This window comes from Rissa tridactyla, chromosome 4 (assembly GCF_028500815.1).
Source record: "Rissa tridactyla isolate bRisTri1 chromosome 4, bRisTri1.patW.cur.20221130, whole genome shotgun sequence".
Lineage (NCBI taxonomy): Eukaryota > Metazoa > Chordata > Aves > Charadriiformes > Laridae > Rissa > Rissa tridactyla.
In genome coordinates this window covers 18,587,294-18,723,200 of record NC_071469.1, presented here as the reverse complement: position 1 = coordinate 18,723,200, position 135,907 = coordinate 18,587,294, and the positions used below count along the sequence as shown (strand labels likewise).

Sequence of the window (135,907 nt, the reverse complement as noted above, 5' to 3'; positions counted from 1 at the left end):
CACTCTAGTAGTCAGTGAGGGGGTATCGCAGGAAGATGAAGATAAGGATGATACAGAAGGTGGCAAGGGCTGAGCTGGTGATGTTAAAAAGCCGGGCTGTCTTGGCATCTTCGACTGCTCCATTTAAGTCATTGAGGAGTTTCTTATCCCGGACCTGAGACAAAAAAAAATAAAAATAAATTGGGAGATGTATAAAAAAATTGTTCTTTCAGGCAATACCCATGCTGTAGGGTACCTGTGCAGCAGATAAGGGCTGGGCTGTGCCTCTTTGCATTTGAATGCCTGGGGTACTGTAAAACGCCCTGAGGTGAGGTTTGCACCCCTGGCTTGGCTATGGATTGAATTTGTGAAGCCAAGCACTGTAATGCCTTTGGGCTAAAACCCCTGGGAGTGGAGATGACCTGGAAGAGTGACCTGTTGCTGTTACCGGCCCGGTCCCCGTGGCTCCTGGAGTGGGGCAGTGCCATTTTCAGCCCAAGGGTGCACAAGACAACCAAGATGCCATCGTGCAACCCATGCACGTGGGCACTAAAGCATCCTTCCCACCGCGTTGCAGCCCCCTGGCCCTGCAGTGCCAGGCTTCAACTTGCCCAGCTCGCGAGCAAGGAGGCTGGCTGTGGTCTCGGTGTGCATCCCCTTGCCTTCATCTGCGCTGAGGGCGAAACCTGGCACGGCATCCTACTGCAGCTCCAGGGCTGCGCAGGAGCCTCCAGCATATTAAGCAGTCCGGGGTTAATGAGTTCCTTTTGCAGGTCTTGTGCAGCGTCTCGGCCACTGGCAGTTTTCAATCCTGACAGCGCGGTCTGCTCTCTTCATTATCCTGCAGGCTGGGACTTTCATGGGCTTGCCTTGGGAGAGCTCTGCAGTGGATAAGGACTGTGCACGTCCGTGTCACTGGCTTGCCTCCACCTCCTCCAGGCTGCCAGGCAGTGCATGGCACCAGCAGGCAGTGGATGGCACACCTAGGCAGTGGATGGCACCGTCAGGCAGTGGATGGCACTGCAAGGCAGCGATACCACTAGCAGGCAGCGATGGCATTACCAGGCAGCAATGGCACTAGCAGGCAGCAATGGCATTACCAGGCATCGATGGCACTAGCAGGCAGCAATGGCATTACCAGGCATCGATGGCACTAGCAGGCAGCAGATGGCACTGCAAGGCAGCAATGCCATTAGCAGGCAGCAATGGCATTAGCAGGCAGCGCATGGCACTGCAAGGCAGTGATGGCATTGCAAGGAAGCAGATGGCACAGCCAGGCAGCGATGCCACTAGCAGGCAAGGATGGCACTACGAGGCAGTGGATGACACAGCCAGGCAGTGCGTGGCACTACCAGGCAGCGGATGGCATTGCCAGGCAGTGAATAGCACTAGCAGGCAGTGATGGCACTGCCAGGCAGCAATAGCATGGTCAGGCAGCAGATGGCACAGCCAGGCAGCTGATGGCACTGCCTGCCAGGAGTAGCTCTGCAGTTTGAGCCCAGCAGATGAGCAGTCAGGTTCCATTCCTCCCTAGCAGGGATGTGTCCCCGTCCCCAAACAGCCCCATCAGCCAGCACTCAGCAGACCCAGGCAGCTGGAGCCACTAAGATGTGGGATGAAAGGACCCCCGGGAATGGGTCCAGCGGAGGGCCACGAAGATGATCAGAGGGCTGGAATGCCTATGCTATGAGGACAGGCTGAGAGAGCTGGGGCTGTTCAGCCTGGAGAAGAGAAGGCTCCGGGGAGGCCTTCTAGCAGCCTTCCAGTACCTAAAGGGGGCCTACAGGAAAGCTGGGGAGGGATTCTTTATCAGGGAGTGTAGCAAGAGGATGAGAGGTAACGGTTTCAAACTGAAAAGGGGGAGATTTAGATTAGATACAAGGAAGAAATTCTTTACTGTGAGGGTGGTGAGGCACTGGAACAGGTTGCCCAGGGAAGTTGTGGATGCCCCATCCGTGGAGGTGTTCAAGACCAGGCTGGATGAGGCTTTGAGCAGCCTGGTCTAGTGGGAGGTGTCCCTGGCCACGGCAGGGGGTTGGAACTAGATGATCTTTAAGGTCCCTTCCAACCCAAACCATTCTGTGATTCTATTCTATGATTCTGTGACGAGGAGACTTTACCCCTCTTCCCTTTTACTGTATCCAAGTGGCGTATCCAGGGGCTGGCATGGCAGCGCCCGCTCCACTGTCCGCTTTGTGTCCGAGGATTGCAGACCGTGATTCTGCGTGTCCTTCGCAGCCTGCCTTCGCCGCCCGCAGCATTGAGCGCCATCAAGGTGCTGCTGGCTGAACGCTAGATGTCGGTGTCAGGCTGCGAAAACCAGCCCCAGAGTCCTAGCTAGAAATATTAAAAGGCTTTTATCGACCAGGAGCTCTCTGAAAAGACTCTGCGATGGATTCAGACCACATCTTGGTGACTTTTGCTCTCTCCCTCCTGCAGTGCTTAACCACGGGGCTGTCCTGAAAGCCTTATGTGACTTGCTGGATATGGGGAAGGGCTGCTGAACCCCTTGTTCTCACTGAGCCATGGTGGTTCATGGGGCCTCCAAAACCACGACTCAGACCCTCAAGCAATGTCCCCTCCTCCGTCACACCAGGGAGGACCTCTCTGCACAAGCACCCCTTGCTCTTCATTAATCCTGGACTGCAGGGAGAGAGGCTGCTGCTGGCATGAGGCCCACAGGAGCCGGTGCCGGCAGGCACATAGGCAAGAATGAGAGCTCTGTTTTCCTCCCCATGCTAAATCCTGTGGCGCCATGTCCTCAGCCTCTGTTGTGCCCTGCTCCCAGGAGCCTGCAGCTGGTGCCGGGGCCACCCACCCATCGTCCTGCTGCTGAGTGCTTGGCAGCTTCAGGGCATAAGCGGGGACAGTCACAAAGCGCGCATGGCTCTGTGGCATGCTTGGCTGATCCTCCCAGCAGCGGAGATGACCTCTGGGAAGGCAGCAAGCCAGCAGCCTGGGAGCCTGCACGCCTTTTGGTGTCAGCTGCGTGTCTGGGATGACTCACCTTTGAAATTATTTGGTAGGTTTAGCATCCTCCCCCCAAAAAACCCCTGGGCGCAGCAGCTGGCACCTCCTCACCCACCGGTGAGAAATGCGGAGGTCCCTGCAGCCAGAGCCCCAGGGACGCTGGATTTGGGCCAGAAATCCCGCCCGCTGCTCCCGGCAGGCTCTTTGAAGCTCTCACGCGCCTTCTTCTTTTCAGCGCTGGGGCTGCCGGAGGCAAACCCTGCGCAGAGCAAATGCCTTTTTGCCCACTCCTCCTCCGTAACCTGGCCGTGACTGGGAGGGGTCACTCTCTGCTGCAGGCAAACTGGTGTTTGCCGTCAGCGTTTGCCAGGCGGACAGAAGTTTCTCCAGCAGACCAGCATGGCCGGCACACCGAGCTCCGCAACCCTCTCACTGCTGAGCTGCTCGCTTTGCCTTTGTAGGGCCAGTGTACCTTGGCCCCAGGAGCTCTCCTCCGCTCCCCGGGTCCTGCTCCTCCTGTCCCTGGGGCACCCTGCCACCATAATTTCTGCCCTCTCCCAGTGCTCCCAGCAGCCTCTCCCACCCAACACCAGCTCGCACTTATGACCGATGCTTTAGCTCTTTCCCGTGGTGTGCTTCAGGAGCCCCTGCCCTTGACTTTCCCGTGGTGCTCCCGCTGACCCTGCTCCGGCCAGCTGCTCCTCAGCATCTCTAGCAAGGGGCGCCCAGGGCTGCCCTCTCCCCAGTGCCACCATTTCCTCCAAGTTCCTTTTTTGTCCTTCCCAACTCTTGTCTATCCTGCTGTTTGGGCCCAAATGAAGGTACGGACAGTCACCTTCCACTCCTGCCAAAGGGCACACAGCTGCTTCCTTTCTCTGTCGCTCTGGCTGGTCCCACCTGCCCGCTCCTGCCAATCCCTACAGCACATGGTGCTCTGCTGCATATCCCGTCTCCAGCAGCCCCCTGCCCTTTCCCTTCCCTTTCCCTTCCCTACCTCTCCTCTGGCTGTTTTGTCCTTGATTGCCTGGATCCAACGTCCCTGTAGAGTCCTTGATGCCCTGCCTCTCCTCCCTTATTATTTCCCCATATACCCTATGGCTTCAGCGGTCACCCTCATGCAAATCATCCCTTGTTGTCCATTATAATTTATATTGCAATGGAGCCTCTAAGCACCAGACAAGTGCCAGGGCCCCTGAGGCACACAAGCACAATGAAAAGGTGTTTCTCCTTCCAAACAACTTGCAGCCCCAGCCTCCCACATCTCTTCAGGGTGGCCTCACCTCATCCGGCCTGACCTTGCACCTCCAGATGCTTGCAGAAGTCTCCCTTCAATGTCCTGCTGCGGCATCAGAGCTGGGCTCTGGAGGAGGAGCTCTCCTGGAGAGCAGATATGCATTTCGGCTCCTTCCCTGCTCTGTCCTTAAGGCGATGACAGTGTCTTTCTCATAAACTAGCCTCAGCTTTTCATATTTTCATGCTCCTGTGGCCACCATCAACGTAATATGCTGGCAGCTGGTGCATGAGCATCTGGGAGCTCTGGAAGCTGTTTCTTTCCACAGCCGAGGAGGTGAGGCATGGGGAAGACATGTAGACATGTCCCCAAGGTCAGAAGGCTGAACCGCTCAAACAAAAGTGTGGTGTTTCCTTAGTCACCGACTCTTTTCTCATCATCACTTTGACCCTTCTCACCTTGCCTAAAATTATTTGGGGATTTTTGGCCCCACTTTGCACTGAGATGACTGGTGTGTAAGATCAATTATCCTGCATCTGCTGGCTGCAGGGTTTCCCCAGGCTCCCCAAGGTGCTGTGTGGTGGCTCTTTTGGAGATTCCACCCTGGACAAGGCAAAGCTCATCTCTGGTCCGGCTTAGCAGCTTATACATTTCCTTTCCTCTTCCACGCCCGGCCTTCCACAAAACACAGCCTGCTTTTGTGGTTTAATATGCAAGCGTTCCTTCTCCCTTCTACCACTACCAAAAGGCAGTGGTGTCCTCTCCCTCTGTTCCTGCTTGTCTGTCACCTCCCTGCTGCTCACCTTGTCCTCCACCATCTCCACCTCACCTTGTCCTCCGCCATCTCCAGCTCACTTTCTCCTCCAACATCTCCAGCTCACCTTGTTCTCCAACACCTCCAGTGTGACAGTGCCCGAGGGCTCTTTCTCTCCTTCCTCTGACCATCGTCTCCTGCCCTTCCTCCCCTTGGGGCTTTGCCTTCAGCTTCCTCTCTGAGCGCTCCCCTTGACTCCCCATTCCCACTCCTTCCTAGTCCCTTCCCCAGCAGCCGCCTCCACTCCCTTTGCTCTGGAGCTCAGCCCCTCTCATTTTTGGGAGCAAGGAACTTGCCGTGCGGGTACAAAGTGCTGCCTCAGCTTGCAGGAGGAGACGAATGGTTTGTTGATAATGAGCCTAATGAGGCTGTATTTAAGGCAGCCCAGCCTTTAGCATGCAGCCCACAGCTGGTTGTCAGTAAACCCATTTCCGTGCAGAGCTCTGTGTCCCTACACATAAGGAGCTCTGGAGGGGATCCTTGGATTTATTTGCTCTGTGAATTGGTCAAGAGCTCTCGAGCCTACGTAACTCCACCACGCTGGCACCGGCGTCACATGGCTGTCGCCTCTGCCTTTCACCCACCTCCACAAACCATTGCTTGTCTCAAAAAGCAGGCTGAGAGCCTGCCTGAGAGGTCGGGTGCCGCAGCCTCTCTGCTTCTTGGGGTTAATAAACAGCTCGTGGGACCATCAGCTTCTACTTGAAATGGGGAAGGTCAACACATGGTGAGAGGGGAAGGTAAACAGCTGTGCCCGGAGCTGTGTGCTAAGGGCCGGGCAGAGAGAGGGCAGGAGAGCTCAGCTCTCCTGGGGTGCTATCACGCTGCAAATTTCGGTGGCCTCAAGGGGTAGGAAAACTCTGCGAGCAAGCCCGTGGGCTGCTGGTGGGGCTTAAAAAGCCAGCAGGTCTTCTTGCCGTCTTTGTCTTTATATAACCACAACATGGCATCTGTAGCGTGGCTCCTCTCAGATCCCAGCTCCTCTGACCTACCGCCTCATGGCATGATGGGTACTCAGAAGGACTTGGCTCGCCCCTGCAGTCTCCGGAGAAGGACCTCCTAGTGACTGAAGTGAGATCTCCTGCCACCAGGTGCTGATGCATCATTTGTTACCACTTGGAGCTGAGAAAGAGGAGGGGAGGGAGCTGCCAAATACTGGGCATTTGCTCCTGATGAAAACCAACGGAATCGAAAGTGTTGCCGTTGGAGCGATCCTCACATCGGTGCTGGGCTGGGGTTAAGGTTACTTTAGGGCTTCTAACTTCCTTGGTCCTGCTCTTTATCTCTTCTTCCCCAGCACCAACCCATGCTTATATGCGAGTGACTCGCTTGTGCTCCAGAAGGCTGACCTTGAGAAGCCTGAGATGTTAGAAACAGCCCCCCGGAGGGACACATGAGTTGGTGTGACTCTCTTGCAGCCCAGCAAGCTGTATCTACTGAGGATCTGGCCTGCTACGGGTGTAAATAAAGACGAGGCGAGCCGTGACACTGTTATTCAGAGTGCTTGGCCGGGGTGTCTGTCACACAGAGTACTTGGCTTGGATGTCACAGTCTTTGCCCTCACCCGACTTCATGTGTTTGTTTGAGTAAGAGCATAAATTCTTTGGTGCTGGGGTGTGGTTTTGGCCTTTTTAAGTAAACGGTGGTCACTGTGAAATAGCGTTTCCCTGCAGAAAGACGTCTAGAAGGCTGCAGTTTGTGTGCAAAAGGCCAGGCAGACATGGAGGTACCGTTTTCCCAGCTGCGGCTGAAACCAGTAAAAGTGGGCATGGGGAAGGAGACAGCTTTATGGTAATATTCAAGTGTACCCAAACTTCCAGTGTGGGCATTGTGCTGCTGAAACTGATGGAAATACTGGGCTGTGCTAAGGCCCATAATGAAACATCTCATGGACTTGGGGCACAAAAGGAACTACTGCTTTATTAACGGCATGAACCTGGCAAAAGCAGGTGATGTTTGTGGCAGGGTATTGAAAATGCTATTTCTGATAATGAAAACGATGATTCCTGAGTTGCTAAATATTTCAGTTATTTAAAGGAAAGGGAAAAAACATAACCTGGGAACCGTTTAATGCCATCAGCGCCCTGATGGCCCTTCAGCCAGGAAACCTGTGCTCCACTGACCAAGGGCTCTGCCATCAGAGGTCCCAGAATGGGCTCAGGGAGGGGAAAGTGCTGCTCCCCTCCTCTCCTTTCCACAGCACCTTACTCGGTCTCTGCACAGCACAGACATCCTAGAAAGGTTGGGACTTCAGTTATCGACTGCTAAATTGTCCTTACATTTAATTGCAGAGGAACAAGAGAAGTCTGTTTAAAGGGTCATCTGTCCCCAGGGCATTTCTTGCTTCTGCTTTCTCTGAACTTCTGAGAAAAAACATATTAACTGTAAAAGAGACGAAAACAACAAGCTTCTGGAGAAATGACCCTAACATCCAGCCTGGCCAGCATGTCGTGAAGGTCTCTGCAGTAGCTGTGAGTGAGGAAGGATCCCTTCTTTCTTAGCATCCCAGTGGTCTTCCCCAGGACAGATCTTCTGCTACTACCCCAGCATCCCTGTTGCCTCCCACCACCCATCCCAACAGCAGCCCGCGAGGGCATCTGCCATCCCTTCAGCCACTTGCCAGCTCTGTCCTGTGCCTCTGAGGGACATTTTGTTTCTGTTTCCCCCCTGCCACAGAGTCACGGCCGCTGGGGAGCTCCAAGACTGGAGCAGGGTTATTCCTACCCGCCCAGCTCCGCATCTGTTTGGGTACGACTGTTACATCCGATCAGCTATCGCCTCCGCAGTCCAAAATCCACAGCTGGTTTTTGACACCCTCTCCCTGATTTTGAGCATATTTGTCCATTTGCCTTCCCTCGCCACCGCTTCTTTTTTTTTTACACCGGAGTTTACATCCTCTAGACCTTTGCAGCTGGATGCTGAGCCCGCACCTCTGCCCTGGCATGAGGCTCTGGCCCCGGGTTATTTCTGGGCTTTGCTCTTCCTTCCACCTCGTGTCAAGGATAGAGAAGGGTCCAGCCTTTAAAAACCTTGTAGGTGGCAGACCCTACTCCATCCTGTCCCTTGGGGATGGGTCAGCCCGGTCCTCAGGCTGTCCTGTCCCCACTGCTGGCTGCAGCCCAGGGACCGCATCTACCCAGGTCCCTGCTCTAGCTGCTGCCATGTCCCCGTGATGTGAAACCCTTTCTTAGCCCGCTGTGACGATGCCTCTTGCATGGGGAAAGACGCTGATCATTAAAGGCAAATTCAGATGAGCAAAGACACAAAAAAAAAATGAGGCGGCCGGTTTCTTCCCGCACTGGCTGAATGAGTGGGGGTGTTAAGGGACTCCCTTCCCCCAGCTCGTCCTAGGCTGCCACTGCCTGGATTTGCCCTTGGGTCAGTCCTGCTTGTGGTCATGCTCAGCCCCGGCATGATTTAAGCTATTAAATGCCTTGCCCAGGCAGCAGCAAAGCCTGCTGCATGGGTGGCAGAAGGGTGCTCATCACCCATCTCAGGGAAGGGGAAACGGAGGCAGGCACCACGGTGCCAGTGCTGGGCAAGCCCAGGGCACGGGTCTGTGGGCTTGACCCTGAGCTTTTCTGTCGGAGACCCTGACGGGCTCAGGAGCAGCCCCCTTGCAGTGCTGGGCACTCGCAGTCCAGCTCGTGGGAGCTGGATGGGGTTAATTGATCTGCTTCTGTGACGAAGCCCATCTGCGCCCTGGCCTTCCTCTAAACGCTGCCTGCCAAAGCAAATCAGCCAGCTCCTCTCCGGGGCCACCCAGCCGCCCCGGGCTCTCTGCACATCCATTCCGTTAGTTTTGAGGCTGGCAGGCAGGGACAGGGAGGGCAGCCCGGGCTCCTCTCTCCCGGCAGCTGCTGAGGGGCTGCCCTTTTGCTGGGCACCATCCCTCCTGGGCTGTTCTCCCCTACAGCTACTGGGAATCCTGTCCCATTTGCTGGCTGTGCTCTATGCCATCTCCCTCTCCATCAACATGGCTCTATTTCCTCTCCCAACGCTGTGCAAAGCCCCCCTGCACCCTCTTCCCCCTCTTCATCTACCTGGGGCTCATTCCCACAATGCTGGCAGGTTCCAGGGCTTGCCTTGGGACTTACAGGGCTCAGGGAGGAGAAGGGGGGGAATATGAGAACCAGCTCTGGTGTTTTAATTAGGGAAAGGGACAGAAAGAAACAGGCAGGATTGCCCTGCACCTTGGCAGCCTCCTCTCCCCTCCGCAACTCGCCAGGCGACGGCTGATCCTAGCCAGCTGCTTCTTATTGCTTCTGCCCAACCACCCGATGCTGCCGGATCCTGTCCTGAGAAGATCTCTAACCAACAAAATCCTGAAGAAGTGATCGAGTGCTGGGGTGCCTGTGGGTGCAGCATGAGCCGAGCCAGCCCTGCCTTGCCTGCCCTTTGGCCTGCCACCATGGTACAGCCTCTGAGGGTACCGGAGCAAGTCAAAGCACCTCTTCCCCACCCGAGGCAACATCCCCAGCTCCAAAACATACCTCGGCTCTCCCCATCCACATCCCTCAGCGGGTACAACTTTTCATTTGGGTGGCAAAGACGTGATTTACATCAGGCGCAACCCCCAAACTCTCCCCCTCCCTCCGGCCAACCCTTACCCCACGCCTCGCGCTCAGTACTCACTTTCAATGAATAGGCCAAGGCGATGAAGCCGAGGCAGCAGAAGTTGAGGTATACGAAGTTGAAGATGGACCAGAGATAGTAGTCATTCACCTCTGTGGTGTCGGGGTAGATTTCAATGACAGTGGTGGGGTTGGTCATTGTCTTCTTCTCCACCGAGTGCTTGCATGGGACCGCCGGCCGCAGGCTGTCCCCTTTGCAGCTCTTGCTCTCCATGAGATAAACAGCGGAAGAAGGAGACAGGACGGGCGAAGCTTGCCGGAGAGCCGGGGGCTTGGCGATGCAGGCGAAGCAGCCCTGCGGGGGGCCCTGCGGGGGTCTCGGGGTCCAGGCCACCCCCTCGAAGGGGCACGGTGGGCCCAGGGGGGGGTCCTGTGTCCTCTCCGTGGTGGCTGCCGCGGCGTCACCGCGCTCTGCCCTGGCAAAGCGAAAGCCACCCCCGTGAAAAATGGGGGTGAGGGGATGGAGAGGCGGGGGGGGGGGGGGCAGAAGGGGGGAGAAGAAAAAGGAGGGGAAGGAGTGGAAAAGGGGAGACGTGGGGGGAAGGCAGGAGAGAGAGAGAGGGACCGGGAGACAGAGGGGCGAGCGGGGAGAGGAGCGAGGGAGTGAGCAGAGGAGAGGGGAGGAGAGGAGAGGAGGGCAGGCGGGAGGGGGAGGAGGGAACACCGCTACACCCGGGGACCACGGAGCCGCCGCTTCGGCGCGGAGCTGCCGCCGGCCCCGGCCCCGGCGGGGGACAGAGCGGCGGGCAGCAGCGGGCAGCATCGCCCCCCCGCTCCCCGGCCTCGTCCTCCCTCCCGTCCCCCCCCCCCCCCCACCGGTACCCGCTGTCCTGCGTGACCCTCGCTCGAGTCACGAGTGGGGAAATAAATTAAAAAAAAGAAAAAAAAGAAAAACAAGAAGGAAACAAATAAAAGCAGAAAGAAACACTTGGGAGGAGGCGGGGGGGGGGGGGGGGAAGCTCCCGGGGAGTTGCCAGCTAGCCGCGCTGTCCCCCCCTCCCGCCCCCGCTCTGCTCCCGGAGCCCTCCCCGCCGGCCTATGGGTCGGTCTGTCTGTCTGTCTGTCTGTCTGTCGGGGCCTTGTGCTTTCCCTCCCACGCCGGGAGGGGTGCGGGTCGCTCGGCTGCGGACGAAGCGGGTCTCCCGGTGCGGCAGAGCAGCCCGGCGCCTCGCCCTCCCTCCCTTCTGAGGCGGGGGGTGGGGGGGGCATTTTTGGGGGCTTTTTTTTTTTTTTTTTTTTTTTTTTTGGCTAAACCCTCATCTCTGCGGGATTCCAGATGGGATTGCATTTCCCGATTTCTTCCACCTACCAGCAGGTTCCCCCCCACCTCCTGTTTTTTGGGGGGGAGAATATCGTGGATGGAGAGGAGGAGGAGGAGGGGGAAGAGGGGATGAAGACAGAGGATGGGGAAGGGAATGTGGGAAGAGGTTCCCCCCCACCCCAGCTTTGCAAATAGGAGAGACTAGTCCACCTCTGGCTGCCCGTCCGTCCGTCCATCTGTCTCCTCCGAAGGCATCAGGAGGAGCGAGGGATACTCACAAGGAGGGATGCGGGGAGTCGCTGCATATCCGGCTCAGCACTGCCTCCGGCTCGGCTTCCTCGGTGCTGGAGTTGCGGGAGGAGGGGAGGAGAGGAGGGGGGGCACCCATGGGCTAGGGCTGGGCAGGGGGGAAGTTAGGGGCTGGGAAGGTCAATCTGCAGCCCCCTCGCTCCCCCACGAACGTGCTCCACGCAAGAGAGCTCCTCCGTGTCTCAGCGCTTCTCCTCGTGTCCTCCCCACGGGGACGTCACCTCCTGCTTGGAGCATCCTGGTAGCGCCCCGCTGGAGAAGGGCATCTCCTGGGCCCTGGCCGAGCGGCTTCCTCAGCCATTCGGAGGGGATGCTCGGCTCAACTGTTCCCAGCATCACCCACAGAGACCTTTGCAGTGGGGAGTTGCTGCAGCCCGGTTTGCTCCCATGGGCCTTGGTGAAAACCTAAAGCAAGCGTGGCAGGGGCATGTGGGGACAATGGGGACAGCATGGTGAGGGGAGGTGGTGGCAATGCAGAGCCATGGGGAAAAAAGTGCTCCAGTCATGGAGGATGGATGGAAAGGGGATAAATCCTGTGTGCAGAGAGATAAATCCTGCCGGCACTGAGCAAATCCCAGTGTGGGCAGGGGCGGAAGCACCCCAGCAGCAGGACGCAGGGCATGTGGCTGCTTCAGGGGAGGGAGTGGGGGATGTCATGAAGGATGGACAAGCCAGGGAGGACCTGGCTGTGCCCAGGCTTGGCACAGGATCGGGAAAACACTTGCTGCCTGCCCTTGCCAACTGCCCTGCATGCTGTGTGGAAACCTGATTCCGGAGTGCTGCAGTAGCGTTCCCCCGGGGATGCAATGCCGGAGAGCACCTGGTGCTGTGCAGGGACAGCGTGCAGGTCATTTGGGAGGACACACCATGGCACCGGGAGGGTAAAGACCTAAGGATATGTCGTGTCACCTCGCAGGCAGCAGAGCCTGGCCTGGCACAGGTAGCCTTGAGACAGCAGCCAGTTCAGCTGGGGTGCTGGGGAAGGGGAGCAGAGAAATCCCAAAGTACTGGAACAGGCTGGGTAAAACGACAGCTCATGCGAGCAGTACCTGCAAGGGAAGGGAAATCCTCTGGAAATGCCATAAGCATACCCACAAAGCGCTGAGCTAAGAAATCAGGATGGTAATTCACTCGGCTGCTCACAGGCAGGTTTGGCTCCTGTGTAGGAGCACCCACCCCGTGTTCATCTCCGTGGGTTGATGTGATGCGAGGGGACTTCTTGTGCGCCCACAGTGCTCCCAGGCTGGAGGGGGGGCCAGTTTCCATGAGGCTGGTTTAATCCCTCTCAAGGCACCTGCACAGGTTAAAACAGGACAAATTGCCCTCTGGTTTGCGATTTATCGCTGCTGGAGTGTGTTGGGTCCTGCCAAAGTAAAGAGGTTTTTATTAGTGCTACGGCTGCTTGTGACAAGACCCAGGTCTCTCTCCAAGAAGCCGCTAAGAAGCAGAAGGAGGAGAGATGTTCCCATGGGATTAAGAAGTTTGCAAGAGAAGCAGAGCTGTGGCCAGCTGTTGTCAACTTTTCTGGAGGGCTTGGACAAACCCGGGCAACCCACAGCTCTGTAGAGCATCCTTCCTGCAGGCTCAGGAGGAGGAATGAAACCTCTTGGATGCAGATTGCTGCCTGCCATAGGAGCTACTGAGGAGCCTGCTCCACATTTGTCTGGGGAAAGATGTGTATGTAGGGGTGCTCCTTAACATCAGGCAGGGATGGAGAGTGAGCAGAGGAAAACACCAAAGAGGGGGTCTGGAGTGGGCAAGAGGAGGCAGCAGGGTGGTCTAGGGGTACATGGGATCAACTGAGGCGGGCACGTTCCCTGGTGTGAATAGGGCTGAAAGGCCAGGGAGGTTGGATGTCTGCTTTTTCTCTTCTCCAGATATCAGGTCAACCCCACAGTTTCCAGAGCACCTTTGGGACTGGGTTGCTAATTCATTGTCTTTCTCGATGCTAAGTGTGAGCGCTGAGAGGTTGATTACCATGGACCACAACAGCATATATGCAGCATCACTGGTTCAAAAACTATTCCTGCGACCCTTCAAAATTAGGGAACTGGTTTAAAAAAATAATGACACAAGGAATAAACCCCCTCAATATTCTGCATTATTTTAACACTCCTATTTTCTGGGAGTCTTCAAAGGTCATGTGTGCAACCCCTCAACCATAAGGTCTAGGACCACTTTCCTTTCAAATAAAAGCTGGGGTGAGTATGAATACTTGCCAGTATTACTGTGGCATCAAGGCCCACATCCCCTTGTGCTAAGCATGGGACAAACAGAACAGAAAGATACTTCCTGCCCCAAAGCAATTCTCTTATAATCGTGTTAGAGACATCTGGGCTGTAGCATAATCAAGCGCTGTAAGACCCGTGAGAAAATCTTCTGTCTCAAATCCTACTCGAGCTCTCTGGAAAACCATTAGCAGGACCTACCCCTGCTTTTTTTACGAAGGAGAAAGCCTACAGCCTCCTCAATGCTCTTTCCTATTCCCTCTGTAAAATTCCTCAATGGGTTGCTAAGCCCCATAAGCACCAGCAGTAAGGTGGCCTGAGGCTTGGGGGGGTAAATCCCATCTCCCCATGCTCCCTTGATCTCTGTTTCCTGTCCTCTCAAGCTTTCAGTCTGCACTCCGCTTCTTTTCCCTCCCAAAGGAACCTAAAAATAAATAAATCCCAGAAAGACCGGAAAAAGAAAAAGCCACCAGCCCCCAAAACAACATGCTTAGTCATTCATGATGAGTAAAAATAGTTTCCCCAATCAAGAAACTGCTGAGCCAACCAGATGAGCATCTCCATAAACAAGGGGTCCCATCCTCCCTCTCGTTGGGCAGGTCCTTCTCTGAGTGGGCTTTTGACAAAGCCTGGAGCAGAGCTGGTTTGGAGAAGGATCAAGGCCATGAAGTCAGCCCTGAGGGTCAGGGCCAAGCACCCTACTACTCAAGGGGACGTGTAATGAAAGATTGTACCTTCTTTGCAGCAGTGGAGACATTTAATAGAGTGAGTTATCAAATTGTCATGTGCACGGCGTTCTGCAGAGATGGTGCAGTAAATGAGGGGGCTGGTGTAAACCTGAGGATTTGCTGGGCAAGAAAACGTGGGGTCGGGTGCAGGCTGCTCCCAGGGTGGGGTGTTCTCTGCTCCCTGCTAGAAAAACATAGGTGGACAATCCTGGCTCTTGGCTTCTCCAGCTCTTGGCCAAGATCAAGCCTGTGATTTTTTTCCGCTGAGATGTAACATTCCATACTCACGGCACGATTAAAGGCTTAGGCACAATCCCCCCCCAGCAGAAACAATGCCCTTGTATTCCCATCAATAAATATTTGGCAGCGGACGACTTGTTCTCCCCTTGGGCTACTGAGGAACGGTGGGCTGCATGATTGGTTTTCAGGATCCAGCCAACCCTTTTGGGTTAAATCCATCTCTTTAACGTAGGAGAACAGCTGATTGGGGTATTATGGCATCCTGGGGGAACAGAAGCTTGGGACGTGCCAGCAGGGAAATCAGTTAAGCTGTGTGCTTAGATCTGCGCTCAGAAAATGGGATGGGACTTGGCTGCATCAGTCTTGCTTATGTAGATGATGCTTTTTTCAAAGTAGGGATTAGCTCTTATCTTCCACCTGGCACACAGGGCCTTCATTCTGCATTGGAGTCTCCAGCTCCCGTACAGCAGCACTAGGACTAAAAATCACACAGCCAAGCAAGAGGGATGGATTTTTCCTACATTTTGAAAAAAAACCCCACACTTTCTTCATCATGACACCCTGGACACTTAAACTGCACATTCTAGTGAGTTTTAGACTTAGAAACTGGAGTCCCACTTTAGCTGCTACAGGACCAGTCTATATCTGAAGTCCAGCAGGAACTTGTCCCAGCTGGCCCAGAAGTCCAGGAGACAGCCCAAGTACCCTGCTGGAGGACTACCCTTGGCAATACTCAGCCAGGAAGACGTGGCCCTAGGAGAAGGCTGTAGGCTAGAAGAGATGCTGGGAGTGCCTGCCACCCTGTTGGTGCTGGGTCAGGCAGGTGACACTGTCATGTCATCCTGCAGAGGCTGGGTTATGTTTTAATACACTGAAAAAGACAAACCCTATAGGGTCCCAGCACGTTTCCTAATCAGAAAGAAGGGAAGGAGCCCTTCTGAAATACATGTGAGTCCAGTCAAGCAGGTGCCGAGACATACTGGGCCAGCAAGTCAGGGAGACACAGGCTCTAGACACTCAGAGAGTTTGGCATCTCAAAGGAACGACTACTCTCAGAATTAAGGGGGGAAATACTGTATTTTGTTTTCAATTTTCTATGATGAGACAGTAATTCTGACAGCAAATTAGATTAAAAAAAACCCAACAGTCACACAGTTAGAGTTTGGTTTAAAAATGCAACTAAAAGAACAAGGGGAGGAGACCCATTCAGGGAAGACTACGATGAACCGCTCCTCCAGCCTGTCCTAAGGTATGTCACCCAGGGCATCATTCCGGGCTGTGCTCTTTCCCGAGGCAGCAGCCTCCTGCCTGCCTGAGGACAGACATGAGCCCAGCCTTAGGCTATGACACAGACAGCATAAGGCATTGCAACACCCAGCAGAACTGCAGCCCGACGCGTTCTTCTGGGGCTGTGCTGCACGTCCTGCTTAAATCTGATGCCAAAGACATTCAAAACCCACCACCAGCTCCACATCAGGCTTCCGCCCCTGCATCAGGTCTGATTAGTGGGTACCCGGGGTGCTGTCCCTGCATCTGGGAAACAACGTAGCAGGACTGGGAGGAGCTCTGAGCACTTAATTGGTGTGAAACCAGGGCTCTCCGGAGAGGTGCTGAATATCTGCTGATTTTGGAGTACCTATTGATGATTTTTTTTTTCTTTTGTTAACACTGTTCTCTAGCCAGTCTGCAACAGATGTCCTTAGGTGTCCAGATGCAGCGTTGCAGGTGAAGACTATGAGCAGGCAGAAGCAAGCTTTGGGAGCAGCATTTGTTGCATCCAGGGTTGCAGGGGACAATACACGCATCAGAAGTGTGCCCAGGCCTGTCCCCACTGCCCATGCCGGACTCCTCCGAGGCATGGTCATAAAGCCCAACTGATCAGCTGCAGCACGTGGGGACAGGGGACATCTGCAGGCTACACACTCACTGTCCTCCCACAGCTCACGTGGGGACCTCTTCCCCACCCTTGCCTCTCACGTTACTGGCGAATTCAATATTGGGGATGATGTATATGCATTTCACTGGGCATAACCACCTATTCACCTACTGCCCAAGGACCTTTCTCAGGAACTTCCTTGGCCCCACCAGTACTGCTGACAGGATTATCAGTGAATTTTGGGGAACTAGGATTTTACTACCCATTTCGCCTGATCTGGGGTCACAGTCAGTGCTGATCTGGTCCTCTTCCCCCCCTTAGCTTTGCCCCTCACCCGCTACTGCTCCCTAACTTCAGGACCTGATCCAGCACACCAGGAAAGCAGAGAGACTTTTACTCCCAGCACAGGCTGGGATTCTTCGCAAACTCTCCTCTGCTTTCCAGTACTGCTTAAAACTCACTTTATGGTCCTCCTAGCTCCACCAGCGTTTGCCTACTGACGCCAGCCTAGTGAAGTAAGCAGCTTCACGTGCACAGATCTTGGCTCTCCAGGAGGATCTGCAAACACAGCTAGAACAGCTACAACCTCTCCAAAGCAGGATTGTGCTTCACTCCATCTGCAACACAGGGTGGACACGAACAGAGCTCTCACCAGCATTAGTAAGGTGGAAAGAAGGTAAGGAGGGTGTTAGAGACAGTTGGGTTTCACAATGGGGCATCAGGGAAAGCGAATGCAAGTCCAGAAGCTGCCATGGCACCCTCCTGCCTGGGAGGCTTGCTGGCTCTGCCAACTTCTTGAGTTTTGGGCAGTTCAAAATGCTGTGAATGTTTCCAAATGGTCTTAAGTGGCTGACAAACATCTACAGATTTTACCAGTGTGATTTCAGCTTCTAGATCACTTAGTTGCTTTAGGAAACATTCTCAACTCGCTAAGCGCGGAAGAAGCTGGGAAGATTTGTGGTTTGGCGAAGCTGGGAGAAGTTCACCAAACTCAAGAACCTGTGTCAAATGACTTTGCCCAGCAAAAAGCTGGGCCTTCATGGCCATGAATTCAAGTGACCTCTATTACATCCTATCTTGACCCCCTTTACATTCATACTCCCTGAAGAGTCCCACTGGCTGGAGCTCCCCTACAAATCACTGCCCTGTTAGGTCAGGCACATGGGCATCATGCCTCCAGCTCTCTCACTAGTGCCATCACTACACAAAAATACACCACCAGAGCCCTCAGGCTCTGCAACTCTACCCTTGGGCACGCTACCGCAACCCCCCCATCACTCCAGCCCAGGATGTGCTCTCTTAGGACCAAGCCAGCACAAACCCATTGAGAAATGACCTACTGGTCACTGCCTCAACCCATCGTGAAGGGGTGATGAAGATGGACTCTCCCCCACCTCCTACTCACCCACTTTATCAGTGAAAAAGCAAGAAGTAGCAAATAACATGCTGGACAGCCTTCCCTGTCCCTCTGCCCCAGTGCAGAAGCCCAAACCCAACAGCAGCCGCAGAGCTTCTCTGCAGGAACAGAGGAGCCGGGCGCTGGCTCCAGCCAACTGCTCCCCCCAAGAAGGAAAGCAGGGCTGGGAGACGTGAGAGAGCCTTTTTCAGCTCTGAGAATCATTCTTAAAAAACAAATACTGGAAGACCTAGCAGTAAAGCAAGGGGCTACTCCAGCTGGAGTTGTCAACTAGAGACGTCCCAGCACCACTTATTCAACAGAGGGGAAAAAGTAGCTAGCAGGGAACTAATGACTATTTTCCATATAATTTTAAATCTAGTTCCATTTCTTTCTTTTTCATTTTTTTTTTCCTTTCCACTCACTGGATTTCTAATCCTTCTGTATGGCTCCTGTGCATGTGTGTAAGTGTGTGTGTGTGGCAGAGGCAGCAGGGATCAGGCGCTTAGACACATTTGGCAAAGCCAACAGAGTCATTATCACGGTCAAAGACGGTGTAGTAGGGACCAATGAAGACATCTCCCAGGATCCAGAGTGGGCCCCCAGGGGGTGGGACGTCCAGGCCTGAAAAGCCACTCAGGCAGATGGTCTCTCCTTGTACAGAAACCTAAAGGGAAGAGCAAGAGCTTCAGTTTGAGGAGGTCCTGCCCTTCCCTCAACCTCGCAGGCCTGGCAATAACATCTGCCGATGCTGGCTGCGCTTCAGCCTCTCCCAGCCTGCAATCCATAGCTTGCAAAAGTAGCTCCCAACCCACTGCTCCCATGGCTCTAAACCCAGCTCCCCCCTCCCAGAGCCCTTACGCAGCAAAACATCAAGTAAAGCTGCACATGCCCATAAACCTCCCAGCCCGCGAGGGGAATTAGAGCTGTCTTTGAAATTCTGTAATTCTGTACAAGATGGTCCCTGCAAATTCACTCTGATAGCTTAAATGCCAGGCTGGTGGCCACCGCTATGGCAAGACTGGCATCATGGCACCAGAATCCAGCAGAAAAGGGCAAGATGTTTGTAGAAAGCAATGCAACATCCTGCCTGCCCTTTCTCTCCCATCCTGCTATCCCTCATGAGCATCATGCCGGGGGGGTTTGTTCCTGCAGGACTTTGGTGAGGTTGCCTGGGTGCATCAGCCAGCACCACCACCCCGTCACCCCAATCCTTCAGACTCTTCCCCCCCAGGTGCTAGCTCCAGCCTTACTTTTGCATTTTGGACTTCAGGGTTGAGGTTTGTGTGGCAAAGGCAAGAGTTAGGCCTTGGGGGAGAAGCCTAGGGCTGTCAAAACCTGCCTGGACGCACCTTGAAGACATACTGTTCTCCAGTAAGCTGGTAGGGCTTCCCTCCTAGCGTTAGCGTGACGACAGGCAGAGATGACACCTTATCACAGGGGATCACATACTGGAAGAGAAACAGTGAAGGCTTTAGATGGCAGCTCCCATGCCCTCACGAAAGGACATGGTCTCCCCCCGGGCTCAACCACATCTTTGCTGTGGTCTTCACCAAGAACTGCTTATCTCAGGGTGCAGAAGAGGCTTGAGCTGAGGTTAGCGGGCTGAGGGGCCAGAGGGTTGTAGGATTTTGGAGCCAAAGGATGGTTTCAGCTTTCAGCTCTGCTGAGCCCCAGGGTACAGCACCCGAAGCAGCAGGGCTGGGGTCTTTCCTCTGCCACAGGAAGGGAAGACTTGGTTTGATACAGCCTGGAGACACACACAGGAACTCGCCGTGTGATGAACAGACAAAGCTGGTTTAATGAACACTGGTGAGTCTTAGGGAGGGTGGCAAGTCTAAGACAGCTGTTGCTGCAGCACGGGGTCTCCCCGCACTGCAGAAAAGCCCTGCAAGTGCTCAGGGCTCTGTGATTTGGGAGGGGTTTCAGAGCACAGCATCCTTCTTAGAGGGTCCTTACAATCCCTGTTCCTCTGCGATTTCAGGAAGGAGAGATGACCTTGCGAGATTAGCTAAGATGGTTTAAAGCTTGGCAGGGAAGGACTGTAATTTGCATTAAATGTATTAATTCACATTAACGTGAATCCTTGTCCTCAGATGCAACTTGCACCTCTTCCCCTCTGCCTCCCAGAGGCAGGTGGCACAGATGACCCAAAGCCTCCAAAAGTTCATGGGACTGAGCCCTCTACCAAGAGCACAAGCAGGGCATTGAATGCTACCCAGGGTCAAAAGACAGAGGGGTCCCTGCTATGCTGCAGGCTTTTCTGGCAGCACAGCCTGAGAATGGAGAGCAAAGGGAGCAGAAGACGAGGGTCTCTAGAAATATCTGGGTGCAAAGCAGGGCATCAGTGTGGATGCCACAATGGCCATGGACTCCTGCTTTCCCAGTCTGGCCTCACCTGGCCTTTGATGAGTGGTTTTGCACCGATGGCTGTCTGCAGCTCCTTCACTTCCTTGGTGGGGCCAGTAATGAGTGAGGTTCCCGTGTCTACGATGGCCTCGCAGCCCCCTTTGCACAGAGTCAGCCCATTGGCAACGTCCACCCTGAGGAGAGATGCCCAGGCAGAAGACAACTATTAGGGGCCTCCCAGCAAAGGCTGCAGGGAGCAGAAGGCAAAGAGCTGACTGCTGCCGGCATACCCTACCTTCTAAACACTGTGACTAACAGGCACATGAGCAAGCTAAAGGCGATGCATTAGGGACTTGTATGACCCATGCTACTGCAAAAACCAAAGGCTTAAAGGGGTGGTGTGATGGCTGAGGGGGTCATGAGCAAGGAAAGGGTTGAAAAGACGAGAGGAGCTGCTTGGCTTCCTCACCCGCATCACATTTCACAGCGGTGCAGACAGATAAAGCCTTCCAGACAAGGGTTTGCCACACTTTGCCAACGTGGCAGGGCTGGGGGAAGATGAGAACTAAACTCTGCGCTGGGGAGCGATACAATCCCCAGGAAAAGGACACACACTCTGATCACAGGCCGCTTTTAAGTTCCCATCACGTGGGAGAGCTCAGAATAGACTACAGGGCTGGCGGACCGGCAGCTCAGCCTGCTCTCCTCCCCTCCGCCTCCAACAATGCACACTGATTGCTGCACCGTGCCCTTCAGTCAAGGGCTGGCTTCCTGGGGCCTCATCCTGCTCCTCTGGAGCTGTGTGCAAGTGAGCCACTCTTGCACTGCTGAGAGCTGAGCAAAGCCAGGGTTTAATCCATAGCGCTCGCCCTGCCTGCAAGGAGGACACACTAGCTTTTTTCCCCGCTTGGCAAGGGCGCAGCAGGTGTTTTCAGGGGCCAAACTGTAAACAAGAGGAAAGGATTTTGCAGAACATCTCCTGCTGTTTTCTGCCTCTGCTCCCCTTCCAGCAACAAATGACCCAACCTTAGGGTGAGATTTTCATCTGCTTTCTTTTAGCGTGGATGTGTTGCAGAGAAAGAGGATGATTTCTTTTTGGGGAGGGTCTCAGCCCAGCCCCAGGTGTGAGCTGTCTGTGCACATATCCCCATGCAGGTAGTTGGGTGGAAGGAGCACTTACGCATCCATGTGGACCTGCCAGTAGGCCTTGCGTGTGACGTTGACCCAGCTGAAGTCGCCGCTGTAATACTTGGGGTCAGTCCCCCCCAGGAGCAGCTCGCCGCCAGGCTGAGCAGTGGGGTCTCTGAAAAATAACCCAAACCCATGAATATCAGGTGCAGAGCGAGAACATACCTGCCCTGCATGCCCCCAAAACACACACCAGGGTACTTGGGGGTGAAGCATGCCATTAACAGCGTTGGAGACAGACAACTAACATCATGATATAATATGTCAGTGTAAGGACAGATACCGTGAGATAAGCTGGGGTGGGGAAATGGGAATATTTTGTCCCAGCTGAAGCATCCTGCAGCTTTTTGCCTTGTGCTTTCACATAGACACCTGGAGAAGCTTGCTGCAGAGAAGGGGAACTGAACACTAGTGGAGGCACCCCCTGAATAATCGCCTTCTAACAAGCATCCGTGCAAGGCTGAACATGGCTGATGCCATATTAGGTTATCTATACCGAACTCCATGCCAGCCAGCAGCCTGAGAGCCGAATCCTCAAGGTTACAGATAAAAGCTCACTGTTGAGCAGATGGGAAGAAATATGGTGATGGGGGAGGGCGGGTGCTTGAGCGGCTAGCAGCAGCCTTCTCTGCCCTCCACACACCCGGCATGCTACTTTTTTGGGCTGAAGTAGTTCAGAGCCCCCCTTGGGGTGCCAGGAGGACGATGGGCTGTCCTCGGGGGAGCAGCAATGGGTAGGAAGGTGCTGGGAGCCACGCAAGAGGATTTCCCTGGGGCTGAGGGAATGTTAGCCCCGTCATAGGTTTGGGGTATGCTTGCCTGGGAGGTCACATGGTGGTGACCATGTTGCTCGTAGATTTTGGCAACAGACTGGGGCTGTGTTTAACCCCCTAACACGGACTGCACTAGTAGCGTGCAATCTCATGATCACAGCCCTGTTTATTTTTGCTTCTCTTTCCTCTGGAAACGTCCTCTGTCTCTTCATCAGTTAAGAAACCCAGTAGCAGATCTACCCAGCTTTTATCAGTAAAATGGCTGCATTTCTACTTCTTACTTCAAAGCAGCAAACAGGAGAGATTTTGGCCTGACTGCTCCACCAGGGAGACCCTGCTGAGACCTCCCCAGTGGTGCTGGCCAGGGTGTAAACTGACACATGGCAAGAGGTGTTATGGGAAGACAGAGAAATGCCTAGCTGGGCTTGTCCTTGCAACGAGAGGTGCACCACCAAACCCAACACTACCTGTTCAAGTAGAAGGAGAAGATGTTTTTCTCAATCAGCTTCTGTTGCATGATGTTATCAAAGAAAGGGGTGACCTTATCCACAGAGATCCTCGGGAACGCCATGCCCAGGATGCCATCGAACTTGGCAGCGATGAAGGTGATGCCTGGCTGCTTCACGGCCTCCCCAAAGATCTGGTTCTTGATTTTTAAGTTACCAAGCTGACAGGAAATGGGAAGGGAAAAGCATTGTAAAGAAAACTGACTCAGGGGACCAAGGTAGAAACAGGATCTCGCTGAACATAGGCTGTAGCACGTCCCTCAACGTGCTGCCACACTCCTGCCTGCTTTCACTCTTGAATACGTAAGCAGCTGCAGAAACCAGATACCCATGTGCCACTCTCCTCGGGGGGGAGGGGTGACAGGCCACACTAGCTGCACAGTGGCACCTCCTGAGTCCCTGCAAAGCACAGTGCACCCCCTGCGGACAGAAGCCCCCTTTTGCTCTTTGCCCACCCCACACAGCACCTCCAGGTTTTTGCTGGGTCTCGGCACTCGCCACACCACTTTGCAGCTCCTATATCACTTTGTCCCCGCTATATCCCTTCCCCTATTGCCTACTTCATCCTTTCCTCCCAGTCCAAGCAGCTCTTCTGCTGTGCCTTTAATTCTCTTCCCCACTCTGCACATCTTCTAAGTCACCTCTGCGTCCTACCTTCCCGGCTGCTGCACTCATCCCCAGTTGGGAGCACAAATCCCTCTCACTTCTGCCAGCGACCCCTCTGATTTCCCCTATATAAGGAACACCCCCAGGATATTGGTGCATTCCCAGAAGAGCTACCAGCCCACCAAGATCTCCCATGGGAGGGGAGAAGACCCAGCCAGGAAAGCGAGGTTGAGCTCGAAGCATGAAAATAGCAAGCAGAATACTGTGAATTCAAAGGTCACCTCTTGCCAGCCATAAGAAGGACTGGCATTCCCCGCTGGAAAGCTGAAACGCCCCACAAAGGCAGATCCCTGAAAAGGAGATTGCAGAACACAGGATCGCTCTGCTGGCTCCTGGCTCTAGCAGTTCAGGAGGTTTCTGAGCTTCTGGCTGACCACAGGCAATTTTAGTATCTGTGCTAGGACGATTTCAACCTCTCAGCCTCCAGCTAGCAGCCCTGTAGTGAACCAGGCTGGACTGAAAAGCTGGCCTCTCCTACCTGATGGCAGATAACGATCCCTTTAAATTACTAATATCCCCCCAGGGTTAGTGCAAGGCTGGCATGGGAGGTGCTGCCTTTAATGGTATCAGAGGCTTGCACTAGGAAAGGGCAATCGAGCCTTGCAAAAGCTAAAAGCCACAGGGCAGGATGTGGGGCAAAGAGCTCGCAGCAATGCATCCGCTCACCAGCACATGGCGAGTGCTCCAGTTGTATGCTGCAGGTTTACAAAAGCCACCGCTCCACCACTCAGCACAGCTGGTCCTGCAGAAGCTCAGAAAGTTCAATAAAAGCTTCCACTTAGGAAAAAAAAGTAAAATGCAATGGACTGAAAAAGTGGCTGCCAGGTTTCCTTGAATATTGCCAAGCTTGCACATCCCAAGAGGGAGGCAAACAGCTGCCCAGTGGTGGGGGTCTCAGCAGACCCTGCCTGGGCTTGGTCCTCAGTAGGACTGGAACCAAAAAGCATCTTTAGCAGAGCGCTGGCGCCAGGTGACAGACACATCCTTTGTAGCTGTCCCTCAGCTGGCCCTCGCCCAGACATGGAGTGACTGAAAATCATTAGTAGTGGATGGCTGCATAGTAGCCACCCTCCAGTGCTTTGCAGAGTGCTGTCAGCACCCTGGAGCTCACCTGGCCTCCTTGTTAGCAGCCTCAGCGAAGGGGGCAAGTGACCAACGGTTAAGGCAGACTGGAGACAAGAGCCTCCATGGCACCGCTTGTCACCAGGGCTCCCCTCTGCAGAGGCACAGGGGAGAGGTGAGGAGGGGCATCTCCTGCACAGCATATCTGCACTGCAGCCCCAGGAGAGACACTGTGCCCCACAGCCAGCGATGTTCCCTCTGCTGTCCTTGAAGGACATCCCAAGGTTGGGCTGTGATAAAGGGATGAGATGCTCAAGCAGCAGAGGGCTGGCTGAATTCACTGCTCTTTGGAGAGCAAACACCACTGGGGAGTGTGGTGCTACAGGGCATCGTTCCTCCACAGAAAGACAGAGGATGCTCAACATGAGCTCATTACCCTCTCCAAAAAAAATTCAGGGCTGAGGGACTCTGGGCCACCTGCCAACCAGTGCCTTTCAGTCAGATGTCAGTGCTACCACAGGCTGCTGTGGCTGCTTCCACCCATCAGGATGGCCGAGGCAGAGAGGGTCACCCTGAAGGCCATTGCAATTTCTGCATTTCCAGACTACACTCGACTGGGAGCTTGCCTAGGGGGTGTTATGCATCAGAAGAAGCATCTTGGTGTCTAAGCTGAACGTCCCTGACCCTCTGAGTCACCCCTGCTCCTGCACACTGCAAGCGTGACACTACTCAGGCTCCATGCAAGAAGTTTCTCTTGCTTCTGCCCAGACAGAAACGAAATGCTATAAGGAGTGCTGCCTGCCAAGAGCCATCCCCACTTCCCAAACAGGCTCAGGCACAAAATCCTTGCTCTGAGCTGCTGGGAAGTGGAGAGCTAATTAGCAAGCAGGCATTAGGGTGATAATTACAAACAAAACAAAAAAAAGAAAAAGCTGCAATTTTCCTTCTGACTCACTTCACCCCCTGCATTAAGCCAGAAAGTGCCTAATACCAGCCCACACTGTCACAGGACAATAAAGTCTGCTGTTTGCCTCACTACCCCGCTCCATTACTGGGACGAACACAGATGCCTCTGCCTGCTCTGTCTGTATTCTGTAAACCTAACATAAGACAATCCATTAATGCTACATGCAGGGTGCCTTCATTTGGCAAGAGCTGCAGGAAGGCTCAGATGGGCAGCATTTTTTTTTGTGGTGGGGTGTTTCTAAGTGAACCAAGGGATGCAGGAAATAAATGGCATGAAACAAAACAGAAACAGTCCCGAAGCTCAGTGGGCTGCAGGAAGCGGAGAACAAAACCATAGGTGCAAAGCTGTGGCATCCCCCACGGCTCTCCCCCACGACCTTGTCTACACTGATTTTCAGGGTTCACCGAGCTCATCAAAAGCCCTCGCCCCCAAAGAGGATCCTGCACCCAGCCTGAGCTGCTGCCATCTTTGGATGCAGCGCAGAGGCAATGGCTGGTGCTTCCAGGCTAGCCTGAAATTTTCCTGCTATAAGGACAGGCTAAAGACTGCTCCTCACATGAGCTATCCACTTTGGACTCCTTTTGGATATTTTCCTTTTGATCCCAATGAAATTGGTAAGCCAATACTTTTCAGCCGAACCCAACGCGGAAAACCTCAAATCCCCAGATTTATGTGCTTATTCAAAACTTTTGCTTTGTTTCCCCATGCCCCCTCCAAAGCAAACACATGCTCTTATCCCTGCCAGGAGACCAATCTGGGAGCATGTGCACTGCTGACTTTCAGCAGCTGGCAAACTCTCATGAGCATCTGTACCTGGGAGGTAGTCATGAAAGGTGCCCGCCCTTTGCAGGGCAGAAAGCTGACCCTTCGCTCACCGAAAAGGAAATCATGGTAAGCGACCACCAGCAACCCAGCTACCTCAAACTGGACCCCAAATGCTGCTGGGGAACGCCGCCAGGTATTACACAGCTTTTGCAAACATAAGCACCACCCTCAACACCAGACTAGCATGGGGCTGCAAAGAGCCCATTTCAGACCACTGTTTGGGCAGCTGCTTGTGTGGACGTCCACTACCACGTGGATATTAGCCAAGAACAAACCGGGCACCACCAGCAGCCTGCACAGTGGTGCTGGTGTGCGCTTGAGCTGGGAAATTTCTAGGGTCAGGAAGATGAGGGTTGGAGGGATGGCTGGAGACCATGTCTGCAGGGCACCACACATGCAGTCCACACTTCTAGCCTACTGATTAATACTTTCCCCCTTCTCTGCCTGCCTCAGTCATCATCACCTCCTCAGTCACCATCATCACCACGACCTCATTTCAAAGCACTTGGAGACATGGTGGTGAAGCATGTTCAACATGAGTAGGACATGAAGGGAGACCTGTTGAAATCAATCAGCTTCAAGCACTCCACTGAAAGTAGGCTGGGGCAGCTCGGGGCGAGGGCAGTTGTTACTCACCGTGACAGTGTCCTGGCTGAGGAACCCAGAGAGGCTCCCTGTCCCATAGTGGATAGCAAACTCGGTGCCGTTCTCCACATAGGTGCTAGATTTAGAGGCATCGTACTTGTGGTGCAGCACTGCAGGCAGGAAGAGGTACACAGAGGGACATTAGTGCTCCTTGATACCTATGGCTCCCCAATACCTAACCCGATGACACTCATCTCATCCAGACAGACACTCAACAATGCAGAGGTGGGCCTGAACCCAGCATTTTCCAGGCCTGGACTGCTTAACAAAGCATTTCCATCATCTGGGGAATTAGGTGGGCAGATCCAATTTGGCTGTTAAATCGGATTTGGCTACTGGGTATTAAAAGCCTAGAGGCTACGTGGCTGGTGAGTCAGGGTGTGTTAGACAGCAGAGTGAAACATCCCCCCTGTGCCATGCAGAACCAGGGTGCCTTTAAATATAGCCTGCTCTGGGCATGAACATTTTCACTTTATGGGTTTATCTGTTTCTTTTACGAAGACTAGATGGAATTTTTTTTTATACAGTCATTGTTTTTTTTTTTTTTGCACAGAAAAGGCTCAAAATATTCAGTTATTTGCAGAGAAGGGCTTTTCACTAGTCCAAGCTGCTTTTCCCCTTGGAAGGGTTGAGAACTATAAGATATCCCTGGTTTTATGGCTGGGCAGATTCCTCTTCTGCAGATTCCTCCCAAGTCACGAGTTGGGCAGTGGCGCATGGTAAGCTCAGCCAGCCCGGCTCCCCGGCTGCTCATTGAGCCCAGCAGACAGAAGCTGAGGACAAACCAGCCAAGCCCTACAGAAACCAACATGCTATACAGGGATTTCCCGTATATACTGGGCTGTCTGGATCCCAGTCTGGCAGGTTAGGCTCATTGCATTCTCATAAAATGAGCCCTTTGGTCCCAGCAACTCCTGTACTGCTGCCTTGAGAAACCAGCTCCCTGCTAGAGATCAGGAATCCTGGGACAGACCAAGTCTGGACCTCATCACCCTACCAGTCTCCTAAATCTCATTTCACATATGCAAGAAGAAGGTCTAGCCCCTCTCTTGGCACTACAGGGCTGTACAAGAAGTCCGAATTTCCTCCCTACCCCCGGAGAGCACTGTGGGCTGCCTTCCATGGTTGTATTTGTTGGGTCCACACGTTTCTCTGCTCTGCTTAAGCAGCAGCATTTAAAAGCTGGTGGCTTTTAAACGGCACTTAGCCATGGCCAGGTTTGACACCTTCAACTGTGGAGGTTTATTGTGTAGGAACCCCACAGAGCAAAAAACCTTACAGTCCCTAAGACATTCTCATGTCATTGTGCCTACCTGGCTCTTGTTAATTATAAATCCATAAACATGCACTCACATGCTCCGTGCAGCAATAAAGCAGAAACTAGGACAGTTTGTATCAGATCTGGCAAGAGGCTGATTTTTTTTTTTTTTTTTATCAGCCTTGCGCAACAGGGCAACGGCAGCGTCACTCTATAATCTGGGGAGAAACATCACAACCTGTGATGCTGCTCCCCAGCTGCAGGGCCGAGGCTGTTGGGGAAGCTATGTGTGGGTGACATGGAGGGGGAAAAACAGGAAGGGAGTTAATAAAGGCTGGATGCAAGAAGTTGGAATCCTATTTCCAGCTCTGACCCTAAAGAGCCCATCAGCCTCTAGCGAGCCCTTTCGCACTGCTCACTCAATTTCTCCTCTTGCAATGCCAGGATCTGCATTTGGCAGGGATGGAAAAGCTGCTGAGCTATAGCCGTCACTGGTGACACTTACGGCAGGCAATGTCCAGAAGGTGACAGTGCACGGATGGCACCCAGAGATTGGAGGAGCCAGTGTCAAAGACAACGGTGAACTTCTGTGGGGGGGTCCCGATGCCAATCTCGCCGTAATACTGGGCCTGCAAAGGAGAAAGGAGCTGTGAGCAGAGGGGCTGGCTAAAAGAAGTGATTAAACACGAAAAAAAATATCTTAGAATAAAAAAAAGGGACCGGATTCTTATTTAGATACTACTCTCCTTTCATTTTTGGCAGTGACAGGCTCCCAGCCTTCTTCCTCTGAAAGGGAGGCTCCCCTTTGATGTTCACACCTTACAGAGGGTGGGAAAAGGATAAGTCAGGGAGAAGCAGGACGGGCGTTTGCGGGGGAGGACTTTCGGGGCAGGGAGACAAGACAGAGGGGGGAAGGTCTACAGGCCAGCATGTGGTTCACTATAGGGAAGACCAAGAAGATGGGAGGAAGCCAGGCAAAACACCTGCATTATTGAAAAGCTGAAACTGGCTGGGAAGCTGCTTTGCTGGCAGGTTTGCAGAGGAACTGTGAGTTGCATTGAGCAGCAGCTCTGCCCACTGCAGGTGCGGGTACAGCCACTGGGGGTTTTGGTGCGGGCTGGCGAGCCCCTGGGATGGAGAGGAATAAACTAATGCTCAGTCACGGGTGCTATAAGATTTTGGAGGAGCTGGAGGGAGGAAAGGGCTTCAGCAGCATGGACAGAGACGTTTTTAAGGGCTGTGGGGTGAGAATTTGGGAGAAGTCCCTGTAGTGCAGGTATCCAATGGATACTCCTCTGCCCTGTGAATGCATCTCTGCTGAGACTGAAAGAAACCCGAGATGGGCAGCTGAGATGTTCGCAGGGCATCCCTCTATCCAGAGTGGGAGAGGATGAATGGGAAATGCTCGGCAAGTCCCAGACAGACCCATTTTTCCCCAGCCCTCCCAAAGGGGCACACAGCCACGTCATGCTTGGCAAACAGCCAGATCAGAGCCCCAGAGACAAGGCTCCTAGCAAGGGAAGTCAGCCTGTGGCCTTTCCAAACCCCGCCATGTACTTCATTAAGAGGGGGGGATAAAAAAAACCCAAACAGGATTATCAAAGCTGCTCACCTCCTGTGCGTTTAGTTTGCAGGGGTTGCTCGCCAAGTAATTAATAAACCATTGCAATTAGCTATAATAGGAAGGCAGCACTTGCTTCCAGTGATTCTGTAATTATTGCTGGGGCTTGAAAACTAATCCACAGAATAGGGGCCCCATAAATTACATACATATTCCCGTGAGGGGTGCCAGGGGCTTGAGGGGACCATACGGGGCACTCTAGGGTAAGCTGTGCCTTTCTTCCTAACAGCTCCTCCAGCAGCAAGAGCGTTTTTGGCCAGGCCAGGAGGGACCATTGTTCCCTTATCTCCCATCACAGGTTGGCCTGGTCCCTTTGCGACAAGGGTGCAGAGTCCTACCCTGAGCAGCAGCCCGAGCCATAAGCACAAGAGGCAATGCTGTGGAGCAACCGCCAGCGCCCTGGCTTTCGACACCACCAATTAGAACACTGGTAGCACTTCATAGCATAGCCCTGGCAGGTGCTGGCTGGGTGACAAGAGTCCCTGGGGAAGGGGAGCAGGGAGGGAATATCCTGAATAAATGCCCAAATATCCAGCACCAGCTTTATTCTGCAAGCCAGCACTTGTATATCCCCCCTTCCCCCGTCAAGAGCTGTCAGGGTACCCAGTGGGGAACTCAGAAATAGGAAACCCCACAAGTGTCCGGTAGCTGGGCAAGGGCAAACTTCACGTCCTTTATCTGGCTTCTCCTTTTATCACCGCTTCCACCATGAAGGTCCCTTTGCTCCCTAAGCTGCTGAGAAGAAGGTGCAGGTGCAGGGTGGCTTTTCCCAAGGCCACGCAGAAGATAAAGGCAAGCAAGAGGAAAGGCCCTGCATCCTCAGTCCCACGGCAAGCCGGTGCCCAGCCTAAGCCCTCTCCTCCTGCTCTTTTATGCTCCAAAGCCCCAACAAGTGCACTGTAATTTTTATGAGCCTGTCTTGCAGAAAGCAGAGCCCAAACAGGCCAGAAGATGCTAGGAAGGACTGCAAGCCAACAGACCCCTATTTACAATTGTTAATTAGTGACAAAGGGGAAAGGAAATAGGTCACAGAAGCTGCAAAGCTCTCCTGCTTGGGTGGCAGTGGATTGTTTAATATTATAATTATTGTATTAGTATTTTTAGTTTAGCAACGATGGGAAGCAACTTTCAGCAGCCACCCACCAAGCCATGAGGCTGCATGAATCTCTCCTACAGGATCAACATCTCTCCCTCCTTCACCTTCCCAGCTGTGGCTCCCAAGAGAGGGAGGTTGGCGTGTCCTGTTCCACACGCATGCCCCCCCCACCCCGCCACCACCCGGGATGGGTACCCCCAGAAGCGACAGCTACCCAGCCGGCATGACACCGGGGTCTGCCGCAAAGGAGGAGTGTTCGGCAGGGAGGGGCTACTCACATCCATGTAGTTCTTCAGGATCTCTGGAGTGGGCTCAGCCAGGTCGGCAAAGCCCAGCTTGAACTTGAGGAGCTGGGTGATGGCGTTCATGTCCGGGATCTCGCTGCCCGCCTCGTTCAGGACCCGCCGCATGGAGGGGAACTTGGTCAGGGGGATCCTGCAACGGGAGGGCAAACACCCACCTGTTAACGGAGGGTTGCAAATGGTGGTGGGGGAGGAGGGGGGAACGGCACAGCTCCACCAAAACCAGGGGACCCACCAGCACGGGGTAGATGAGATTTGGGCTCCCACCAGCACCCCATGCCGGGTCCCCCTTGCCGTGCCACCATGCTCATTGCTTTTTCCAAAGTCAGAACGGGGGGGGGGGACACGGCTGGTAGCTGCCAAAGGTCACCAGGAATAGAAGCAGCCGAGGTGAGACCCCCACCATGGGCAGCAGATCAGCCCCAACCCCCCCATCTAGGGGAGGAATGTCTCAGCACTTCTCCCCTCAGCTTCAATGGTCGGGGAGCGGCACCGGAGGGAGGGTGACTGCAAGAAGAGCCCGGAGGCCACCACTGCACCACCACCCGGGGTGCATGACCCATGCCCCCCCCCCCCCCCCCAACCCCCCGGCAACCGAGGGGCTCAGCCAGACCCTGAGGGACCCCCCCCTCCACCGGCTCACCTGATGAGGGCTGCGCAGGGCCCCGCCAGGGCGAGCAGCAGCAGGAGGAGGAGGAGGCGGCGGCGGCCGCGGGGCCCCATGGCGGCGATGGCGGTGTGTGTTGTGTGTGTGTGGCAGGGGGGGAAAGGAACGACACAGGCCGGAGGGTCCCGCCACTGGGAGGCCGCGACGCCGCGCCCGGCCGCCTTCCCTGTTTTTGTAGGCGGCGGCGGCCCCTCTCCAGGGATTTTTCGTGTCAGCTGACGGGCTAAAATTGCAACCGGCGGCGTCACGTGAGGGCGGGCCGGGCCGGGCCGGGGCGGGGGCTCCGGCGTGGGGTGCGGGGCCGGGCCGGCCCGGGGGTGCCGCCCCACGCCCCCCCCCCACCCCCGGGCCTGACCCCCGGCGCCGGGGCCCGTGACTCAGCCTCCGGGAAAAGGGGAATAAACACCATTAAATCGATCACGAGGCGCCCGGCCGGCCGCGCGTGCTTGCTTTTTGTTGTGTCTTGAACTTCCTCTCTGTTGGTTTTTTTTTTTTTTTTTTTGTTCTTTCCAGGTTTTCTGGATTTTCTCCCTGCCCTGCGGAGGTAGGGGGACACCCCCCGCCCCTTAGCCAGTCTCCCGAGCCCGGCATGGCGAGGGCCCAGGCTGCTAGAAGCCCGCGGACCTCCGCTGCCCACCCCCTGTCACCGGTGGGGGCTAATTGTGCAGCTGGGCCCACAGGGATGTCTGCACCCCCCGGCCGCGGGGGGGGCCATAGCAGTCCCCCAGCTTCTCCCTGGCCCCAGGACAACCCCAGTTTGGGGCGACTTGTCCCTGCGGGCTGAGGGTTTTGGGGGGAGACAGGCACATCCTGAACTGTAGCTTGTTTGGGGGGGGAGCGGGAGTGCCAAGGCATATGTTCCCCCCCTTGAAATGCCACCATGGTGGTACCAGGCCACCTACAGCCATCGAGGCTGATGCTGGTGCTGGGCAGAGCCCAGGGGGGCACTGGCCACCGGACAGACCCTGAGGTCCCCCCGCAGGGCTGAGCATCGGGGAGCACCAGGACGGGCTCTTTGCCACCCCAGGGTGTCACGGCAGGGCTCAGAGGTGCCACCGTGCCGGCTTGGGAGATGGCAGGCAGAGCTAATCTCTGCCCAGTTTGCCCTGACCGAGCTCTTACAGAGCCACGAGACCAGTGGGGAAAAAAAAAAATTAAAAAATCGGATTTACAGATACTTTCCTGTCCAAGTCCTGTGGGCTCAGGGTGTTTGTTTTCTCCTCCTGCTTGTGCCCAGCCTTCACGATGGGAGAGCAGCAGCCATGGGACAAGCTGGGCTCTGCTGGGGTGGGGGACCCCTGGCTTCGTGGCGGGGTCCCTGTCCCTGTCCCGCCTCCTTCATGTTCATGCAACTTCTGGAAAATTGCTGGGTCATGTTGCTGGCACCTCGCTCACGCCATTTCCTCCCCACCCTCCCTCCCTGAGCCTCTTCCATCCTCCAGCTGCCCCGGCTCTGTGCCCGCTGCCCCCCAACTGCACTCTGTGACGAGTGTTTTTAGGGGGTACGTCCGCGCTGGGCTGTGTCTCGTTCCACCGGCTGTCCAAATCTCCATCCCTTGGTTGAGCCGGGGGTATGGGGAAACCCGCCGCCTCCCCATGGGACACGGCACCCGCCAGGACGAGGTTTTCCGGAGCGATGGCCGGAGGCATTGTCTGGGCCTGTTGGGTCCCGTTAGTTCGGCCAGGCTCAGCGGTGCCTCCCTGGAGGCCGGCCAGCCCCCGCTTCCCTCCTGCCCCGTGGGCGCCTGGTCAGGGCCAGCACCGCTGACCCTGACTCAGCACATCCCGGCCCCATGGCACCGTGTGACTCAGCAAAACCCCACGCAGCTCCTTTCAGCCAAGGCGTGGCTGGTCCCCGGCATCTGTAGCCCGATTCTGGAGGCATCTCTGTTGCCCTGGGCTCTGTCTCGGGGGTATCCTCCTCTTGACGCCCTCCCCAGGTACGGCAGCCCCAGCACCGAGCTCCTGTGGGTCAGGCATAACCTGGCCCAACTGCTGTCCCCCCCCGCCAAGCAAACCCACCCTCACCAAGGGCTCTAAACCCCTCTGCAGCTGTGCTTTGCAGACAACAGGGGTAGTCCTGACGCCAGGCCCGGGGCTTCCCTACACTCTTCCCGGCTGTCCCAGAGCTGGCAGTGGAGCCGGAGAGGTACCAGCCCTCCTCCTTCCTCTTTGAAGTGGTGGGGAAACCATGGCCGTCCCGGTGACGCGCCTCTGCCCCCCAGGCTGGAGCACCTACAGCAGCTCCTCCACGAGCGTTTCCAGTCTGACTAGTCTCTCCCAGCATCCCGTGGCTCCGGAGCAGGCTCCGGCGTGCAGGGATGGGCTGGTGAGGACAGCACGCCATGCTAGCCCCGTATCATCACACGCTGCAGAGCAAAGTCTTTCAGCAGGGTCAAACAGTCTAGACCCAGCCTGTGTCTGTTTTTTTAATTCCCAAGGGATTAAGGGTAAGCTTCACTGTTAGGAAAGCTGTTACGAGTGGGCCTTTGCTCGGGCTTGGTGGTAGCAGGGCTTGTGTCTGCATCCGGAGCTGCTCTCTTACCAACACGAGAGGGTCACTGCTTTTAGACGTGCTTCTCTAAGCAACTTAGGTGTCCATCCCACTGGTGAGCCCAGACACTTCCCAGTGGCTTTTTGGGAAAAAGGGAGGACAGGGCCATATTGGGGGACATTACAATGATGATCCTCTCCTGAATGGGAAGGGGCTGGGGCAGGGGGCGGTTATCCCCAGAGTGTTTAATTTGTCTCCAGCCCTTGGCACTGGTGGTTTTGGAGCTGCCACCACTGCGCCTGCGTGCTGGGAACCAGTGGCCCTGGCAAGGAGTCTGGATTTCCTCATTTGGGCTCCCTCAGCACCTCTGTGGGATGTTTGCCCTGATGTCAAAGCCTTGAGAGGTGCAGCAGGGATGTTTCACCAGGAGCTGGAAACATGTCTGGGTATTTATAGGCTGGGACCATGAAAGTTGTGTGGTGTTATCTTCAAAAGATTAGGCCGGCATGAGCCTGGGCATGAGGGTTTTTAGCCATTTTTCCCTGTTCTTTGAGCAAGACCTGGAGTGCTGTGGCCAAGGTGTTCAGAGCTGGCGGAGATGTGCGAGAGATGGCCAAGGGACCTGCCCCTTCTTGCTCCTATTTTCGGCATGGTGGATGAAGCCCTTTCCTTGCTGGCCTGTCTCCGCAGCCTCCAGCATCCCTCCGGCTCTGGGGGTGAGCCGGAGTGCTGTGCCTGGCACCCACGGCTGTGGGTGTGGGGTGACGCACCCCTGGGAGCGGGACACGCTTTCGCAACCTCAATCCCTGCCTGAGAGGATTCCCAAGGGCAGGTTGAATGACTCAGCCCCAGCGGCTCCTATGAGGAGGTGCACCAGCCCCAGCCCTGGGAGACTGGGGTCCCCTCTGTGGGTGACACTGGGCTGTCCCATGTGCCCTTTGCCACATGGCCAGGGACCTGATGTTCCTTAGTTTCTCTGGCAGGGATGCTATGGTGGCCTCTTTCTCCTTAGGGCTGGCCATGCATTTGCCTTCGCCCTTTCCTTGATGTTTTTTTTTTTTTTATAAATTCATTTATTGCAGCGGTAGACAGTGCCCTGAATTGCAATGACCTAAGGGGCAAGGAAAGCTTCAGTTCAGAAACACGGATTACTTTTTGGCCAAGAGGTGTTAAATGCAAAGCTGCGGGTGGGATTTTTAGAGGATGAACGTCGTCTTCAAATCCAGAAAAAAGTGTTTGGGATTTTGCAGCTCGTTGCTAAAGGAAAAAAAGAAAAATATTCCTCAGTCTGAGCTGAGTAGGGCCTACAGGCGCTCAAGTCTGGGCACGTCTGGTTGCAAACACCCTGACTCCAACTCAAGGTCCTCGTACCGGTGTGAAGCTGCTGGATGCAGCTAATTAGCAGAGCCTGATTCACCGGCCTCGAGCCCTCGAGCGAAGCGGTGGTTAACTTTTTCCCGGCACAGCGCCAGGATCTCGCCCACTCCCAACGCCGTTTCCTAAACTGATGTACAATTCACAAGGTGAGGGCGCGTTTTTCAGCGGCACCGGCAATTCCCAAATTACACCCTCTTTCTGGGTGACACCCGCAAAAGCAAACTTGAAGGTGCTTTAGCAGCAGCTCTGGCTGATGGGAAATGTGGGAGCAGGGGAGGGGTTGCACTGGGCACACCAAATGGACCCGTTCAGGCTCTGGCCACCATGTCCCAGCACTGCAGGTGCTGAGGGATATGTCCTGGGCATCGTGGGTGGTGGCAATCCCTGCTCTGTTGGTGCCGGCTGGCTGGGGCTGGTTTGGAGGCAGAGCTGGCAGGCAGCCTGCTTAAACATTTTTTGGCTGCCAGCATGGGCTGCAGTGACCTTGGGGAGAGGCTAAGTGGAGTTGCAAAAGGCTTAGACTGGGTGTTAATTGTTCCTTTGGTGTCTCTCACGCCGCAAACCCTGATCCCGGTGGCTGGTGAGGGTGGCTCACCAATGGCTAGGTGTCGTGGGTGGGTGTCACGATGGGCAGGAGCCCTGAGCGTGGCTCCGTCCCCATCAGGGCCTTTGCAGCAGCTTTGAGCATGGGGTGCTTTCTCCCTAGTGGACCTTCTCCATCAGATCCTGCTCTTCCAGCCTTTCCCCTAGCTAATTTTTTAGAAAAAAGGTCTTATAGAGCAAAATGCTTAATGTCTTTAAGCCTATGAGGTGCGCTGATGTCTTCACTAGGGTTTACTTGTACACCGCTGTGCCTTGTCGGGCTGCTGCCAAACTCGGCATCGCCTGTCCCTGCATCCCACGCACTCTCTGCATGGCCCTGCCCAAATCCTCGCTGCCCCCGCGCTGCCTGCCTGCGCCTGACCCCACTCGGCATCGGACGTCCTTCCGCATCCCCCGGCCCATCCTCCCCCACGGCTGAGGACACACCTGGTACCCATCTCGGGAAGGAGGGGACCTGCCTCACCCCAGCTGCTGGCCCTGTCTGCTCCTCGGGGCAGGGATCTCGTGGTGTTTGCCTCACCCGAGTTATTTTGCAGCAGGCTGAAATTGCTGGGGACAGGCAACAACAACCCTGGCAGGCGCTGGTAGCAGGCAGCGTGACCGACGGCTGACGGGATGAGGTGGTAAGTGGCAATGATGGCATCGATTCATTGCCTCCCACGCCAGGATGTGGTGGGGAGCACTGGGACCCGATTCACCTCATCGCCTGCCTTGAGCAATTCCTGTCATGGTCCCTGGGGCCACTCGAGCTCAGCTTGCAGGGGGGGGAATATCAGCTCACAGGTGGGATGTCCATGCTAGATGCAAAGATGTGCCTCCAGCCTCATCCAAGCATGCCACCCATCTCATTTTCTTTGCCAGCACTAGGTGCCGTTTAATTATTTCTTTTAATTTCCAGCCAAAGCTGCCTCAAGAAGACCATAATTTATGCAATTACATCTTCTCCACGTGACAAAGCACCAAAGCAATTGAGCCTTCTGGTCCTGGGAAGAGGGTGGGCTCAGAAAGACAAGGGTCAACACCCTATGGCAACCCAAGGATCGGCTTAAAATTGCAATGTGTTTCCTTGGAGTAGGAGCAACCACCCAGCTCCTCTTTGGTGAATCAATCCTGACCTCCCGGCGCGGGTGTTACTGTGTGAATATGCCCATGAAGGCTCTTAATTCCCACTTATTTGTTGTCACCTTTCTCCTAAGCACCAGCTACACTTGCCGCCACAGCCAGCATTTTCCAACGTGCCTGCCTGGGGTTAAGATCTTGAACCCACGTTTAAGCACCTTGGCAAACACAGTCTGTGGCTTTGCACACCCTCTCTCTGAGCCTCTGCACAGAAAACACCCTGTTTATAATTATTTGCAGTGTGAGACTTGGCATCTCACCCTCCCTGGCTGGGAACCCCTGAGTGTTTCCCAAGGAGCTCTGTCACCGGCGTGGCTTAGGGTTAGGTCAAAAATGTGAAGATGAGTGCCCCGTGCTTGTGGTCGAAGGTCCTTGTAGGTTGTGGGTGGAGGGAGGTGTGGGAGCATCCCTGGCGGACAGTGCAGCTGTGCCCGGGTCCTGCAGCCTCCAGCATCTTCTCCCGCTGCAGGCAGGAGTCAATAAAGCCGAACTGCTCGGACACTGCCAATGCAGATGTCTGTTAGCAGCTAAATACCTGCCAATCTTCCCTCCCTGCAGCGCCACCATTCCATAAAAAATTCCTTTCTCTCTCATAGCGCTAAATTGGGATTTTTTAAAGTATGCAATCCTAAATTCACTGGTGCAGTGAGTCAGGGATTAAGGGCATACTCCTGGGCAAAGGTCTCTTGCAAACCCCTTGGGGCCAGACGTCCACAGCCTCTGATCCCTGGGGTCACGTGCCCCCCCCAAAACAAGGGCTGCTTGTTCGGCACGGCCAGCAGAGCTGGGCTTGGCGGAGGAGGCATTGCCCGCATCCCTCCCCGCACTGGGAGGGTCTCGTGAGGGTGTCCCAAGCACTGGTGGGTCAGTGCCGGTGGGGACCCCAGCCCTGGGCAGCTTCAGCTGGGACGGCGCGGGGTCGCTGAAAAGCAATGGCCAAAATCAAGTGCAGGTCCTCAGATCCCCCTTTGCACCCCTTCATTTCTTTTCACGGAGTGGAAAAGTGTGAAACCCAGCAGGGCTCAAAGGGAGCCTGTCCCTGTGGGTGGCATGGTGGTGTGACCTGCTTCTTCCTTGCCCTGGCCCCCAAAAGCTGAGAGAGATATCAGAGAAGCATCCTGCAACTAGCCCCAGCAGCTAAACTCCCTTTGGGCTGTAGCAGCAGCAGGAAAGCCCTGGGCACCAGCAACCCCTTGAAGGAGGGAGATTAAAATGCCTCAGAAAGCTGAGACTTGAGGAACATCCTAAGCATTAATGAACTATTTACAGATGCCTCTAAGACAGAAACAAGTTTGCCCTTGCAGCAGAGGGTAAGGCTGCAGCAGTCCTTGCTGGGGGGTGTTTTTTATGCTCCATCTTCAGAGCAGGACAGTAAAGGGCAGTTTTGATGCTACACCTTTGAGCCATGGCCCAAAGCAGCTGCACTTAGCCCCATATGAAGCAACCCTGCAAACCCTGAGTTTCCTTCCTTTTTTCCCATTTTGGGCACATTTCGCCCTGTCATCCCCCGCTGTGCTGACAGTGCTGGAGGAAGGCACGTGGCACTTTCCCCCTGCCTCAGCAGCTCGCGCCCTGTGAAGGCTCACGTGGGCCTTTCCCCACCACCCTTGACTCAGCTAATTCCCCCTCAGCCAAAGCATTGACCGAGCTCCTGCTGGCACTGTCCAGGCATTGGCAAAGGCGATGGGTCAGAGTGGTGGAGGATGTCTGGGACCACCACCACTGCCACCACCACAGGGTCCATGTCCCCACCGCCAGCTGCCACCGAAGCAGCCGGCTGTGCATGGTGAGCTGGGCTGGAGATGGGTCCTTGGATCCCTGTACCCAGCCTGGTGGTATCTGACCTGCATAAAAGTGGGATGAACATCTTTACCTGCTCACCGGGCATGTTTTGAGCATGCCGTAATTAATGTTTGTTCAGTGATTGAGGGTGGCGGGTACTTAGCATCATTAGCGAATGATGAGTAGCTGGTGTTGTTGATGTTGGTACCTCCAGACATCTAATTTCAGCATCTGAACTGAGTGAAAAGGCCAGGGGCCAGACTGCTGGTGCCAAAACCCTGCTGGGCTTTGTATCTTTGGAGATGGCTTCCTCACAAAGCCCTATGCCTGAGCATGCCTGCCCTGCTCTGCCCTGGCAGCCCCGAGTTTGGCCCCACGTGGTGGCCATGGTGGAAGGGACAGGACCCATGCCAGTGGCACCATGGGGCCAGTAGCTCCCCTTGGCAGGGTGAGATCTGCAGATCCCCCAAGCTCAGGGTAGCAGAAGGGTGCAGGTTTGGGGACGCAAGAAGCTGGGCAGAGAACTAATCCAAAGTTGACTGAAGGTTTCTTGTGTATTGAACCCAGCTCAATGTGCACATATAAGACTGGATAAAAGAATCAAATGTCTGTAAAAGAGCGTGGAATTATCGCAGCCCCCCTCCCATGCCACTGAACACAGGCACGAGGGACAAGTGCTCACATGGGGATGCTCATTTATTTATTTATTGAGGGGAAAAAGACATTGGTGAGAGCGACGCTTGTGATGCTTTAAAAAAAAATTACTTTCTGATTACTCTGAAGTTAAAAAAACTAAGCCACCATCATATTTATCTCCTCCATCCATAATCCTACTGCCACCAAGCAAGCACTGCCCTGAGCGGCCAGTTTGTATCTTGTTGAGGTGGCTTTGGGGAGCTCCTGGGGTTTTCGGGGTGTTGTATCCCTGGGCAGCACAGTGGCCTCTAGTGGCAACTGCTCATATCCAGCCCTGGGGAAAGAAACCTGCAAGTGAATCTCGGGGATGGGGGGGCTGCTTGCTTCCCAGGAAAATGAGGAGCAGAGTCCAAACTGCTGGTGGAAAGGTATCCCTGTGCAACAGGTGATTTGGTGCCAGGCAGGGTCCTGAGCACTCCCATGGACCCCACCTGCCCTGAACTGCCACTCCTGGGACCCCCACCCACCCACCTCCCCTCACAGCCCTGGAGACCCATCTAAACTCAGGCCTGTGCACCTAGTTCTGTTCTGGTCCCTGGGGTGCTGGTCTGCAGCCCTGACCCCTGCATGGCTTGTGGTGTAGGCAGCCCATCTCCACTGCCCTCTCCTGGTGGGACATTGGAGCTATGTAGCAGCTCTGTCTCCTGGATGGACCTCAGACCTCGGTTGCAGCCTTGTCCCTGGCCCATCTCCTGCAGCTCCAGGAATTGAGTGCCCTACAGGTCTGGGTCTCCTAAGGGCAGTCTGTGAGCAGTCTGCATGCCTAATGAAAGGTGACTTGTGCTATGATCTCTTCTATAGAGGGGAACAGCTTGGGCTTTCTTTCTTCAACCTGGTCACCCATTTCTAAAAAGTTTGTAAGTCCTTTGCAGCTTTGAAGTCTTTTTCCCTCTGCTGAGTTTGGCTGGAGCTGCCTGAAGGACTTGCTAGCACATCAGCCTCCTCAGGAAAGCAAGCTGAGTGTGTCTGCTGAGGCAGGGTCTTGAGGGCTTCCTTTGGGCAGAGATCCTGGGAATAAATCTTGCAGGCTGTCTGAGCACAGCCAAAGCTAGAAGTTTTAGTGCTTGGTTTCGTGCTTCCTTTATCTCATGTGTGGGGCAACAGCTTCATTTATTTCTTTGCAGAAAAGTCCCCAGGTCCTACTGGGGTGCAGGTGATAGTTCTCAGTGTGCCAGCAAAGGTGTCCCTCCTTTCTGGCACAGCTGCATTTTTTGGCTTTATCCTAAGACATAACGGACCTCATATCAGGAGCAGAAATGAGCATCAAGTCTTGCCTGGTAGTCTGTGCTCTCATGCAATGCTCTTGCCTCCTTTCCCTGAGGCTTGCTTGCTGCAGGTTAGGAAATCCTTCCCTCTCCACCAGAAGGTTTGCCTTCAACTGTCCCAGTCCCCTGTGCTGCTAGGAGGGAGGTCTGCTGGCCTGCAGCCCATCAGCAGCAGGAAGGGACCCAGGCAGAGGGTACACCCACATCTCGAGCCCCTTGGATGTTATGAAGGCCGTCGTCAAAAAAAATGTGGGGCTGGATCTGGGCGAGGATGGGGCCCTTGGGAGCCCCGTCCATGAAAAAAGCCTCATCAATGGCCAGACCCCACTCCCGAAGCGTCTTGATGGCTCGGATGCCCATGTCCCGGCCACTGCGGGCAGTCACCAGGTAAGTGCGGATGGGGGATTTTTCCTGGCTGAACTTCTTGCGCATCTTCCCAAGGTGCATGGCAAAAGCCTTCAGGGGACCCTGGAAGCACAGCAAGTCACTTGGGAGTGAGTGAGAAATAAGGAGACACCTTCTCTCCCTGTACAAGCCACTTGGTCCTCTTCCAGGGTTTCTCAGGGCTCTGCAGAGCACAGGGACACCTGTGTGGTGCAGGATTGGGCGGTGCTGGGACTGGTGCTGTGCACTGGGATGCTTGGGAGGAAGGTGAGCATTGTGATGCTCATCCTAATCCCAGGGTGACCAGGAAGGTACATCCTGGCGAGCAGTGCCTCTGGGTCTGAGTCCTGCAGGGACTTTTACAGCAAGAGGTCCCAGCCTAAAAATCCACAACTCTGGATATTTGGGAACTGATGCTCGCTTACAGGAGACATCAGGCCAGATCCATCTCCAGTGGCACCCCAGATCAGGCCCACACCAGGGACTGAGTGGTGGATGCAAAGGGATACTGTAAAGATTTGTGCTGTTTTGGCTACTCATGGCAAAGCCCTAGTGGGAGAGATGCTCATGGTGTCTGTGGATGCCCATCAAAGTGGGGTGGCTTGCTTACCTCTCCCATGGGCACGGCCTCCATCGCCCGCTCGTACTGCAGTGCCCCCTCCAGCCCCTGCTCCCGGAAGACCTGGTCTGTCTCATCAGAGAAGAGCACGGCGTCCCCATCGAACACCACACGGAGCGGGGTGCTGGGAGCCTGCACCTCCTGCTGGAAGACGAGTGCTGACGAGACCCCTGTGAGAGAGAGCAAGGTGGGGCTCAGGAGGGGCACCCCCTCCTGGGGGCAGCTCGTGCATGGCCAGCTCTTCCCTGAACATCTGCCATGGCCCTGTCCCACACCATAAATGTTGGGGTCTCCAAGCCAGGGGTCTTTCTGGCGAAAGAGGGGTCAGGCCAGCCTTTCTAGGGCTGTGTTATCCCCCCATGGGCATGGGAATGGACAAGACAGAGCCACTGATCAGACACCAATGTCTGGAGAGATACTCGGTCTGCTAAGAGATGATGCGTGGTTGTGTGGGCATGAGCAGCCCTCCTCCTGGTGCTCGCTCACCCTGCCAAGCCTGGCTTTAATGCCCAGATTTAGCACTCTGAGCTGTGAGTAATAGGGACTGGCACCTCCACTTGATTGGGGTAATTGGCTTAATTACAGGTCTCTTCGTACAGGCTGCTCCCTGCCCGCCCTCATCCGTGGACTGAGGCCCCCGGATGAGAGAGACTTGTCAGAGCAATGATGCTCTTCAAGGAGGCTCAAGGAATGTGCTGTGTAGCGAAGGAAAGCCCAGGCTGCAGATGGCTTACTCCTGACCTTGAAGGACCTTGGCCAGCTGATGTGCTCATACCCAAGCAAATTAATAAGGAGGCGATTAACCCCATTAGAGCTGTACTGCCTCCGATCCAGGTCAAGCATCTGCTTGCATCTATCCCTGAGCACATGGTAACTCTGTGTGTACCAAGAAAGCAAATTTCTATAGCATCCTCACAAAGGCCTGGGAACCAGCGATGCACGGTTATTGATCCAGGGAGCAGCAATGATCAGTGTCTTTGTTAGAAAGGCTTAAATGTCAGGCAGGGAATGACCAGCCCATGGCAGATCTATGGCCAGAATTATGCATAAAGCACTTGGTGACTTGTGAAGGCATCTGAGAAATCCTGGTGTGTTTGCAGGCTACTGTTTGGGATAGAAGAGGAGACTGAACTTTTCAGGTCTGTACTGGTAGTGAGTGTGCCATTCATCTCCTTGCCCCTGTGAAACCATGGTCTCCGGCATTGCCTCTTAGTACTGAGCTGCTTGGGGAAAGTGTGGTGGGTTTGGGGGCGTGGGATGGAGGGGAGAACACACCTCTCCGGAGGGCATTGCAGACATCTGTCCTGTCAGCCGAGAGGAAGAGCTTGACCCTGTGGGACTTCAGGTACTGCGTGGAGTCCTCGTCGCTGACGAAGCAGAACTTTGAGATCTCCAGGCCTTTGGGTCAGGGAACGTGAGCAAAGTCTGTTACGGGGCAACATCCTCCTCGCAGCACCCCCTTCCCTCCCCAGGGTCTCGGCATGCTTTGCTGCAGAGCTCGGGGCACTTCATTTCTCAGTGCTGTGTGGGGAACCTGCCCATGTTTTTGCTGCATCTTCTTGCCCCATTGCTCCTACAAAACTGCAGAGTGCAGTTAAATATTGCCTTCACCCCTCCCTTAAATGAGCCTAAATCCAAGATTTAGGTTGTGTTTAACAACTCTGTTTCTTTAGTAGCTGCCTGAGGATGCCTTGGCTGCACAAAATGCTGCCAGCCCCGCTGGTGCAAAGGATTCGGCCAAAGGGAGCTGGGCTCTGACAGGAGCCTGTATGTTGGGTGTGCTCCATCATCCTGGGCAAGCTGCATGGGGCGGCCAGGAATTGGGCTTGTTTCCAAAATAACCCCTCCCCCGTGTGTCCCCTGGCTCTGTATTTGCCACTGATGCTCCACTGTTGTGCCTTATCTGCTTTGCAGCATCCCAGGGGAAGCACGCACCTCCATGGATGGAATCTCCCTTACCGTAGTGCTTGGCGCTGTTGATGATGCGCATTCCGCTCTCAGGGCTGTTGTTGGAGAGCACCAGGATGTCAAAGAGGTCCTTCTCTGCTGGGTTGCTCTCCAGGATCTTCTCGTTCACATACTGCACCGCCTGTGAGAAGATGAGACTCTCTTGGAGGGGCATGACTGTGATGGTGTTGCTGGGGCTCTTTTGCAGTTAAGGTTAGTGGTTTGTGCTGCATCTGTCAGCTATGGCAAGGGTAGCATGTTATGGAGAACCAGACAGAGCAACCGTACTCCAAAAGCCATCACCAAGAGGGCAGGGAGCAGGATACCCACTAGGGGGCAGGTGGACATGCGGGACCGGTGAGGAGCACAGGTCTCGATGCCTTGCAAGGAGGCCAAGAGGCCAGGACAGGCATATCTGCACCCTGTGATGGGAGTTGAGACATAAAGCTGGGAAAGCTGAACTTTCACCCCATTCTGCGGGGGTCTGCATGTGCCCCTGGCTAGGTGTGGGGCTCACCTGGATGAAGGCGAAAGCCGTGCCTGGTGGCAGAGGCTTGTCCTGGTTGGCCTGCTGGTGCCTTATGTACTCCTCCTTGCCCTTCTCCATGTAGAGCTTGTGCTCTTCCTCCAGGTTGAAGATGGCTCTGGTGGTCACCGCAATGACCAGTGCCTCACTAGGGTCTTTCTGCAGGACAGGGAGGAAAGAGGGGTTAGGGGACAGCAAAGAAGGAGTTTGGGGAGGTGGGGTGAGCAGGGAGAGACAGGGCTCCACTGATCAGGGTGGTGAGATTGGGTGTTGGAGGCATCATCCATGCGTCATGGTTCCTGATGCCAGAGGGCCTTTGGAGAAGAGGTACCAAGCCCAATCTTCATTTTCTGGCCACCAAGGATGGGGCAGGCAGTTATGAAACCCTAACCTGTCTGCCAAGTGCCATATGCTCTGAGGACAGCACATACCAGAGGGGATTGCTTCATAACATTGGTGTTTGTGGGCACAGCACAGCCACGGTCGCCTGTTTGTGCTGAGCTGGGCACTGCTGTGTTTCTTTGCACAGTTCAGTTCTGGAGAGTCTAATAAAGTCTATATACATGTACAGAAGCTGCTGCTTTCTCCCTGGCTGCTCCAAAACTTAAGTGTGAGCAAATGCGCCCGTCCTGTCCATGCAACTGGAGGTTCAGTCCTGCAACCTCTTCCCATGTGGAAATCACAGGGACCTCACTGGGACCAGGTGGCCAGCACCCCTGGGACAGGCTAGTTCTGCTGAAAGCTAGGCACAAGCAATTCATGCCACCGCAGCTCTGGGCTGTGGTGTGTCGTCTCCTGCGGTGGCATTTCAAAACTTGCTTTGGAAATACAGGATGCGTGTTTTGTAACGAACAACCTTTTACCTGTTTCACGTCGGTGTTTATGATTGTGCTTTCAGGCTCTGCCATCTTCCACTTTCAGCCTCAAAGAGAAAGTATACAATTAAACTGATACACTGTAAAACAGCCAATCTAGAGAGGAGGGAAGGTGGAAAAGAAAGGGGACATCCTACCCACCAAGTGGGGCAACCCAAATCAACCTGCTTCTGCCAACAACAGCTCTGCTCTGAGAAAGCCTGGTCTAGTAGTTCCAATTAAATGTGATGAAGTGGCTTTTTTCTTTTTTTTTTCCCCAAAGAGTATTTTTCTCCAGGGGGAACTGCTAAAAGTGGTTGTGAAGCTCTTTCCAGCAAATTAAGTCTGTCTTTATGCATCTTAACTAGGGCTTGGAGATTGATTGGAGCTAAAAAGCCAAAATAGGTAAGATCTTACCGGTAGGCTTCTAGTTCACATCCTTATTGCCTTTCTTCTTATTTATTTTTGTGTGTGAATGGCGAACTTCTGTCCACAAATAAGCAAGTTCACTGTGTGAGCAGCTCATTTGCAGCTGCAAAAGGCCTGAGTCAGGGGAGGTGTGTGGCGAGGGCTTGGGTGCAGGGTGGAATCCCGCTGCTGGGGCTGGTCTGCCCCTCCACAGCCCTGTGAGCCAGCTGATCCCTACGCTAAAGGTCTCAGTGCAGGCTGTGCTAACCCAGGGCTGGCAGATGAAAGTCACGGGGGGTTACACGGTCTGCCCGTGCCTAGCAGCTGAATAAGAAATCACATTTATTTTTGCGCACCCAGGTCCTGTGGTTTCTGTAACCACCACGCTGTACGCTTCATTTCTGTGCACTAGTCAGTGTTAGAAGTGGAATTTTAGGATTCAGCCTGTGGGATGGGAACTGTTCCCATTCCCACCGAGGGGCATCCCATGGGGGTTGTTTCCACCCAGCAGCTCCTACAAGTATGCTGTGGGGTTTCTCTGTAGGCAGCAATGATGTCCCTGCACTGATGTGCTGGGGATGGCAGGGGGGTTCAAACCTCATTTACCAGTTCATGCTCCACCTGATTACAGGGTTGAGGGGCTGTGCAAGCATAGACCAAAGCCAGCATGCAGAGTGAAGGGGGAGTCAGAGTCTCCAGAGAGATCTTTCTTTTGCCCCAGTTTTCTTGAATTCATTTTTATTATTGAGGGGCTGTACAAAGCGTGGCCTGGGCTGTTAGGAAATGCACTTGGCTGATGCCAGCCCCAAGAGCTGGAGCCTTGCCGTGGGGGTTCAATGCTTGCATGTGTATTCCCCAGCTGCCCCGGGAGTGGAAATCCCTGCCGGCAGGGCTGCTTCCCCAGCCAGGGGGTGCCTGGAAAGCTGGGAGATGCTGAGCATCCCTCTGCTTCTTCCCCCCATAAACTGTGCTGGGCAGGGGTCTCCTCCCACAGAGCAGGGCAGAGGGTGGCAACCACCAGCCCTTCTTGTCTGCTGAGCAGGAGGAAGCTGTCCTCTGACCGAATTTCAGCCAAGCACTTTTCTAAAAGTGAAAGGGAAATGAGAGGAGACAACGGAGCTGAGCAAGCCCTTCCTGGGGGGAGAACAACACCTCTAATTTCTGCTCTGCCCTTCCAAGTGCTGCAAACCCAGCCTGACTTCCCCTTTCCATCTACCTGCCGCTAATAACTGCAGTATTGCTTACATACTGATATGCGTATATGCACATACACACACCTCCGCTGCCAGTCCCCCCCCTCCCCGGCAATGCCGGATGCGCAGGAAAGCGTGTCAGACGGATGCTGGCTGGTCCCCTCAGCTCATCCTACAGCTGCGTAGCGCGGCGCAGCGATTAACCCCACCGCACAGAGCCGGCATTTCGCTAGAGAGAAAAGCCCAAACTCACCGCGAGTGCTGCCTCCGCTCCCCGGTGCAGCCTGTCCGGCGGCAGCATCCAAACTTTGCCCGAGATGCTGCCGTTTATATTTCCCCCTCCCCGCACTGGCAGGAAGCAGGCAGGAGGCAGACTGGGGTGCAGCTCCGCTCCCCGGCGTGCTGGGATTTGTAGGCAGCCCGGCGGGTTGGCGTCGTGCCCTGGACAGGCTGCATTTCCCAGCCAGCACCGCACGGTCACGGCTGCCCAGGCCTGCCCTCGGCCATGGCCAAGCTCCTGGGGAAGGGGCTCATCCCCGGTGCTGCTTTTTGGGCTCCCTCAGAGCTTGTGCTCAGCTGCCGCTCGCTGCCCACAAGCGCTGCCGTGATGTCTATTTCTGTAGCTGGGGTATTTATAGCCTGCGTCCAGACCTCTCATTTCCCGGCCCTTGAATACATAATGGTTGTGTTTTTGACCGAAAATATAGGGTTACCTGTTCAGGAACGGCTTGCAGAGTATGCAGGCGGATGCAGGGAGCTGAGCTGGGGAGACAGGCTGGTGTGGAGTGTGGCAGGGTGCAGTGGGGGTCTCACCACATTTGCAATTTTCCTGTAATGTTTTCGGGTCCCTTTTCCCTTCTTTTCTGTAAGCTGCCTGTTATGCGCTGCAGGGGTGATTTTCGGGCTGGGACCTCGCTCCCCTGGACAGGCTGTGTAGCATCCAGCCCTGCGAGGCTCATGCTACCAGGGTATTTCAAGACCCACTTTCTGCCCAAGAGTGAGATTTGAGGGGGCAGCTGACATAGAGGAGCAGCTGCCATCCTGCAGCTTTTCCCTTGCCCCACTGCTGGAAGAGGGCCCAGAGCAGCAGCCTTTCCTGCCTGCCTCCTGCCAAAGGAGACCAAACTCCCCTGCACTAAGGCCAAGCAGCCGTCCCCCCTGCCTGGCACTGGGTTGTCACCGGCATCACCAAACCTCCTCCCAAACTGTGGGCTGCAACCGGGGTCCTGCGCAGCTCGGCTTCACCGAGATGCTTGTCTCCAGCAAACAGCCTGTGGAAAAGGCTACTGATAAGCTCAGCCTTTAGCATGCATAAGCAAACACCCTCTCCCTGACTGATTTTATTGGGCATGTTTCCTTTTCCCATTGCCCCCCTTATGTATTTCTTCTGTGCATCCTCTGGGACTGCCAGTTTTGAGCAAAAAGAATTTTGGCTTCTGTGTTTCCCCCGCCAGGGTTTTGTTGCAGCACCATTCCCACAGCATCTCCTGCTTCTGGAGATGATGCTTCTCTGAGCAGCAGGAGCGCAGGGTGCTTGTGAGTGGGGCCAGGTTGTAGGTGTCTGAGAGGCAGCCGCAAAACCTCTCCTGTGGCCAGGTGACCAGTGTGGCAACGCCTTGGTGTCCATGTGAAAATCTGGCAGGACCAGTGAGCCAGGGTGGCCAGGCAGAGCTGGGATGGGTCTGGTTTCTGGGGCCTCCATCCCCATGTCTGCGTCAACCATCGTGCGCTGGCAGTATGGCTCCCTGCTTCCAGCACTGCCCCAAATTTGTGCCGTGATAAGACAGGTTTTGGGCTGACTTTGCTGAATTGGCAGCAAGGGAAGAAATGTGCAAGCATAAATTTAATGTGACAGGGATGCCAGTGGAATCGCTCCTGGCCATGTGCCTGGTGCTGCTCCCGTTGGTGCTGGCTGATGGAGCCACCCAAGCAGTATCCCCTCGCCCTGGTTGCCCTCTCTGCCGCGTTGGAGTGAAGCATCCCCGTTCATCCCCACTGCCGCACACATTGCCCGGGCCCTCGCATGGTGCATTAAACCACCGGGTGCCCCTGTGGGCTGACCAGCTGGGCTCCCCAGGTGCAGGGCTCACCAGGGATGGATGCAGCCATGCACCCATCCTCTTGCAAGCATCCATCCCCTTGCGCTAAGTGACTGCAGACGTGTGGTCCAGCCCAGCATCACTGCAGGGATGGTTTGAAGAAACGACTTTGCCAGGGCACGGAGCTGGGCAGTGATGCCTGATGGTTTCTCGCAGGCAGGAGGCCAGGTTTTGCTTCCTGGTCCAGCAGGGAGTTCCCCACTGGTTTTTTGCCTGCGTGAGCACGGCTTGGGTCAGAGGCAAGGTGGGGCCGACGGAGCTGCTGGGGCTGCCCGGTTCCTGGACTGGCAAAGCAGACTTTCCTGTTTTGGCCGTGCCGTGCAGCCACCATACCTGCTGCACCCTCGGCTCTGCACCCGGCGGGGTCCCGTCTCACCCCGCAGCATGCCCCTGCCACGCGTGGTGTCTGGTCCCGGAGCTCTCGCAGCGGGGAAGGGAGACTAAGGCTGGGAAGGAGACGCATCGGTAAGTCTGGTTTTGGGAGCCAGGCAAGCACAGGGTGGGAGTGAGCAGCAGGGCTCCCCCAGCCCCTTTTCCAGGAGCAGGATTGCTGGACGCTCCCTGCAGAGCCCACCAAGGCTGCACTGCCTCTCCCAGGCCGCAGCAGGGCTGTCCCCATCACCCCCAAAACAGCGGATCAGGTCACCCCGCAGGGCTGGGTTGAGCCTTTTTTTTTTAAACCAGGGCCAACATCAGACTAGTGTGACGCAGTCCATGGAGTCTGGCAGGGAAAAAGTGCTGAGACGCCTAATTCTGTGCTGGGTGGGTGCCTGCCTGCCTGCGCTGTCGTGTCCACCCACCACCACAGCCTGAAGCCGCAGCCCAGTGCCTCCTAAGCATCACAGGCACGTCACCAGCCACCAATTTCCATGTGTGGGAACAGGAGAAACTGATCATTAAAGCTGCTGGTGGTGAGGCTGCAAGCGGAGCTTGGGTATCCAACGGCACAGATGAGCCAGGCGGCCCTGGGCAAGTCACTTATCCTGCACCTCATTGCCCCAGCGATGATGCCGCAGGGATGACAGCAATTCCCAAGTCCCTCCAGCTCTGTGCCCGCAGGTGGCAAAACCCACTGTTGGAAAAATTAAAGGCTCTTGCTGGCTTTGCGGGCTCAGCGGAGGGAAGCGCAGGGGTGGTTTCTCCCCAGGAGGCTCCCCGTGCCAGGAGCCATGGCCCTGTGGGGTGGGAAGAATGTGGGCAGAGCACAGGAAAAGCGCAAGCAGAGCAAGGTGATGATGGCTGCTTGAGCAGAGACCTGCTCAGATGCGAGGTGGGCGGCTGGGACAGCCAAGACAAACAAGCACATACCTGCCAGCCTCAGTCACGGCACTGGGGCCAGGTGCCACCAGCGCCGTGATAGCTGCAGACCCACTCGCCGCGCAGCCCCACTCCTGGCACGCCTCTGCGGCTGCCGCTTCTCACCCGAAAGGAGGCAGGGAGGAAGTTTTGGCTACAAGGAAGTGTTCATGCTAGAATAAGAGCATTGCTATGGGGAGCGCAGTAGTGAAAAACCATTTGAAGCCTTCCCTTAAGCTGCGTCAGCGTTGCCATGTGCACGGGTCAGGCTTACGCAAAGTTTCCGAGCCGGTGTGACCCCAGCCTGGTGGCACCACTGACATCTGCAATGCGGGCACCAGCCCCACTGCAAGCCCAGGAGCAAACCCTCCGGCTCCTCAGCCCTGCGAGAGGGGGGAAAATAGCCAAAAAAAAGGTGTTAGCTAACGGTGAGGCTTGCCTGGGGCTGAGCAAACCCTTCAGCTCATGCTGCCTGGCCAAGGAGGAGCCAGCACAAAAGAGCTCCTGGGTTTTTTTGCCCTACAGACGGGTGATTCCTCTTCTCAAAAACAAAGGAAAACACCCTAATCCATCCGCCTGGCTCCCTCCCCTTTCCAAAGACAGGCTTGCAGGGATAGGATATGCATGAGAAGGCTGTAGGCGCAGAGTCCTGCCTGCCGGCAGCTCCCTGCGGCTCCATTTCACACCTCATTGCCAAAGTGGCCAAGCCCTAAATGCTTACTCTGGGCTCTTATTTTAATTGTGTTTGCTCTCATTAGAGCCCTGGGCCACTGGCAGCACACGCACCACTGGAAAGGAAATCCCCACCCTGTTAACTTTGCTTGCCTCCCCAGGTCACTCCAGCTTAGCCATGGCAGTGGCAGCCACGAAAGGCAAGGCAACGGCCTCCCGGCTCACCAGCAGCCCCATGGCCATGGCCACCACAGCTCAGCCGGGCTTCCTGGGTGGCTGGCTTAGCCAGATCCCATGTGAGTATGGCAGTGCTTGCCCTGGTCTCTAAGGCAGCATTATCTGGGGGGGCTCCTGGACTCTGAGGCTGTGTATCCATTTTTCTTTCCCTCCAAATCCCTTTTTCTGTCGGGGTCCATCGGGGTGGGGATGCTGCAGAGGGATACCGTGCCGTTCCGGGAGCGCAGGACGTCTTTGCTGCCCATTTGGGGAATGGTCTCCAGCTGCAGGCTCCCTGCATGGGGACTGTCCAGGATTATAGATACAATTTTGAAAATACAACTCCTTAATGCTGAAGCACCAGGAAGGAGTTTGAATGCACTGGGTTTTGCGTGGTTTTAACTCTTCTGTCCATCTCCATTCCCCAAATGTCACACCAGTACCCAAATGGGCGCTCATCGCTGTGGCTGTGGCAGCGGCTGTTCTCCTCCTCCTCTTCCTCATCTGCATCATCAGGTGCTGCTGTTGCAAGAAGAAGCCCAAGAGGAAGGAGAGAGTCAACTTGCATGCTGTCAGCAGCTCCACCACGGCCAGCCTCGTGCGTCCTGCTGTCCCCTCTCCCCCAGCTCCCTCCTCCCTGAGAGGTTTGCTGCCGTGCTGCCCGGTCCTGGGGGTGGCCAGGGATGTGGCTGAGCATGTCCTGAGGGTAGTGCTGCTCTCTGCTGCAGGTCCAGCCCGAGATGGAGGACCTGGAGAGGGGTGTGGAACCGACAGGGCGAGGAAAGCTGCAGTACTCCCTGGAGTACAACTTCCGTGCGCAGGAGGTGGGGATGCTTGCAGCTGTGGCACGGCAGGGAAAATGCTTTGTTCCTGCATGGTCCCATTTTGCTGCCCATTGGGGTGGACCATACCCTCCTGCACATCTCCCCCTGCCCACAGCCTGCTGGCTCTTACGCCCAGGTGGTGTGGAGGCGTCCTCCCTGCTGCACTTGCTTGCTTCCCACTGAGCCCCTGGTCATCTGTCCTCATCCTCCTCCACCTGGTGACCTTGTGCATCACTCCTTTTAAGCTGAAAGTCGGCGTGAAGCAGGCAGCCGAGCTGAAGGCCATGGACAGCGGAGGTACATCTGATCCATACGTGATCGTCTACCTAACGTCTGATAGGAAGAAGAAGTATGAGACCAAGGTTTACCGCAAGACCCTGAACCCCGTCTTCAATGAGACCTTCACTTTCCTGGTAGGAAACTATAGCTGAAGATGTTTTTTTGGTCCCACCAAGACCATTGCATGGGCACTGCTCCCTGCAAAATTGGGATGGGGAAGCATCAGAGAGAAAGACCTGTTATTGCATCCACCACCCTGTCCCGTGGGGCAGGAGCTGCTACTGAGGAGTGTGTCCAGGCTTTCGGGTCCTCCCCTGCAGGTACCCCAGGCAGAGGTGCCTGAATCCACACTGGTGATGCAGATCTATGACTTCAACCGCTTTGCTAAGCACAACATCATCGGTGAGGTCCGGCTGCCCCTGGCCAGCGTCAGCCTGCAGCATGTCATTGAGCAGTGGAGTGACCTGGCGGTAGCCAGTAAAGTGGAGGTTGGTCCTGGCAGGTGGGAAACTCTGCTGGGAAGGATGCACTGTTGCTTTGCTTGCCACCACCCCAAGAAGCAGGCTTGTAGGGGCAAGCATGAAGGTGGGGGAGACCCAGGAAACTTGGGGCCAGACTGGTGGTCCAGCCCTAGGTGAGCCAGCTCCTCTGCCCAGTGCTCATCGCTGGCATCTCTCCATCAGGAAGAGCAACTGGGTGAGATCTGCTTCTCGCTGCGCTATGTCCCCAGCACTGGCAAGCTGACGGTGCTCATCCTGGAAGCCAAGAAGCTGAAGCAGATGGACTCTGATGGGCTCTCAGGTCAGCAGGGGCTGCTCATGCTCAGATCTCCCTACTCCTGCCCAGGCCTTAATGGCACCAAGAGCTGCAAAGCCTTGAAAGCTCTTGGTGCCAAGACCTGCTTCCTGCTGCCACCACCATACCTAGCACTTGGCTGGCTCCCAGCCTTCCCTATCACAGATACTCTAGCTTTGGACAGAGGTATCTCCCAGGAGGAAATGTCATGGCTGGATGGTATGGGGAGCTCATGGCAGGAGGAGGCAGGGGGAGGTGAAGTCTGGGGTGGCTGGCAAGGGGAAGAGTGGTCGATACTCACCATGAGGAGTGACAAATGGGATACCATGCTCTGCTTGGGAATGCTCTAGGGAAGCTGTTTTGTAGCTGAGCTCCTCAGTCAAAAATTGTCACTTGTGCCAGCCATGTCCTCTCTCTCCTCAGATCCTTTTGTTAAGGTGCATCTCATCCTGAACAGGAAGAAATGGAAGAAGAAGACGACAAGTGTGAAGAAAAACACCTTAAGCCCTTACTTCAATGAGATGTTTGTTTTTGAGGTGCCTTTCAGTCAGATCCAGGTGGGTTTCCCTGCAGCGCCCAGGGCTGAGTGAGTCCCTGGTGTGGCAAGCCCCCTCCCACTGACTGTCTTTCTTGTGCCCTTCTCCCGCAGAACGTGGACGTGGTCATCTCCGTCTGGGATCATGACAAAGTGACCAAGAACGAGCCCATCGGCAAACTCTTCCTGGGCTGCCGGGCCACAGGCAACCAGCTGCGGCACTGGTCCGACATGCTGTCCAACCCACGCCGGCCCCTTGCCCAGTGGCACAGCCTGCAGCCCCCAGATGTGGTTGACAAAGCCCTGGGGCTGAAGTCCCACCTCAAGCTGCCCCTGCCACCCAGATAGTGGGGGTCTCCTCCGCTACCCGGGGCGCAGGACAGAGGGCTTGTGGAGGGGTGAGGGGCTTCTGCTCAGCAGCATCTAGACGTGTTTGTCCCACCTCAGTGTCAGCAAAGAGGGGACTGGGGGCTCTTTCTGGCCAAGAGGTGATCTGGCTGCTGGTGCAGCTCATGCCCTATGTAATGCCCGGAGTGGAGCAGCTCGGCACCCCAGGGCAAGGCTGGACGTGGAGCAGAGGATGCTAGATGGGACGGCGCGGATGCAGGAGCCGACTCATCCCAACCACTCATGGGCCAGGGGAACAAATACACAGAGCTTCAAGCTCATGCAAAACCATCGAGTCCATTGGTATTTTTCAAGCAGAGGACTAATGTGCGGGCAGCCTGGGGTGGGCAGTTTCTTTGGTTGTGAATAACTTGGCAAGAGGCGAGTTCTTGGAAAGGCTTTACGTGTCCTGGGAAGGCTTTTAAACAAGACCAAGACCTTGAAACACCCTAAGAGGCTTGAGAGGAGAGAAAGAGGACAGGCTGGTGAGGAAGGTGTTGGAGACTCAAGGCTAGCTCTTTAGTGCCTCTGCAATAAGCAGGCTCTGTGTCCTGGCTAGAGGCTAAAATGGCACAGCAAAATCAGCCACTGGTTGTCCACACGGCTTCACTTTCAGCCCATTTCCAGTCTGTGCTGACTTGTGCGCCCCAAGATGTGACTCAGAGTATGGGACTCACCAGCAACCATCCCCACAGACCGTGCAGATGGGGCAGCACAGTGGTGGCTCCATCCACACCGTGTGGTTCTACTGTGCTGGCACAGCAAGCTTTGCACCCCTGGCACCTGGAGGTGCTCCAGGGTGGAGGGGCTGAGGTTCTCGCTTTCATGCCATGATCAGATCACACTACCCTGATGAAGGCTGGGTTGCAGCCCTCACGTCACTTCTGGGCAGGTTTCATGTAATCTGGGAAGTTTTTGCGGCCACATGTCCTGCCCTGTCCTGCTTTGTGGGGCTTTGGGGTGGGGGCTACATAAATAAAGAGCCCTCCTAGAAGGATGAGGACATTGGAGAGGTGCCACTGTCCCTACCCGTCCTTGAGTATGCTGCAGTTTGGAGTGGCTTGGGAGCAGCTCCTTGGAGCCATCTGCAGGAGGAAGCTCGCTGCATTTGGGGGGGAGGAGGGAATCACCCTTACTCCGAAATACTTCTGCTACAAAGCAGCCAGAGCGCACAGAAGATTTAGGCTCATGTCATTGTATTTTGACCCATAAGAGAAAAGGAATGTAGAATAATAATAGCTATTGCCCTGGCTCTGGAGGGGAGAGAGCCTGGCGCATGAACGAAGAGCCATTAATATTGAAAAGCAGTTAATCTGCAATTACCCAGAGCTCCACGGAGCAACCACCCGAGAGTTAAACAAACATAGTGAAGCTGAGGAAGATTATGAAAACTCTCGCTAGAGATTAATGACCTGAGTTTAACCATAAAAAGCTGCTGCGTCTGCTTCTTGATAAATATTCTCCAGGCTTCGCCGTGGCCGTGAGGAGGGAAAAAATGACAGGGTGGTTTCGAGATGGCTGTAACAACTGGAGTGTGGCTTCTGCTGGGCAAACAGCATCTGCTGGCGTCTGCTAATGAGATGGAGGAGAAAATCAGTCACCTGAAAAAGACTTCTAAAGGGAGGCTTTAAAGCCTCAACCTTCAGCCTCAGCCTTAAATCAGGTTGGAACAGGCCGTGCAGAAAGGAACATCTCTGAAGGGGGTTTGGGGTGCCAAATCTGTTGCCAGGTTGGGTTTTGGTGATGACGTGTGGTGATTTAGGGCCATGCAGGACCCAGAAGGGTTTTAGAGGTTCTGGGAACAGGACACTTCTCCTGTGTGTGTGTGTGTGTGTGTGTGTGTGCACGCGGGTGCTTTTCCCAGCCCCCTTTTTTGAAGTTGTGGCCTTGAGGTTCACTGCAAAATTTACGGAGCTGGGCATAAAAGCATGTGGATATTAGTCCCGACATGGACACAGCTGAAGAAAGTGCAGGGACATCCCCTCCTTGAGAAAGGTTAGCCCCAGTACCGGTGCCCACCGCTCCTCTCTCCAACTTTGGCCTCGCTCAGAGCCCAAATCACCAGTGCAGTCCCAGGTGAGCAGAGCCGGCGAGGGAAGCCGGTGGCACTTTTCTGGGGGGAACCAGGGACCTTGGGAGTGAGCACCCAGCGGGGCCAGCTCCAGGCAGCCTGAGCTGGTCCTTGGTGCTGTGAAACTCAGCAAACAGACTTGTTTGCTCGATAGGGAGAGGCGAGCGGGTGGGGATGGTCTCCACCCAGCTCCAGTTTTTAATGGACCGGCAAGGCCGCTTTCTTCCTCCATCATTGCTTTTCCTTCTCAATCTGCCTTGTGCTCTCACAACAAGGCTTTGAGCGTTCTCCTCCTCTGGCAGGATCCTTTTTCTATCTGCTGGCAGCTGTTTGAAGGAGGGTTGGCAGAGCTGAACTTTGTTTCATGGCTTATTTCACCCAGAGTGAATGCAGCCCTCTCGGGAGCCTCTTCACAGGAAAGAGGATGGCCCCATCTCACATGCAAGCAGCTCCTTTTCACCTTGGCCTTGGCAAGGCCAGTTGTCCCCCATCTGCCAAGGCCAGATGTCTGAGCATCTCGTGCCCAACCGATGCTCCTCGTGTACTTGGAGCACCTGGGGCAGGAGGATTCCCCAATGGAAGATGCAACAAGAAGAGAAGTTAAAGGAGGGGGACGCCAGCTCCTCCTCAGCTTGTGTCTGTGCTGGATTCCTCTGTCTGCATCTAGAGGGCAGGGCAGGTACGTGCTCCAAGCTGGGTCTCCGTGTCATCTGGTCTGTGGCCACTGTAGAGCCCCGCCAGCCAAGATTCCTTCTTCTGGAGATGGAGCGTGTGTACGAGAGGGAGAGAAAGCTGTGATGCCCTGGTGAAAGCCTGTTCCCATTGCCGCAAAACCAGTTGGTACCCGGGCAGCGATGCTTGGTGTGTTCACGAGGCTGTTTCTGGGAGGCAGGAGCCAGCCTGATCCTGCAGCACACAGGCAAAGGGGTTTTTGCTGGTGGGTTAAGGGGGGCAAAAGCAGGAATCCAAAGCCAGTCTGAATGGTGTGAGGTGTCTGGGTGGAGAGTGGGGAGTTCATTCCTCTGCTTCATGCAAGGGATGGTCCCTCTGCATTTAATTAGCAGCTTTGCAGGATGGTGGCAAGGCAAAAAGCAGGGCTTGGGCCAGGGAGAGGTCTGTTAAAGGAGACAAGGAGGACTGAAAATCAAGGTGTTTGCTATTAAGATTTATAGTCTCAATTATTTACATCCAGATTCTGACCTCCAGAAGTCCCTCCCAAAGCAAATTATTCCCTCATTCAGTGATTTTTATGATATTTGTTCCTCCACTTCAGGAAACCAAACAGAAGAGCCACACCAGAAAAAAGCTGAGCCTTATATGTGCTTGTTGCCAGTCATCTGCCATGAGACAAAAATGATTATGGGCTGTCATCGTTCAGCCTGGGTATGCGCTGGCTGTCCTCCAGCCACAGATTTTTTGGCTGGTCTCACAGTTTTTGAGAGCTGGAGAGTATCTAAGCTTTTAGATTTTCTCACAAGGAGCAGGCGTGCCTGTTTTACAAACATTCGGTAACTAGCATCACTATGCCTCACCATTTTATGGCTAAACGTGTACGTTGCCACGCACAGAAACTTTTTATGAGCCTCGGCTCCTGGATTTGCAGGGTCTGATGCAGATTTGCAGCTTTTTCTTTTAAACTACATTGTTCTCCTTTGCGGTTGCGGCGGGAGGGGGGAGGGAATACGAGGATGCCTCCAGGCTCAAAACCCAGAGGCAAAGCGAGAGGACGGTTGGCTTGTGTTCGAGGCTCTCGCAAAGGAGTGGGGGTCCCTGCAGCCCCCCCGGCTATGCCGGGGTTCCCCGTGGGAAGCTGGCGGCGGGTGAGGGCGGAGGGAGGCCCCCCACACGGGTCACCCGAGGTTTGCGAGGCGGGTGGGACGAAAGCCGGTGCCCCCCGGCCGCAGCAGAGGAGGGGATGCATCGTGGGCTCCCCGCCCCTGCCCGGAGCCCCGCCGTGTCCCGCTCGCTCTCGGGGAGGGGGCGGGGGGGGGGAGGCACGGCCACTCTTCCTACTGAAACTACATCTCCCAGGCTGCCCTGCACGCTGCCTCCCCCCTCCCCCGCCCCCCCGGGAGGGCTGCTTGGGGGAGGCGGGGGGCAGCCGCCAGCCCCCGGCCCCCGCCGGCCGTGGCATCCTGCCCTCGCCGGGGGTGAAGCACGGCGGCGGGGCGGGACGCGGGGACGGGGGGCACGGGAAACTTTGCGGAAGGGTCCTGCGCGATGCGGAGTGGGAGGGACGGCTGCGGCCGGCCAAGTGGCCTCTGGGAAACTCCGGTGGGAAAGGGGGGTGCTGGGAAGGGGTGCTGGGAGAGCTCCCCCCCCCCTCCACCCCTCGCCGGGGGGAAAGGGGTGGAGGGAAGAGGTGGGCGCGGGGGTCTCTGGGGGAGGTGCACGGGAGGGAGGGGAGGGAGAGGGAAGGGGAGGGAAGGGGGGCGGTGGGGGGGCTTTGTGCTGAAGCTGGGAGCGGGGGATGGGGGGGAGAGGGGAGCAGGAGTGGGGCTGCGGGGTGGTGCGTTCCTGCCTTTCGGGGTGATTGCTTCCTCCTCTGCCCTGGCCCAGTCTGCTGTAGGTGGGACTTTCAGTTTCTCCGGGAGAAGTTTCTCAGGCAAGGAGCCCTGCCGCTATCCCTACCCTTATCCCTACTCCTTTCCCTATCCCATTTTCCCTACCCTTCCCCCCCACCCCCGCTTTCCTGCCCCCTTTCCCCTGCCCCTACCTTTTTTCTCTGCCCCCTTTTCTCTGCTCCCTTGCCCCTACCCCGACTGCTGCTGGGGCTCTTGCATTTGGGAGTGTTCCTGCCCCAGACTGGGCTTGTTTTGCTTATGAATCAGCCTGGTGACACAGAGGTGTTTTTAGGACCACTTTACATCGCGGTGCACCTTTCACTGCCGTGGACAGGAAGGCAAGAGGGTTTCCCTCATGGGGTAGCAGCCGCCTGCCCCAGATGGTCACATCTGACAAACAGGACTGATAACGGGTGCGCAGAGACGCTCCCCGATGGCTTCTTCCATTGAACTTTGTGGACAGACCTGAAAAAGCTTAAACCTCCCATTTCTCCGGATTTCAGGTCTTGTCAGGATGGAGCCTGGGGAGATGCAGCACAAGGATTTCAGCGCTGTCATGCTGCCGGGCAAAAGATGCCCCCCAAAGAAGAACGGCATTACGGGTGAGTGGATGCCGATCCGTGACGACTTGTTGCATGTCAGCAAGACAGGGGTTTCTCAACCAGCCTTGCTAACTTCACACAAAGGTGATGAAACCCCTGCGGGCTCTTATTGCAGTTCAGTTTGAGCAGAAACAAACACGAAGTCAAGTAGGAATAACAGTTCAACTGAGCTGAAATGAGGTCTTGACCTGCAAACACCACAACCCGTATCTTAAAAATTTTAAGTCCTGTGAGCAGTGTCTGGGAAGATGGTAGTTTTGCAAACAAGTGTTTCATCACCCTGCTCATAAACAGGGACATTGCGGATGTCCCCGTCTGAGCCAGTTATGTGCGGGCAACAAGCCCTCTGTGGGAAACGGGCACTTTGAGTAGTGAATTATGCATCGTTTGTTTAGGATGAGAAGAATTGCACCCTTGGAAGAGCCAGTTCTCCTCATTGCCTGTGAAGGAGGTGGCTGCCTCAGGTAGTGGCTTCTGCCCAGTTGGCATTGGGTTTGCCCTGGATGGAGAGCGTTTTCCTCTTAACTTACATAAAAGGCAGAGCAGTTTTGACAGAGGAGCATGAATTTTGGCATGAAGGATGTCACTTAAGACAGCCCAGTTAAAATGCTTGGCCTTGGTGCTATAAAAAGCTGGTGGGGAACTTTACTCTGGATGTGACAAAGGACACGTTCACATCTGCAAAGGCCAGAAACAAAATCCTCTGAAGGTGTCTCTGCTTTGGTTGCACTCATCCCACACCACCCCTGACTTTTGGGTGTGTGCTAAACTCAGGTCTGCCTCTCTAGGGGCAAACTCTTGTCTCCGATAGATACCCCCTGAAGTAAGCAGCGTTGGGGATGGTGTTGAAAGATGCTCAGTGGGGTTGGGTGTTGAGTTTTCCTGGCTCAGCCCTCTCCTGGTCTGAGCTCATCCTCTCCTGTCCCAGGCCTAATTGCGAAGCACCTCCAGAAGACCTTCCAGAGGCCCATCGCTTTGCAGCTGTCTTCTCCCATGGCGCTCTCTCAGTGTTGTGCAGGTAGGTGAGGCTGCTGAGGGCCTTTGCAACTCCCAGCTTTTTTTATACAATGTGATGTCTGGGGTCACACAGCACTTGCAAAAAGCCAGTGAGCTTGGAATGGGTAAGTTCTGGAGAATCATTCCCTATATGGTCACCGGTTTGTAGGGTAGTCACTGACCTTGGGGAGAGGAGACCTTTGTGCTTTATTGCTTTTTTTTTTGCAGCTCTATGGCTACTTTTTTTTAAAATTTATTTATTAACACAGTGTTCTTGCTGCTGCTTAGTTTTGACACAGAGAGCCTGAAAGACCTTTTGAGAGTGAAGACATGTTGCAACTGTACTCATTTGAGCACACAGTGGTCTCATCCTGTTCTCCAGACACGTTCTGGGTCATGTTTTGTTCATCAGCAGGGTTTGAGGACGTGCAGACACACACAGGATTGTGATCAGGTGTCAGGTCACCATGGTAATGCTATCCAGGGGCAGGCTCGGAGAAAATGCTGGAGGGATCACCTTAGCTGCTGAAAGCCTGGGCACGGACCATGTTGGGCAGAGGTGTTGGCTGTTGGCTCTCCAGAGGGCCTGCCAACTCAGCTTGGGGCCATGGAGAATGGGGCAGGCTGTGTCAGGGTCTGAGGCACCTTGTGGTCCAAGTGTCCAGGGTGGAAGTGGGAAAAGCTCCAGCGAGGAGTGAGACCTGTGCCTGGGGCTGAGCTGGGAACCGAGTGATCCTAACCCTGGCTAACACAGCGTCTCCATCGCTGGGGACTGAAGCTTCATCCGGAGGGGTTTTCTGTTATTTGCCCTCTCCCTCCAGCTGCTCTTCACCCCTTTGTGTTTTCAGTTTGAAAGGCCATCCTTCTTGGCTCCAGCTTGCAATGAGTTGCAAACCCCTCCAGCAGCCCACACTGAAGAGTGTCCCTCTGGAGTGGAAGGGATCATTAAAATACCTTGTTTTTCTTCAAGGCCAGTGTTCATATCAAAAACACCTGTGTGTGAGTACTTGTGCGTGTCCATATGGAGTTGTTCTGTTCCTACAGGCTCTTGTCCAAACTTGGTGATGAGTAAAAGTGAAGCACATGAAGAGAACCATGGGGATGTGGTGTCCATAGCTGTGCAGCCCAGCAGGACACACCGGTCGCTCTGCTTAGTGCCATCAGCAGAAGAGGACCACCGCTCCAGCAAGTTGGCATCCCAGGACTGGCAGAGTGGTTTGCAGGTCCAGGTGAGCCTTTACGGCGTGTTTGTGCCTGTCCCAGGGGAACAGGATGGCTGGGCATTTGGGCTGGTGATGTGCAAGGTCTTCAGGGCCTTTGGTGTCTCCAAGTGTTTCCGTGGGCAAAGCCAGCTGCCAGCTCGTGTCTCCTTGCTCATGCAGCTGGAGAGCCGAGTTTCTGTGGTCTCACCAGTCCTTTCTTTTTTTTGCAGATGGAAGAAGCTGAGCATGGAGGGGCAGCCCACAGGACGGGGTCCCTGGGACGGGCATCCCATTCTTGTGCCCTCAGATCTGGTCCCACCTCTGCTCCTTCCCTGCCTTGTCCAGCTGACTCCCCTTCCAAGGCCAAGCTCCCCAGCTGCTTCTCCATCTTCTCGCCATCGCCACAGGGCTCCAAGCCTGATTTCAGACCCCTGCCTCATGCCAACTCTAAGAAATCCCTCAGGGGGAGCTGGAAGAAGAACCTGCATCCTGAGGAGCCCACCGGTCTGAAATCAGGGGAGCCTGCATGTTCCCCCTTCACAGGACCCATCATTGCTCGGATAACTGATGGCATCTACCTGGGGAACCTCAACGCTGCCTACAGCGGGCGGGCGCTGTGCACCAACAGCATTGACAGCATTGTCGACATGAGCAGCCTGCCCAGTGACTGCAGCCTGAGCATCATCCCCTGCACGTGCCGACGGGGAGGGTTCAGGCACAATTGGTCACGCCTCAAGGTTGACATCCAGGCTCCGCTTCATGGGGATCATCACAGAAAGGGGCAACCCTGCTTCCGGGACATCAACGAGTGCATTGAAGCCTCGCTGGAGAAAGGGAAGCGTGTCCTCATCCACTGCAGGGATGGTTACTCTCTAGGTCCTACTTGCGTCATTCAGTACCTCATGGTCAAGCACAGCATGAGGCTGCTGGCAGCCTACGAGTTTGTGAGGGCACGGTACCCGCTGAACATCCAGGAGTGTCATCAGGACCTGCTGGTGGGTTTGGAGATGTCCCTGCAGCCTGGGGCCATCAACATCACGTGCCTGAAGCACTCTCTTTCAAGGAAGATGGCATGGAGCTAAACGGACAGGGTGGCTGTGTTGTTTGTCAGTTGCCCTGAAGAGGAACAGCCAAAAGCCTTAACTCCATCTCATGGGTGAACGCGGTGACTGTAGCTGTGGGGTATGTAGGACAGCACTGGCCCAAGAGTCAAAGGCAATGGCCTTCCTTTGTAGCAGTTCCTAGAGGCTGGTGCTGGCAGAAGTAGAGCGTGGTGAGCTCTTTTAGGGATACACTGGAGGGAGAGGGAGTGCTCCATGCAGGATGGGAGCCATCTGCTGTGCTTTGGTCTGATGTGATTTTGGGAAAGCAAAGGGAAGTCAGACACTGGTTTGCTCAGCGTTCCTGCCACAGTTTTACCGTGAACTCAACTGCAACAGAGTTTTTTATTTTGCTGCTTGTTTTTTTTTGCTAACAGTGTCATCCTTGGAAATAAGAGATGTCATCTGATGTCATGTCACTCCATAGTGCCTGTCCACTTGATGCTTGTAGGATGTTGAAGAGGAGGCAAGGTGTAAGGGTGTAGGAGATGGCCACGAGGGAGAGCTTGCATGGATCCATCAGCCTAGTCCTTCAAACACATGGTGGTTCCCTGGAAGAGCCTGGCCCAGAAGTGCCAGACATGAGTCTCTCAAAAGCGTAGGGTAGAACCTCCTGTATATGCCAGGTCTTCCCTCTGTCTGGCCTTGCAGCGTGGGGAAAGCGCTCTGGGACCGGTGGGCCATACTCGTGGTGCATTCCACTAGCATGAGTGGAGGGGAATGAGGGAAGGGAACAAGGTCATCTGCACTCCAGGAAGGGTACTCAATTGTGAACAGTGTGTCCACTCCCAGCCCCTGTGCGATACCCTCACTCATGCTTCATATTCACAGAGCTGAGCCCTCTCTGAAGGACTTGCCTGGAGCTTCTTTATGTCTTCCTTCAGTTTTTCTGCAAGGAACTTGTTCATTCATCACTCAAACACTTGCACTACTTCCTTTGGAAACCTTTGTCTTTCTTAATGTTAACCATAGCTCATACTTTGGGACGTTTTTGTTTTTCTTTTCTTCCTGGTCCTCACTGGGTTTATTCCTCATGACATTTTAGGTCTGGAGCCTCTTTCCTTTTTTGGGAGGGCTGCCCTACAGCTTAACCTCTGTGCAAGGAAGCTCCAGGGAAAGCCTTATGCAGACTTGGAGGCTCAACCTTCTGCTAATCCTATTACCACACCTCACCATCCACTCCTCCTGTTTCCTACAAGCACATCTGTTTTAGCCAAAATTTGGCTCATGGGACTTCTTTCTTTGAACTTCTTTATTCAACTGTTTTAGGCCAATACTTCCCTATCATAAGGTGATAACCAAAACCTTGAACTCAGAGCAAATCTCTTTTGCTGTGCTACGTGCCTTGACTCCAGGAGGTCCAAAAAGCTTTCATTTCACAGGGCTGAAGGAACCTCCTGATGTGTGGGGAATTTTTGAACAGATAACCCTCCCAGTTTTGATCCCTCCACCAAGAGCTGAGCTGCTCTTTGGAGGACCAGTGGGCCAGCAGTAGCTGGAATGTGTGTAGCTGCGTAGGGAGCTAAAGACAACGGCTGTAGAGACTTTGGAAAGAATAATAAAGAGTCGGTTTAACTCTTGAGTCAACTATGGCTTATGGAGTTGGCACTGAGAGGAGAGGTAAAGTGGCTTAACTGTCCCAGAATGGGTGATTTCTGCTGTTGGCTGTTGAGGGTGGCTGCTGTCTGTCTGCAAGTGTACTTGCTTTGGTTTCTTTTTTTTTCATTTTCTGAGAAACTGGCTGTAGCTGGGACAACTAGACATTCCTCCTGCCCAACTCTGTTTTTGCTGAAGTCCAGATGGGAGATGGGTGCAGGGATGCCTCTGCCAATGACTCCTACTCTGCAGCTGCAGTGAGAGATGCTCCTGGGGGGCAGAAGCTGCTGGATCTTAACCTCCGTGTTTACTAGGTGTGCCTGGAGCTGTAGACCCCTGTCTCCATTAGACCTCACAGTCCTGGGGATGTGGATGTGCAGGAGGTGAGTGAGGAGGGTTGGATCGGTCTGATCCTCATTACAGCTCTTCTCCAGCCCAGATCCTTCACTAGGTGCTGACCCACAGCCATTGCAGTGAGAGCCCAGATGAGGGCAAAACCAGCCAAAACCTCTGCTGAAGTGCACCTTCGCTGTGCATTTCCAGGAGTCTTGTGGTGGATTTTCAAGGGGGTAGCTCAGATCTACAGCCCAGCATACATCGACACGGAGATGTTTGCTACCCAAATGATCTACCTCTTGACATTTCAGAGGGACAAATCCAGCCTTGTCCACACTAGGGGTTTCTTCCTCCTCCACTGGCTATGGGGGCAAACCCCTGCAAGTCACCAGCCCTGTCTCAAGGACTTGCTCTTCCTTCACCAGCATCTGTAGCATTACTTGCATGATGCTAAAGGTGGTGAAACAGGAAGCTTGCAGGGGCAGATTTGCCGCTATCTATATAACCTCTGAGAGGCGCCTGGAAAATATTGTCAGGGCCACATCTGAAGCAGCCTAAAAAACCCCGGCTGAAAGGGGAGGGAGCGCCTTGGCTGGGGGAGGAGGGCAGGAGCTGTTTGGGCACATCTCCATGGGATCCCGCCCCCTTCCCCCCCCACTACATGTGCTGTGACTGGGCTGGTGAATATTTCCAGCTACATTTCCACCTGCCTCTCCCTCGGATCCGTGGAGATACGGATCTGGGGCATCCCGCAGCAGATGTGGTGGGGTTACCTTTCCTTGCTGGTAGCGTGGGGCTGCTCCCCGATGCTCTCCTGCTTCTCCCCAGCCCCTCCATGGCAGTGAGCCCTGGGGCTGCCCGCAGCAGCTCCACTGGCTTGCTTTTTAAAAAACCTCAGTTAGTTGTGTTGAAATATTTCACAAGGCGGGGGAGCTGCAAAGGCTTCCCGTGTGGTAAGTGAGGTTAAATAGCATGCCAGCAATGGATGGCTTGCTCAGGGATTGCTCTTGCACATGCCATCGGCGATGGATTGAGGGGTGCTCTTTCCCCTCTTCATTTCTGAAAGGCAGAGCTGCTCCCAAGCCCTTGTAGGTGAACGGAGCTGTGCCCCTGTCCATGGATAAGCCCCTCTATGTCTCCAACAGAAAATTTTATTAGAGGCCTGGCAGATGGATGGCTGTGCGTGGGGAGCCTGCGCTCCCCACAACCTTGGAGCCATATCTAGTGTCGCAGGTTGATGGGAGGAAGAGCGGGAGGGAGGAAGGCTCCCTCCTCGGCTCTCCTGAGGAAGAGCACCTCCCTGGCTCCTCCGGGGTGGCTCTGCTTCCCCACCCTACGGGGAGAAGATGTCCTCCCCCTCCCCACCCCTCTGTCCCCGGAGGCTGCCCTCTCCTCCGGGGCTGCCTGCCTGGCCTGCCCCAGCCAAGGGAGGTGCACAAGGGACTCTTGCACATCATTGGTCTGAGAAGGTCTCCATGCCCTTAAAGAGAAGGTGGATTTTCTGCTGAGCCACCCGAGAAGCCCTTTTATACCTCCTTACTCAGCCAGCTGTCTGCGGCTCGCCAGTCCGTCTTGTCCGTCCAGCAGCGCTCTGGTTTTCTCTTCCAGACTTGGGTGAGCTGTTTTGCATGTCTCTTACTGACCCAGCTTGCTCTTAAGGGTTGATGGGGGAGCAGATACACTCACCTGAGTTTTAGGGAGATAAATGCCAGGTTGGGGTGACCTGCTGGGAGAAACGGGGGTGCTAATAAAACCTTCTCCACCCTTTGCCTGCGGGAGAGGGTCCGCGCATCGGAAAGTCTCCCTCTGTCTTTTCCAGTGACCTTTCTCTTTGGTTTCATGCCTTCCCCTCCCTTGGTTGGTTTTGCTCTCCGGCTTGAGTAGCAAGGGCAAGGCTCCCTGACGCTGACCTCCTAGGGCCACAGGACGGGGCATCCTTGCCTGCAGTAACCCGACAATGCTCCCTACTTACATCCGACCCAGTCTTTGCAGCTCCTTTCTCCCCAAAAAACATCCTCTGAGACAGGGACGACATCCAAATTTACTGCTGTCCGCGCCCCCCCCCCCCCCCCCCCCGAACAGGTGATTTACAGCCCACATTGCAGGCAGTGAGCCGCAGCCCAGCGTTGTCCCCGCGTTGTCCCCTCGCTTCCTCAGCGCTCGCAGCATCGCTGCTGCCGAAGTGGGTGCAAGCGGGCGCGGGGCAGGGACGCAAGTAAAAATAGCTGGCGTTCCTTGGCCGCGCTGTCCCTCAGCTGTAGCCCAGCCACCTGCGCTGGCTTTTGCTCCGCATCGTCCCGACCTCCCTGAGTCACGGGGGCTGGCACCGGGGAAAGGCTGCCGTCCGAGGAGACAGCTGCAGCTCCTTCTGCAGCTCCCTGACCATTTTTAGAAGCACTTTCCTCCTCCCCCCATCCTCCATCCTCCCCCCCCCCCCCCCCCCCCAAATAATGTGATGGGCCTGCACATTTTCCAGGATAAAGTTTCCTTGGCCCTGCAAGCTGTGCCTCCTCGCCCGGGCATGAGCCCCCGTTAACGCTTCACCTCCCAACAGAGCCTCCCAGGTCTGCAGATGGCAGTGTTTTGGGGTCTGCCTGCTCTGCAGAGGACTAGTTTAGTTTGGGCTCGACCGACACACCTGCATCCTTCCATCAGGAGATACAAGCAGGAGATACTGCTCTGCTAGAAAAGTAAAATTCTCCTTGTGGGGAAATAATTTACCGCAAAACAAAGGTGCTCTTCCATCTCTTCCCTAATCGCTGCGTTGTACCTGTAAAATTTCCACTTAAAGGAAATGCAAGGAGTTACCTGGGGAAACTCTTTGTGCTTTTATGAATTCAACACCAACTTTCGACCCCATTCTACGTCACCTGTGCTGAGGTTGTTGCAACAGGCTCCCCTGCCCCACACCATGGATGCATACACTGGCAGCAGCATCCTCTGAAGTCCTTCCTTGTCACCTGGAGTCGCTGCCTGGCTCTCTTCCCAGGGTGTCCCAACCCTCCGCAGGCTTTGGGATATTTCTTGTTCATGAAGTAGGAAAGACTGCGGGGTAAAGTGAAGCAGTCAACTGGAAATAGCTTTTTCCTCTTTTCCCTTCATTGCATGAAGTGGTTTCCTGGGGGTCAAACAAGAAACATGCCTGCAGGAACTACTGTTACAAAGCTCTCTTTGTGACCGGACCAAACGGTGCTGGGGCAGAAGTCCCCTGATGCTGAGGTTTGTGTGGCTGTGAGTAGGTACGTCTTTGGCTCTCCTGCACAGACTGCAGCCTAGTTCCCCATACGATGAAAATTTTGAGAAGTTGGGAAATAAGAGCAAACCTGTTCCTCTTTTTTTTTTTTTTTTTTTTTTCCTCTAGAGGAATCTTGCTTTATTTTTAAACCCAAAAAGTCACCACCAGCATGAATAACTGTGAACCTTTTTTTCCTTGGTTTTCATTGCAGGCTCACAACCATCTAAAGCAAGATGTCTGAGTAAGTTCCCATTTTTCTGTCTCTAATATTTGGTTGGCATTTAAAAGCTTTTGTTCAACTGCCAACATTTTATGCTTGTTAAGATTCCTCGGCTTGTTTCCGATTAGGATGCTAACTGCCTTTTTCTCCCCTTTCTCTTCCTTCCCTTCCTTGTCCATCTGCTTATCCTGAACAGTGAAGAGGTAAGTGTGTCTTGCTGAGTTTTTTTTCCTTCAGCGATGCTCGTGGCATCAATCCTGGCTTCACCATTCTTCCTTAGGAAAAGCAGCTGCTGGGGGTGTGTGGGGAAGAATGGTTCTTGGCAAGACTTTCTTGCTGATTCCTCCTGGTAAAGACGGAAAGTAGAAGAAAAATCCCTTTTGAAGGTCTTTTCTGACTCCTGTCTTGGAGTTGGATGCTTTTTTTCCTCCTTTCCTGTTTCCCCAGCCGGCCACGAGATGGTGCTGGGAAGGCGGTGGTCCAGAGCCACCTCTTCTCCATCATCCATCCATCACCCATCTACCAGCCAGCCCTTGGCTGAGCATCCTCTCGTCCTTCCCCCCAACCTAGCCCCTCACTTCCTGCCCACTGAGCACTGCCAAATCGCTTCCCAAAGGTGATCTGGTGAGCCCTGGATCCAGGGCAGTGTGAGCAGGGTGGAGGTTGCATCCTTGCAAGTTCCTCATGGCTTCTGGCAGAGCCGTAGCGGGGCTGGGCTTGAAGCCTGGGGGCGGCTGGGGAAACGCAAGGGAAGGTGTGGAAGAGTGGTGCATGGTTTTGTCACTCCGTATCTCCTCTTAGCAAGTTGCTCCATCCTTCATCTCTGCTTGACACCTCCCCATATGTCCAAAACAGTACAAGCTCAAGCTTGTTGTCACCAAGAGAAAAGAGGATTTCAGGGACACATAGAAGCTCCACAATATGGTGCTGATGTCCAACGGGTGCCTTGATTGCCCATCAAGCCCAGTGCCCCCAGGGGTGGCTGGGAGGGCATTCTTCGCTAAGGTACCAGTTTTCAGATGGAGAATAAGCCCTGGGCTAAGAGCGCTCAAGGGATCCACTCTCTTGTGGCCTGTGGCCGGATTCATACAGTGAAATCCTGACGGTTAATGGTGCGCTTCATCTCTGAGCTGGATGCTTTTCCTCTGCAGAGCCCTTCAGCCCTGTCAGGAGGGCTTTAGCACCATTTGCATATGCAAAACAAGTCAGATTTTGTTACATTTTACTCTGCAGATCCTTATCCACTTCCTCTCTATGCAGCACAGCTACACACCCCACCAGCGTATCAGATGTCTGGGTGTGCTTCCCTTGCCCCAGCCACACTCAGCCTTGCTTGGTCTTCTGGGCAAAATGCTGAGGAAACAGCTGCATTGTAGCGGCACAACAAGGTTGTGGCTTCTTTTATAAATAGAAGACCTGTGGCTGCTCTTCCAGCACATCGCGGGTACAGAAGGGCAGACTTGGTCTTCCAGGCTCATCTGGCATCCCAGGGAAGAGGGAACCAGTCTGCATCATGCAGATGCAGCCTCGTGGCCCTGCACGTCTGTAAGCCAGGGCAGCCTCCAGGCCTGCAGACCCCATGGTTGTGTCTGTCCTCCAGCTGTGACGAACCCCCCATGCCCTGGACCTGCCTCCCCAGTGCCCTAATGCAGCACATTGAAATACCCGTAACCACCAGGCTGGGGAAGAGTTGCAAAAGGGGTTGCTGTTTCTCACAGCATCACCTTCGGTGGCACCTGCACTGGGTCTTTCAGCTCCAGGTATTATGCAGCCTTCATGTTTTTACCCATGTCTGGCCGTCCTTCTCACTCGTGTGCCAGGGACCGCTCAGAAAGACGTCCCACAGCTCCCGGGTGCCCAGGGGCATCAGGGTGGTTGAGTGCAAAGCAAAACACATGTCTGAGTGCAGAGGAAATCAGAGAAAAATCTGAAAGTCCAAAGAATTTATATGCACATCTTTGAGTTTGTTACCTTTTCCTGAGGCACTTCATAGGTTTTAGCTCTCTGAGGCTGGCAAAGCTGGGTTCAGCAGGGAGCCTCCTCTTTGAGTGATGCTGATTTGGGGACCAGTTGTGTGTCAAGCTGTACATCCCGGCTGGAGCCAACTCCCTGGCATGGCTGCAGGTCCTTGGCAGACTGTGGGGTTGTATGCGTAAGGGGAATGGGAAGGGGCATGGGCACCTGATAACCTGCTTTTCTCTAATTCCTCCCACTTGCAGAAAAAAAGGAGGGCAGCCACTGCCCGTCGGCAGCACCTGAAGGTACGTGGCACTGCTGGGGCTGGGCGAGGTGTGTCCCAACCATCCCATCTCCCATCCTGAGCCAGCCAGCTCTCGGCACTCTCCCTCCTGGAAGAGGCCACAATGCACAACCTGGGTGACCCCAACACCTTTCCCCAGTCCTTACCGGGTCCCTACCAGTACCCCTTGCTTGGAGATGCTGGTGTTGTTGGGGAGTTCCCCAACCTGCTTCTCCATCAGGGCTCTCCCTCCCTTGCCAACCCCTTCTGCCCGCCTCCCTCGCCTCCACTCCATGCTGATCATCCTCCTGCTGCCTTCCAGAGTGCTATGCTCCAGCTCGCTGCCACCGAAATAGAAAAAGAAGCAGCTGCTAAAGAAGTGGAAAAGCAAAACTACCTGGCAGAGCATTGCCCTCCTCTGTCACTCCCAGGATCCATGCAGGAACTTCAGGTAAAGACTTCTTTAACCCTTTCACTGTGCTGGAGCAGAAAGGATTTGGCTCCATCAGTCAGCCTGGTGGATCTAGATTGTCCTTCCCGTCTTGACCGCCCTCTCACCAATGGGTGCCCTGGAGCTGGCTGGATGTGGAATTGGCTTGAGAGACAGATGGGGTCTCTCACACAAAAAAAAGGGGTCTGGCTGGCAGGAAAGCTGTGTTTCTAATAATGTGTTAAGGCAGCATTTGCGTGAAGCTGGTAGCATGGAGACCAGGAGCTGGCCTATGAGCTGCCCTTCACCATCTGGTCTTGACCCAGTCTGGTTTTCTGGACTGAGGTCTTCCAGAGCCAGAGTGGTCAGGAGAGACAAATCACGTGCATGGGTCCTATCAGTCAACATCCCTCTCTGCTTTTCCTTCCAGGAGTTGTGCAAAAAGCTTCATGCCAAGATAGAGTCCGTGGATGAGGAGAGGTACGACACAGAGGTGAAGCTACAGAAGACTACTAAGGAGGTGAGTTTCCCCTGGAGCCATCCGTCAGGGAAGCCTCCAGCCCATCCTTTGTGCCTCCCTGTGCTGCTTGGGTCCATCTCACGAAACCCACACCCTGCTCTCTCTCTGTCCTCCCCCATTTTGTGCCCCTGCAGCTGGAAGACTTGAGCCAGAAGCTCTTTGACCTGCGGGGCAAGTTCAAGAGGCCGCCACTGCGCAGGGTGCGCATGTCCGCTGATGCGATGCTGCGGGCCCTGCTGGGCTCCAAGCACAAGGTCTGCATGGACCTCCGAGCCAACCTGAAGCAAGTCAAGAAGGAGGACACTGAGAAGGTACTCCTTCCCTCTCCCCTGTGCCCATACAGGAGTTGGCCCCAGTTTTCCAGGGCTCACACCTCCCTGTGTGATAGACAGGGTTGAGAGGGAGCCTTCCTCCATGATGTTCTTCCTGCTCAATATTGCCTCCTCTGGGACCCATGGTGTTGAAAGAGGAGGGTGAAGCCCACAAAGATGTACAGCATGAGTGGAATTGGGTTCCTTTAGCTGACATCGGGTTTTCCATGGGTGGACGGGTGAAGGGTCCTGCCTGGGTGGGTTCTCACCCCGGGGGACACTGCCTGCACCCATGTGCCCATCCCTCCCCCAGGAGAAGGACCTCCGTGATGTCGGTGACTGGAGGAAGAACATTGAGGAGAAGTCCGGCATGGAGGGCAGGAAGAAGATGTTCGAGGCTGGCGAGTCCTAAGCACCTGCCTCTCCACACCCGTCCTCTGCTCCCTCCTGTCCCCGCCGTCCCCCCGTGTTCAAGGGCACTGACTGGGTGCTGTTTCTCTCTGGTTTTGTGAAGAGCTGCGTCCTGGCAGCAGCAGTGTAAATAAAGCTTTGGCGGGAGAGGCGGGTGTCGCCTGCCTGGGGTGCCAGACCCTGACCCATGCCATGGTGCCAGCAGGGTCTGCCCCCGCCGTGGGGGTCCTGGTGGGGATGGGGAGGCTTTGGTGGTGCTGTGGGGATGGGGATCGGGACCTCTCTGCTGTTGGTCCCCCCCCTGAAGCTGGGGATGCTCGTCCCCCTTGTTGTAGGGAGGAAAGGGTGAGGCTGTGTCACCATTCTCTGCTGGCATCCTCCCACCAGGCTGTACCCACCAGGCTCCTGGCCACGTCCTTCACTGGTGGCAAAGAGTCCAAGCCGCAGGAAGTGTTACAGAACATCAACAGTGGGAAGCCACAGGGAAGGGGCAGAGCTGGGAAGGGAGGTGACGGTTGATGGCTGCAGGGCAGAAGCAGGCCCTTTGGCTCCAGCAGGCTTTGAGAGGTGCGAAGTCAGGACAACCTTGTCAGATCCTGCGGCAGCACCCTGGTACCCGGTGCACTGTTAGGGTGCTGTGATTTAGAGACGCTGGCTGTCCCCAAAGTGGCATGGACAGTTGGGGGAGCAGAGGGTCACCCCTCTCCCTGCCATGGTGCGATGTCCGTGCCCCCCGCTTTCCATTTGGGTTAGTCCAGCACTTTCTGATTTCAAGCTGCCGGCAGAGGCAAAACCTTGAAATAGTCCCTGAAGTAGTGGTTTAAAAAAAAAAACCAAACAAAAAAACCCCCAAATTTGCCTTCCTGCTGGCCCGCTCCCATCCCCCCAAACCCTCAGCCCTTGAGGTTTCCGGCACGGCTCACTTCTGCCGAGCACAGGAAAAGTGAAACGGCGGCGTCGGCACCCTTACGCCGGAGCTGCCTGTGGGGCCACCGTGCCGGCCAGGGGAGAAGATGTCAGACTCGGAGGGGTGCCAGGAGGGTGCAGAAGGTGTCAACCAAGTGGCAGATGAATCCCCCGGGGAGAGCGAGAGGTGAGACCTGGGGACTGGGTACCTCAATGGCATGGCTGCCTTTCAGTCCCAGGAAACTGGGAGGCTGTGAAACTGGGAGGGGTGATGGTGGGAAAGAAGGATGCGCGGCCAAAATGATGATGACCCATGAGGCTGAAATGGGTCAGGTGTTCCAGCAGGCTTTCGACAAGCTCCTCCAGCTAGGGAGAGACTTAGACTTCCTAAAGGTCTCGTTTCCTTTGAACTTCAAAGCCTTTGGAAGGGGGTTTGATCAAGTGGAGAATCACAGCTCCAGCAGCAGGCAAGCTCAGCAAGGGGTCTGGCAACCTGGACCTGCTCCGCAGTTGGAATCAGCCCCATCTTTAAGACCAGTGGGTAGAGATCAGCCGCCTCCTCTCCTTGCAGTGATCGCTGGACACACCTGATTTCTTGCTGTGTCCCCCATGCCTCTAACCGAATTAACTCGACGATGTTTCAAACTAATTGCTGTAAGCTTATAGATCTCCCCCTGTGCCTCCACTCTGCTTTGTTGTTTTATCATCAGAGACCGTAAATTTTGGGGTCTGTTTGCTCCAATGCAGACAGCTTTCCATGGGGGTTAAAAGACGACACGCCAGTAGCAGAGACCGCATCTGTCTGTGGTGGAGGCAGAGATGAGCTTGGCTGAGGTATAGCACCCAGAAGGACTCAGATTTGGACTAGATTCAGGCAGAGCATCCAGGGAGCTTGGGGGGGTTGCCTGATTTTTCGCCTCCAGCTTCAAAGCTCGCATTAGCATTTCTCCCCAAGGCTCCTGAAAGCCAGCTCAGTTAATGTCGATATGAAAAAAACAAAACCCCTTGAGTGACAACAAGAGGAGAAAGGTGTGTCATCTCCTGTCACTAACGGTTGCAGTAGGTGTTTTGGCTGACACCTGACAGCAATTAGCCTTGGCTGAAGACTTGACTGGAAGCTTCAAAAGGTGCTGGAAGGCTCTGTGTATGACTCCCTGCTGAAACAAAGGGGAAGCCTTGGCTGCGGGGGGAGCGCAGGAGTTTATCAGTGTGGGCTATGGGATTCCCAGCATCGCTCCAGCTGGGCCATGCCTCCGCCGCAGGCTCAGCTCACCTTGGAGGAGCAAGGAGCAGATGCTGGGGGCGGCCCAAGGCGGTTGAGCCTTTCTGCTCCCCTCTTGCTGCGGTGGGCGCAGGTACATCGGCACAGCCGGGGCAAGGCGGTGGGGGCTGCTGGTGAGGCAGATCCAGCTTCCTCCCTTCTCTTTTTCCTGGTGGAGTTTCAGCTAAATAAGGGGCTGTCTGGTGGGGGGTGTCTGTTCTGTACCACTCCAACCCTGACTGCCTTTAGAGACTTGTTCAAAAAAATGTGTGTGTCAGGGTGGCACAGGCCTTCCTCCCTAGCTGTGTTTTAGAATTTTGATGAAATATGAAACTCGATGGGAAAGAAGTAGTGAGCAACAGTAACTTCCTTTTTGTTTTTAAAATATGGAGAATTACTTTCCCTCCCAACCTGTGTAATAGTTTCATGTGCCGCTCTAAAATGTCCTATTTTTACTTGTGCTGTTTTAACCCCGGCTAGGCTCTGGTGATTTGCGCTCCCAAAATGGAGGAAGGAAGCGTTTGCTTGCTGTGTGGGGGCTACCTTTTCTCACCCTGTGGCTAGCTCAGCTCTCTGATCTCCTCTCCTTGAGGACTCTTTTCAAGCTGACCCGCATATAAGTGCGGTCAGGACAGTGCTCCTAAGACAACTTAAGGTGCGCTGGGGATGTGAGCAGCGAGTCTTGTGGTGGAGCTGCCAGGAAAGTAAATCCCAAGGCTCCTTTGTGTAAAAGCACAGCGAGGAGATATGGGGAGAAAAGAGGTGCTGGGTTTGCTTGAACAACAAATCTTATCTACTTAATGTGCCCAGTGTATATAGAACAGGCGTTTGCATTAGAAAATGTCCTAGAAATCCTAATTTGGACATAGCTTACTCTGTTCTAGCATACAAACGGGGACATGCTGGCAAAGTCTTGCTGATGCCAGTGTAACACCACCCAAACCAACCTGGTGTTATGGTCTCTTTGTGAGCTGGAATTGCTCTATAGGAAACCACCCTGGTGTAAGCCTGATGTGGAGCCTACCCAAAAGAAGTGAGAAGCTGGGGTGGGCTCTGGGGAGGTGGCTGCTTGGGTTGTCCTGCCCTGATGGGACAACACCGTGCGGGATGAAGGAGCCGCCCCTCCTGCCTTGATGGTGGGAGGCTGGGAGCCCGAGGTGTGAGGGAAGCCTGCCTTATACCAGGGATAGATAATCCTATGTGTATTGGGTCTGTTGTTCAGAGCACTCTCCACAGAGCTCTGGAGGCTTCAGGCAGCCCCTGACCTTAGTTGCTACACCCATGGCTGCGCACATCCCTACAGCTTGGGCTCTGCTCTGCAAGATATTTGCACCTGAGCAGGAGCACGGCTCACGAGGCAGGTTTCTCCTGCCTTATGGGGTCTGAGATGAGAGATTGGTTTCTCCCAGACTCCCCCATCTCCTTCCTTCTGGGCCTTCCAACCCCTTGAGCTGCAGGGAGCTCCTGGCAGCCCATGTATGGTCACCGCCTGGGGAGAGGCTCTGCTGTGCTAGCAAGCCCCAGGCTTTTCTTTGCCATGTCTATCCCCAGCTGTCTTGAATTCTCCAGATCCTTAGAGGAGTCTCGAGGGCCCTTGCTAGGGTGACTGCTGTTGCTAAGTATACCCGTGGTTGGAAGGAGGTTGTCTGGGAAAACTGATACGTGGAGAGTCTTTGGACCCCTTGGCACACCAGATTCCTTGGGGGAGGGATGGAGGGATGGCTGATCCCTGCTCAGCAGTAACTGGTCACAGTTTGACCCAGCTGGGCTCATAAAGTGGAAAAATAGTAGGGAAGCGAACAGGGGAGGGCCAGATGGATAATTTAATGAAGCTGGGCAATACTTTAGCATTTCCAAATTGGATATAGGTGCCCTGGCCAGCGGCATTAGGGATAAGGAACTATCTCTAATTATAGGGAGGTATCAGGTGCCTTCAGTGCCCCTTTCTCCTTGCAAAAAAAAAAAAAAAAAAAAAAAAAAAAAAAAAGGCTAGCTTGCCTTGCCTCTGAGCTAAGTTTGCAATGTAAAGCTATGGCTTTGGAGATGTGTTAAAGTAAAGTAGGGCGTTGCCCAGCAGCCTTTATTTAAATTTTACTTTTTTTTAAACCACAGAAGACTCTCTGCTGGCTGGAGGGCTGGCTCTTTTAAAACTCTTTGGGTGAAGTCTGGCTCTGAAGCCTGTGGGAATCCCTTTGCCCCTGGATTTTGGAGAGACCTGTCTGAGAGGAAGGCTGGGCTGGCTGTCCCAGGGGCCATCCTGGGGGCTGCTAAGAGCAGGTTTTGCCAGAACGGCATTGCTGGGGTGGGGTGAAAAAGCCCTTCTGCGGGTTGAAAAGGCGCTGGGGCTCCTGCTCCTCTGGAGGGAGGGGGGCAGAGACACAGCACCGGCTGCCCCCCTGGGGCACCCAACCCTTCTGGTTGTGGGGGGCCCAGCTATCCCCTGGCTGCACCCCACGAGGGGGCGAGCTCTGCTTGGCCTGATTGTTTGGCAACACCTATAAATCTGCAGCAATGAGGAAAGTTGAGATGCCCAGGCAGAGTTTTAGGGTATGACAGGGTTTTACTGCTTGCATGCAGGCATTGGGTGTCCCCAGGGTGGGGGTGTCCCCAGGGTGGGGGTGTCCCCAGGGTGGGGGTGTCCCCAGGGAGAGCTGCTGCCAGGGGATATGATTGCATTTTGGGACAGGGTGGTGTCCTGGCCTCAGGATGGAGAGTGGGGTCAGCTCAGTGTTCACAGCCACGCTGCCCACGGGGGGTGTAGCTGCATGGGCTTTCCCAGGTCTGCTGCGGCTGAAACAGGATGAGTGCTGCTCCGTGGGCACGGCTGAGTTAAGCCTAGAGATATACAAGGTGTGTGGAGGGATAGTTTGGGAAGGAGGGAGGAAAGAGGGATTTTTTTTTTTTTCCCCCCATTGGTCTGGGTATCCTCCCTGGCCATGTGGGTTTTGTATGGTGTGCTGCTTCAGGGGGTTTCAGGCCTTTCCCAAAATCTGAAAGCTGTTTTTCTAGCAGTAACTGGAAGGGTAGAAGGTATGACAGCTGGATCAATGGCAGTGAAGTGGTTAACCCTGGCATGCCCTGGGGATCCGGGGCCCCTCTGCTCTGACCCCCACTGACCCCGCTAACCCAGCCCTGGCCGATACTCTGCCTACATTCCCCCTTTGCATCCATCATCCCCGTGACTGCGGGGTCTGTGCAGCAGCTGAGTGGGCTCCTTGCTGCCTCGGTGCTCTCCCCAGCGCTGGGCTTGCTCCCAGCTAGGCACTCATCCAGCCTGGCTGCTGCCTGTGTTGGGACACTGACTTGCATCTAGGCAGACCGCCTGGCCAAGACATGCTCTGAGGCCTCGGTGCTGTGTTTTCATCGGGAACAGCTTTTTCCTTGGTGGGGGTGGAAGTCCTGGCCCAAAGAAAGTTGTTGCCCAGGCTGCAAGGGGGCATGGTGGCTGCTAGGCTCTTGGGACTGTAATCTGGCTGACAGACAGTGCAAACCTGCTGTTGTCTTCAGGGGCTCAGGGGAAATGTCACAAGGATTTGCTGCTCTAACTTCAAACTCCACATGCTGCCCTCCCGGTACAATCCGGCTACACGAACTTGTCTGGGAAAGACAGTGCCCTCTCACCCAGCGCAGAGCAGGGAGGACTCCGCTCTACCTGAGGCAACACCCAGCTTGTGCAGGACCTACTGTAGTTCCTGTTCCCTTCCAACAAGCTCCTCATCAAGCTGGGTCTTTGGGCTCTCCAAAGAGGTGCTTTGGCATCCTTTGGAGCTGTATGCATGAGGAATGGGTTCTCATGGTGTGCCTCTGTTCTCCTTAAGCCCTTCATAAGGGGAAACCTTGAGGATGTACATCAATAAAAGGAAGACACGGGGGTGTATTTGTAAGATAGGGACTCAGGGGCCTCTTTACCCAGGTTGTGCTCTGGATCATGGCCATCTGGTATATGGGCCAAAAATATGTCTTAGGAGGTGCTGTGCATGTTGTCAGTCAGATGTCCTGCACAGCGTGACTGCAGTGTGATCAGTACTAAAGCAGCACCTACAGTGCTCAGCCAAGGTCAGGGTGTCACTGTGGTGGGTGCTCTGTGGCTATCCCAATGGCCTACCATCTCAGGGCAAAGAGGACAGCTTATCTCTACTGCAAGACGAGACAACTGAGGTTGAGGTGTTTAGGAAGGGGAAGAGATGCCCTAACCGTAGGACTTGCCCACTGTGGACTGTGTACCCAGAAGAAGTGGTTTCATATTAGACCCATGTGACATCTACCAGGCCTTGGCAGGTGTCTTAGGTAACCCAAGGCATCCTCAGTGGCATTTGACACCTATGTTTAGGCACCTGAATTGCTCCTTAATTTCCCCATATCACCTAGGAACGCAGGCCACTGCTGAGGTTTGAACCGAGCTCTCCTGAGGTGTCTCCCAGTCCCCAGCCTGTCCGGGTGCTCCACACAGGCTCAGTCATGTATGGGTTAACCATCCCCTCTTGGAGCCTGTGTGTGTTTTCCTTGCCAGTGTATCCCTCCTAACACACACCAGATGTGTGAGGCAGCCGCTGGAGTGTCTTAATCCCAGGTTTCTGCACTTGAAGTTGTCTTTCTCACGGGCAGGTCTGCAGCAGCTTTCTGGGGGCTCCACTGCTACTTGTGCAATGCCTGAGCAGGGAGGCTGGCAGCCCCCATCCTCTGCTGGAGAATCTGCAGCTACGCAGGACAAAATAGCTTCTGTTATTTGCTGCTTTCAACAAGTCACTCCTGGGATGGGCCGCTGGGGCTGGCAGCAGAGCCGATGCTGATGGCTCCATCTTGAGCCCTATGGGGTGACTGCTAGACCCAGAAGCTGCTTGGGTTCACCCTATCTCAAAGGAGCAGTGGTGCTTCATACCAGCCTGGTCTGTCTGATAACTGTCAAGGGAATACATAGGTAAAGAGGAAAATATATCAGCAAACCCAGATGGATTTATTAATGAATGTAAATGGCAGTTAGTGGGCTTCTATTAGCTTGATTAGTGACTTGCACCCAGTGGTTTGAAAACTTGGAGCCACCTGGGAGCAACTGGTCTGAGAAGTGCAAGACAGCTTATTTGGATTTCTCTTGCTATTGCACAGATGTGTAGGCCCAAATTGTAGACCCAAATTCTCTTGCTATTGCACAGATGTGTAGGCTTTTGCTAATGTACATCAGCACCATCCCACTGTCTGCCGTAAAGCTGTGACAGTTTGCATCAGCTGGAGGTCTCCGGTTCTTTCACTTACATGTCACTTTGAAAATAGATCCTTTGCTAGGGATTAGTTCTGCATTACCAAGAAGCCTCTCTCCCAGCTCTAGGTATCTGTTGCTTGCTGCAGCTAAATGGACAGTATGTGCAATGCCTTTTATCAAGCCCTTGCCAGACAGTTTGGAAAATACGATCTTTTCTTCTGTGTTTGTGCATGCATGTGATTTTTTTGCTGCAAAAGCACTTTCCTTTCCAGTGAAAGCTTTCTCCGGAGCCATTAGCATTGACAAACCCTGAACTATTGACAGACCCCCAACCAATCACGACTGCCAGCCGCTTGGGGGGGGTAGGGGGGGCAGCAAAGTTCTCCCCCAGTAAAATTGATGACAATAATTATTTCCTCTTTGAATAAGTCCCTCCTTGAAGTCGTCACTTAGGTTCACGTAACAGGAGCTGACAGCAGTGTGTTTGAGCTGAGCTGCCCTCAAGGACAGACTGATGTGATACGCAGGCTGTGCACCCCGGCTCTGGTGAGGTTTTTCCTTCCTTGGGGTGGCATTTTTCTCTTCTGCTGCTTCTCCACTCCAGTTGCCATCTTCCCGCATACAGTCTTAGATGCCCTTTGTGCAGAAAGGCTCATCTTAACTTTCTGTTGGGCCTCACTTTGGAGCATTAATGACTGCCCTCTCCCTTGATGAAGGCACGTGTTGGTTTGCAGGCTTTTTGGATGCATGACAATACTTTTGCCTGCCCATTCATAACAGCTCCCGTCTTTTGCCCAGCTCGGCGAGGGAGGCATGGGTGGATATGGGGAAACTGAGATTAGACGCATTTCCCCAGCACAAGGTGCAGCTTGAAGTGAGGGCATAGCTTGTAAGCAGGAACTGTCAGATGATGCTTGGGAGTTCCTCCTTATCCATTAGTCTACCCTGACCCCCGCTGGAATAATCAGCCCAGCAGTGTGAGGCAGGGATTCTATGACTAATGGTCGCTAAAACTTCTTGTGTTGCACAATGCAGTGCTGCATCAGAGCCTTGAGCCAGCTGCGGCTGAGCTAATAAGTTTATATCAGGCAGAAGCTGTATTTCACTTCTTGAAATCTGTGCTGTGCTGGTCAGCTGAGCAGCATGGCTTGGGCACAGGGCTGTACTCACACAGCAGTACTGTCCTACAAACCTACCAACTAAATGCGTTGCTTGGCTATGGGTGATAGCTTAAACACATCACACAGATGCCACCTGGTGAAAGAAGGTGGTGCCTCTATTACAGGTTGCTAAACATGGGAGATGTCTGAAGGTGTCTTCAGCTGCCCAGTGTCCATCTAATTCACCTAGCCAAAAGCAAAGGCCACTCCATTTATTTTAAATGGACATTCAGAGTTCAAATTCATTCAGCAGCTTTCCAAACCTCAGTCAGCAAAGCCTAGTGACAAGGCAACGCGATGCTGTAAGAAGGCCTTTTTTAGACATTTCCTACAGTGTCTGCCGGTGGGGGGGACAACCTCTTGGCAGCAGTTGCCTATGGCTTATTCATCCTGGCTGGAGTCCTTTGTCCTGCTTCTTGTCCCTGTGGTGGAGATGGATCCTGAAGAGATGGAGCCAGTCTCCTTAGGGCCAATAGTTCTCCTCTTGTCCTATAATGACCCTCCTGCGTGGGCTGGGAGTGTCTTATCTGCAGCCATTGTTTTGTCTTCCTGTCTCTTTCCCAATGGCTTTGTTGATTTAACCGAATGTATAGATATGGTGTGTGCTGCAGTAACCACGCTGGCTCGACGTGCTGGACCAGCTGCACTCCTCCAGGGCTTGGCTGAGTCACTTGGCCCTGGTCTGTAAAACCGGGGTGGTAGCTCACGCAGTGGCTCAGGGGGTGTCTCTCCCTATTTGCACAGCACCTAGCGCAACAGGGGCTCTGATATCTTTTAACCATGCTGGACTGCCCGGTTAATGCTTACACCACCTCTCTTTGCCTTCCCTCCTCCCCCTTTTTAAATCCAGCATTCAGATGTTCCCTTTGGTTTCTTCTCCCTTGGTCCCCTCATCCTTTGTTCTCATTTGTGTCACCCCTGGAGCAAAACCATCTTATCTTACAAGGCTTGTAAGCTTGCGTCTCCCCTATCACTGGGAGATGAAGCAAACTCTTGGGATTTTAGGTTTATGCATGTACCCATTAAGTGCCCCACAAGGAGGGTCCCTCCTCCGCTCTGCGTGAGGGTGAGGGGCAGCAGTGGGGTAGAGGAAGAGGGATGCTCCTTCTAGACCTGGCTTCCTCTCCCTCTCATTTCTGCCTCTTTGGATGTCATAGGAAGAAAGTCATCACTGATCCTGAGCCAAGTACTTGAGACTTAGTATGACACGGTGTTTGTTGACTCTTTGGACCCAGCCCACAGTTATACATGTTCTTCATGGCGCTCCTCTGAGCGCGTGAGTCAGGCAAAAGCTCTGAGCTAAGACAGCTCCCGCCTACAGCATCCCCTCTCTGAACACCCATGGGGTCACGCGTTGGCTTGGGAACGTCCCCTCCTGACTCATGGCCAGAGCAGAGGAAGTCTTGCTGGGGAGCAGCGTTGGGACTGGACTCTTTCCCCTGCACCCTGAGCTCATTGCACAGTTAAGATGCCCTGTCCTTCCTTCTTGCACACTTCTGGAGCTTGTAACGAGCTGTTCTGGTGTGAAGGAGACAACGTGCTGCCTTTGTCTGCTAGACACCTTGTTTCCTTGGGATTATCTCTGGCTGCCTGTTTTGGCCTTTGTATTTGGCTGCCCAAAAGTGAGTGCTGGCAGAGTAAGATGGGCTGAGCTTACTGGGAGTTAGGGATGAAGGTGAGATGAGCAAACCCTGTCCATCAGGCTAATGTGTGAACAACACCATGTACACAGCTGAGCTGTACCAACTAGTGTGTCCCTCTCACTGAACTGGGGCTGCCGGCGGGGGCTGGGCAAGTGCTGATGTCTGCCAGGCTGGCTTCAAAGTGGGGGTTACACGTGCATGGTTGAAGAGAGGTTGGGAAAGTGTTGGGGTAGGCAGAGAGATTTGGGGTAGAAGAGGGAAGGCTACATCACTTAAAAGGCAAAACAGAGAGATTCTCCCCATCTACCCCATTGTCCTAGGAGGGCTGCTGGCAGAAGTGCAGGGTCTCCAGCTGAGACGGCTGCCTAGTCCTTGCTGAAGAGGTGAGGCTGTTCCTGCAAGAACATCTTCTCTGGGTGGGATCCCACCACTGACATGCAGGCATGGACCTCTGGAAACCATGCTGGCAGCTATGGGGCCTATAAAGGACTGGCCCTCGGAGCGACTGTACGTTGGGCCTTATGCTGACAGTGCTTTGCATCCCAGCAATATTGGAGAAAATTGCTTGGGCTGCATTTCTTTACTAGCAGGACTAGAGTCTCTTTCATTTTGTTTCTTTTTTTTTCCTAGACCATGTGTTAGCCTCCGACTGATTTTGCAACTAGTCCTACATAGCAGAGTGATTGTGTAATTAACGGGAACTGGTGCGGCCCTATCTCTCTGGGACTCCCGCCCTCCTTCCCGCAGTGATGGAGCCAGACTTGCTCCTTCCCGATGTCTCACCTTCTCTGCTTTCCCTGCTGCTAGAAGAGCTCTGGGAAGCTCTCTGGTGCCCTGCAGCGTCTTTCTGGGTGCTCTGGGCATCCCCACTCCTGTAGCAGGGTGCGGTTTTGCTGCAGGGATTTACGGTGGTTCTTCTAGCTTAAACTGTGCAAAAAATAACAGATGAATTAATTCTTTGTTTTTCTTCCTGTGTCCGCTGTACTCCTACCCGTTTCCTGGTGGGACTGGGAGGTTTGTTTCTGTGAAAGGATACAAGCAGCTGTGGGACTGATGCTGACCTTACTGTTCTTGGATACGTGGCATGAGTCAGACTGATGCACCTGGGCTCAGCAGCAAGCAAGGGAGGAGAGGGGACAGAAGGCGCCTCTGTTCTGTGGGGTGATGGTGTGGGATTTCTCCTGCACCGCTCTTTCTCCGTGGTCCCTGAGGCGCAGCCTTTGCACTCTTGAATAGTGGGTTTAAACGCTCCCCGCCCCACAGAGATGGGGACAGTGACTCTGTCAATGTGTCACTGAGGGTGCATAGTTCTCCCCTCCTTGCAAGCCGTGAGTTTAGAAAGAGGGTCCTGCCCTGGTCTCCCCTCCCTGTGGTCCTGCAGGACCCTGCTGCTGCTGGAGGAAGGAAAAGTTTTCTTGTTGTATCTGCTCTCTGTCTTTTAGATGAAAGCCAGGGAGAAAGGCAGGAAACCTTCCCCAGAGGTCAAGTAGCACAGCGACCTTGTGAAGGCAGGAGGATTTTCCAGGTGGAGTTCAGTACTGGGAATGTCTCTCCCCAGAAGCAATGCAGAGCTCAGCCTGTTGCGATGTGGGGACTCCTTTCCTCACTGCTTCACTTCTGGTGTTCCCGAATGATCTTAGCACCTTAGACCCCTAAGAGCTAATGTTGTGACCTCTCTCTGGTCCTGGCTTTCATCACCCAGCAGGGTTTTTATCCACCCTATTCATTGAAGGCCCCCATCTCCGAGAGGCAGTCAGTCCCGGGTTTGGGGTGGAAGCCTGCCAAGTGCTTGCAAGAGGAGGAGCTCATGCTGGCATCCTCCACGAGACAAACTCTGTTGTCAAGGCAAGGCTCTCTTGCTGGGGGAATCAACAGCTTCTCCCCCTGCCTCTTTACGGAGCGGATCTCACCTCCAGTAGGTAGTGGTGCGCCATCGCCTCTTTCCCTCCCCACACCCAGCAAGCTCCTGCCTTCTCCTGGTGACAGCAGCTGCATTCCTCCCTGCCCCTCCTCACCTCCCTGTGGATCGTCTGGCATCTCTGCCTGAAATAAGAGTGCTGCTGTGATTTCATTCAGCCCCCAGTTGTTGCTGGACCATGGCTGCTAGCTGTGTCTCTGCCTGCTAGGGCTCCTCCATCTTGCATCCTTGACATGCTTGGACCATAGGAGTCACCAGCAGGTTTGGACTGATTCTCTGGAGAAAGAAAACCTTGTAGGTGCATACTTCATTTCAAGTCTGTGGGCAATTGTGGTGAAGTCAATAGGAGTGTTCACATGCTTAAACCTAATTACTCCTGTGAGTACTTGCAGGGCTGGGGCAGGCTCTTTTTGAGCAACTGAGACTTTTTGTGGTGGATCTCTTGCATCTTCTCGCCAAATTTAGAAAGAAAAAAAATGCAGTGTGACAACATCTGAGAAGCCCACAGACTGAGGCCAGCATCAATGTCTGTGCTTAGTGGTTTTTTTTTTTTGTTGTTGCTCCTGATCACCTACCTAGGGGATGCTTAGTACATGTCTGCAGAAAAAAATAAGGTGTTTTGAAATGAAGAGACAGTGGGGAGGAGGGAAGGCGCTTCCTTCTGATCTGGCTTTAATGCACTTCGTTTTTATTGCGATTTCTGGGTGTGTTTCATGGGCAACTTCCCCATTTCAGCTTACCGAGTGGCAAGAAACACTTCTGCAGAAGTGATTGAAAGGAAATGTGTAAATGAGATGAGAGGGACCGAAAGCAGAAAGATGGTGAGGGTCTAAGCAGGGTGGTCCCATCATAACTCCTCACATATAGCAGAAGATCTCTTCCCCCAAAAAGGCATATGTGGACCAGGAGATGCAGGTTAGGGGAAAAAAGACTGTTTTGTTTTTTTTTTTCCCCAAGACTGCTCCCATGGTAGAATGAAGAGCACTCATCTGAATGCATGGCAGATGGGCATTTTGTTTTAGCAGGTGGCAATGTCGTTAGTCCTTCATCAAACACTCATGTGCTTCTTTAATCTTCTGAAATATCAGTGTTTCATGGAGGCAAGCCGGATTTTTTTTTCTCTTTTTTGCTCTTGCCCAATTTGATGGCTGGGGAAACTGAGGCACGGGAGAGTTGGTCACTTGAGAAGGTGAGGGGGAGGTCTGAGAGCAGAAGCAGCCTTTGTGCTGTGTCCCCACCCGGGGCTGCAGCCCAGTGGCTTCCCCCAGAATCCAGATGCTGTCCCCATCCCAAGAGAACATTTTTCTCCGGTGCGTTGCTGCCCAGCACAAAGACCCTCTCGCATTAATCTGGCTCTTGGCTCACCTCCGGCCGTTCGGAGACCGTTTGGAGGTAAGCCCTTCGTGGAAGACTTGTGCTGTGAATGGACCAGGAGTGATTTACAGCCGAGCGCATGTTGCCAACCTGGGTTTCGGCTCCCAAGTTGCTTTGTGTAATCAGGAAAGCAGTGGTGAAGGTAGGATTTAAAAAAAAAAAAAAAAGGGAGGGGGGGGATGTAGGGGGAAGGGATTGAATAAGGGAAGGGGGGGCGGGTGGAGCAGATGAGGGAGGGAGAGAAGAGGGTTAAAGCAGAGGAGGGCGAGGGAGAAGCCCCCCTCGCTGGGGAGCGCCGGGCTTTGTGCTGCGGGACCCACCGCCGGCTGCGCTGCGAGAGGTTCTCCCGTGACACTTCCACGAGGAGGAGGAGGTAGAGGTGGAGGAGACAAGCCGGGGGTGTGGAGCAAAGGGGGGGCTAGCAGAAACAAAAGGAAACCAGCTGCAGAACTTCCTGAAGGCGGAGAGGGGGGACGCGGGAGCGCGCAGCGCCGGGCGGGCGGGCGGGCAGCTGCCTGCGGCGCTGGGGAAGGGGGCGGCAGCCGGGACCCTGCCCCGCCACTCAGCAGTGGCCACCATGACCAGCGCGATCCTGAGGAGGAATTCCAGCAAGCAGGGCCTGCAGAACCTCATCAGGTGAGAGCCCACCTGCCCGGGGGGGTGTATGGGGGGAGCCGGCTCCGGCTGGCCGCTGCCCGCGGGTGGGGGGTCCCGGGGGTGGGGGGGAAGAAAGGAGATTTATTCCGTATCGACCGTCTTCGTGTCCCTTTAAACCAGCTGAATTTCTTCCTCACCCCGGTTCTCCAGCAGACGTGATGCGTTGGAAGGAAGGAAAATAGATACCTCCTCCCCTCAAAAGCAATATGAGAAAAGCAGATTTGAACTTACTGATGGCTTTTCCAGGAGCACACAACTGAAATAACTGAGCACAACTGTACTGTGACGCTCACCTGAGCCGGCTGATTTCCCCCCCATGCAAGCGATGTCTCAGTATGTGTCTTTTTGTGTCCCCTGAGCGCTGAAAGCTTCTGCCTAGAAAAAGGAATTTTTTTTTTTTCATAGGAAATGTACTCTTAGCATGCTGTGATGTGCATTTTCAATTCAGAGATCTGTAAAGGGCCGGATCCTCCCAGGGCTGTGAGCTGACATTGCTCTTTTGATTTAATTGATTGCAATAGTGCTTTGAACCTTTCTCCCAGAGTATAATTGCTAGGGCAGGGAGGTGGACGGTTCAGTTGGGTTTATTCCCATTTGTCAGCCAGGGCTGAGCCAGGGAGGACGGGCTACATTGTCTGCTGGCGCTGGGATTCCCTTCCATGCGGTCACTCTGCTTTTCCCTGGGGGCTGGGAATATCGCTTTTTCAGTGAGGGGCTGGAAATGCTGCTTTCCTCTATGGGTCTTCTGGACACTCCTCTGGCTGCTGATCCTGGGGGAGCTTATTCTGTGCCATTCTCATGTCTCTGACTGGGTAGAAGAGACACACTCCTTGTGTCTTTATATTGAATTGAGCAGCTGGGTGGGTGAGAGATGGAATTAGGGAGTGCTGGACTTCCATCCCTTGTCTTGGGCACCTCTTGGCTTCCTTGTGCTTGCCAGGGCCTGCTGGTTTTCAGCTGGGATATAGAAGATGTCAAGGTGGGGCCATGGGGTTTATTTGGACAGGCGCTTTCCAGTCAGCTTGGGATTTCCCTGGCTGGTAATGCAGCCTCTAAACCTCACCCCTTGAATGAGTTTCTTTCCTTGGAAAGGAAACTGCCTCCTACAGCCATCCAGTCCCTTCTGCCTTCTCCTGGGGCGTGTTCTGGACCCAAGGGACTTGGGAGAAAAGCTCCCACTGGTTGTATGGACCCTTGGGATGGCAAGCAGGCAGAAGCAGCTGACTCCTCTCTGTTCATCTCCTGTTTGGCCCGTTGCATTCTTACCCTGGTCTCACCCAGAGGGACTGGCATCTTGGTTACAGATCCCTGTTTCAGAACAGGGCTTGGGCAGGGGCTCACAGGGGGTATGGAAACCTCTGTGTGGGTGTGCAGCAGGCAACTATGGGCTCAGATTTGGGGCCAGCTGGTGCTGAGGAGGGATATGCAAATGAACTGGGGTGGGAATCACCTGCACACAGCTGTGTGGCAACTTATTTTGCAGGATGGCAGATGGAGGGGAAGGCATATGTGCCCCATACATAGAAAAAGAGCGTCCAAAGAGCTGTCCTTGGCACAGCCCAAACCAGAGGTGTTTTCCTGTCCTTAATGGTGTCTCCAAGTTCCTCCTGCTGTGGATAAGGGACTTTTGGTGCCCTAGAGAATCACAGGGGCTTTTGCCAGAGGAACTCTGGGATGACATTTGGCCTGTGCGGGGTTATTACGCTTAATCTGGCTGAGGCTTGGCTTTCTGGCTGTGTTTTCCAGTCCTGCTTACAGAGGAGGAGGAAAGTGGGGTGTGAAGATGCGTGAGGGATATCATCCATGGTTTATACATGGATAACCCCACTAATGCTCACAGGAGTCAACGGGTGAATAGGCAGGATCTGCTCCGTGCACAGCACAGCCTGTTTTGCAGTTGTGTTTTCTCCCAGAGCCGTTTCCCTCCTAAGCCCGACCATGGGACTGGCTCTGCAAGCCCTGCCAACCTGGGTGCAGGCACAAGCTCCTTCAGCTGGTTAATAGCTTGAGGCTGCTGGCGTGAAGATAAATTGCTGTCAAGATTGCCGTGTTCTGCTTTTATCTGTCCCAAGGTGACCGCAGGCAGAGCGGCTACACTGCATAGGCCCTAGGCTCTTCTGATGTGCCCAAGTGCATCGGTGACCTGGAGCACAAGAGTGAAAACGGCTGCTCAGAGGCATATTCGTGAGCACCGGGGATTTCAGTGTGACGCCAAGATTTACCTGGCCGCTTCTGCTGCAGAGCATCGTCAGGGATAACCAGGGAATTACCTTCTCTGAGCATCACTCAGCCAAGGGAGCTGCATGCCAGGCTGTCCTACAGCTGGGTTAAGGGATCCTGAGCTGAAACCAGTGTAAAAGTCTTGTGGATTTGGGGTTGAAGAGCTGAGTCCCAACGCTTAGGCATCCAGCCTTGTGCTTGAGTCAAAACCCCAGCATTTCAGACAAAGTCACCCATGCCCATGTGCAGAGCAGGAGTGGCTGACTGCCATCACTCGAACATCAGTCCCAGGAGCCAAATTTGTGTGAAATGGATTTTCCATGGACTGCGCTGACAGGTTTAGCGCATGCCGGGTTTTGTGGTGGGTTGGTGTGCTCAAGAGCAGGGGGCCATGTGAAAGCCACCATGGGCTGAAGCGCTGGGTCAGCACCTTGGGAAACATCTTTCACCTTTTCCCAGCCTGGAGGGTGGGCTGGAAAGATTAGCCCTCCTTGTTCCTTGCTGCCTGCCAGCAGCGGGACTGGGTGGCTTTGCGGGAGCGTGCCATTTACATCTGAAAGGTTGGAGCTGAAAAGAGAGCCCAGGGTTATGCCTTGGACCAAAGAGCACCGGGGGCTGAGTAATTACCTGGGAAAGGCATAGGGAAGAATGAGCAATTGCAGGGTTATGTACCTCCCCTCCTTTGCCCTGTGCCTGGGCACTCCCGTCCTTTGCCCGGCATAGTCTCTCAGGATATCCCTGGGGAAAGATTTCTCCCTTTGTAGCACGTTAACAGCAGTGATCCCTCACACGCTCACAAGATTTTGTGTTTTGTAAAGTTCTCTCCAAACATGAGCCGCTTTATCTTCTTATCGCAGTCTATTTTTCCTTATCCTTCTAATGAATTCCTATAAATAAGATAGGGATCCGGTGCTTGTCACGTTGGTTCATTCAGTTCGTTATCTGTTCCTGCTGGAATTTTAGTCTCCCTCTATTTATTGAGCCTCGAGTGTTTCACAAAAGAATATGTCTGTTTAATTAACCTACAGATCAGCCTCTCTGTAAATCAGCTGTGCTGCTCCTCGAAACTGGATTATTGGGCCTCTCGGTTGACACCATTCCCACTAAGTGCCACGGTGGCTTGCTGCGGCCACGTCCCCATAGCCGGGCTGTTGGTGCCTGCCTGGGGTGTGCAGCTGTGGGGTGAAGCGTGAGTGTGGATGGATGTGCGTTAGAAGAGCTGCCGCTCTCGTCTTGGCTGGTTTTGTTTTTATCCGGCATCTCGGTGAATGCCGGGTGTCATTAGGAAGTGAGCTGTGATCTGTTCTTGGGGAGAAAGGACAGTTTTCTTGCACACTTCCTAGCACAATGGGGGGACCTGGCCCAGAACGGGGGCTCCAAGGCATGGCTGATGCACAGGCAACACATAAACGAGTGTCTATAATTACATGTCTTTGCAACGCCATAGAGTCTGAAGTGCAAATAATGCTGTGGGGAAGGGGGACTGAATCTTGAGGAAGAAAAAGCTCAGGGGAAGAAAACGAATCAGAAAATTAGATTGGGTGATAAACCTAATTATTTCCTCTGTAGGATGGGACTGTTGCTTCTTTATCTTCTGTGGAGTCATTAACATGGAAAGCCGAACTGCGAGATCTCAGCTCACGGTTGCGTGCCCCTGTGTTTTGGCCCACCATACGTGATGAGATGCTTTCTGCCTCCAGCTGATGCCAGCAGTCGTGGCTCTGGTACCCGCAAGGCAGCTGCACGGCCCCTTCTTTCTCCCTGCAACGTGCTGCTGCATCGTTGAGCAACGCCCTGGCGATGCTTAGAGTCCCCCAGCATTAGGGACAGCTTTAAAATTCCCTGAACAACTTGAATTTTGGTGTACGTCATGAGTGTAATATTTAGTTTGATGGGGATCTGGGGGCTTTGCCCACCTCCGCGGGATGCCTTCCTTTCTGCCTGCGCACGACGTTTCCTGGAGCTTGCCAGGATGTGTCTCAGCAGGGAAGATGCTACTCCAACATTTCTGTCTTGACCTCCCGAGCGCTGAGCTGGGAACAAGAAGCTTGAAGCACCTGGGAGGGCTGGATGGCACTTTGAAGGGGCAGGACGCTTTTTTGAGGGGGGTGGTTGATGCCAGGACATGGTCTGGGCATGGTTTGTTGCCTGGGTGGTAGCAGTTACTGCCTCCAAGGGCTATTGCAGCATCTCTTTACTCCACCTCCCTGGGTTGTGGGATAGGTATGGGGAGAGAGGAAAGGTTGCTGTGAAATGGGGCAGCACTTTAGGGGGCAGAAGGGAAAAATGAATGTGCAGGAACGAGCCAGTAGTGGTGCTGCTGTGTGGAGAGAGGAGGGAGGGATTCTGGCATGGGGACAGCAAGGGACACAGGGCCTTCATCGGTGCGATTCATACTTAGCAATGCTGCCTCAACCCTTCACCAGGAGCCTATGGCCCCTGTAGGGCTTACCCACCACGGTGCTCCTTCCTGAATCCTCCCTATTTTGATGGCTTTTATAAGTGGTATAAGTGGTCTTTTTTTTTTTTTAATCTCTCTGCATCCCATCACTGGGGCCAGGGCAGAGCAGAGGGGCACCTTTGTGAGCCCCATGAGCAGAGGGTGGATGGGAAAGGAGAGGCAACCAGACACTGCTGGTGGGAAGGAGCAGCTGGGAGAGCCCTTTGGGACAAACTGATCGCTCAGCGGGGTATGCCCGGGGACTTTCCACATGCCAGCATGGCTCGGTGATACCAGCCGCTTGCAGAGCGATGTCACCACATTTCGCAAGCCAGGAGGGACCCGGGACTTTGCAGCCCAGCTGAGCCGTGGGGCAGGGTGGGGGTAAGAGGCCAAGCTGGTGTGTGGTGGGCACCCCATCCCTGGCTGCCTTGGGAGATGCCCACCCTCTGCTTTCACTCTGAGGAGGGCAGCTCATCCATCCCCTCTGAACACCCTGTAGATCCACTCCCAGACTTTCCCAGCCCTGGGGCTTGTTTCATCAGGAGCGCTCCACCTGCAATTGGCTTTTCCCAGAAGCCAACTGATGGGTGTTTTTATTGCTTTTTAGCCTTGCTTGTCTCAGACTTCTACCTGCTCTCAAGCAGTTGGATATTTAGGGCCTGAACTTGAGCCCATGGAAATCCTGGGGAGCTGTAGTGAGCCTCTGAGCCCCTCAGGGCTGCAGCTGCAAGTTATCCGCATCCTCTGGTGAGGTGGAGAAGGACCACCGCACGTGTCTGAGCATGGTTCAGCTGGAAAGGGCACTGGATGGGGACACTGGGGTCTGAGACTTTGCAGCTGGGATGATGTGTGAGAACAAATTTTCAGCTTACACCCTCTTCTTTTTTTTTTTTTTTTTTTTTTTTCCTTCTCCCACCATTGGTATGATTTCACTCATTCGATTGCATGGGAGTTGCAATCAGTATTTTGGGGCAAAAGGCTGTTTTTTTTTTTTTCTCATGAAGACACGCTGCCTGAGCGCAGCAGGGACCCAGGGCTCGCTGCTGACTCCGGTTCCTGCTGCAGCGCAACTCGTCAGCCATGGCCATAAACGAAGAGAGCCTCAACTCTCCCAGGGAGTGGAGCAGCGCGTTCCCACGGCCTCCCTGCTGCCTCCTGCCCGCGCTTGGGTAGCAAACTCCCTCCTGTAGCCGGGGGCTGAAGGGGCTGGGGGGGGGACTGCGCCGCGCCGAGGGCTGCAAAATGAAGGACTGGCGGCCAAGCCAGCGGTGCTATAAAAAGCAACACACCCGGTACGAATCTCACTCTAAAACCTGGGCTTGAAGCAGGGGTAAGGCTGTTGCTCGCCTCCCTAGGCTCAGACTTGTTTTCCAACCTGAGTGTATTGGGGAGGATGTTGGCTGACTGTGGCCAGGGCAGGGAGGCTACGGAAGCTTGCTTCCCTCTAAGAGAGGGGGAAAATTAGAATAAAAAAGTTGGGTAAGCCAGTCCGAACCTCTCTGACAAGGCTTATTTTCTCCTCTGGCGTGCTTCTCCCTTGCAAAAACAGAGACCAGACTTCCTGCTCTTTAGGAAAAAAAACCCTCCAATTTCTTGAACCTTAGGGCTGAGATGGAGAGACCGTGAGAAAGGACTGTGGTTCGAGGTCGTACGTGGCACCAATTTCTCACACCTACTGAATATCGTGGAGCTCTGGGAGGGCTCGAACTCCAGCCCTTTCCTCCTCCCTGCCAAATTCCTGACCGGTGATGTTAATACATTACGCACCAGCCTATCTGTGTGCTAAGGACCCACAGTCCTGGGGGTGCAATCCATCATCTTGTAAGGGATTCGTTGGGATTCTGTCTGCCATGATTAAAACCAATAATAATAAAAAGAAGCAGCCATTCCCACTGGCTGCCTCATGCCTCTGTGAGCGGCCTGTACGTCACCCATGGCATCTGGAAGCGCAAAGCATCCTATGTGCCTTTCTGGAGCTGCCATCCTGCGAGAGGCTGGCGGGGACAGACGAGGCTTGTGCTGAAGGACCAGCCCTGCCTGCTTCCCTCCTCCAAGGTCTGCTCCTGCCATTTAGAATCACAGAATCGCCTAGGTTGGAAGGGACCTTCCAGATCATCTGGTCCAACCATCAATCTAACTCTGACTAAACCGTATCTCTAAGCACTATCTACCCATCTTTTAAATACCTCCAGGGATGGTGACTCAGCCACTTCCCTGGGCAGCCTGTTCCAATGCTTAATAACCCTTTCGAGTGTAAAAATTTTTCCTAATGTCCAGTCCAAACTTCCCCTGGCACAACTCGAGGCCATTTCCTCTTGTCCTATCAGTTGTTACTTGGGAGAAGAGACCGACCCCCACCTCTCTACAGCCTCCTTTCAGGTAGTTGTAGAGAGCAATAAAGTCTCCCCTCAGCCTCCTTTTCTCCAGGCTAAACGACCTCAGCTGCTCCTCATAAGACTTACTCTCCCGACCCCTCACCAGCTTTGTTGCCCTTCTCTGGACCCGCTCCAGCACAAAATTTGCCACCAGCTTTCTCCAATGTCTCTCGTCTTCCTTGTGGAAGCTGTAAATTACCAGCTTGGGGCTTTCCCTGCCTGTCACGCAACAGTGACAGGTCAATTTTTGCAAGGAATTCAATGAAGGCTAAACCAGGCAGGGTTTTATACCTGGCACAAGTGGATGTGTAGCTGCACATCTGCACATCCTTCTTTGGGCAGAAATGGGATGTGCTTTTGTGGAGAAATCCCAAGATTCATTTAAAAAAGAAGAGTTGCTTTTATTTTTAAGGTCTCCGCTGTGCTGCCTGTGGTTTTTCTTCCATTCCTGCTCGATGAAAGTTTGGGCCGTATCATATTCTGTTCAGATGCCTTGGCATGTCCTTATCGCCCCGTGCGTGACGCCTTTCTGCACCTCCCCCAGCTCCAGCGGGTCGGTGGGGACAGGCTCTGCTGCTGCCCCTGGGTGTGAAGCAGCTCTACCCTGCTGCTTGCATCTCGAAGGCAAGCCGTGATTTATAGGGGGAACAGGGAGACGTGGCTGAGATGGTGCAGCTACGGGTGGGGTGGGGAAGCTTGGTATGAGAAAAAGGCTGAGGGTGAAGCATATAGACGCATTTTTTTCCTCTCTTCCCCCCAACCCTTCTTGTTCAAAGTCTGTAGCCTGGACTCTGAATGGAGCAATGCCGCTGAGGAATTACATGAATGTAAGGGAGGGAGAGGCTTGTGCAGCATCTCTGGCTGCCTTTGACTGACAAGCCGATCCTTCAGAGCCAGGATAACTATCTCCCCCGAGACTAGGCTGCAATAAACTCTAGGTTGTGACACAATAATTTTTGTTTTTATTTCTTTCCCCAGTCTCCCTGTATCGTACCGCTATCCACACCCCCTTCCTTATCCAGTGGGATGATTACCCAGCTGTAGTCTTTGCTAACCGGCCACGTTACTCCCAAGTCACAGAAACCTGTCCATCAAGAAGCATAACTGTTGTTGCCTGCCATCTAACTTGGCGATGGCCATACTGTGGATGCTTTGCCAGCCCATGTCACTGGTGTCAACAGCTGTGGTTACTGGCATTGAGTAGGAACCTCTTGGCAGAGTAGTAATCAGGGGGTTGGGATGCCAGCGGGATTTCCACTCCATTCCCTACATCTTCCTGGCTTCACCTTGGACAAACCCTTGGGCTTAGGGATAGGTTTCTGAAGGTATCTTGGTACTTGGAGGTAAACCTGGGTCTTAGAGGGATCTTTGAAAAGAGCTGAGTTGCTGAACTCTCTGATGCCTAACACTGATGTCCGTGGTGTGAGGCATCCCCTGGGACACTGCTTTGAGCCAGGGCATATGTGGTTTGCAGGGATGGAGAGAAACTGAGCCATGGCAACATGACTGTGCATTGCATGCAAATGTCTTCATCCGTGACTTCTGCCGTGGCCTGACAGCAGTTGTCCTGAATGACGTGAATGGAGGTGTTTTCTGGCTATTTCAGGATACTTGACTCAGTCACACAGATCCACTATATGCCATTTATGACAGATTAATAAGTGATTAATTTGTTGGTGGAAGGTCAAGTGGCTCCGTCGTAGCCTTTTGCAGGTGTCCTCTTCCATTTCATGTGATGGGGTGAACTGCATATCTCAGTACCCCTGCCAATCATGTCTGGACCCTTTATAAATGGGTGATAAATGCAATATGAAATAAAGCCTGGCAGCTGTGCTTGGCAGCAGGTTGAACTTGTTGGCCGTTCTAGGTTGTATTCTGGTTTATGTTGCTTAACCAACTTTGGTAGCTGGTTGCTGGATGGCAGTGAGAGAGCGTTACCCTGGGTATGCTGGGGGATCTCTCTCCCTGATGGGCAGGAGAACACCAATATTGTATCTGGCATGGCATTGTGACATGGCTGCGATGGATTATGTGGGAAGGACAAGGTCCCTTGCACAGGTTTCTAGCATCTCTTTTCCCCCTAACCTCAACGGGATGGCTGCTGGGGGATGCAGGGTATCCTTCCCTGTTCTCCTCTAGTTCATGGAGTCCCATCTCTTGTGGGTGACATTTTCAGCAGTGGTAGCCAATGTTGCTTTCACAGGTGATGGGAGCTTTACCCTTGATGGCAATAGAATTTGCACTGGGTTGATGGGCCCTCTGGGAAAGGGCAGCCTTCGTGCCAGGGGTTGTCCATGCTCCTCCTAAACCCTGTTCCCAAAACCTCTTCCCCAGTGAACCCTGGCTCTGAGGGGGCAGCCTACCCAACACAAGCAGCGACCAAAGTCAACACCGTCCTGGCCCGATACCACAGCGAGCTCAGGAGACAGGAATGTCCGATGCGCTGGTAGAGGGTTCCTGGGTTTTTCTGGCACAGGTCTGCAAAGCCCAAAGCCTCTGGGAGGCATTTCATTTTCCTTTCTGGAATTAGGTTTAGTGCTGAAGGTTGGGTTTCGGCCAGCAAAGCTTCCTTTGAGCCGTCGGCCGTGCAAAAGACTCCTCAGGTCTGCAGCGTTTCCCTTAAACGCAGCTCATCTGGTGCCAGAAATTTCCCTCGCCTGAATATTATAATCTCCTCAAGTGCCGGTGAGGAATTGCCCAAAGGAAACGTGACCTTTCCAGCAACGCTGGCTTGTCTGGAGTGGGTGTTCGTGGCCATGTGGAACAGCGCAGCCTGTATCGCTGTTCCGCGGGAGGAGGAGGTGTTCTGTAGGGCAAATGGAAATGAAACCGCTCCCTTGGCTGGGGGTCCAGAGGGAGGTGAAGTCAGGAGGTGGATCTGAAATGGGCAGCCGGCCCCGGTCAGAGCCAAAGTCTGAGCATCCCTGACACTCGGCAAACTGCGACTGTGGCCAAAGTGGAACTGAGGTGCTTTCAGCCCATCCCTAGACCTGCAGGATCTCCTCAGGAAGAGATAAACCCCTTCCACAAAGAGTGTTTCGCCCCAAACCAAGACCTCCAAAAGCCATTGGCAGGGATGCAGGGACCACATAAGAGAAACGACTTGGCCCTGCGATGAGCCCCATTCCTGGAGACGTTCAAGGCCAGGCTTGATAACGCTCTGAGCAATCCAATCTAGTTAAAGATGTCCCTGTTTACTGCAGGGGGGTTGGACCAGATGACCTTTAAAGGTCCCTTCCAACCCAATACATTCTATGATTCTATGAGGTCTTGCTGGAGCAAGCTTTGCCTGTGGCTCCTGGCTGCTGGGTCAGCAAAGCGCTCTCTCCATCCTCCCTTCCTTCTCAAGTCCCCCTAATGTTTGTGTGAGGGGGTGATTTTCCTTTCACCTTGCAGGAAAACACCTCTGTTCGGGCAGGTCACTGGGTGCAGGAGTGTAGCACGCTGTAGCTCACCTTGCAAGTCTTCAAGCTTCAAGTCGTCTTGCTTTCCATTTTCCCATCCTGTGTTGGGTGAAATGAAGTGGGGAGCTCTCAGTCCCACCAGCAGCTATGAGTCTTCTTCTTCCCAAAAATTCCCCAGCCTGGGACCAACCTGGGAAAGTGGTGGCCAGAGGTGAAGGCAGAGGTACGCGGTATCAGCCTGATCCTGAAGCACTGGGTAATTATTTCTAGAAATGGGAAAGATGGTTGTGCAATGCTGCTGTGGGCTGAGCACACTGAGTTACTGAATGTGATTGTGAGCAATTAGAGCAAATGGGAGACCGTGGCCCCTTCTTAGAAAACGGAACCCTTTGGAAATTAAATCTTTCCACTTTTTTTGCTTTGAAAGGCAATTTACCAGCTGACCCCCTCCTCACACTGATGGAGGCTTGGACTTGTCCAAATTGAAATGGCACATTCGGTTTGTGGTCCAACAAACCCCTGTAGCTGACCCAAACGCGAGGACTTTGGCAAGGTTTAGTTTCTCATTTGTTTGGGTTTTTTTTTTTGTTTGTTTTTCACTAAAGACAAATATTTGTGCTGCTAGGTCAGTTGAAAAGGAATCGTCCTTTTCTCTCTGCTTGTTGGTGTGACTACTGAACCCCAAAGCATCGCTTATTAAACGTTGCTCTGCTGCCAGCCTGTTTGAATACGAGCGAGAACTCTGAATCCACTAATAAACTGGTTTTAGGTGTTTGCTGGAAGGCGGTGACATTTCCGAACTCAGCGTGCGCGGGGGCTCAGTGAGGGCTTTATCCACAGCCCTCATTCCTGAGAGGAGCAGGTACGGAGCTCCCAGCACTGCAGCCCCACCGCAACGGCCCAGTGTGTCTGAGCCGCATCCCAGCATGGCGGCGGGCAACTCAGAGGCCAGTTTGCTCTGCGGCAAAGGGAGCTGGCAAAGAGTTTTCCTTGCTTTTGCAGGGAAAAATCCCTTCTCCCCAAAACAGTCGCCCCCAGCCCTGTCCTCAGCTGGTTCGGAGGATGCAGGGACAGAATAGCGAGCCGGTGAGGTCATGGGGAGAGAGTTAGTCACATCCAACTGGGAAAGGGAGAAGGCTGCCAAGCAATGCTGCTCTTGCAGCGTGGAAAGCTCGTGTGGTGTAGAGGGGACCCCCCTCCAGGCTCCCCCGGGGACCCCGGCCAAGCCATGGGCTTGGTGCACCTCTGCACTGTCTCGGCAGTGGCTTCCTGAGGAGCTGGAGGAGCTGTGGAAGGAATTAAACTGAAATCTAATTTGTTCTGGGATAGACGTGGACCTTGCTTCTCATAACTGGGGCGATCTGGGCGATCGGGGGTTAAGAGCCTTTCTGAATCAGAGACTATCTGGAGCTGTCGCACAAGGGAGGGAGATCATGGCAGAGTTTAATGAATGACTTCATTTATATATTAAAAAAAAAAAAAACACACCACACAACAACACGGTGGCTTCCTGCCAGGCCCACAGACAAGGGTTTCTATGGGAACCTGGGGGAAAACAATAAATAGGAGTGTGGGACGAGTAGGGAAGGGAGGAGGGGAGCCCAGGCTCCGGTCCGGGTCCGCTTTGTTCCCCATGGAGAGCAAGGTGGCAAGGGGCAATGAAGGGGAAGAAGGGGAAAGGGCGGCTGAATTTGTTGCTTGCGAAAAGACCCCACCCAAAATAAGGCAGGCAGTGATTGCTACATGGCGGTGGAGCAGTCTCTTGGCCGAGTCCAGGATCTGCTTCGTTCCCTGCTCCCCCGTGGGCTCGGTGGGGATGGGTGACCTGTCTCCATCTGGCTCTGCATCCCGGCTCTGACGCTTCCAGGGAGATGGGAATTCAGGAGAGCAGGGATGTGGGGTCACTCCCAGCCTCCTGCTAGAGTGGTGGTGGGACCACTCTGCAAAACGATGCTACTGGGGCTAAGCTCGGTGGTCCTGCTGGTGCCACAGGGTAAAGTAGGCTCTGAGCGGATCTCCCCTGAAAAGGTTGACAAAGTTCATTAGTGTAATTAGAAAAGCCAAATTTTTCTTGAACAAAATTTCTCAATTAATCCCCGTTCTTTTTTTTTTTTTCTTTCTTTCCTTTGCTGGGAGACGGGGCGATCTGTCCTGAACCTTAAATGAAAACAGCATCTTAGTGAGGCCCTTGGTGAAGTGAGACCTTCTCACATAGTTCATAGTCCAGGCTGTGGGCAAAGCTGGGCAGGCTGGCAGAGTGGCACTTCTGGGGTCGGCTGAAACCTGCCCCTCGTTCACTGAAACTGGGCTGAAACAAGTCTCAACTAAGGCATTCTTGGCTTTTTTTTTTCCTTTTGCACAAGCTCTTTGCTCCAGTCTAAGCTGATGTCCCACCGCATCTCCTACTGGGCAGATTCACCCTACAGGAACTGCAGTCCTTGGGGTGTTCCCGAACAGGGCAGGGAGACACAGGTCAGGCTGGGTCCTGCTCCTGGAGGGAGATCACCTTCCCGACTCCCGTGTGTGTGCCTTGCACAAGAGCGTTTCTGTAAATAGGCTTGTGAATGCCAGGGAAAACAGCCTTCATGGGCTGTTTTGGACCTGGCCGAGCCAGGGATGAGTGGCATGAGGGAGCAGCTGGCCCAGCATCAGCTCTGGGTACCATGAGTCAGACCCATCGCCGGCCCTTTGGGTGAGCGGTGACACTGCCACCATGGCGCGTCCCTTTCTGCCTGCATCCTGTCTGGTGCCACCAGTGGTGGAGCGGGAGCCAATCCCATGCGGAGACCGACGTTATCGACGGAGGAGGAATGTGGCAGCTGCCTTATCACTTCCTCGAGGATGTGAGAGGCCGTTCTGCTGACAGAGGTGTTAATATCCAGCAGCTGAGACGTCTGGGAGAAGCCAGGGCAGGTTTTTCGTCTCTGCGGGGGAAGGAAGGAAGCTTGGCAGGGCAGAGCAGGACACAGATGCTGCCCTCTGCCACTGTTCCCTCTCCTCCTGGTCAGGCAGGAGCAGCTCAACTGCTTAAGGAAACTCACCCCCAGGGTGCAGATCTGGGTGCAGATCTCACCCTCCCTGGGTGAGCTTCAGATGGAGGTGTGGGATTTCCTGCACCACTGCAAGACCCTTTACAAACCCTTCCTGGGGTACAAAGCTGCTTTGCAGGGAATGGTGCTTCCCAGGGGGCTTCCAGGAGGGAGGTCTGGGAGGAGGGGGATATGCACCACATCTTCCTCGGGGAGGAAAGGCTGGCTCTCCTCTACGTCTCTCCCAGTCCATGTGTTCTACCTTATCCTTGCACATCAGTCAGTCCCGCTGTGGAGCCGTGCTGATCGAGGTGGGGATGCCGCTTTGAGGGCCACCACTCATAGTGGAAGTGCTCCTCTGCAGGAGACCCCTGCTTGCCGGGGGGGAACCCCAGCACCTCGGGGGTGGGTATCACCAGGTTTTGCAGATGCTGCCCGATGGCGTTAAGGATGGGTTTTCCCTTTGGCTTGGCAGGCTGACAGCGCAGTGGAGCGTGGAAGACGAGGAGGAGGCAGCGAGAGAGCGGCGGCGGCGGGAGCGGGAGAAGCAGCTGAGGTCCCAAGCAGAAGAGGGCTTGAATGGCACCAGCTCCTGCTCGGAGAGCGCAGGTCCAGCACAGGAAAACCAGTAAGAAACACCTGCGGATAAATCCTTCAGTGACACGCTCTCCCCTTGCAGCAAAACCCTCCGGCATCCACAGGGCGGGTGTCTCTGTTGTTTGGGGTGGTTTGGGGAGGTGGGGAAGTTCCCTAATAGGTTTGGGTTGGGGGATTTAGCCCAGACTAACAAATAGCGTGTTTCTAGTTTGCGCAGAAAAAGCCAGAATCCCTGCTTTGCACTTTTGGCTGAAGGCTGGGTGTTTTACTGCCTTGAGAGTTTAAACTAGGACAGCTTGGGTAAGGCTGAGCTCAGGCAGGGAGTTCCCATTGCCAGGGATTTCAGTGCCTGGTTAAAGTTCAGCTGGTGACTCATCCTACGCCGAAACTAATGGAAGTTCCTGATATGTGCGAAGACAGACACGTGCCTGAGGATGTGATGCACAGCCCCGGGCAGATCATGGTGCTGGCGGCTGAGTGAGAGATTGCCTCTCCCAGCCAGGTTCCTCGCTCCTCCCTCGGAGGATGCTGCCCCGGCAGTGGGGAGCATGGAGCAGCTCCTGAGCTGGTGCAGTTCACAGCTCCAAGGGTTAAAGTTAACTTCGTGCTTTAATGAGGCAGGTCGTAAATGAAAATAGCTCAGGAGGCATTCATAGAGATGCTGAGCTATCTGCTGTCAGAGAGGAAACCCCTGGAGAAAGGATAGCATGACCAGTCGTGTCCCCAGCATCCCACCTCAGCATCCCATGCAGCCTCCCTGTGTCCATGTTTCAGCAGCCCGGGTGCTGTGCAGCACTGGGGCTGGCACAAAAGCCAGTCTGCACTCCGAGTTGCCGAAGTCTGTCTTAAAGACCCTACTCTTCCTGCTATTTATGTGTTCAACTTATTTCTCAATATATGAAATACAATGGAAAAGTGGTGGCAGGATTTGGGATTACAATCAGAGAAGTAGCAACTTCATTTTACTGGAAAAATAGCAAAAGCTATTAATAAAAATGTATTTTTTCAAGGAAAAGATCAGTTTTTTTCTCAGATACTTTCATAATTATTCAGGACTTTTTTTTTTTTTTTTAGTCTAAAAGCATTGCGAAGAAGCTTCGAAACCTTTTGTGGAAATACACCCAGTGATATTCTGCAGACAAACCCACTGCAGTCTGCCCTAAAAGCAAACAGAAGAACTGGAAACTAATAATAATTGTTAGCTTTTCCAACCCCGCGCCCCCTCCCCCTCCCCTCTTCATACGGGGGCTGGAAAATAATTCTCAGAAGTCTTTAAAACAGGCGACAAGATCTCTGGTCTCTGCTTTACCGGGAGATGCTGTGAGCGGCCCCGGGCACAGAGCAGCGTGCAGCAGCCCCAGTAACCCAGCTTGCAGGCTCCAGCCCTGTGGGCATAGGCACAGACACGCTGCTGACCCCATGGGACCGCTGGCAGTGCCCATATTTAATTGAGTGCTTAAACATCGGCGGAAGGGTTTAATGACAAGAACTCCTAAAATGAAGGGTTTGGCTCCTGGCTCCGTGATGCTTGAGCTGGCTGGGCCAGGCTTCACCGGGAAGGATGTTTCTTCTCTGGCCATCCCCTGGTTTCTTCTGCAGCTGCTGACAGCCACCTGGACTTGCTCATGCAGCTGGGGTCAGCCCTGGCTATTAATCTTCTGAAAAGCTTCGCTCTCTCTTGTGTAAACACTGCGCCCTCCTTCCCTCGGGTCTTCCCGCGCTGGGACTCATTCCATCCATGTCACTTCTGTTTGCGCAAACCCGCCCTCGGCGTTTCCTTACACCAAAGGGACAGAGCAAAGCTCCTCTCCTCCCTTCCCCCACTAAAAAATACAGAAATAACCCCCAAAATGGCGGGTTTGCAGAAAAGTCATGCGTGGCCTTGGGAATCGGAGGGATGGACACCAGCTTGGGCAGTGCTGATGGGGCTGTGCTGGCTCCCTGCTTCCCCCGGGGCCAGGTTTGCAGAGGGGCACAGGGAACCGACCAGTTTTCAAACAGCATTTGGCCAGCCTCCCTTGCTCCCTGGGAGCTTTTCTGCTAGCCTGAGCACATGTTTGTGGCCGGGGCCACAAATACTGGAGTGATTCTGCCTTTGGAATCATCAACGCTGCAGCTTGCGTGAAGTCCTGACCTGGGACTCGTCAGATCCGTGGTCCCATCCTGGCTCTGCATCGAATCTCCTGAGCGTTGTCCTGGGGCATCCACAAGCTACTGCTACACACGCAGCGGAAAATAACCCAGCCTGGTCTGGGTTATTGCCCTCCGCAGTCTAAGGGGATGCTGAAGCGCGGCAGGAGTGGGCTGTGCTCAAACTTGTGGCTGAGCAGCTGTTTTCGGTGTGCACCCCCTGCCACCCTCCCTGGTGAGCCTGGCGAGGGCATGTGCTTTTTGTATACCCTCAACTCCTGCAGTCAGTTCAATACAAAACTCCCGAATCTCAGAAAAATGCCTCGTGTTTCAAGCCACTGGGGTCAGGGAGGAGGCTAAGCATCTCCTGACACCTCCTAAGATCCCAGAAAGGCAAAGAAAAGACTCACCCACATTTACTACGTAGTTTGAATCTGAGTTTAAACTATTCTGTGGGTCCCGCATCCTAATTCCCGTTCCCAGATTACACGACTGCCCTGCGTCCCAAAACCAGCTGTGAAGCCCCCTCCTCAGGCCGATGCTTGCAATATGGCTGCCCACCTAGGACCCCTGGCTGGAAGGCGATTCTCCTTGCGAATGCAAGGAAAGAAATAGGAAAAAACCTACTCCATGCATGGCCAGCCCACATCTGGCACTGGCAGCTGTGCACCCGGGAGGGCTGCGGCTCCGTGCAGCAGTGGGGTATTCACAGGTGGGGTGCCAGAGTCACGCAAGTGTATTTGACTGTCTCAAAGCTGTAGGGGATCGTGAGGATCCAACCCAGAACTTGAGCCAGCATCCTAATCTTTGTGTCTTCGTGCCTTCCTCATCCAGCGATCTGTTCAGGCCGACTCCTGCTGATTTCTTTTCTATGGGGCTGTGTACAAGCGTAGGGCAAGCAGCAACAGAGTTTGAAACACCTCTGGTCCAAACAAGCTAGTGCCAGCTCTGGTGCAGAAGAATACCGTGGACTTTTTGGTTTTGATGTGCTGCTTGTCTTTTGCTCGACTGCGTGTGACCCCAGAGACCAGGCAGGCAGTGGGATGCTCCTTCTTCTTCTCCGTCTCTCAGTGATGCCCTGAGGCTCCCTTTGTACAAGGGTACTCCTAATCATGTGGCAAAAGCATCTTTCCTGTAACGGAGGATAAGGCTTCAAGTGGGATTTGGGAGCGGTCAGAAGACAGAAGGTGCAATAACTGGAGGGCAATAACTGGAGCCTGGTATCAGGCTGGGGCTGTTTTGGGCCAGTTTTTGGGGTTTTTTTGCATCTTACTCCATGTTTTCCTTCTTGCTGCATTTCAGCTATGACTTTAAGCCATCCGGGACTTCGGAGCTGGAGGAGGATGAGGGGTTCAGTGACTGGTCCCAGAAGCTTGAGCAGCGCAAACAGAGGTGGGTGTGACACAGCCGGACCGAGGAGAGGGGAACCAACGTGCCCAGCAAAAGGACCGTCCCCAAGGAGGGGCAGGACAGGTCCCGCACTGCTGGGATGGATGCTCTCTGCCTGCCATTTGGGCTAGAGGGGAGGAACAGGCTCAGGGACTGCCCTGGACTTTGGGGATGTTTGGATTGAGCTTTGCACTCCAAGCAATGGCAGCCTGCCAGGACGCCTGAGTTTGGAGGAGTGACAACAGCGGATTTAAGCCACCTGAGCTGCTGCAGGGGCTGAAACGGCCTCTAACATAATCCAGGCCAGCCTAAAAAGCTCTTCTAAGTTATTGCTGCTTCCTGGCTCATGGCAGCATAGTGGGTGTTATGGCCCCAGCCCACCTTGTGCTTGACTCTTCTTTTGGCAGGGGAAAACAGGCAGTCGAGAGCCTTGAGAGGTGCTTGTGTGCCGATTGTTTAGTCCCCATGTCCCATCACTCTCCCCTTGCTGAGCTGAACCAAACTCCTGCCTTAACCACTTCCCTCGGACACCATCTACTACCTGCATGTGAACTCTGTGACTCATTTCTCTCAGCAGCTTGGTTTTATAGGGGATTTCAGCCCGCAATGACACAATCTCTTCTTTACCCCCGAGATTGAAAAAATACCTAAGGTTAATATTTACTGCTGAGCAAATAAACAGAGCTCGCCTCTTTCTTACTTTTTTCCAAACACTGTAGCTAAACCACTCTGCGAGCTGTACCTCCGCAGCCCTGACCTCAAGCTCCTCACCTGGTTCTGATTATCACATCTGTGAGAGCAATTAAAAATCAACCCCATGTGCTTTTCAGACTGCTGCCTTTTTTTCTGCCACACAACCCCCCCCCACCCCCCCGCCCTTTGCAAAGAGCTTGTCCTAGGAGAAAGGCTATCCTTGACAAGAGAATTAGCTGGAAGGGTTGTATTATCCTCTCCAGAAATTGCTTCTTGGGTTTTTATGTGGTGCTTGTGTTTATTCTGTAGCGTGGTAAGAGGGTGCTGAGCAGGGGAGGTGGCACCCATGGCAGGTGAAGCCCATCAGAGAAGGGTGGTGCTTTAAAGCCTGGCTGGGAGAGGCAGCTGAAGGGGTTCAGATCTACTGGGTTTGCTGGAGCTGGGCTTTTTGCAAAAGTTGGGCTTGCTTCCTAGTGGGTGGTTGTGCCCTGTGAAGTCCTTTCAGCAGTTTTTCCCTTCCTCCTTGCTTACCTGCCTCACGCAAAGGACAGACTTGGAGTGCGGTGTGAGCCCAGGTAGGCTGTGTGTCTGGCTGGGATGCCCCAGGCCAGGGTTTCCCATCTCTCCTGCTTAACTGACTATGGAGCAAATCCTGGTTTTTCATGTGAAAGATGTTTAGGTGGTAGCTATGACTGAGGGGATGGAGACAGTTGCTCTCCCTTGGACAGAGCTAAAACAGTTTGTGCATCCCCTGAGGACCTTGGTGCTAAGGCACGCTTTATTTTTGGTTCTAGTTCCCCACTTTGTGGAACGACGAAGGGAATCAAGGTTCTGGTTCCTGGTGGCTATCAGCTGTATGCAAACGGGTTGGAGCTGTGTCAGACTAGCTGCCTCCCGTACAAAATTGCTGTGGTGCAAAAGGCATCCCATAGACTGCATTGTATCTGCTGGCCTAAATTTTTAATATGAACTTGCACTTTAGCTGGAGGCTTTGCTGGCATCCTGGTTGAGACACTAGTTACCTGGGCTATAAAACCTTCAGAGCCTGTTTGCTGTTGGTGACTGCACTGTTGTGGGAGGATGATTAGTAGCTAGCCAGGCGAGCCAGCGTATGCATCAGCTTTTTCCCAATGTGGTCATTTGGGAGGGCTGGACGAAAGTTGTCCTGTGAGCTGCCTTCCCAGCAGCAAAGAGGTGGGTGGAAAAGCATCACTTGAACTTTTTTTCACGTTCTGGTGCTGGCTGCTGAGGCAGAAGCGGTGAGTCAGCCTTGCACTTTGGCAGCTGCCCACTCGCCAGCTCTCTGGCCTTGCTGTCACAAGCCAGGTGATTTTCTAAGAAATGGGTGGGAGGAAAAAGCTATTCTGTGGCTGGGGAAAGTAAGATGGCAATAACATCTTGATGCATGGCTGTGAGCCAGCGAGAGCTCTGGGGTTATGTGCTCGCACCGACTCTGTGCCCAAAGGCATGGGCTGCTTAAGCTGATTGCTTAAACGCGCTTCTGGGTCTCCTCTCTGCAGCCTCGGAGACCTGGAGGAATCCTCTTGCACAAACCCCGTTGTGGGTTTTAAACCTAAGCCAAGGGGTGATCCTGGCTGCATTGCGACTCCTTTGTTTTGCTGGGCTATGGCAGGAATAGAAGTGTCACTTATTCTGGTAGGTGAAACTGGAGTGCAGGGTCAGATGTGGGTATGGCATTGCCTGCGAAACACTGTGCCTTGCAAACAAAAAAAACCCCACATGAGTGGCTGTGCAGCCTTGCCCTGCGGTTTAGCTTCAGCTAGGGAAAAGGTGGATCATGGGAAGCGTGTTCACGTGTCGGTGCTTGGATCCTCCTCCAGCGAGAGGCTCTGTTAACATGGAAGATGAGTTAAGGGCGAGAAAGGCTGTGTTTGGTGCCCCACATTGAGTTGATGGTGGGAACTGTGGGGGCAGTGTCAGAGCTGTGTTTGTGCACCAGGACCACAAAGCACACTGGCTGAGCTGGGATTTTGGCTGCAGCAGCACAGAGAATTGCACCAGCACCACATCATGGTGGTAGGTGTCCTCTCTGCCTGGGGCCCGAGTGGAGGCCAGGACCTGGTGTTCAGGTCTGTCTGATCTCTGTTTTCCTGTGGGTCTTGCCTGCTGTGAGACTGGAAAGGTGCAGGTACCTTCAGCTCTGCCACAACTTTTAGTCGAGCCATGTCCTGGGCATTCGAAGTATAGGAGTGTGATGTGGCTGCTGTTACATCTGGGCGCCTGGAACTGGATGGGCCCATGGAAGTCGCTATGAGCCCTGGTGTAAAGCACCCAGCAAGTTGTAGGCTTGGGGAAATGATAAAACTGTATTTCTAGAGGTCAAAGGCACCTGCTGATGTTTGTAGGCTCATAACAATGTGTTTTGCTTCTTTGACCTCTCTCCCCCAACTCTAGGTCTCCACGGCAGTCATACAAAGAAGACGACGGTGGTGTGAGGGAAGCTGAAGTCAAACTGGAGCAGATCCAGCTGGATCGGGAAAGCCCGGAGGAGATCCGGGAGGAGAATGTGGTTTCTGGGGAGGAAGAAAGGCTGTGCCAAGAGGAAGAATGGGTCAGAGAGCAGGAGGAAGAGGAGAGAGCTGATCAAGAGGTGAGATCAGGAGGAGCTGACCTTCTCCTCTCCACGAGGCTGGCAGGAGGGCTTGGGGGCTGCTCTCCAAGAACTCGGCTCGCCATTGCTGCTTACACTGCTGGGTGTTGAGCCCACATAGACAAGTTGTCATGGCATAACTTTGGGCTGGTGCCACTCTTGCCTATGTTCCTTCTTGGGGTCACTGCAGGCAGCCTCTGCCCTCTTGTGAGGGCGGCGTATCTACTCCCAGAGTTTGTGGTGGTTTAGTCATGCCCCTGCAATACTGAGAAGGAAAGTGCTGCTGTTTCTCCTGTGGTTTTGTGGGCAGTGAGTAGTTCTTCAGGAGAAATCAAATCTAAATGTTACTGCTTCTTTTTCTCTCCCCAGCCTTTATCGAACCTTTGGAGCACTTTGGCTTGATGTATCTCTACATCTTGCATTGCTCCCAGCTGAGGTTTTCTTTCTTTGCTCCTCTGATGAGGTGTGACTCATGGTAAACAAGAGAGACAAAGCTGGAACTTGAGTGGTGTGCAAGTCTGTTAGAGTGTCTGAGCCGCAGATATCTTCTGTTGTAAATGGATTTCGACTTGCTGAGCCTAGTGTGCTTTTTGCACTGTGTGTTTGACTCTTTCTAGCCCTTCATTCTAAAGGCAGCTGCTCACTCTCCTTGTGGCCTCTAAATGAGAAATTCACATTTTCCTATCTCAGTAGTGGTAAGAAATCTTTATTAACTGATGCAAGGACCCCTTTCCATATCATTTTGGAACCTTGAATCTGCAAAATTACTCTGACTGTTTTTTTTGTTTTTTTTTTTTTTCCCCAAATTAACACATGAGTTTCTTCCTGGATGCTTCAAAATTAGATAACGCGAACTCAAAGTTTCTGTGCTCACGTGTTTGTTTAGTGTAAAGCAGGAAGCCTGGGAGACGGGGGAAAATGACTTTTGTTGCACAGTAAGCACTTTGACCAGCTCACTTCCGGATGGCTTCATTTTCTGCACTCAGGAAAAGAAGAGAAGAAGAAATGAAGAAGAAGAAGAAGAAGAAACACCAGAAAAACGCCAGAAGGCTCCAAGCCCCACCAGCCTGGAAGAGGAGGAGCTGTGCTCTGACCACACCGCAGTGTGCTCCACGAAGGTTTGTGTTCCTGAGGCCGCTCTGGAGGTGATGGCAGCTATCACGATAGAGCACCTAAGTGATGATGAAAGATGACCCAGGGCTTGTTGTAAGATAGGGTGTGAATCCTGTTATCCGGCTCCTGCTACAGGCTGGGACAAATCACTTGGTCTGTTTCCTTCATCTTCTTTGGCTGTCAGCCTCCTCTCCTCCTGCTTTGCCTGCTCAAGCTCTTGGAGGCTGTAACTGTCTCTGTCTGTGTATACTTTGCCAATCACCGTAAATGTCTAAAGTTCATTGAGGACTCCGGGGAATATTGTAATACTGAGAAAGATGTCTTTGCTTTAAGCTTGTGAATTTGTTCAAAGATGACACATGAACTTGGTCAGAAAATGAAATTTGCCCTCCCCCAAAACCTGAAGCACTGGAATTTCCCTATCTTACTTAGAAAACAATCAGACAGTATGACTTAAGTTTTCTAAACAAACTGGGATTCCTGCTCCCTGAAGCATCGTGTCCTTCCCAGTCACATCTGTCTGCATTGATGCTCTTGCGAAACTTCCATTTTTAACACCACCTGAATTGCATCTCATGACTTCTGTTGCGTTTGCTACAGATCCTTGGTTCTGTGCATGTGCTTTTAAATACAATAGCTACAGATAAGTGGTTTCTGTAGTGAATGGCTTTTTGTCTTTTTAAGCCCTAAGCCTGTTGATTATAGCAGTGAGAGAAATGGTGAGGAGCTTAGGTATCCTGTTGATCTACTATTGGTTTTATCTTGATTTTTTTTTCTGTGTTTTTTTTATCTGTGTTACTTGCTTCTTAGTCAATGTTTCCTCGATGGTGAGGATTGTATGAGCACTTCCTCTTGCACCAGTAAACAGATCATAAGAGGAAGGTTTCATCATCTACAATCATCGTATTCTTGCTCTTTATGGAGAGGCCTTTTAAAAAATCAAATAGAGAAGGGTAAAAGAGTGGGTTTGGATGCAGGCCATGCACTAATGTTAGGTTTGAAAAGTGGGGTGGGGGTGGCCAAAGCATATCCCCGGAGTGGGACCAATGGGGGAAATGTGGGAAGCACTTCCAGTGCCTCTTATGTGCTGAAATTCTCGTCATTACAACCCCGAAACACACATAGCTTCCTGACCCGAGCTTAACCGCTGCTGCTGGGATTAGCCCAGGGAAAGGCTTAGAAATATTGTCTCTGTGTTTTATAACGGTGATGTCAGAGCTCACCAATACAAAAAGCCAAATGTAAAGCTGTTCGGGGAAAAATATGAGCTTGGGATTCTTCCAAAGGAAGGAGGCTCTTTACACCCCAGCTATCAGCGCTTTATGTGAACACTAAGAATTAAACACATTGACCACCAAGAAAGTGTTTTGGCACAGGATCACGTACCAGAAACACTGTGCTTGCAGTGGAAAGACGAGAGCATCTGTAATGGGCGGTGAGTTGCCCAGCCAGCTGTGGCTGGTGGAGGCCAGGTACACATCTGGGGCAGGTGGGTGTTTGGGGTTCACAGGGCCAGTGTGCCCTGGGGGCTGAAATGGATGTGTGGTGGCAGAAGGGGAGCCTTGTACCAGCCCGTTTTTTGTCCCAGGCTGCTTGTGAGCTCCAAGTTTGAGGTTGGCCGAGTGAGCAACTGTTGTTTCTTCTGGCCTTTAGAAATTGGCCTTTGGACCAGAGAAATGCACGACTCTTGCTGCAAGGAATTGCCCTACAGGGCAGAGAGAGGTGGTCTCCCAATAGCTTAGGACAAGTTTGTTCTCACCTCAACTGTCGTGCTGAGATCTATTGTCACCTACAGCTTGTTTCTAGGCCCCTCTGTGTTCAAATTGATGTTCACTTATGGTCTTTTGGAAGCACCCGTGGTTGGTTTGCATGTGTACAGCATCTCCCTAGCAGGGTTGGCAAAGCTTTTTCCTGTTGATACCTACTTATGGCTGAGAAGCAGAGACATGGGCAGGGATTTACCTGGTTCCCCTTTCACGTGCTGTTATACCCCATAAGGTGCCAGACAGCCCATCAATGTCCCACAGGGATGGGCAACCCAATCTGTGAAGTCATGGCTCAGGTGGGCACCAATTCCTCCAGCACTGAGCAAAGGAGCATGCTGGCAGCAGGCGGACAGCTTGCCCAGCAGAAACTACTGTCTGGAGGGATATCTGCCATGTTGGGACCCCACAGAATGACTCTCCCTGATGCATCTCTCTTAGCCAGAGTTGCACTGTTTGGTGGTTGTGCTCTTCTCTAATGCGTCTTGTGCTCTTTGGCACAGCTGTTAAATGTGTCATTTCTATGACGCTGTCTTGTCTTCTGCTTACTAAAATTTAGCACCAGTATCCCGAAAGTGTCTAAAAATGAGCATTTAGTGCTGATTTTTATGTGCTAACTTGGTAGGTGATGTTTTTCATAGCACAGGCAGTGGTATATGGGGAGAGAAGGCTCCTTGTTACGTGGTTGCTGCTCCTTGGCTCCAGGAGCTACTGCTAAGAAATAGCCTCCCCTTTGACTTGAAAGTGATTTTTCTCTCCATGTTCCTTTTTTCCTGGAGCACAAGAGAGTTGTGATGTTAAGCAACACTTCAGCTTTCCTTTATTCAGTGGTTGTGAAGTGCTTGCTTGCCTTCCTCTCTTGGCCAAAGAGTTCTTGCACAGGAGCCTCTTGTGCAAAACTCTCTTTCCTGATGGACCTGCAGGGCTGCCTTGCAGGCAGCTCCATGAGCTGACTTGCCCTGTCTGTGCACTTCTCTGGTGGGGATAAGCTGTGATGTGACTCATGCCTGTGCTCTTGTCACATCTTGTGGTTGGCTCTCTCGTGCTTGGCTCCTCTTCTGCAAATGTGTCTGGCAGTGCCTGCAGTTTCCCCCCTTTTCTGTCCACACTTGTCACATTCTCTCTTGTGTCTGGCTGGAAAACCAAGTATCTGAGAGAGATACCTGGACCTTGAGCAGGGAAAATGGTCTTGGTTGCTGTTTCAGTTGTTAGTCAAGCTGCACATTGTTGGTTTGCCCCTGAAATTGTTTGCGCTGCTACTGTGCACTGGTGCTTTTAGTTGGGATTCTGCTGACCCGCCTTGGAAAGGAGAAGGAAACTGCGTGGTTGGTGTGGGAACATAAGACTGAGTGAGGCATTTCAAACCAAAATCTGGATGAGGGTGCAGGGAAGAGAAATATTTGAACTATTGTCAGCCAAGGTGACCGACATCCATTTGAGGTCCATGGAGGAAAAGTAATATCTTTGTCTTCTCTTTTCCACTTTAGATCACGGACAGAACCGAGTCACTGAACCGCTCGATAAAGAAAAGGTATCTCTAGGGTTGATGTGGGTGTTGGGGTGAAGCAGGTCCCTTTCTCCAAATGGAGCATGCCAGAAGGCCCTGCTGTGGCTATGGGCAGGAGTGACAGGCTGCCTGTGGCCCTCAAAGTCCTTCCTTCTGGCTGAGGTACTGGAGCATCACCTCAGTCCTCTTCTTGCTTCTCCAGTAACAGCATAAAGAAGACCCAGCCTCCTCTCCCTGTGTCGAAGATCGATGACAGGCTGGAGCAGTACACGCAGGCTATTGAGGTGGGCTGCTGTGTTGTCTCTCTGTCCGCACCCTTTAAGGATCCCTCTTTGCTGGACGTTGCTCTCCTACCATGCCTCTTAATCTCACCGTCTGGGAGTTGACAACTGAATCATCTCCCCTTGAATGGGAGCAGCCCTTTCTCCTCTCTCTCTATCCCTTCACAGTATAAAGTAGGCTTCTTTAGCAAGCTGTCCCATCCTGTTTCCTCATGCCCCTTGCTTAAAGGGTGGAAGCATCTGTCAGGAACTAGCAAGACCCTAAAAGTCAAAAGTCTTCTTTTTCCCTCATCCTTGAGGACCTCCAATAACAGGGGGGAAAAAAACCCAACAAACTCTCCCTGACAGTGATCTCTCTCCATTTATTTTCCAGACATCCACAAAGGCACCAAAACCTGTCCGACAGCCCTCTCTGGACCTTCCCACCACGAGCATGATGGTAGCCAGCACGAAAAGCCTCTGGGAAACTGGAGAGGTTGCAGCTCAGTCTGCCGTGAAGTCCCTGCCCTGTAAGGTATGGCACTCACGGAACTTGCCTTGCTTGTGCAGGGGAAGAGGGCACACTTACATTAGCCTGTTGGTACAGCTCATTGGTGGTGCCCACCAGCTCTAAAGGCATCTATATTAGAGATCTGATCCCTATCATGAGCATACATTCATCTGTCCTAGGGTCCTGAGTCATTCCTTGGTGGTACAGCTAGGAAAGCTGTGATGCTTTTTGAGGCTCTGCTTTGAAATGGAAATAAATTCAGCTGGTGTGGAAAATATGTATGTCTTCTGCAGAGGCTAGGATGAAGGTCTGGTTGTTGAACACAAAGTTGGATGTAGTACCAAGCTGATAAATCTTGTAAAATCGGAAAATGCAGAGAGTATTATGTATTGCTCTCAATTTCACTTTCTGGTCATAGTGAGCAAGGCTGATTCTGTAACACAGGGGTTGCAAATCTGTGTTTATGTGAGCAAAATTCCTTCCACGTAAAAAAAGCCTCAATGTTAACATGTCTTAAATAGTTAACAAACTTAAGAAAATAAACATGTTGGATCTCTGATCCAGGCTCTTGTTGAAGAGAGTGAGAGAGAGGAAAACATAGGACATACTGGGAATAGGAAGAAGTTTTCACAGTCATGGGTTTTAGCTGCAGCTGTCATAGGTCAGATGACGTGATATTATAAATAAAAAAGGAGGTCAGATGTGTGGGTTTGAAAGGGATGTGAACAAAGGCATGTTCAGCAGCGTTAGCAGTGAAGGGTAATGAGAACATTGTCTTCTCAGGATATCGTGGCTGGAGACATCGTGAGTAAAAGAAGTCTTTGGGAACAGAAGGGCAATCCCAAACCTGAGACTAACATCAAGGTGAGTTAGTGTCTGTGCAAGTATGAAAGCACTTTTTCTGCTGTGAAAAAGAAAAGAGCTCTTAGCTGGGTTGGAAATACTGAGAAGATGTTCTGTAGGCGCAAGGGCTGCCTGTATCTATCAATGCAATTGCATACCGAAGAGCTCTTCCTAGCAGTGAGCTGCTATTGCTTCAACCCTAGTAAAAGTGGGGGCAAAAATAATTTTATAACCAGTAATACCCAAGGGTCTCTTCTTCTTTGGCTATAGGTTGGAAGCCCCAGCGTTCAAGGCTAAAATTGAACAATTGGAAATTGCTTTGCTCTTACTATGTTTTTTTTAATCTTGAGAGTCAAGAAAACATGCAAAATTAAGTGGAATTGAACCAAAGACAGTATCAACACTTGGGGTTTTGTGCCTATTAAAATGCAGCAAGCAGCTGCTGCTTGAACTTTCATCTTCCTCTTCCAGCCTGGACAGTATCTTGTCTGTTCGTGTATCAGTACTGCTGCCAGTATGTGGTAAATGAAAGCGGCTCTGGCCACGGGTGAAACCAACCCCAGCGTGGGGGTCTGGGACTCTCAGATAAGCCCTCCCTTGCGGTCGCAGGCATTGCATCTTCCCTTCCCGTACACATCTCGCGTTTGCTGTGTTACCTTACTCTTAGAGAAAGTGGTTGTCATTCTGTGCAAAGAGTTTGCGTGGAAGGGGCGAGAAGGGAGTCCAGAGTTGGAGGTCTCCAAGCCTTCTGGGAGTACAGACCACTGTTTCCCATGCACCTCTGCCTTCAGTTATTTGATCTTGACTGCCTATTTGAAGGAGAAAAATGCTGACTTTGGCTGTTTCTTTCTCTTCTGTTCAGCCCACTCCTGGCAAAAAGTATAAATTTGTTGCAACAGGCCATGGCCAATACAAGAAGGTGTTGATAGATGATGCTGCAGAGCAATAGCATGCCTGGAGAACTCATTAACCAGGTAGGTGGGGTATGACCTTGCACTGTGTAACAAACTCCTGGTGCTGTTCTGGCGGGATGTTGGGGTTATTTCTGCCAGCTACACTCTGGGGGATCTGGACGGTACTGTATGGTTACAGCTGGAGCCTTGCTTCTGGGCAAATGCCTGACTTTCTGAGCTGGAAGGGAGTGGGTACACGGTGGGGGGTTGTTTTGGTCTTTGACTTTCTGAGGCTGCTGGGAAGCTGGATACCTGTGTTAGTTTAATCTGCAGACTAAGTCCCTTAGCTCCTGCTGTTTGGGTGAAGATGCGTTTGCCTCTGCTAGTTCAAAGGAACCGTCTAGCTGCTGCTTTTTCTTATGTTCTTCTCTGTTGCAAGGAGAAGTGGATAGCTGGAGGTCATTCTGGCTGAGCATGGGGGCTGGGGTACTCCTGAAATTCAGATGCTTCAGGGGTCTAATTCCCCGATTTACTGAATTAATCAGGGGAAAAGCTTTTAATGATTTCAGTAACCTCTTGGAACCAGTCCATAATAGGGTTGTAGTAGGGAGGACATGAACATGTGCTGTGCTGGGTAGTCCAACAGAGCAGAAAGGACTGTCCTCTGGCATGTAGCAAGGGGAAAGGCAGAGCTGGGTTGCTGTCTCTGTGCCCTCTTAAAACGGTCTTTGGATCTCATGCTCATATTGTGTTTATGTTAATAGATATCCCGGTGTTATCTTGAGTGGATAATAGTAGAGGGTTGCAGCAATAAGGAGGAATGGCCTAGAGGGAGGTGATAACTGGTTGGATCCAACTGGGCAGCATCTGGCACTGTGAGAGGAGAGGAAGTTGTTGGGGGTGAAAACAAGCTCATGCTCTTTTTTCCTACTACAAAAAAGAAGCTTTATTTCAAAGCCAAGCTTATAAATAGCTCTGTCTGCTACAAAACACCTTTTGTTTCTGAATTCTTCTGGGGGCTGTGTTCCTTCTTTTTTTTTTCTTTTTTTTCTTTCCCTCAAGGAGCTGACTTCTGGTTGCAGCATATTGTTTTGCTTGGGTGTTTTTTCCTTTCGTGGTGCCCGTTTAGAAGAGTTGTTGTCTTGAATGCCACTTTGAGATGGCAGCAGTACAAACCCAAGCCTTCCCAAAGCTACGGTTTTTGATGTAAAGGAGGAGGAGCCCACCAGACTTGTATCCTCAACCTGCTTCTCTGCCTGTCCTTTTCAGAAACTTATTTTAAGGTCTCCTCTTTGATCAGTCCTCTTCTTTTTCCTGAAGTCTGTTTTGATGCACCAGGTGGGATCCTACTGAGCTTCAATTCTTTATAGCAAACAGGTTTTGCTAGGTTGTCTTCAGGTGTGTGGGTTTTTATTTGTTGGTGTTTTTTGTTTTCCCCCCCTCTACCTGAGCTTCTGCAAGCAGCTCAAAGGAAAGTGCCCTCAGCTCTGATCTTTTTCCAGCATCCTTTCTTGAAAGGCCAGCAACTGTTATGTGATGTCCTCTAGGATCCACCCAGTGCTCCGAACAACCACTGCACAGCACCGTTGCCCTATGGGCTCATTCACAAGGAAGGCTTTTTTGACTGTGAAGAGCAAAATGGCTGTGATAACTTGGAGGATCTTTGGCTTTTAGCTGGCTGTTTTGTGTGCTGAGAGGTCCCTGCTCCCCAGATCCTCTCCAACCCCCTGAACTATGTTCATCCTTTTTCCCTACTGCCAGATCCCTTCATGGTTGCCTTTTTGCTCTTAAACCCTTCTGGCTCACCCCCGTGTCACTTGCTCAACACCACCTTATCAGCTTTCTAGTTGCTTGAGCCACAGGTACAGTTTTTCCTCCTCTCCTCCCCTCCCTGCCTGAGCTGCAGGACCTCTGAGCAGGCTGCAGAGCAAGAGGTTTTCTCTAAGTGGCAATTTGGGCTCTTACCAACTGCCCGAGGCTGTTTGACATTGAAAAACAACTGAACTCCATCCAGTGTCGTTTTCCTTCCCTCGCTCAGCGCAGCGGCTCAAGCTGGGACGTGCTGCAATGGCTCCCAATACAGAACCACCAGTGGAAATTTCCTCTTGCCTCCAGGCATCTATTTGCTCCTCTCCAATGCTCTCCTGCCAAAGTCTGTCCATGCCTGCTGTATGCCTCTGCCCTTTACTTCTGGGGTGGAAAGGCTAAACCACGCAGCCAGACCTGCCTTCCTCTGCTTCCCGCTGCGGGCATTGTTCCTCTCACCGGCGATCCTCCATCTTCCATCCCTGTGCAGCGGGGCTAGGTTGTGGATGCAGCCTGGTGGGAATCCTGGCAGATGCAAGACACAAGCCTTTCCTCATCGCTGCGTGTGAGAGTAGCTGGTTTGTTCTGGCTGGTTGTCCTCACTGCAGGACAACGTGGATTAAAACACACCTTCTCCTCTGGCCAGGTTCACTTTGTCTCCCAAGTGTAATCAGTATTGGCTGTTCTGCTTCACGTTAATGCTGTGGACCTTGTGAATGCAGACTCTTGTGCACAGGCATCCAACTATCTGTGGCATTTCTAAGGTGCCATTTTAGCACTGTGTGGTAAGGCCATCTTTATCTGCTTTAGGCATTCTACATGTTTTAAGCGGCACTCTTTTCAACTTTGTGTTGCTGCGTGGATCTTTCTCTATAGCCTTCTCTTGCAGCATGTTGAATTATCCTGCAAAGGCTTACCTGGGATCCACTTGCGATTACTGGTGTGTTTCCAACCTACCTCTTTTTTAGCTTTTTCCTAGAAAACTGGGGGGTTGGGGAAATCCAAACTTTAGATACTTGGGTTATTCTTCCTTCTCATTTTTTTTTTTCCTTGGAATAGGGAAGGGGTTACAAATCAAGACGATAAGGCCAGCAAAGTGAAAACTTCACTGATGATTTGACTATAACTGAGCTTTACTGATAGCATCATTGCAAAGTTGGAGGACTTCAAAACGGCAAAAGGGTCTCTTGGTTTTGTTTGTAAGTCTGTTTGCAGTTTGGCTTGGGGACATTTTGGTCAGCTCTGTATCCTCTGCACATGAAGAGAATGTAAAGAGCTGTGTATCGAGTTTCCTATTTGCACTAAACATAGCAATCCTATATTAGCTGTGTAGGAATATCCCAGCATATGACAAAGTCCCTTGTGAAACAGAAACAGCTGATCTCCAGTTTCATGCTTATAAGCTTGGTGGTGGTGGAGATGCAAAGGGTGACTGTAATGCTGGAAAGCACAGTTGTCTCTGAGGATGGGCCACAGTTGGGGATTTTGTTTTAAATACCCTTTTTTCAGAATGTCAGGCACCAGTAGGTATGCAACAGTAGGTATGCTGAAGCAATCTCTTGCTGGTTATCATGGAAACACTAACCCCCAGCTGTACTTAAAAAAAAAAACAAAACACTGTAAAATACATAAGAGAACTTGATTACTGCAATAAAGTTAGTCTTCCGTGTGCTATGATTTAGTAGACTGACCTAGGAGGACATCAAATGATGATGTCCAGTGTTTTAGGCAGGGGAACCGCTGTGTGACAGCAGGATGGATATCTTATGCTGTCCCTTGTCTGTGCCCTGAGTGGAAGGATGAGTTTCCACCTTGTTCTCAGTGAACGGGTGTGAGGTGCCCTCCACAGCACTTTCAGTGGAGAAGCTGAAGAGATGGTATGTACCCACTTTGAGTTCAGCTTCAAAGAATCCCTAGAGAACATGTGGAGCAACCCGGATTCCTTCATGTTGTCCCGTCTACAGCTGCTTTTATTTCTAGGTTTTCTCTTGGTCTTAAACACAACAAAATAAATTCAGATTCCACCAGCCTCCTCTAAACTGGGCTTTTTCTACAGGCCATTTGTCCTTTTCACAGTGTGCCTCCCCTCTCTCCCTGTATTACTACATACAGAGCTTGTTGGGTCTTCTTAAAGCAAAAGTCTGTTTTCCTGGCTCATGACCTGTGGACACAGTATGTTATGCATCTGAGCTTATACACATATGGAGAGTAACCCTTAAACCCATAGCATGAGGCTGCTGGCTTGGAGGGGTTTTATTTCATTTTATTTTTTTCCTTACACTTGGCTCTGCCGGGCAGTAAACCTAGACATAGGCGCTCTCTTGCTTGGTGCCCTATAGAAACCCTCAGAGATGTGGGCCTGGTGGAGCAGCCTGGCTTCAGTTGACTGACCATCCTGATGCTGTTCTGTTAAAGCTCTTGGTGTGCTCCTCGGCTGCTTTGGGTCTAAATCGGCCCACCTCGAACACAGTGGTGATCTTTGTCATGGGTTTGGCAGCCAGCTCCTTCAGTTTCCGGGCGTCAAAGCGTGGCTTATGTAAAAGGACGGGTAAGCGTCGGGGAAGAAAGACGCTTTCTTCCTTCTGCAGCTTCTTCTCGTCTGCTTGCGGTTTCCTCTCTTTGTTGACTGTCATCTGGTATAAAATAGCATCCCACATTCTTGTGGCCCTTGATTTAAACAGACTGTGGTCTTGACTGATGATTGCTTGAGAGCTGTCTTCCTTGCTCCCTTCCTCTTGTCCCAGCTTTTCTGACTCAGGCTCTGGGAAGTTGGGTACTTCTGGCTGCACCATCAAGTGCTTCCTGAGGCGATGCCAGCCACCAGCATTGGCTCCAGGAGGTCTTGCTTCTTCTACTGGCGGTAGTGTTGGCTCAGCTTTGAGGGGAGGGCTGGTGTTTGATAAGCTGGGGGTCAAATGAGGTTGAATGACATGTTCTGCCTTGGTGTCTGTAGAGGTGGCCCCTGTACTGTCAGCTTGTGCTGGGCTTGCTGCCTGTGGGTGTGCCTGCCTCCACGGAGTGCTGGGTGTTGATGGCTTTAGGATGTCGCCATCTTGCTTGGGTAATTCAGGAGTGCTCTCTGATCCAGATATTTCCACATCAGTTCCATGGGCTGTAGACTTACTGGTGTGGGAATCGGAGGTGCTGGGCTTGGGTGAAGGGGCCTTGATGAACTCTTCAGTAGGAGTAGGCTTGGGCTCCTTAGGAGGCTCTGTCTCTGCAGCGGAAAGGAGAGGAGGCTCCAGTGTGGGAGCTGTGGCCTCGCTGTCATCGAGTGGCGTAGGTATCTGCCCTGCAGATGATTCAGAGTGGCTTGTTTCAGCTGCTGGAGAAGGTGGCCTTTTGTCTTCATGGCTAATGGTTGCTTGGGTCTGATTTGGTGTGGGTATCTTAGCCCTGGGTGGCTTGACACTGTGGAAATAAGCGTGTACCTTGTTGATGTAGGTAACCTCTGGTGCCCTTTCTTTACTGGGTGTACTGGAAGGAGGAGGCTGGGGGTGAACAAATATGGAAGGGTTGCCTGGAGAGGGAGGGTGGGTGTCCTTGCCTTCAGGCTGCTGTGGAGTCTCAGGAGCGCCTGGCTTGTGTAGCATGGGCATGGCTGGGGAGGTTGTGATGCTGAGGTGCTCAGCAATGCGCCTCTGCTCAGTGACCTTCAGTGTGAAAGGCTTGCCCTTCCGGAAAGGGGAGGGGACACGGTGGGTGATGGGCTTGATGGAGAGGTGGATCGGGAGGCTGGTGGTGGGGGGTGCTGCGGTTTCAGGGGTCTCTGCTGGGGGAGTGCTTTCATTGTGCTCTAGGTCAGAGCTGGCCTCATTCACAGGTGAGAGGCTGGACCGAAAGGACTTGGCTTGCTCTGAAGTGAAGATGGCATTTTTCTTGGCTGCCTTCTTCAGCAGCCGCTGGAGCCGCAGGTTGTCCTTCCCGGGCTTTGGTAGGGTGGGAGGGGGAGAAAGGTGGTGGCGGATGGGAGCAGGCTGGATGGAGGACGTCACTGTTATCAGCATTGTCATCTCCTGAAAGAAAACACAAAGCTTGGAGTTGACGTGGGCTTAGCCCTGGGCTAGACTCTAAATACTCATACATAAGGCCTCCTCTTCCTCTTGCCGAAAGCTATGAGTATGGAGTCACTATTGTGGGAGAAGAACATCCGTCTTGGTTTCCTTAACCTCCCAAGGTAGCCTCGGTCTTTCTTGAGGGTGGCGTGGCAGGGCAAGAGGTGTGCTGGGGGGGAAGCTGTATTGCTAAACCTGGAGCCCTCCTGCTCCTAGCATTAGCGCAAAATCCAGTGAGAGCTGCGTGGGACCCCAGATGTTTGCGTCTTGGCAAGTCCTAACAGGATTTGGAAGGAAATGTCAGGAGAAAAACAGAGCAGGTCTGAAACTTCGAAGCTTTGAAACATTCTCCAGAGGCACAAATCAGGAATACTTCATGGCTTTCCAAATTCCTACTCTGATACAATTGTTAGGTACAACAGAACAGCCATAAACTACATGTATCACTTGAGTCAAAGTCAGCACTGGCCTTGATTGATTTCAGCTGGCAGAAAGACATCCCCATGAAATGCAGGACTTAAAAGCTGTGTTTATCTGATGAGAAAGTGCTTTGTCACAACACTAACTCTGACTGGTGTTTCTTCGTTGTGTCAAGCACAGCGGCAACCTTTCTGGACTCAGTTTAAGATAAAACCTAGTTTTCTCTTTCCCTTGGGGAGCATTGTCACCGTCCTCCCTGTATCACCCATTCTTCAGTGAAACAGAAGTGGGTTGTGGTCTGAGTTGCGTCTTATCCCCAATGGTAATTGCAGCTGGACCCACTTTGGCCAACACTATGCTGTTCCTGAGGGGATGCATGACCGCTTTTCTCATCCTCTGTCGCTAACTCACCACCATCTTCTCCTCTTTCTGGTGACCGCCAGTCAGATTTCCTGCAGTCGAGCTAAGGGTCTGGGTTGGGATTAGAAATATAAAAATAGTCTCAGTTCTCTTATTTCTCTTCCTGAGCAAGGCTGGGGAACACCAAGCACCCAGCCTCTGACCTGCCGTGACTCTTTGGCAGCCCCTAAAAAAGAAATCTGACTCTGCCCTGGCTCCCACTCAGCACAGAGTTGCTGAGTTTTGCTATGAAATGAGGCATAAATCGCTGAGCCCCTTAATCCCCGGTGCTGGCTGCAACCGAGCATCCTGAAATGAGGAAGAGGAGGTAGGGAGATGGCAGGGGTGCTCAGAGGGGCTATTGCATGTGCTCTGCTCGGTTCCTGGTGGCTCCCAACCTGCTCTGGTTAGTGTGGATGTGTAGTGTGATACCTATGGTGTGGGAAAACTATCCTGAAGAAAACTCTCCAAAGCACAGAACAGCTATTTGCGTTTGAGTGCCTGCTGTTGTCTTTGGGCTTGCAGTGCTGCGGTCAGCACTGGGCTGGGAAGCTGATCTGTACTGAGCAAGCAGGTGGTGTGTCTGCCAAAACTGGTTGTGGATGGGGGAAAGAAGGATGACTCTTCCAAAAAAAAAAAAAAAAAAAAAATGCAGCAGCAAATGAAAGCACTGAAGAGGTGGCATGTAGGGCACAAAGACTTCAAGGTCCAGCCCTCACCACGGCGGACGAGCTGTTCTCCAGAGCAGAGGCTGTGGTGGGCAGGCTCTGGGCAGTGTCTAGCAAGTGGTACACCGCTACCACCTGATGCATTTATTTTGGCTGCAGGCATGAGAAACCTCCCACAGTTTTGGCGAGGGGCTCGGAGGGGATTTGTGCCAGATGGGGGGTGACAACTGTTGGGCATTCCCAGTGGCTTATCAGCTTCATGCCTTAGGCACAAGGCTGGGATTAGGACTTGCTCTATTCCAAGAGCTACTCTTAGAAACAAGTCTGTGCTGTCCCCAAAAAAGGCTGAGAGCCCATTCCTTCATCGTATACCTGCTCTCTTGTCCAGCCTTGTGGATATTCTAGATTCTTCTGGGTGCGAAAGCCAAAATGCCTCAGTTGGAGAGGTGCATACTTGCTCTCATGCAACGCTACTCTGGTTCTGTTTGTGTACGAATTGGTAATTGCTTGGGTGATTTTTATCTGCTGCAAGGTGCGCTAGTACATGCATCTGATGTTAGGATTGATTGTGGAATGATTTCATCTGCTCCTGTTTAATATGGTCCCACAGACAGCCTGTACAACAAGATGAGCTGTGGTCCAGCAGCACTGGTACACCAGAATTATAAGGTTGACCTGCTTCGGGTTTGTTGTGTTGGGAATACTAAAGAGGCAGTAAATTTCCCAAATACTGAGCAGCTCTTTGAGTGTTTTCCTTGTCCTATGGACTGCTGCACCCTAGAAAAATGTAGCTTCCCACAAGGGTCAGGGCAGGATCTTGCCTGGGATTTGCTACAAACTGCCAGACGCTACTGAGGAGGGCATGGGGGTTCTTGGAGTGGGAAGTTTAAATATAATCTGCATGGATTAGGAAAACTTTCCATCAGCTCCCAAATTTAGAGGCAGCTTTGTGCCCTATAACCTCAAGATTTGTGGTCTCCTACGCTAGTCTGTGCTCTTAAAATCACTCTTGCTGCTCTCTCAGCATCACAGCTGACTTGAAACCTGCTATGCTGTGGGTCTTGGAGACCCTGTGGGTGGCAACTTCCAGGGTATGTGACTCTGCCAGTGTCTGTGTGTTTGACTAGTGAGGCAGAGAGATGCTAAGAGACAGCAAAAGGAAATTAGCTCTTAATTTATTTGTCTTCCCTGTAATGCTTGGCTTTGAGTCTCCTTCAGCGCATTGTGTGCTCAGGAGAAATTCTCCAATAAGCAAGACTTGTGAACATCTTTTTCCTCCCCCCCGCCAAACTTCTGCATAATGAAGCAAAACTGAAGGGACAGCTGGAGTTACTTTACTGCCAGCAGAAAGGCCAGAGCTGAAAACCCAGAGACAACAGGAAAATACTGCCTGAGAAAGTTGGATGGGTTTCTGATAAGCTGTAAAGGAATTGAGCTAGAAGCTGAGTCAAGAGGCTTTCAAAGGGTTAAGTTTCCCTGCTGCAGGTTGAGTGCCTGTGGAGGTCACCCACTCCTGGACCCCAACTGTTCTCTTGGACTCTGCTCCATCTGCAGTCAACCCCAGACTGGGAATGGTGGGGAGAGTGTCAGCATGGAGGAGTCATTTATCATGCAATGGAAAAGTCATCTGCATGCTGGAGTCCCCCGGCTGCACCAGCTGTCACACGTGGAGCAGATCGAGAGCTGCAGGAACCTGATACTGCCACAGATGGTCCCAAGCGGAGAGCTGTGGCTGCCGGGGGCTGTAGGAACACACTCTCTGCTTTAGTGGCTTTCTGAGGCTTGAAGGAAACCTGCTAATCTCTTCCTTGGGAGGAGAGGGCTCATCCTTGGGAGGAGCATGTCCTGCATGTCCTTCCCTCTGCCTGGGCAGTCGTGACCTCTGCCGGGCGTGCAGCCCTCGGCATCTGCCCTGCCACAGGCACGTAGCACGGTTGGCTGTCCTGCAGCGCTGAAGCTTTATGGGCTGATTCACAGGGGTTTGTGGAAATGTATGGGAGAAAACCACCAGTAATTGCTAGAAAGATGCTGACCCTGTACAGCACAGGGTATCGCTCGTGGCAGGCCAAACAAGGTACATAAACTTGTTGTTTTCTTGTCTTGCAGCTGAGCTTGGTCCTGACTCAATGCAACCCTCAATGCCACTATTTCCTCTGCTCCGCAGAAGATAATTGAAGGATTTTTCTCTTCTCCTGCCTGATGTCAGCCTGCTTCAGTACAGCCTGACTCTTCCTGGGGTGTGAGCTATACCCCGTGCTGCCTCCAGTTGGATGAAAGGAACCAGATCAGCTGAGAAAACCCATCCCTGTTTTAACCTTCTATGTGACTCTTTGGCTTCTTTTTTTTTTTTTTTTTTATTTTTTATCTGCCTCTGCTATGGAGATGGGAGGCTGTGGCTCTGCTCCCTCTCTCTCTCTCTTAAGTGTTGGAAGAGAGGGATCTGCTGCCTTGCCGAGCTGGCAGGGCTTTTGCTACATGATGAGGAATTTCTGCTTTTGTGGCTCTTGGTGGCTGGGTGGTGGGAGAGAGGGACCTCAACAGAAACCTGGTTAAAAAAAAAAAGTGTCTGAAAGAAGGGCAATGGGCAGATCCTGAGTGTGAGAAGACTGCAGGGACCACTTGTCACACTGTTGGTGCCAGCTGTGGGTAAAGCCTTCCCCTGTTACAACGCAGCCTCTGTCCCTCTACAACATCTGCTTTGAGGGACTTCCATCTACTCTGTGTACCTCAAATCATGTTCAACTTAGTCCTGTCTTTTCCTTTAGTTCCCAGATCATCCTTGAATCACAGTTATGTACCCATGCCATGATGTTCCTACTACTCTTCGGTCCTGACAGTGGCCATAGCAGCTTTGTTTCAAATAGCTGCTGCCTTCCTCTCCCTGTCTAACAGGGGTTGGAGGTCCCCTTTCCTAGGTGAGAAGTACTGATCACTGGCATTGCCTCCCTTCTTTGGGAAAGGGATTTGCTCGTTCTCTGACCTGTGGGCTCCAGTGACCGAAACACTTCTGAATGTCAGAGGTGGTGGGCATGTCGATAACCTGCCTGCTACGCTCCTGGAGGTGGGCAGGATATCTGGGAAATGGCTGCTTCTCTTATGCTGGAAGCTGCCTTGGTGAAAAGGCATCTTAATAAGTTGTTTTGGGAGGTCAGGGCTTGCTGTGAACATGGGGAAACTGAGCCCCTAAAGAGTGGAACTCTGGCCTTGGACCTGAGATCTGTAAATCAGCTCCTAGGGCTGTTTCTGAGCTCTCCCATGTCTTCATGGTGTTAGCATGTTCCCCATCCCTTCTTTAAAGCCTTATTCCTGCCCTCTTCCCATGTCAACATGATTTTGCAACTTGTTTCCGCTCTCCTGGAGCGAGGGCAATTTCTCTCTCTTCCTGCATCAGTTTGCTTTCTGCTTATATTTACTGTGTGTCCTGGATTATTTTTTTTTTTTGTACGCATTTAATAAAATCTGAGAAAGATGTTGTAATGATGGCAGCTCTGAGGATTTTGTTGATGTAGGAGTTCCTGCAGCAAAGCTGTCTTCCAAGACCTTGCAGCTCTCCGCTTGAGCGGAAAGTGGAGGAGCAGAAACATCAGGCTGAGTGACAAGAAGAAAAGGAGCTTGCTGTATGCAGGAAAGGGGCCTGCCCTAGTGAGGAGATCCTTGTCATCTTGCTGCATCCTTCATTGTTATCGAGGGTAACTGACTGTAAAATGGGAATAAGCAGTGTTTGGGTGAGAGATGGAGCAGCATGCAGAAGAATTCCTATGGAATGATCAGCTATGAGAAGCAGAGAGCTTAGCTCCCCAACTAATAGACCTGAGCAGCGTCATAGGCTTCAACCAAAATCACTGGAAATGTCAGCAATACAAAAAAAATAAATTCCTCTATAGCCTGCTTACACGGTTGAGATGAGGTCAATATAGCTGTCTGTACAGGAACCCAGCGCTCTAATGCAGGGACTACTCTATCTGGAACCATCTAATAAAAAACCTGTTTATGGAGGTGATCTTCCAAGTAATAACATTTCCATGGTGCAGAGAGAGCAAATAGATTGTGCTAGCCTTACCTATGCTTTCCTAAAGTGTTAGGAACGGGAATGTTTTCAGATACCACTTCTTGCTGTCATCTTTCTGCTTATTGGTACCCTCATCCTCTCCATCCTCTGCTTCGGCTCCTCCTGCAGGTAGGAATTTAGGGAGTCTGTGTTCCTCAGAGAGCGCTAGGGAGAGCACAGACACCATCTGGCCCTGTCTTCCTCTGCAATGGTGGGATGTTCAAGTGAGGCCAGAGCAGTAGCAATGGGGTACAGAGAGATGTCCTGGCAGGAGGTGGAAGTGGTGTTCTTGTGCCCTTGCATGTGTGCAAACTGGCTGCACCAATTTGTTTCAACTCTGTTCTGCAGTTGGCTGGTGGAAAGGATGGCTAGAAACTTCTCCTGTTGCTATTCCTGTGGCCTACCACGTTGGAGAGTGCAGAAAATGTCTCAAAGGCTGCTTGTGTGAGATTTCTTCTCTAAGGAGGGTCAATTTGCAGGACATATTTTCCCCACTTAAAGCCCGTGTAGACCTAGATGTGGTTTCAACAGAAACAACTGATATAGTTCAGGTTCTGGCTGCAGCACAGAAGGGAACAGGTTATGTGGAAACTCTCTGGGGAGACCAGAGCACTCTGGTGCTGGTGAGGAACTAGGAAAGGACCTGGCTTGGAGCAGATGGGTGTAGCTTTTTATGAGGTACCTGTATCTGCCAGGGGAACTTTTTCCTCAATTAAATGAACATGGGGAGGCAGTGGGGTTGCCAGACTGGTGAAAGACCTCTAAAAAGTGCTTCTGCTCATCTCTTGCTAAAATGAAAAGCAATGCTTTCCTGGTCCCTGTATCTCTTGGCTGTCTCTTTTCCCTGTGCTGCCGTGTTATCCCAAATTACCATCCCCTCAGCAGGTCAACAGTGCCCAAAGAGAAGGGCTTGAACCCCTCTGTAGGCTCTCAGTACTCTGACCTTGAGGCACACCTCAAGGTGTTGCTTCTCTCCAATTTCTTCTTTCCCTGTGCTGCATTTTTAGATAATGCAGAAGGGGAACGTCCTTTTGTACAGCATCCACTATTAAATGAATCTTTGGGGGCTACAGTAATACTGAAACAGGCTGCTTGTCTTTCCCTGTCAAGTTTCAGAGCTGCTTTTTTTTTCCAACAAGATTTAACAGACGATTCTACAACAGTGTATGTGAGATGGGATTGAAAATCATGGCCATTGCAATGCCTATTTCCTGCAGGCCGTAAACCAGCATTATTTAAACTCGGGGAAAACTTAGCTGATGGAAAACTCAAGTCTGTTTTGAATGTTGTGCCTTTTTATAGCACTTGCTCTGCCTCAAGACTGGGGCCTAGGCTTCATCTGGTTCCCTTTCCAGGTATAAAATAATTACAGGCTCATTTTTATGACCATCCTTATAAGCATGAGCTGGCTAATTAACATATCTGCTCAACCCAGATCTGTGCTGGGCCTCCAGTGAGGTGGTGGACAGGAGGGTCTAAAGTTTCCAAATGACTTTCTTCCTTGAAACACGTCTGCAGTTTCTGCTCTTTGAAGGAAAGGTCAGACTCAGAGACACCTGGGCCTGAATGTCAGAGCTTCCCCTGCCGACACCACCACCTTAGGGAAGGAAAATAAACAAGCTCAAAGAGCGGGACGGCTATAAATAATGAGGTGGCAGCTGATATGCTACTGAACAAGGCTCTGAGGTTGGTCTATTGGTAACTCTTGCCAGCTCAACACACTTTTGCTAATACTGCATGATATATATATTTTTTAAAATGGGTAAAGAATGGATCTGACAGTGACAAGAAGTGCAATTGGAGCTAACATTTGCTTCAGAAATGATGGACCTGTTACAAGGATCCTGATAATGAGACAGGCTGCAGGTGATTTCCCTGTGATTTTGCATTGGGTCCCCTGAGGGTTTTGGTTGCAGTGGAACAATTTGATTTAGATCATAAATTTCAGAAAGGTGCTTAATCTCTTCACAATAACTCTAAGTAATAGTGGTTTAGCAATGCTGAAGGCATGCGCTCTTCGTCCTTCAAATAAATAGAAGTGTCACAGGCTCGGGACTTTTCAGCGTGATGGGAAGAACAGGGTGGGGGTTGAAGCAAAGTAAGGGGAAAATGTCTTTGGAAGTTATATGAGCAAGCATTTTAAAGCATGAAAGCAGCAAGGTGTTCGGTTGACTAGGTAGTACTTCCCTGAGGTTGTGGAGAGACTGGGTGGCTGCTGTGAGCACCTTGGCTGGTCTCCTGCCTTGCTCACCTCCTCTGGGGACAGCCTGAAACAGCAGCTCCAGGCGCTCGTCCTGGCTCCCATCCCTCTGCTTGGGCTTCATCCTCGCTGTCTGTCTCGTTCATTTAGGTGTAAATAGACTGAGGATGAGCTCCTGGCTATGTCTCGAGTTGTCCAGCCTAATCCCTTCTCTTCAGAGAGACAGCTAGGGTGTCCAAGCAGGATCTCCAGAATCACGGAGGGATTGTGTCTTAGATGTCTAAAGCATATCAAGCAAGCACATCTCCCAAAGCAAACTGCTGAGTGATGGAACAACGGGTGACCACAAGAATTAGGAATCAATATTAACTGAAGAAAGATGAAATTCAGTACTTACTGATGTGCAATTTGTTTCCATCTGCAATCACTTGCATGTTGGGTGCATCGCGTTACTTGGTTTGGTTTACAAGATTAACAGGTCATCATTCCTTTGAGATCATTTCGGGTGCTGTTTTCTTGCTACTTTTAGAGCCCTGTAGGTAAATTCAAAACATCAGATGGAAAAGAATATTTACAGTGGCCAATAAGTACAGGAGGTTTCTCAAAAATAAATAAAGTGACTCCTTTTTGAAAGCATGAAAAGTTCCATCAACTAAAATTAGCATGAAGAAGGGCTATCGAGTAACACCATTGCATGCTCGCAGCTTTGGCCCTGCAAAGTTTGGCATCTAAAGTACTGGAGAGGTGAAGGGCAGATGATGGTGATATTGCCAGGACAGATATTCTAGCAGAGTAGCTCCAGGCAATGAAACCAGTTGGAGGCTTTTCAAGTTTGCCGGTCAGATTTACTGTTTTGCAAAAGTCAGGGTTGCAAAATGCAAATTTGGAGCTATGTTTTGATTGCTGCCATCCCCAGAGAGGAAGAGTGCAAATTCTGGCTCCGTCCCTGCTTGTTCCTGGCAAGGGATGTGCTGTATGCGGACCGTGCAAGTGCGGAATGTGCTGCGCTGGGAGCGGAGCGGGTTTGGAGTTGATCAGTTTGGTGAATTTTTGTTGGGGGTTTGTGTGCAGTTTGATCAGGGCAGAGACTGCTAAAGTGAGCTGGTAAGAATGGCACCAATACCCACCTTTGCCCTGGCCGCACATGTGAGCTGCCCAAAAGCCCTGCAGTTATTTAGCACCTCTACCTCTTGGCCCTTGGGCGTTTCATCCCTTTTCCGTCTGTCACCCCAGTTTGGGCTTCACTTTTTCACAGCCTTTTAGTGTGGGTGCCAAGGCAGCTGGGAGGTTAAATGCGCTCACAGGGAGATTGGGGTATGCAAGAGCAGCTTCTCTGGAGGTCTCCAAAGCAGCTTTACACCTGGCTTAAGCCTGGTCTCTTCCATCTGGCTTTTGGAATGCTTGTGAGCTACGCCAGAAAGTCAACTCTGAAGGCAAATTCTTGCTTCTTCTCCAGTATCACCCTGCTAAGCCTCGTTGCTCATTGACCCTGTGTGGTAACACATCTCTAATCTGACTTTGAGTCACACTGTCATAGATCAAGATAGCAAAGCATTTCCCGCATCCATCATTGCTGCGGCCCATCTGGTGAGGCCGGTTCTCATGGAAGGGATGCAGATACATCTTTGGGTTGGTGTTGGAGGTGAGCTTTCCGTTTGCTTTCTCCCTCTCTGTCTCCCTGGTGACTGATGAGATCACACTTGGCTCTGCAGGACACGCTGCTCCTTAGTGCAGCACTGACCTGTGTAAGGATTGCAGGGTAGCTGCTCAATCCTTCATGCAAATACCCTAATGCAATTAATTCCTCTTCGACCAATGACTTTAACAACTCAAAACTTCCATTGTGCTTTAGGAATGCTAGTGACTGTGTGTGTCTCTAACACTGAAAATGTTGCTGGGAAGAAAACCAGAAAATAACAACCAGAGCCAACCCAACTGGAAACTTAGAAAAAAAGCCATTATAAATAAGGAAATTTCAACAGAATTTAAAAATGCCCAATGATATGTACCCCGCTCTGCCACTGTCACCACCAAAACCACACCAGCCTAATGAGTGTATTTGCAGCACGTTCCATATGAACGACGCACAAGGCTGGCTTATGTTTGCATCTGATGCTGAAGTAGGTGTTCAAATCCCTCCCTGTTTCTTATGCCAACGTGTAGAGTTTCTGCTCTTACAGGCTAAGAGGGGATAAGATGGGACAGGTTCTCCTACTGACTGAATTTCACAGAAGGGATGACACTTTAGAGTCCTCCATGGAGGTGTTGATTGACTCCCTGCCCCCAGATGCAAGGAGAAGAGCAGTATCAGGAAGGCAGATGGAGTCGTACACAGGTAATTTGGTAATAAGGTAATTAGGTAATAAGAGAAAGGTTATTTGTTGCCCATTCTTCTCCTTTTTATGCCTCTGAACCTCTGAGATGCCATGGAGCCCCATCAGGAGAAGGTGTCGGTACCCTGAGGTTCCCCAGCCACCCTGCAGGATTCAGGTAGGTGAACCCACACGCTGGTGAATACTTGGTCTCCCCTGTATCTGAGCAGCTGCTGCAAGAGCTGCATCGCTGTGCGTGGCAAGCGCTGCACCAGGTCTCTTCTAGCTGGGGGAGGGACTGAGATCCCGAGCCCAGATGCCAAGCCGGGGCTATTAGAGGAGCTGGGGAGGAAGCCTGGTCTTCGCTTGGCCCATTTGAGTTGTGTTTCAGATTCCTCAGGATCCCATCGCCTGTAAAATGGCAGCAGTCTGCTGATACTTAAATAGAGGAGCTGATGTTAAAGTTTAAGGCTATTCTGATCTCTGCTTGACCGGCTGCATAAAACGGGTCATTGGATTTTACCCAGGAACAGAAAATAATTAATTATATATATATATATTCTGTCCTTTCTCTGAGCGTACTTACTTAGTACCTGATCTGCCTTTTTATTGGCAACCACTTCAATTAAATTGGAAAGTGTGTTTTGGTGAATGTAGGGCATCTACTCTAACCTTGAACGGCTGATTAAAACCCACTGCAGAAACCCTTTCTCTGGAGCGGGATAAAGAGTAGAAGGGGGGATGGGGGAGAACTGGGTAAGAATTTAGTTTTCCTTCCCAAGTGCCTTTTGTGATTCTCATTTCCTGCCTGCCCTTAATCATGGTAAAAGGTTTATAATTGAAAGTGTCACGAACCAGAAAAACCCCTCTCCACCCTTTCCCAGTCAGCTTAATCAACACGCTTTCATAGATAACTTCAGGTGTTTCAGTGCTGATGTCTGTATAAGTGGACAAACGCACCAAAACTAGAATAGCTGTATCGTGCAAAAAAATCAAAAGATGTTGTTTTGAAAGCATTCAAATATGACTTCAGAGAGGCAAAAATAAAAAAAAAAAAAAGAAACACTCAGACTATGAATGATGAAACAACTCAAGTAAAACACATTTTCCTGGCAAATAATTTCACTTTGGATAACTTAACCATTTTCGGATGAAAGACAACGTCAGTGGATGTTCCTCTGGAGCTCTGTCTTGAAGGTGTAAGTGCAGAGTCATGGGCAAGTTTGGGTGAGGAAGGAGCTCAGGAGGTCCTCTGGCCCAACTTGTGTGCCAAAGCAGGAGCTGCTTCGGTATTAGATCAGTTTGCTCAGTGTTGGTCAGCAGTTGGTGAATAAGGGGTAGGTATTCTATCTTCTCGGGAGTTACATCTCTCCTGAGTTGTGAAAGAGCACCTGTTTTATGGGAAGGATGTAGCTGATTTTATTTACAAACTGTAGTCTTTAATGAACATGAAGCTGCAGGTAGAATTTCAGACTTCCAGGGCTGTAGAGGTTTTTAGATGCACTTTTATAGGGCTTTTTAGCTCGCTGGCTGGGCACCATCCAGCCATAGGAGGCAGTGATCCTTAAAATGCTGGTGTGCAATGAGCATGGGGGGGTGAGGGTATAAAAAACAGAGACAAGCATTTGGCCAAAGTGCCCATCTTTTACACAACTTGTAAAATTATTTGGGCTAATGTGTGAGCACCGTAGTTAAAGGCATCTCCTGCCGAGCGCACTGGCTGCTGCAATACGTCAGCCAACAGCCAGAAAAGATGAGAAGGGCTGATTAGAGCTCCCCTGCAAGTGGCCCTGCCATGCTGCATATTCCTGTGGCCCATCTCAAATAACCAGTCGGGGTGCTCCTACCTACTGAAAAGAAATGCGATATTGGGTTAAGTTGCCTAGTGGAAACTTCTCTAGATCTCTGCCCCAGCCTCTACTTCCTATTCAAGGAGGAATGCTGGTGTGCTGTATCCTCTCCCAGGTGGAGATGCTGTCACTGTAGAAGCATGCCAGGCTCTGGCTTGAGGTCAGCAGGCAGAGGGACTTCATGTGGTTTGAGACCCTGGTTCATGTCTGTGACCTGCATGGATGCTCTCTTTGGCCTCGGTGCTGTCTTCTAACCTGGCAGCCGGTGAGAGGGGCTTCTCCAAAGGCAGGTGCTCGCTGCACCCTCGCCTAACAAAACCTGATAGCTTTTGGAAGAAATGTGGCCACAGCTGGGATCGTGTCTCTCTCATGTGGTCCGTGCAATCAGTAGCGAGTACGAGGTAGTTGGTGGTGGTTTGCTTGCTCTCTAGGCTGGCGTGGCTGCGCTGCAGCAGCTCAAAGGCAAGTCCACGTACACCTTGCTGCTGATGCAGGGAGAAGAGCGGATGTCAAGACAGCACAAAATATATATCCTAGAGCAGGACAAGCTACAGGAAAGAGAGGTAAAACCAATGATGAAAATGTCGCAGGCTGTGAATGAAATTGGTGTGCGATGGCATCAAGAGGTGACATAAGGACTAGATGTAGGGTATGTATTTAAAGCACAGGGTATGCAGCTAAGGTCTGAAACAAATATTTGAGAGGATCATATGCCAAAGCAGATAAAGACACCCACAAAGAGAAGAAAGGGCAAACATAAAACTGGCTGTGGGGAATGTGCCTTGGTTGTGAACCAGATGATAGCAGAACAAACAGAGGATGTGTGCATCAGATAAGCCCTCTTCCAGAGGGATGGAGCAGATCCCCTTGGTCCTGTGGGAGGAGGGAACCAGATCACACTGGGACTGGAGACAAGATGCATGGACACGAGCGCTCTGCAGAGGCAGCCCATCGAATGCACAGGAGTCCTTTGGGACAGAACTAAGCAGATGGGCCATGCTCGCAGGGGGTGGTGATAGGGAAGATGGCGCATGGACGCGGTGTATAACATAAAGACGGACATTGTCTGGAACAGTTGCCCAACGTGTCCAGATCAGGAGTTGAGCTGAGTGCTGATGCATGTGCACAGGAACTAAGGGGATACTGCAGGGAGCAATGTTTGCATCTCATCTATTTGAAAATAGAGCTGCAGCAGGTGGAAACATCTGGTTACCTGTCCCTCCCGTAGCCTGCATTACGTCCCATTTATCAAGATGCTGAGAGGGGAATTTGAGTGACGTGGAGCACTTCCCTGCTGCTGGTGCACAAGCAGCACCGCTCCAGCAGAGGCTGTGCAACCCCGCAAATATGCTCACGCTGCTCCTGCCAACCGACTGGCAGCAAACGGGCCAGACGGGACCACGGGAGTGTTCATCCTCGCATCTGCTGAGAACCGCCCAGGCTGCACACACACTTGCACACACGCACACACACACGTTTCCTTTTTAACTTGGTTGATCAGTGGGAGACCTGAGTCTCGATGCCCTGTCAGCAGCGGGGACAGTCTATAACTGGCAGGCAGGTGAAGGAGGCTGGTGAATACCGTTGCCAAACTGAGTCCACGGCAAACATAAAAGGAGAAAGAGCTGGGGGACTCCCCTCCCACACATCCCCACTCTGCTGCCAGTTTGGGCAAATACAGTATTTCTTGGAGACGTGCCCAGCTGGTGCAGTGCCCGAGGAAAATGAGCCAGTGGAAGGTGGCAAAAATGCTTGATGGCACTGAAAATGCAGCGTGAAGGCTGGTTTGCTGTGTTAGCACTTTTGGCAGAGCTGAGATGGGGGAACAGAGGCCACAATACCTGGTCTGGCCCCACATCCCCATGCAGGTGCCGCTTTCCTCGGCAGCTCGGAGTGCCCACCCCAGCTCCCCCACCCGGGAAACTCCTCCTGGCCGCAGCCAGGGCGCTCAGGATGGATGCACTCTGTCCCTCTCTCACGCAATGAGTTACAAAAGCATTGGCTCGAGCTGGGTTGCGGGAGGGAGGCGAGGGGATAAGCTGCCGGACAGCCGGAGAATACAAGCTGGAGAGGGGATTTTGGCTCGTGCATGTTACCTGGTGAAGGGGAGGCTGCAGCGCTGTGCTTCTGCTCCACGGCTTTAAAAGCTCGTCTCTACATCCTCGGTTGGGGACCCTTTCCTACAAGCGGCAGGGAAAGAGTGGGCAGGAACGGATCTGTGACCCGGGCCAAAAATACCGCCTGCCCTGCAGCTCCTAAAGGTTTTCTCTGCTCCTACAGGCTGGGAGAAAGAGGGTGCTGGACCTGCCAGGCACACCGGAGGGCATGCTCTGCACCGCCGGGGAGCCCTGCCAAGGGAGGGTGGGAATGGGGAGCCACAGTCTGCGAGGTTTAGTGAAATGGAAACCGTGAGCCAGAGGGTTGTCCAAGGCACTGCAATCCTCTGCCGGCACAGCCGTGCAACTGCGGGGGCTGCTCGGGCGGCAAAACCCCTCCGGGAACCTAGAGGATCCTAGGTGGGGTCCAGCCATCTGGGGTTTGCCCTCTCTAAGATGTCCTTACTTAAATAATGCTTTTACATCACGCTAAGAAGGGTGGCTTGAGGTCAGACAAGCTCTCTGGCTGCATTCCCGCTTTCTTGCTTTTTGATCCAGGTCTCCTCAAGCTCTGATGCGTGGCAGAGCCCTGGTAGTCTCAGCGAGAGGTAGGTGCGTGCCACACACCACCCACACACAAACACACATGCGACGTGTGTGCTACATGCTTCTGACTTCTCACACGCCCCATGACTGCTTGTTTCAAAGAGCATTGGACGGCAGAGGGTCCCCAAGCCCTCCGCAGGCTCTAACCCTGCAGAGCAACCAAAGCTCTTTATGTGTAAAGGGGCAGCAGGGAAGGAGGGGGTCCTGCCTGGTCGGGAGAGCAGAGGCTGCTGCTGTGTTGAGATTGCAAGAGCCGGGGTGCCACGACCAGGTTTTAAGCAGTGACCATGCACCATGGGGCTGTGGGGCCCCCACAGTTTGTTTCCGAGGTGCCTTTGCCTCAGATACCCCTCTTTAAGCTCTGCCTGCCTGGTGGGGTTGTAAATATAGAAACATAAGCCCTGGAGTTTTTTTTTTTTTCTCCAAACATGTCCCTCCCATCTTAGCATCATCTGTGCAATTCCTCCAGCTGCTCCTATACATGGTATGACCTTTTTTTTCCCCTTCCCTTACTCCCCCCTCCCCATGCCCCCGCCCCATCCCCACTCCCTTCCCTTCCTTACCCAGCGCAGGGGGTCTGGGGCCAATCGGCTCCTCCAGATGATCAAATGTCACTATAAGTTGACAGCTGCATCACCTTGGGACGCTCGCAGATCCCAGCCTGCCCGTCCCCTTCAGCAGGGAGCTCGGTGCTTCTCTTCACTCCTCCCAGGTAAGCAGGAGCCCTGGCGAGGGATGCTGCCGGGGGGGTAAAACCGCACAGAGGCTGAGCCTTGGTTTGAATAGAGAAGCATCAGGGGAGGGTAAGGGTCCGCTAGATCCAGGATCCAGGACAGGATCCTAAGGAAAAGGCACTTTTCCTTCCTGGCTTTTGTTGGGTATTGTGTGAGGCTCGTGCCACTCGCAGAGACTTGGGTGTGCTCTGAACTCTCAAGGATTAGTGGTGGGAGAAAAGACCCTTCCAAAACCAAGGTCCAGGGCTGGGAATGAAGTGGCATCTCTCAGGGCATTTGGGAAAACTTGATCCAGCAGTGGGAGGGAAGCGCTGACCTTCCCTCTCCTGTCTTCTGGAGAATGGGATGGCTGAGGCAGGAGGGATGAAGGGCAGGATGATTAGGGAGCTGCCGGCAGGCGAGGAGGGCTGCGGGGTGTGGGGCTAAAGGGAGAACCGAGAACCACAAATGTGGTCGTGGAAAACTGCCCCCTTCCACGAAAAAGAAGAAAATTAGGAGAGAATCCCCCTGTGTGCGCAGAGGGGCAGGAGGAGGGGGTTACATTCAGAGTGGTGACGGGATGCTCCCTGTGTGGGTGAATCTCCCCATGTGTGGGGGGCATATCTCTGCCCAGCCTGCATCTGCCCTGCGGGGCACAGCTCCTCGTTTTTGGGACTGGGGGGTATCCTGCAAAGGCAGGAGTGTCACCAGCACAGGTGGCTTTGATGACAATGATTTGTGTGCGAGCCGTGCCACTGGTGTGGGGGACCTCCAGTGAGGCCACAGGCGATTGCCCGGGCAGTCAGCTGTCCCTTGTGGGCGCAAGACCTGGGGGAAAGGCAGGGGCTATAAGCTAACCATGCTATCTTTTAGTCCTCTCTCTCAGTTTTGTTGCTACAAACCCCATGCAGGGATCTGACAGGTCATATCACCCCGAAGACAAGGATAAAGGGCACATTTTGGGGCAGGGGATGGGGATTTTGCTTTGCGTCAGTGGAGCCTGCAGCAGTGTTTGGGTCCTGCCACCCTGTTTCAGCAGCAGC

The 135,907-nt window shown here is 52.9% G+C and overlaps 7 protein-coding genes and 1 long non-coding RNA gene across 13 annotated transcripts in view; 5 read left to right on the top strand and 3 right to left on the bottom strand.

Moving 5' to 3' along the window:
- IFITM10 (interferon induced transmembrane protein 10) overlaps positions 1-15,305 on the bottom strand; it is a 17,165-nt gene extending 1,860 nt beyond the window's left edge. Inside the window, exons 1-3 of one of the 2 annotated variants that reach the window (XM_054198920.1) lie at positions 11,100-15,305; positions 9,630-10,044; positions 1-154 (exon numbers count right to left, since the gene is read on the bottom strand). The exon at positions 1-154 is cut by the window's left edge and continues 1,860 nt beyond it. In XM_054198920.1, coding sequence (XP_054054895.1) covers positions 5-154; positions 9,630-10,044; positions 11,100-11,125 — 591 coding nt within the window. In that variant the 5' untranslated portion in view covers positions 11,126-15,305 and the 3' untranslated portion in view covers positions 1-4. The remainder of the gene's footprint in view (positions 155-9,629; positions 10,045-11,099) is intronic. The other variant, XM_054198919.1, reaches the window with a different exon arrangement.
- Positions 15,306-15,452: 147 nt separating this feature from the next.
- CTSD (cathepsin D) lies at positions 15,453-31,812 on the bottom strand. The gene is made up of 9 exons (XM_054198918.1): positions 31,568-31,812; positions 30,901-31,057; positions 28,411-28,534; positions 26,639-26,757; positions 22,444-22,643; positions 21,196-21,318; positions 20,065-20,209; positions 19,019-19,117; positions 15,453-18,333 (listed from the first exon to the last, which is right to left on the bottom strand). The coding sequence occupies exons 1-9, from the start codon at positions 31,645-31,647 to the stop codon at positions 18,172-18,174; spliced, it is 1,209 nt and encodes a 402-aa protein (XP_054054893.1). The 5' UTR covers positions 31,648-31,812; the 3' UTR covers positions 15,453-18,171.
- A 7,836-nt stretch (positions 31,813-39,648) lies between these two features.
- LOC128909477 (cytosolic 5'-nucleotidase 1A-like) lies at positions 39,649-50,380 on the bottom strand. 2 transcript variants are annotated; one of them, XM_054201201.1, is made up of 7 exons: positions 50,266-50,380; positions 45,267-45,325; positions 44,395-44,562; positions 43,890-44,019; positions 43,206-43,328; positions 41,922-42,100; positions 39,649-41,395 (listed from the first exon to the last, which is right to left on the bottom strand). In XM_054201201.1, the coding sequence occupies exons 2-7, from the start codon at positions 45,309-45,311 to the stop codon at positions 41,093-41,095; spliced, it is 948 nt and encodes a 315-aa protein (XP_054057176.1). In that variant the 5' UTR covers positions 45,312-45,325; positions 50,266-50,380; the 3' UTR covers positions 39,649-41,092. The 2 variants fall into 2 exon arrangements, with proteins under 2 accessions (XP_054057176.1, XP_054057175.1); XM_054201200.1 differs by lacking the exon at positions 50,266-50,380 and adding an exon at positions 47,112-47,552.
- Positions 49,285-53,922, top strand: SYT8 (synaptotagmin 8). The gene is made up of 9 exons (XM_054201199.1): positions 49,285-49,422; positions 51,087-51,221; positions 51,582-51,739; positions 51,870-51,965; positions 52,211-52,378; positions 52,565-52,732; positions 52,928-53,045; positions 53,463-53,596; positions 53,689-53,922. The coding sequence occupies exons 2-9, from the start codon at positions 51,104-51,106 to the stop codon at positions 53,920-53,922; spliced, it is 1,194 nt and encodes a 397-aa protein (XP_054057174.1). The 5' UTR covers positions 49,285-49,422; positions 51,087-51,103.
- A 4,190-nt stretch (positions 53,923-58,112) lies between these two features.
- Positions 58,113-64,059, top strand: LOC128909669 (uncharacterized). Of its 3 annotated transcripts, XM_054201636.1 has the most exons (6): positions 58,179-58,306; positions 58,592-58,637; positions 59,100-59,198; positions 60,127-60,216; positions 61,239-61,423; positions 61,627-64,059. In XM_054201636.1, the coding sequence occupies exons 1-6, from the start codon at positions 58,253-58,255 to the stop codon at positions 62,476-62,478; spliced, it is 1,326 nt and encodes a 441-aa protein (XP_054057611.1). In that variant the 5' UTR covers positions 58,179-58,252; the 3' UTR covers positions 62,479-64,059. The 3 variants fall into 3 exon arrangements, with proteins under 3 accessions (XP_054057613.1, XP_054057611.1, XP_054057612.1); XM_054201638.1 differs by lacking the exon at positions 58,592-58,637 and having other exon boundaries at positions 58,113-58,182; XM_054201637.1 differs by lacking the exons at positions 58,179-58,306; positions 58,592-58,637 and adding an exon at positions 58,882-59,009.
- A 1,743-nt stretch (positions 64,060-65,802) lies between these two features.
- LOC128908263 (uncharacterized) lies at positions 65,803-67,909 on the top strand. The gene is made up of 2 exons (XR_008465890.1): positions 65,803-66,042; positions 67,875-67,909. It is a non-coding gene; the product is annotated as an uncharacterized LOC128908263 (long non-coding RNA).
- Positions 67,910-69,992: 2,083 nt separating this feature from the next.
- Positions 69,993-71,941, top strand: TNNI2 (troponin I2, fast skeletal type). The gene is made up of 5 exons (XM_054198088.1): positions 69,993-70,144; positions 70,445-70,573; positions 70,983-71,072; positions 71,207-71,383; positions 71,697-71,941. Exons 2-5 carry the CDS (start codon positions 70,451-70,453, stop codon positions 71,793-71,795), a joined length of 489 nt encoding a protein of 162 aa, XP_054054063.1. The 5' UTR covers positions 69,993-70,144; positions 70,445-70,450; the 3' UTR covers positions 71,796-71,941.
- A 139-nt stretch (positions 71,942-72,080) lies between these two features.
- LSP1 (lymphocyte specific protein 1) lies at positions 72,081-124,516 on the top strand. 2 transcript variants are annotated; one of them, XM_054198079.1, is made up of 11 exons: positions 72,081-72,887; positions 99,857-100,009; positions 103,411-103,500; positions 106,606-106,801; positions 107,788-107,919; positions 111,165-111,208; positions 111,387-111,468; positions 111,839-111,979; positions 112,739-112,819; positions 113,661-113,772; positions 123,146-124,516. In XM_054198079.1, exons 1-10 carry the CDS (start codon positions 72,808-72,810, stop codon positions 113,745-113,747), a joined length of 1,086 nt encoding a protein of 361 aa, XP_054054054.1. In that variant the 5' UTR covers positions 72,081-72,807; the 3' UTR covers positions 113,748-113,772; positions 123,146-124,516. The 2 variants fall into 2 exon arrangements, with proteins under 2 accessions (XP_054054054.1, XP_054054055.1); XM_054198080.1 differs by lacking the exon at positions 72,081-72,887 and adding an exon at positions 85,731-85,889.
- Positions 124,517-135,907: the final 11,391 nt, after the last annotated feature.

Bases quoted from the DNA above. Each gene is read 5' to 3' on its own strand.
- CTSD (XM_054198918.1), bottom strand. From the start codon at position 31,647: ATGGGGCCCCGCGGCCGCCGCCGCCTCCTCCTCCTCCTGCTGCTGCTC. The intron at 22,644-26,638 runs GTGAGTAACAAC...ATTTCCTGTCAG, and splicing joins TCAGCCAGGACACTGTCACG to CTTGGTAACTTAAAAATCAA. The intron at 19,118-20,064 runs GTGAGGCCAGAC...TTTCTCTTCCAG, and splicing joins AACCACTCATCAAAGGCCAG to TATGTGATCCCCTGTGATAA.
- LOC128909477 (XM_054201201.1), bottom strand. From the start codon at position 45,311: ATGGCAGAGCCTGAAAGCACAATCATAAACACCGACGTGAAACAG. The intron at 44,020-44,394 runs GTGAGCCCCACA...ATCTTCTCACAG, and splicing joins CGGCTTTCGCCTTCATCCAG to GCGGTGCAGTATGTGAACGA. The intron at 43,329-43,889 runs GTAAGGGAGATT...CCTGACCCAAAG, and splicing joins CAACAGCGCCAAGCACTACG to GCCTGGAGATCTCAAAGTTC.
- SYT8 (XM_054201199.1), top strand. From the start codon at position 51,104: ATGGCAGTGGCAGCCACGAAAGGCAAGGCAACGGCCTCCCGGCTCACC. The intron at 51,222-51,581 runs GTGAGTATGGCA...ATGTCACACCAG, and splicing joins CTGGCTTAGCCAGATCCCAT to TACCCAAATGGGCGCTCATC. The intron at 52,379-52,564 runs GTAGGAAACTAT...CCTCCCCTGCAG, and splicing joins ATGAGACCTTCACTTTCCTG to GTACCCCAGGCAGAGGTGCC.
- LOC128909669 (XM_054201636.1), top strand. From the start codon at position 58,253: ATGCGGAGTGGGAGGGACGGCTGCGGCCGGCCAAGTGGCCTCTGGGAA. The intron at 58,307-58,591 runs GTGGGAAAGGGG...GCCCTGGCCCAG, and splicing joins GTGGCCTCTGGGAAACTCCG to TCTGCTGTAGGTGGGACTTT. The intron at 60,217-61,238 runs GTAGGTGAGGCT...CTGTTCCTACAG, and splicing joins GCTCTCTCAGTGTTGTGCAG to GCTCTTGTCCAAACTTGGTG.
- TNNI2 (XM_054198088.1), top strand. From the start codon at position 70,451: ATGCTCCAGCTCGCTGCCACCGAAATAGAAAAAGAAGCAGCTGCTAAA. The intron at 71,073-71,206 runs GTGAGTTTCCCC...GTGCCCCTGCAG, and splicing joins TACAGAAGACTACTAAGGAG to CTGGAAGACTTGAGCCAGAA. The intron at 71,384-71,696 runs GTACTCCTTCCC...TCCCTCCCCCAG, and splicing joins AGAAGGAGGACACTGAGAAG to GAGAAGGACCTCCGTGATGT.
- LSP1 (XM_054198079.1), top strand. From the start codon at position 72,808: ATGTCAGACTCGGAGGGGTGCCAGGAGGGTGCAGAAGGTGTCAACCAA. The intron at 100,010-103,410 runs GTAAGAAACACC...GCTGCATTTCAG, and splicing joins GGTCCAGCACAGGAAAACCA to CTATGACTTTAAGCCATCCG. The intron at 112,820-113,660 runs GTGAGTTAGTGT...TCTTCTGTTCAG, and splicing joins AACCTGAGACTAACATCAAG to CCCACTCCTGGCAAAAAGTA.